The 140,773-nt window shown below is 49.8% G+C and overlaps 4 protein-coding genes across 11 annotated transcripts; 1 reads left to right on the top strand and 3 right to left on the bottom strand.

Annotated features, from left to right (window-relative positions):
- Positions 1 to 25,339: 25,339 nt before the first annotated feature.
- On the bottom strand, positions 25,340 to 36,070 carry CD40 (CD40 molecule). 2 transcript variants are annotated; one of them, XM_043884617.1, is made up of 9 exons: positions 35,926 to 36,070; positions 32,500 to 32,578; positions 32,050 to 32,175; positions 31,624 to 31,770; positions 31,176 to 31,269; positions 28,292 to 28,353; positions 26,506 to 26,604; positions 26,383 to 26,411; positions 25,340 to 25,918 (listed from the first exon to the last, which is right to left on the bottom strand). In XM_043884617.1, exons 1-9 carry the CDS (start codon positions 35,974 to 35,976, stop codon positions 25,757 to 25,759), a joined length of 849 nt encoding a protein of 282 aa, XP_043740552.1. In that variant the 5' UTR covers positions 35,977 to 36,070; the 3' UTR covers positions 25,340 to 25,756. The 2 variants fall into 2 exon arrangements, with proteins under 2 accessions (XP_043740552.1, XP_043740553.1); XM_043884618.1 differs by having other exon boundaries at positions 26,518 to 26,604.
- A 16,828-nt stretch (positions 36,071 to 52,898) lies between these two features.
- On the top strand, positions 52,899 to 82,161 carry NCOA5 (nuclear receptor coactivator 5). 5 transcript variants are annotated; one of them, XM_043883475.1, is made up of 8 exons: positions 52,899 to 53,053; positions 64,429 to 64,495; positions 72,937 to 73,263; positions 74,611 to 74,747; positions 75,925 to 76,051; positions 77,874 to 78,073; positions 79,438 to 79,758; positions 80,226 to 82,161. In XM_043883475.1, exons 2-8 carry the CDS (start codon positions 64,458 to 64,460, stop codon positions 80,813 to 80,815), a joined length of 1,740 nt encoding a protein of 579 aa, XP_043739410.1. In that variant the 5' UTR covers positions 52,899 to 53,053; positions 64,429 to 64,457; the 3' UTR covers positions 80,816 to 82,161. The 5 variants fall into 5 exon arrangements, with proteins under 5 accessions (XP_043739410.1, XP_043739412.1, XP_043739409.1 ...); XM_043883477.1 differs by having other exon boundaries at positions 79,438 to 79,781; XM_043883474.1 differs by having other exon boundaries at positions 75,880 to 76,051.
- Positions 82,162 to 82,932: 771 nt separating this feature from the next.
- SLC12A5 (solute carrier family 12 member 5) lies at positions 82,933 to 119,731 on the bottom strand. 3 transcript variants are annotated; one of them, XM_043883471.1, is made up of 26 exons: positions 119,524 to 119,731; positions 106,213 to 106,307; positions 105,762 to 105,893; positions 105,361 to 105,507; positions 104,512 to 104,566; positions 103,892 to 104,022; positions 101,696 to 101,937; positions 100,509 to 100,720; positions 98,754 to 98,924; positions 98,367 to 98,465; positions 98,161 to 98,218; positions 96,993 to 97,167; positions 96,275 to 96,393; positions 95,869 to 95,967; positions 94,823 to 94,942; positions 94,412 to 94,516; positions 92,758 to 92,926; positions 90,680 to 90,875; positions 89,645 to 89,814; positions 89,050 to 89,181; positions 87,801 to 87,908; positions 86,804 to 86,926; positions 86,517 to 86,716; positions 86,163 to 86,177; positions 85,753 to 85,886; positions 82,933 to 85,544 (listed from the first exon to the last, which is right to left on the bottom strand). In XM_043883471.1, exons 1-26 carry the CDS (start codon positions 119,645 to 119,647, stop codon positions 85,453 to 85,455), a joined length of 3,423 nt encoding a protein of 1,140 aa, XP_043739406.1. In that variant the 5' UTR covers positions 119,648 to 119,731; the 3' UTR covers positions 82,933 to 85,452. The 3 variants fall into 3 exon arrangements, with proteins under 3 accessions (XP_043739406.1, XP_043739408.1, XP_043739407.1); XM_043883473.1 differs by lacking the exon at positions 119,524 to 119,731 and adding an exon at positions 111,889 to 112,282; XM_043883472.1 differs by lacking the exon at positions 86,163 to 86,177.
- Positions 119,732 to 124,545: 4,814 nt separating this feature from the next.
- On the bottom strand, positions 124,546 to 131,882 carry MMP9 (matrix metallopeptidase 9). Its single transcript, XM_043884533.1, has 13 exons — positions 131,714 to 131,882; positions 130,976 to 131,208; positions 130,472 to 130,620; positions 130,043 to 130,171; positions 129,784 to 129,957; positions 129,381 to 129,554; positions 128,793 to 128,969; positions 128,515 to 128,670; positions 127,488 to 127,773; positions 127,226 to 127,365; positions 126,641 to 126,791; positions 126,445 to 126,548; positions 124,546 to 124,861 (listed from the first exon to the last, which is right to left on the bottom strand). The coding sequence occupies exons 1-13, from the start codon at positions 131,849 to 131,851 to the stop codon at positions 124,743 to 124,745; spliced, it is 2,130 nt and encodes a 709-aa protein (XP_043740468.1). The 5' UTR covers positions 131,852 to 131,882; the 3' UTR covers positions 124,546 to 124,742.
- Between the last annotated feature and the right edge of the window lie 8,891 nt (positions 131,883 to 140,773).

The following is a 140,773-nucleotide window of genomic DNA, read 5'->3' as shown; positions in this document are numbered from 1 at the left end:
GCCCACCAGGGGGCAGAGGAGGGAGCCCCGCCTACAGCCCAGCCCGGCATGTGGGCTGGGGGAGTGGGGGCACAGCGGTGCTGGGGGTTCCTCTCATTCACCCCATCACTCACCCACCAGCCCAGGGGTCTACAATCCGGGCCCTGGAGGAACTCCCCTGGGAACCTGGGGCTGGGGAAACACACTTTAATCCAACACTGGGGAACTGAGGCTGGTTGCGGAAGCTATGGGGAGAGGAGGGGCAAAACACGTGAATTCTATTTCTGGCTCTGCCACTTACACTAGCTGTGTGGCAAGCCAAGCTCTCTGAACCTGAGTTTTTTCATCCATAAAACGGGAAGACAACTATCTCTTCCTCCAGGAGTTTCATGAAGACAAAAGAAGGTATGAAAGGAAGTAAGCACTCAAGAAACATACTATTATTATCATTTTCCAAATCCTGAAAGTGGGAAAAGCAGTGAACTTTTTTTTCCCCAGCTGCCCTGGATCTTCGATGCTTCACGTGCTGGCTTCAGTAGTTGCGTGTGGGATCCGTAGTGGTGGCTTAGAGGCTCCAAAGCATGTGAGATCTTCCTGGATCAGGGATCGAACCTGTGTCCCCTGCATTGGCAGGCAGATTCTTAACCACTGGACCGCCAGGGAAGTCCCCAAACTGTCTTTTTAAACCAGAAGCTGCGAGACTGATGGATGCAGGAGAGAGCCCTGCCCTTGGGCCACACGGGCAGCGTAGGGGTGGTGATTCTTCCCGCCCTGTGAAAGCCCCCCTCCCAGACTATCTTGGAGGTGGACTGAAGGAGACACCATGTGTTGCTCATCTCTGTGGGCCAGGTAAACTCATCCAGGTGAGTACCAGTCCCAGATGAGGACACAGATTCCCTTTGGACAGATTTCCACAACCCCCTCCCCAGCCCCGAATCAAGTAACAGAGCCAAAATTTCAAGCTGGGTCACTCTGTCCCTGAAGCCCCTGGGGCATCTGGGGTACCAGCTTGAAGCCCTCTTCTTGGCATGGGAAGTCACCTGGGCCCTGGGCAACCCTGCCTATCCCAGGCCCTGCCCAAAGTAGAAACTCAGCTAAAAGGAGCATAGAGGGCTTAACTGCAGACACTAATGAGGGAATCCTAGTGAGGATGCCAGTCAAGATCCAATTAAAATGCCAGCCACCATGAGTTCCCTGTTTTAATTTTCCACAAATTAGCTTAAAAGGGAGGATGGAAATGAAGATATTAGTTGTTTTATTTATTTTTTTAGAGCCAAGAGGGAAAATCCTTTGAGGATTTTTGTTTCTCTTTTAAAAAAAAAAAGCCACTCTCAGCTGAGGGATTTGGGTTCCATTCCTATCCCCTTAGAGGCAATTTTCAGGGCCAGCCATTTAGAGTGCTGGCATGGTAACCCCTTTATAATATAAAGCACCATTTCCTGAACGAGCACTTAGCGTGTACCTTCCAACCCTCACCACCCCGCAGATCAGCCTCACTGCACCTGTTTACTTGTAACTGAGGCTCAGAGGGGTGAAATGATTTGCTCCAGGTCACCCAGCTGGGAAGGGATACCGCCTGGGTCCAACAGTCACGTGCTCCCCAGTGCAGCCAGGCTCTCTCTGGTTCAGCCCCAGATCCTGGTTCAAGCCCCGAACCCCCCTGGGTCCCCCAGGAAACTGCAGAGCCTGGGGGACACAGGCAGGGCTCCAGCCTGCCTTCTGCATCCTGTCGGGCCTGCCAGGGGTTCTGAGTCTTCCAGAGGTCCCATGGACTCTTTGGTCTTCACTCAAGATGGGGTAGTCCCAGGGGGGCAGTGTTTTCTGACCCCCGACACACACACACACGCAGGAACTGGGTCTCTGCCCTTCAGCGCCTTGCCGCTGGGACCCAACCCATTCATCACTGTCTCTGGCAAAGGCCAGCTCCTGCCCCCGCCACCCCCACGGCGACTGGCCCTGGCAACCGGTATCCTTGATCTCACCGCGGTGTCCTCCACTCCCGTGTTCCCCCCATCCTCCTGTCTACTGGAAATAATGCGTTTCGCCGATGTGGAAGCAATACAAACTTAGGCTCAGCGGCAACAGCAGCCTCGCCACTGCGCCTTCTCCAAAGGCCACAGCACCCCGGAGCCCCTCCATCCTGGGCATGCCCAAGCCCTTTCAAGGTCTGGGCCAGGACCTGGGCAGAGGCAAATTCCCACACTTCAGGGCTGTGTGGCTTTGGACAAGTGCCTTAACCTCTCTGTGCCTCTGTTTCTTTATCAAAAGAGTGGCTATAATAAAAATCTAGTTCAAAAGGTTATGGTGAGGGCCTTCCCAGGGGGCTCAGTGGTCACAAATCTGCCTGCCAAGGCAGGAGACACAAGTTTGATCCCCGATCCAGGAAAACCCCACAAGCCTCAGCACAACTAAGCCCGCGCACCCCAACTTGAGTCTGCTCCAGAGCCCGGGAGCCACAACTGTTGGGCCCACGCGCTGCAACTACTGAAGCCTGAGCACCCTAGAGCCCATGCTCTGCCACAAGAGAAGTCCCTGCAGTGAGAAGCCTGAGCGCTGCAACTGGAGAAAAACCCACGCAGCACCGAGGACCCAGGACAGCCACAAATAAAAATCAATAATTGTTTTAAAAAGAACACTTACGGCGAGTGTTCCATGAGCCCACACTCGTGGTACACAGAAGATGCTCAATAAATGTTCCTCTCTCCCCTCTAAAACCTGGAGGGGTGAAAGGCCCAGCTAGGACAGGGGATTCTAGATGGAAGAGGAGGTAACAGAGGGGTGAGAAGATGAGACAAGCCGTCCCTTAAGTGAGTCCCAAGTCCACTGAAAGGGAGATAAATGACGCATCAGGAGCTGGGTGACAGATGAAAATGTCTCCGCTGCCTTCCTGGCCTGGTAGAAAGGGCAAGGGCAGACCTGAAACTTCCCAGGTCATTGCTTCCTCAGTCATCACCAGTGAACAGGTTCTCTGCCCCTGGGTGGGCCCTGGGAGAGCCCCAGCCTGCAGTGACCTCAGGCTTGGTCCGAGCTTCTTTGGGGGAGGGTGTCTGAATCTGAGGGTGACCCCTTGGATTCTGGGGGCAGCCCAAGGCTGGGGATGCTCAAGCTAAGGGTTCGAGTCTAGTTTGAGAAGATGTCTGAATCTGGGGTTGTGCCAAATACATGTAGAAGCCCACCCCTGGGGGATGTCAGTCTGGGGAGTTAACTCTCAGCTTGGGGCCGATCTTGGTTTAGGAGGCTAGAGATCTGCACTGGGTGTTTAGACTGAACTGAATCCTAGGTCTGTCTGTGAGCCCGAGCCTAGAAGCTATCAGATTTTGACGTGAGCTCTGAATGTGGGGTTTGCTGACACTGAACCTTAAAATATTGGGGTATCGATGGTCTGTGGATGACACTCTGGGCAGTGCCGATCATGCAAATGGCTCAGACGATGCCAGGAAAAAAAGAATATATTGGGGCATCTGTGAACCCAAATACATGAACCCTGCATCTGAGGGATGCTATTTTAGGAGACCTATGTGTGAGGGTCCACGCCAGCCCTGGGGGTTGCCTGGGGAAGGAGACAGGCGTCTCAGGGCAGTAAGGAAGGAGTCTTGGGGGCATCTGTGGGCAGCAAGTGAAGACGCACCTAGTTCCCTCTCTGTTGGCTCTTCCTTTATCCTCTATTACCGCACACTATCCTCACATCTCTGGTCTCACCCTCCCTCACCCACTCATCCCCCCCTCTCCATCTGTGCCCTGAACTTCTCACTCTCCAGGAGCCTCTTTTCTGAACCCCAAGTCTCAGGCACCTCCACATTCCTCCCCTGGGTGAGAAGGATCAAGGGGTGAGGGGGAGAGAAAACCCATCATCTCGTCCTCTGCCAACAGTGTTTAAGTAAATCCTCCCCGAATCACCCTTCAGGGCCTGGGAAAGGCAGATCCGATTCTTGGGGAGCTCAGAGGCCTGCTGCCTTATCTAAGCCTCTGGAACAGGCATTTTGCATTTATTCCCCCAAATGTGATGCCGAACTGCGTTCCAGCCTGTGGCTCCCAGCCATCTGCAGGGAGAAATCCAGTTAGACCTTGTATAATAAGTTCCTGACAATCTTGCCGAGGATGCTGGGTCATAAAAGTCTCCTGGTTTTATCGCCGGTAACAGACACGGAGTGAAATTAAGTTGTCTTATCAAATTTAGATAATATATATCCCTCTAGAGTCGAAGGCTCTGCATGGGGCTTTCATGGTATGAGCCCAGGAGGGGAACGGTGAGGGGAGGCGTGCTCCTAGGACGGGGCGCAGGGCGGGGACCGTGCTGGGGAGCCTAGCAGGATTGGCAGGCAGGAGGACAGAGGTACTGGCATCCCACATCTGTGTCAACCAGGCCTGAATTTGCGAACTGGCTCTGTCATTTCCGTGCTAGGTGAACTTGGACAGCTTCCTTTACTTCTCAGCTTCTTCATCTGTAAAGCGGGCATGATGAGAAGAGTGCCTACCTTCTGGGTTGAGGTGAAATTTAAATGAGATGCTAGGGGTGAACCCTGGTGGTCCAGGGGTTAAGAATTTGCCTTTCAGCGGAGGGGATGTGGGTTTGATCCCCGGTTAGGGAACTAAGATCCCACATCCTGCGGGGCAACTAGAGAAGCTCCCACGCTGCAACTACTGAGGCTGCATGCAACCAGAAGAAGCCGTGTGCTGCAACAAAGAGCCCATACGACACGATGAAGGCCCAGCACAGCCAAAAAATAAAGAAAATAAAACTTTAATAAATAAATGAGATGCTACATGCAACAGGCTTTGTTGTTCTTATCCAGTGCATGGCATGTTCTTACTGTTCAGCCGCTCAGTCGTGTCCGACTCTTTGCGACCCCATGGACTGCAGCACACCAGGCTTCCCTGTCCTTCACCATCTCCTGGAGTTTGCTCGATCTCATGTCCATTGAGTAGGTGATACCACCCAACCATCTCATCCTCTGTCGTCCCCTTCTCCTCTTGCCTTCAAACTTGCCCAGCATTAGGGTCTTTTCTAATGAATCGGCTCTTTGCATCATGTGGCCAAACTATTGGAGCTTCAGCATCAGTCCTTCCAATGAATATTCGGGATTGATTTCCTTTAGGACTGACTGATTTGGGCATGTGGTGAGTACTTACTATGTGTTGTCAGTGATTTGGAAATGGGAGAGGGGAAAAAAGGGCTGGACACTGACGTTTATCTGGTCCACTCTCTTCCCATTTTACAGGTGGGGAAACTGAGATGGGGAGTAAGTAGACAGCGGCCACACGGCAGAGGGGTTCCCAAGTCACCCCTTCAGGGCTGAATCATCCCAGCTCTCTCCCACCCCCATTGGGGCCACGTTAGGGACTGAAGTCCCACATCTTCCTGCTTCTGTCTGTAGCACTCCTACCATTCAGGGCCTCACGCCAGGAAATTAATATACATGGTGGGAAGCTTGGCTGTCTCTTGGCTAGGGGAATGGGCTCTCAGTGCATTGCCCAATGTCAGGCTTCCATGCCTACCCATCTGTTCCTGGAGAACTTTAGTATTCATTTCTTCTTCTTTTTTTCTTTTTTAATTTGGCTGTACCACACAGCTTGCAGGACCTTAGTTTCCCCAGCAGAAATCAAACCCAGTCCTGGCAGTGAAAGCACGGAGTCCTAACCACCAAGTCTCGAGGGAATTCTCTGGTCCTGGAAAACTTATCCCACTGTCCTAGGAGGGGGCTGTCACACCCCAAACCAGTGTCTGCCTAATGGAATTGACCTGCTTTTCTCCCACACAGCTGGGCTCCTTTCTGTGGCAACCTCACTCTTCGGCATACCTCCAGTGATGGAGAGCTCATGACCTCACTAGGCAATCGTTACATTTTCCCCAGTCTGGGTGTAAGACAACCTCAACTCATCTGACTTCTAAGCTAAAACTCATTCATTCTAAAGCCACACCCTGGGACTTCCCTGGTGGTCCAGTGGTTAAGAATTTGCCTGCCAAGGCAAGGGACATGGGTTTGACCCCTGGTCAGGGAGCTAGATCCCACACGCCATGGGACAAATAAGCCTGCACATCCGAGTGAAGACCCAGTGCAGTCAAAATGAGAAAACAAATAAATAAAACCACACCCTGTCATCACAACTTCCTTCAGCACAGCCTGAGTGTATGTGAGCTTGTGTGTGGTACTGGGCTTCTCTGTGCGTGCGCCACACTGTGAGTTCTAAAGGGAGAGGAAATCACTCTAGTGCAGCTCTGTGTTCCCGAGGGACACATAATAGACTCAAAAAATAATAATAGCTACCCTTTATTGAGCACTTACCATGTGTCAGGCTTGAGTTACATGCATTAACTCATTTAATCTGTAATAACTCCACGATGCTGCTACCATTGTTATTTCCAACTTAGAGAGGAAACCTGAGGCACAGAGAGGTGAGGTAAGTTGCCCAAGGTCACACAGCCAGAACAGGGGACAGCCAAAATTCAAATGCAGGCCCTGTGGGTCCAGAGCGATGATTCTCATCTCCCAGGTATTCCTGAAGATTATTTGGAATGAAGGAAGGAAAACAAAACAGGAAGGGCAGACCCAGGTACGGGTACCCATCTCTTCCAAGTGGACAGGACTCCTGGAGGGCAGGAAATATGTGTTACTCATCTCTCTCTCCCCCAGCATTTAGCACATGCGTGCTAAGTCGCTTCAGTCATGTCCGACTGTGTGCAACCCCATGGAGTAGCCAGCCTGGCTCCTCTCTCTACGGGATTCTCCAATCAATACTGGAGTGGGGTGCCATTCACTTCTCCAGGGGATCCTCCCGACCCAGGGATCAACCCCCGTCTCTTATGTCTCCTGCATCGGCAGCCGGCTCTTTACCACTAGCGCAACCTGGGAAGCCCAGCACTTAGCACAGTGCTTGGCAAACGTCAGGAGCTCAATAAATGTTAAATGACCGTTTATTCATCATAGGTAGATTTTTCTCCCCCACTCTCCCAAGAGCCCATGGCTCAGGAACTGAATCACAGTCATCTCTATTCAGCTGTCATTAGCCCATTCTGTGTGGATTAAAAAAAAATACAGGCATGATCCTCTGAACATGGGTTGGCAAGCTAATGGCCCATTGTGCAAAAAAAAAAAAAAAGAAAAATCTTCTTCTGCCACCAGGAGTCTCAGGCTGACTAGTGGAGCCCCATTCTCCCTGGGCCGAACCTTCGCGCAGCACACAACCCACAGCACTGGGCTCGGCAATCCTGATGCGGCTCTCTGGGGACCAGCATTGAGCCTGGACCTGGGCGTGGTGTTTGTTGAATGACTATTTGTCGTATTTGCCTCTCTCCTACCCGGCTTCACCAGGAGCCAGTCTGAGCCCCAGGAGAGGGATTGGTGGAGGAGCCACCAGCTGGGTGTCAAGCAGCCATGATGCTGATGGGGGAGTTTGCAGACATGAGAGAGAGAGGCAGGGTCAGGCATAATTGGTAAATATTTGTCTATCTAATCAGAGGGCCTTTTAATTAGCAATTTCATCCTTGCAACTGGTTTATCTTTTTTTTTTTTTTTCTTTCTGAGGGAAGTCAATTAAATGTAACAGATGGAGGAGAACATGGGGGTTTCCTTGTCACCCACCATCTGTCCCATCCCATCACCTCCACCCCCAGCTGCACTCACGTCTCATTGGTGGAGCCGCCTGCCAATCACCAAAGAGGGGCGGGGCTGGGGCCTGATGGGCAGTGGTGTGGTCTCTGACCCCCAGGAAGCCCTCCTTGATGCTCCCAGTCTCCCTGGCTACCTGGCACATCTAGGCTAATCCTGTCGGCAAGACCTGTGGAGCCGGGTCCGGAGACCCTTTGACAACTGGGGATCTCCCCTTCCTGCCTACCTGGGAGCTAATACCCTGGAAGGTGTGCCAGGTTTAGCTCCCAATGCAAGCCTGCCAGTGGCCCCATCCAGAGGGGACTCTCCATTCCTACAACAAATCTTTGCTGAGTGTCTGCTGTCTGCCAGACAATGTGTGGGCCACTGAGAACATATATCAAGCAATCCCTGCCCTTTAGGAATTTGTAGCCTATTGAAGGAGACAATTATTCATTCACCTATTCTCTGGATATTTATTAAGCACCATGTGTGTGCCAAGCTCTGTGCTGGGCCCTGGGGACATAATGATGAATCCAGCCATTCCCTGACTTTAAATAACTGTGAAGCAGAGGAGACAGGCGTGTAAATCCATGCATTTGATAAGTATTTATGGAGCGTCTACATGAGCCGTTCTGGCTCTTGAGTACACAGCAGTCAACAACACAAAGTTCACGTCCTTTCTAGGAGGGGGGCAGGCAATAAACAGATGGATGTATAATGCCAGGGCTGATCAGTGATTTGAAGAAAAATAAGCATAATATTCTGTGGAATTGAACTGAGCTCTGGAATTAAAAATCCAGCATGTTTGGCATGACCAACAAGGACCCCGAGCACCGATCGCCTGACCACTCTCCCTCTAGGACCATTTCTTGCCACTCCCCACCTCCCAGGCTACATGCCAGTCGGTCCACCTTCTGAAGCCTCCTCCACCCTGCTGTGCTCTGTCGGAGGTTTTAGCCTAGCCCGTTCCCTCAGCCTGTCACACGCTTCCCTCTGTTCCTTGCCTGGCTGAACTCCGCAGCTGAAACATCCCCTCTTCTGTCGCCTCTGGACCCCTCAGGCTCTGTCAGTTCCTTCCGCTGCACCTCTGCGGCCTCAGTGCTCCCAGCATCCCAGATTCTCCTTCCAGTGTGTTGCCAGGTACTCTTTCATCTCCCTCGTCCTGCCTGGGAGCCAGCCCAGGGCCCAGACCGTGTCCGTTTCACTTCTCTGCAGTGTGTTGCCAGCACCTGGCACAGAGCCTGGCATATACCACGTGTGGGCATGCGTGCTGAATCGCTTCAGTCGCGTCCGACCCTTTGTGACTCTATGGACCGCAGCCGGCCAGGTTCCTTTGTCCATGGGATTCTCCAGGCAAGAATACTGGAGCGGATTGCTGTGCCCACCTCTGGGGGAATCTTCCCAACCCAGGGATCGAACTCCAGTCTCCTGCATCGGTAGGTGGGTTCTTTACCACTAGCGCCATCTGAGAAGCCTCAGCACCTAGCCGTCCCGCAGATATTCACCAGACCAAATTAAACCAGATAGAGAAAATGAGAGCGAGCACCCCAGTCAGGGGCAAGGATTTGCAAGGACAAGGCAGCGCTAAAGATTCCTGTTTCGGAGACAGGGAGCAGCCCAATGTGACCAGATTAAAGAGAAGAGCAGCATACAGAACCGGAGTTAAGCTTTGAATGTTAAACTGTGATGTCTGGACTTCATCCCTGTAAGCCTTTAAGCCAACATCTATTTTTTTTTTTTTCTGGCTACACTATGCATCATGTGGAATCTTAGTTCCATGACCAGGAATCAAACCTGTGCCCCAGCAGTAGAAGTGCAAAGTTCTAACCTCTGGACCACCAGGGAAGTCCCCATAAGCCAGCTTCAAATCGTTCACATTCCTCTTCCATGACTGTGCTGGAGACTCATGCATTTCTTGGCTTTTTTCTTTCAATGATCATTTTTAAACTTTATTTTTCAATAATGGCTTTATTGAGATATAACTCACATAAAATCTACCATTTTAATGTGTACAATTCATGTTTTTTTTTAGCATATTCATAATTGCACAATCAGCATTACTATCTAATTTCAGAACGTTTTCATCAACTGTTATCAGGCATTTCCAATTTTCCCTCCCAGCTGCCCCCGCCACCACCCCAGAACTCCTGGTAACCACTAATCTATTTTCTGTTTCTATGGATTTGCCTATTCTGGACACTTCAGATGAATAGAATCAAACATATGTGATGTGGCCTTTTGTGACTGGCTTTTTTCAGTTAGAAACCTGGTGTTCCAATGTTCATCGCAGCACTGTTTATAATAGCCAGGACATGGAAGCAACCTAGATGCCCATCAGCAGATGAATGGATAAGGAAGCTGTGGTACATATACACCATGGAATATTACTCAGCCGTTAAAAAGAATTCATTTGAACCAGTTCTAATGAGATGGATGAAACTGGAGCCCATTATACAGAGTGAAATAAGCCAGAAAGATAAAGAACATTACAGCATACTAACACATATATATGGAATTTAGAAAGATGGTAACGACAACCCTATATGCAAAACAGAAAAAGAGACACAGAAGTACAGAACAGACTTTTGAACTCTGTGGGAGAAGGTGAGGGTGGGATGTTGTGAAAGAACAGCATGTATATTATCTATGGTGAAACAGGTCACCAGCCCAGGTGGGATGCATGAGACAAGTGCTCGGGCCTGGTGCACTGGGAAGACCCAGAGGAATCGGGTGGAGAGGGAGGTGGGAGGGGGGATCGGGATGGGGAATACGTGTAAATCTATTGCTGATTCATGTCAATGTATGACAAAACCCACTGAAAAAATAAATTAAAAAAAATAAAAATAAAAATAAAACAACTGTAAAAAAAAAAAAGAAACCTGGTGTTAGGGTCCACTCAGATGTGCTGAAGCATATAGCAGTACTTCATTCCTTTTTATTGCTGAATAGTATTCCATTGGATAGATATACCATATTCACCAGTTGGTGGACATCTGAGTTGTTTCTATTTTTTGGCTCTTTTGAATAATTTCACTATCAACTCACACAGAAGTTTTTGTGTGGACCTATGCTTTCAATTCTCCTGGGTATACACCTAGGAGTGGGATTGCTGAATTATATGATGACTCCTTGTTTACTTTTTGAGGAAGAAGTACTGCCAGGCTATCGCCAAAGTGGCTGCGCCATTTCACAATCCCCCCAGCAATATATGAGCATTCCAACTTCTCCGCATCTTTACTAACACTTACTATTGTCTTTTTTCATTTTTAGTCATCCTAGTAGCTAAATTCCAATGGGTTTAAAATGGCATCTGATTGTGGTTTTGATTTGCATTTCCATAGTGACTAATGGGGCGTCCCTGGAGACTCAGACAGTAAAGAATCTGCCTGGAACGGGTTGGATCTCTGGGTTAGGAACATCCCCTGGAAAAGGGAATAGGAACCCGCTGCAGTATTCTTGCCTGGAGGATTCCATTGTCAGAGGAGCCTGGTGAGCTACAGTCCATGGGATCGTTACGAGTCACACACAACGGAGCCACTAACACACACACACAGTAACTAAAGATACTGAGCATCTTCCCATGTGCTCATGGGCTAGTTGCATGTCACCTTTGGAGAAATGTCGATTCAAATCCTTTGCCCATTTTTAACCATGTTGTCTTTTTATTGTTGAGTTGTAAGAGTTCTTTAATAGTCTGGATACAATTCTCTTATAAGATCTCCTTCACTTTTTTTTTTCTTTATTCTTAAAGGGAAAGTTTAAATCTCTATCTACAGTGGGAAAACACAGTGATAGCCATCATAAATCAAAGGTGATTGTAATATATATATGTAATTTATTAATTCAGGAAACAAATACTTAATAATTGTCTCCAATGACACAGGCACCATTCTTGGCTTTGGGGATACAGCAGTGAACCAGACAGGTTCCCACTAATGATCCTCCTGGACATTTTACTAATTCAAGTTCTTGGTTCATAATTATACACGTGCGTGCATGCATGCATGCATGCTCAGTCATGTCCGACTCTTTCCAACCCCATGGACTGTAGCCCACCAGGCTTCTCTGCCCATGAGATTACCCAGGCAGGAATACTGGAGTGGGTTGCCATTTCCTTCTCCAGGGGATCTTCCCGACCCAGGGATCAAACCCATGACTCTTGCGTCTCCTGCATGGCCAGGTGGATTCTTTACCACTGCACCACCAGGGAAGACGTTTATAGCTCCATGGGGAAAACAAAAAGCAAACAAGGGAACAAGTGCCATGCTCTGCTGTGCCTGAAGAGGCCGATTTGGTCATGTCTGGAGTGACTTGGTTATTGGATGATCAGGGAAGTCCTCTCTGTGGAGGTGACCCTCATGCAGACAGCAAAAGGAAGAAAAGATCCTGAGCATGCAAAGATCAAGGGCGAGCGAATGCCGGACAGAATAAGGTGGAACTGAGCTTCGTGGGGCCAGAACAGAGTGGACAAGGGGGTGAGTCATGTGGGGATGAAGAGGGAGAAACTGACCGAAGAGGACCCCGGCTACACAGGTCCTTGTAAACCAGTGCAAAGGGCTTGACTTTTTGTAAGCACAAGGGAATTCCCTTTGAAACTTTTAAGCAGCGGAGGGAGATCATCTGAGCATTGTTTTTAAAAGCCTTTCCGGATGCTGCGTGGTGGACTGTAGGGGTGCAGGGTGGGAGCTACAGGACCAGGGCAGAGGTGACTGAACATGCAGGTGAGGGACGGGGACGGCTCGGGCCAGAGCAAGAAGTGATGGAGGGAAGTGGCTGTAGCAGCAGGATATGGTTCGCAGGTAAAGTGAACGCGTATAGCTGATGGATTGGATGGGGCAGGTGAGAAAGAGAAAGGAACCAAGGAAACCCCTAGGTGTTTAAGCATCTCCTGCAACAGGGCGAGCAAGAGGGGAGGCAGAGGTGTGGGGTAACTCAAGCTCCATTTTGGACTTTCAGGTCGAGATGGACATCCAGTGGTGATGTCACGAAGGCAGCTGGACATTCCTCTCTGAGTCTGGAGAGATGTGCTGGGGACTCACTGGTGGTGCTGAAGTCCGTGGGGCTGGACAGAGTCCAGACAAGAGGGGGCCCGATGGCACACCAGCTTTAGAGGGCCAGCCCCAGAGGACAATCCCGGAGACTGGGGAGGAGCAGCCAGGGAAGAGGATATAAAGAAGAAAGCGTGCAGTTGGGGAGCCAAGAGGAGAGGTGCTTTGAGAAGGAAATGGTTGGAACACATCAGTGATACTGAGTTCTTGCTGACAGCTCTGAGTCTGAGCCTCACCTCATTTTGATAAAGGTGTAGAGGACAAAATACCATCAAATGGAGATGTCCTCCTTGGCTTTAGTAGAGAACTGAAAATTCCCTAAGGGACTCCAGATCATGTAAGTGTTATATAAGAGACTCAAGATAACCTAAGGTGGTCCCCAACTCTCTGGGTTCTCCTGACGCACTTGGAGAATCACTTCCGTGGGCAAAGGGGAGTCATCCAAGGCTATGGATGAGGGGGTGACGTGGTCAAATTAATGAGGATGAAGAATGAAATAGAAGAGGAGAAACTGGGCAGGAAATGCATGGAGGGAGAGGGGGTAACAGCCTGAAAGGGGAGGCGAGGTCTAGGCTGGAGCAGAGCAGCCTGGGGACTTTTCCCGTCTCACCTGAGTCCGCGCCTAACCCCTCAAGCCTCAGAACCGACACCTGCGTTTCCTTCCACTTTACTTTCTGTTTATCCCGAGTCCCTCCTCTTCCCCCAGCTCTCTCTGACCCCGCCTAACACACAGTGTTAGAATACTGAGTGCTTTCCGTTCAATTCAGTTCAGTCGCTTAGTCGTGTCCGACTCTTTGCGACCCCATGGGCTGCAGCACGCTAGGCTTCTGTGTCCACCACCAACTCCCGGAGCTTGCTCAAACTCATGTCCATTGAGTCGGTGATGCCATCCAACCATCTCATCCTCTATCATCCCCTTCTGCTTCTGCCTTCAATCTTTCCCAGCATCAGGATCTTTTCCAATGAGTCAGTTCTTCGCATCAGGTGGCCAAAGTATTGGAGCTTCAGCATCAGTCCTTCCAATGAATATTCAGGACTGATTTCCTTTAGGATGGACTGGTTAGATCTCCTTGCAGTCTAAGGAACTCTCAAGAGTCTTCTCCAACACCGCAGTTCAAAAGCATCAATTCTTTGGCGCTCAGCTTTCTTTATAGTCCAACTCTCACATCCATACATGACTCCTGGAAAAATTCTGTCCTCTGAATTCAATCCTTAAACTCCTCTATTTCACAGATGCGACAACTGAAACAGAGAGGGCTAGCCAGTTGCTCAAAGTCACACAGTGAGGATTCCAACTCAGGGGCTCTGACTCAAGACCATATCACAGTGATGGAGGAAAATGGAACCCAACCTCCTATCCCTCAGGGAAGCCCTCCATCAGTGGGCCACTCCTTGCATACCTCCAGTGATGAGTGTCTCATCACCTACCAAGCTGCTTTGTTGGTTGAGAAAGTGAAAGTGAAAGTCGCTCAGTTGTGTCCAACTCTCTGCGACCCCGTGGACTTAGTCCATGGAATTCTCCAGGCCAGAATACTGGAGTGGGTAGCCTTTCCCTTCTCCAGGGCATCTTCCCAGCCCAGGGATTGAGCCCAGGTCTCCCACATTGCAGGCAGATTCTTTCCCAGCTGAGCCACAAGGGAAGCGCTTGCTGGTCAGGATGACTGGTAAATCCCTCTTTTCCTGTGCCTGCAATCTGTACCCCTATAACTTCTTCCCATTGGTGATGTAGCGGAGGGCTGGGGCCTGTCGTGGATGGTGGCATAAAGATAAAAAGAGGACTCAGAAGTCGAGTCAACCTAGATTAGGAGCTGTGCACCCCCTCATTGATGTGAAGAGCCAACTCATTAGAAAAGACCCTGATGCTGGGAAAGATCGAGGGCAGGAGGAGAAGGGGACGACAAAGGATGAGATGGTTGGATGGCATCATCGACTCAATGGACATGAGTTTGAGCAGGCTCTGGGAGATGATGATGGACAGGGAAGCCTGAGTCCATGGGGTCACAGGAGCCAGACATGACTAAGGGACTGAACAACGACAGCCTCCATGTCCTCATTCAGGAGCCCGAAGAATGGCTGAGCCTGCGTTGTGAGGATTGAGTGGCAGATGTCACTTCCATCACCAGGCGCGCTGAGAACCCTGGGTAGCCGGGAGCTGCTAGGGTCATGGTGACATCTGTTGTTTGTAGTCCATCCCTGCCATCCGTGGTCATCAGTCCAGGCCCTGCTGTGGTTCATCCCTGGCCCACGCCCAAACTCCCCCTGCCCCGGGCTGCCCGCCTGCCTGCAGCTCAGGTGAACCCAGCTGCGCCCGCTCCCTAATCAGGATGCCAGCCCCCCGCCGCCCCCCGCGGGGCCCCAAGAGGCTCCTGGCTAATTCCTCTTCCTCAATCAGCCAGTGCTCTCCTGGTCTCTCCACTGATTGGCCCTTTGTTCCCTGCCAGGCCAGGGCCACCTCCAGGGCCCAGCTCTCCCTGGACCACCCTCTGGGTGCCCTGCCCCCCCCCACCCCTGCTCTATTCCTTAGACTTTTTGGACCTGCAGGCTGCTGAGGGGGTGGGGTATGATAGAGCATGTGCACATCAAACTGCTGGGAATGTGTGGTTGTGTACATACACACACACACAGACACACACAAGAAAAATCTCAATACATGAGCAAGAAGCCAAGTACTCACCCAGTATCCCTTTAAAGGACATCCACATAAACCAGGGAAAGACACACACACTTTGGGAAAACCAAAAGGCACAAATACAACCCCCCCCAAGGGACCCACACACACACACACACTCCAGCAGGTGCTCCCTCCACTCCAGCCTGTGTTTCAGCTCCCACCACCCCTCTGCTTCCGCCCACCCCCCCCAACTTCTTAACTCCTCAGACAGGTTAGCTAATGCCCAAGGCCCTCGGCCTGAGCGAGCACAGATAACAACGCAAATCTCATTTCCAGAGTCGGCTGTGTCTGGCTCCCCCCACCCCACTGCCTCGGGGCTGCACTTGCACTCCAGGGCCCCCGCCCAGCCCAAAACACCACTAGGTGCGGCTGGTCTGACTGTCTGGACTTTTACCATCCCCCAGAGTCACCGTGCCCCTTCCCAGGGGAGGAGTCCCGGGGCTAGATCGGGGTGGGCGGGGTCGGCCAGTCCTGCCCAGGGAGCCCCGCAGAGCCTCAACAGTTTCCCACAGCAAGAGCTGGCCTTGCTCAGGAGGCCGGATGACCACATCCCAGCTGGCTGGCTGCATCCGCTTCCAGCTCAGTGCTCAGGGTGCAGGGTTGGGGGATGGGGGTCCCCTGAGAGCTGGCTGAAGTGGGGGTGAGGAGAGGCAGGAAGGCTCTGGCACCCTGTGTTTGGGGATCCCTGGATGCCCTTCATCCCTGGGCTCATCCTCTGACTCAGTGGCCTCAAGACCAGGGTCTTTGGGGAGGGGACCCAGACACTGCCAGCAAGAAGGGAGAAGGAGGAACCACTGGTCCTGGGGACCGGCTCCAAGACTGGCATTCAGCTGGAACACACCATCCTGCTATGAGTGAGTGAGTGTAAGTCACTTAGCCGTCTCCCACTCTTTTCAACCCCATGAACTTTAGCCAACCAGGCTCCTCTGTCCATGGGATTCTCCAGATCAGAATACTGGAGTGGGTTGCCATGCCCTTCTCCAGGGGGTCTTCCCAACCCAGGGACTGAAACCAGGTCTCTTGCACTGCAGACACCAGGGAAGCCCCCCATCCTGCTATAAGGCATGGGACAATACTAACTACACTTGACCCTCGAAAAACACAGGTTTGAACGGCACAGATATCTATGCAGATATTTTATATAAAATATCTATAGGCAGACCTTTTTCAATAAATGCATACTATGGTGCTACACAATCTGCAATTGGTTGAATCTTTGAATGTGGAATTGTGAATACGGAGGGCCAACTGTAGCTACACGTCGATTTTCCACTGCATAGAGGGTGGGTGCTCCCAACCTCCATGTTGTTCAAGGGTCCGCTGTACTTCCATACATAGCAGTAACTAGGTGCTACCCCAAGCTCTCCAAGTAGCACCCCTTGAACACTGGTCCCTCCTGTGACTCTCTCCTCATTCCCAGAGATTGAAGAGTTAATACCAAGCACAGCAGGGCAGCCTCCAAGGACCCCGTCCCTCTGAGAGGCCTTCTGATTGGTCCCTGCCCATGATTACAGGTGGGCAACCACAGGTGTGGAGCATCACCCAGGACCATGGTCCTGACCCTGTTTCTGCTGCCCCTACCCACTCATGCAGAACCCAGCCCTTCCTCCAATCCAGCTGCCCTGCGCAGCTCGCCCTGCCCGTCTCTCTGACTCTGGGAGTCTGGAAACATGGGGAGCCTGGTGGGCTGCCGTCTAGGGGGTCGCACAGAGCTGGACACGACTGAAGCGACTTAGCAGACCTGCAGCATGGCCCCATCAGAGCTGAGGTCCTACAAGCAGCCTGGTGGATTTAGAGTCTCATTGAGCAGGGAAGTTGGAGGCCGAGATGGAACACAGCTGCCCCAGTCCAGCCAAAGACTCTGGAAAGTGAGCAGGGTCCCCCCCTCTGGGTCTCAGTCAAGGAGGGGGTGGCAACGGCCCTCCCACCTGAGCCCCAGCTTCCTCTGCCCCTGGCACCCTTGCTGGTCCCCAACCCACCAGCACCTCCATCATCTGGAGATGTATTTCATGATAATTTCACGTCATCCCTGACTCCAGGAAGATGGATCGGCCAACAAGGTGACTGGGGGATCTGTGCTGGGCTCATAAATGTACTGCCCCTCTGTGAAGCCCCCACGAAGTCCTTTGCACTTGGGAAGGGCGGATAGAGGGGGGTGATCCTTCTCTCCCTGCCACCCTTGCTGGGGGCCAAAGCAGGGGCAGCGCATTCAGGGGGCAGGGGAAACTTCCCTGCCCTAGGACTACAGAGAGGTCTCACTCCACATTCATTACAAGCAAGGCTGACTTGGCTGGCAGGGTAATCTGCCTTCCCCTGCCCCTCGCCAGCCCCCAGCATCGAGGGGAGGCTGCCTCTTGAGTGGGTACTGGCTTTGGGCAAAGGGGGAAAGAAGCTGGGGCTTTTGCCCTCTCCCCCTTCCTCTCAGTGGTCAACAGGAGGCTTTGTGCTGGGCGGGAGTGGGAGGCTGGTGAACAGCCAGCCCCTTTCAGGAGGGAAAGGCATGCTCACACAGACCCATCTAACACGCAGGCACACACACACAGAATAGCAGCACGCCCACACTAGCACCTGCTGGAGAAGACATCACAAACAAAGCAGCAGCATCGGAGCCGCCGCGGAGAAAGGAGCGTGGGGTTTGGAACCCAGGAGAGCCAGGATGTTGGCTGTGCTGTGCTTCCCTGGGCCACTTACTCAACCTCTCTGATCCTCACCTTTTTCAGCTGCAAGGATAACTATACCCTCTCAAAGAGCTGTCGTCTGTTGTCAGGATCAAATGAGATCCTGTGTGAGGAGTGTCTGTATAACATGGCAGGATTACGATTATCTCACACACGCGCGTGCACACACACACACCCCCTTCACTCTCCTTTCTGCATCTCCCCATATCCTCACCTCTGACCTGCAGGAGTTGCTCAGCATAGAGCTCCCTGGGGCCACATTCAGGTCTTCTTTCTTCACCTCCCTGCCCAGGCCACCCCGCCCCTGCCCCAGAGAAGAGACTCATAGGGAACTAAGGTCTAAACAAGTGGTTTTCAGACCTGGTAGAATGTTAGAGGGAGTCCCTGGTAGCTCGGGGTAAAGAACCCACCTGCGAATTCAAAAGACGTGGGTTCGATCCCTGGGTCAGGAAGATCCCCTGGAGAAGGAAATGGCAACCCACTCCAGTATTCTTGCCTGGGAGATCCCATGGACGGAGGGACCTGGCGGGTTACAGTCTGTGGGACTGCAGAGTGGGACAGGACTTAGAGACTAAACAACAAACAACAACAGAATATTAGAATCACCAGGAAGCTCTTAAAAAAAAAAACTGATGCCTGGACGACTCCCATCCCACCCCCACACTGAGGACATTTTGATTTGTCAGGAGTGAGGTTTGGGTCCTTCTCGGTGGTTAGGAGCTCAAGCTTGGCAGCTAAAGAGGGCTGAGCCCCGGCTCTGGCCCATGCTGGCTCTGATCTGGGATGAATCACCCACATCCCTTCTCCCAACCTCAGTGTTCCTTGGCTTAGCTAAGGAGCCTGCCACTCCGGAGGGCTGCCATAAGGATCGTGAACGTAATCAGTCTTTCACTCTGCCCCTGACAGCTCGGGAGCAAAGGGGCCCCTCCTTGGAGCCAGCTGGGTCCCGGCAGCTCCAGGTGGGCCTGAGGTTTCTTGCCATCCAGCCCCACCTATCACATCCCCCCAGGTGCTCCTGCCTCTCGCCTCTCTCCACCTGAAACACTAATCCCGTCTTCCTGGAGCCAAAGGAAGGCTCAACATTTCATGTCCCCCAACCCCCGTTCCCTTAGTGACCCTTCCCAGGTCCAGGATGGGGTAGGCCTGCAATCAGCTTCACGCAAAGATTCATTTCTCCTCTAGACCCCCGGTTTCCTGGCTGGGAGGGGGACAGGCCAGGCAGCTCGGCTCTGATCCTGCCCTCCTGCCTAATTAGTATTCCAAGGAGGGCTGGCTCCGCAGGCCCCAGGATTTGTTTGCCAGCCGGCCAGTTCCCTGTCTCCCCAGTTCAGAGTGAGTAATTCTGTCCCTCCCAGGCCCATTTAAGGGAGTGAATAATTAGTTACATTCAATTAGGCCTCTCGCTGCCACTGTGGCTCCTGCCTGCCTCACTTGGGGGGACAGGCTCACTAATGAGATGGCACATGTCTGACACGGGGGAGCAGGTGTTAGACACCAGCGACCCCCCACTCCTCCACAGGGGGCCCCCCAAGGCTTGGAGGGAATGGGGAGGGCGGGAGGCTGGGGATGAAGGCTGGAGAGGAGGGGAAAAATGAAAGAGGAAGTGGAGAGGGGGATGCCATAGAAGCAGGAAGGGACTCAAGAGGGAAAGAGAGAAGCCACCTAAATGTCCATTAATATGGAGCCCTTACCTGAATCGGGCTCCAGCCAGACAATGGAATCCTATGCGGCAATTAAAAAGCTTGTTGTCGATCTATATTTATTGGCATGAAGAGATGTCTGCTGTACACAGCTAAGCAAAGAAGGCTGCTTACAAAATAGTGCATGCAATAATAGCCCGAGTTGAAAAAATATTTTTGGTACAGAAAACAAGTCTGGAAGGACCTGTAACTTGCGGTTGGTGGGGGGGGGGGGGGCGGGGAAAGCTCTCAGCGGTGGGCTGGTTTTCCTGTGCATTGCTTGGACGGAGGTGGGGGGTGGTGAGATGCACGGGTCGGAGTTTGGTCGTTTGCCAAAACAAGAATTCTTGTTCAGAAGAGAACAGGGGTGATGTGGGAGGGCTGGGAGGAAGGGAAGGAGGTGATTGGTCAGGGAGACAGGCAAAAGGTGGGGAGGGGGAGACGCAAAGACTACAGAGGGCAGGAAGAGATCCTGGAGGGAGGAGCAGGCAGCGAACTAGCTGGGCGCCGGGGCCCAGCGGGATGTGCCAGTGGCGGGCGGCGAGAGAGGCAGAGAGCCCCCAGGGACTGGAAGAGGGGCCTGGAATAGAGAAGCAGGGGGCCCTCCACCCCCAATCCCTCCACCGCCACCCACTTTCTGTCTGGGCGAAAGCTGCACACCGACTGATCACCGACCACCCCACCCCACCCCCACTGTAGCAATGTTGCATATCCCAGAGGACCCCCCTCCAATGAGCTTCCCCCCATCCCCCAGACTCCAGGACCACAGCATGGTTTGTTTGTTTTTTTTTTTTTAAACAAATTAAAACTGTATCTCCCCACCCCTGCAGGTGGGTTGGTAATTTTCTGAGCTAGAATCACTCTTGGGGAGAGAAATCCTTCGGGGCAGACTCTTTAATAACTTCTGCTGCCCAAGGAATCGACTGCCAGGCCCTGAAGGCTTAAGGGGAGAGTGTGTGAGCACATGCCTGGAGGTCTAGATGGGGGTTGGGGGGTGTCATAGAATTAAGAGGGCATTACAGCCAGCTCAGCCCTGGCCCCCCAGTCCTAGAATTTCAGTGTTTTAGATCCAGTTAACCAGAGTTGCGGGGTGGAGCCTAAGGCCGCAGAAACTCTCTCCAGCCTCCCAGCTGGGGTGCAGAGAAAAGAGACAGTCTGCCTGGGACATGTGACCTGACTTGACCCTCCCAGGGCCTCAGTCTCCCCTCATAGAAAACAAAAGTAGGACTTCCCTAGAGGTCCAGTGTTTAAGACTCCACACTTCCACGGTGTGGGTTCGATCCCTGGGCAGAGAACTATGCCACACAATGTGGCCAAAAATTTTTTTAATTAAAAGAGAAAAGTGCTGGACACAATGAAATTCCCAGTCGCTTTAAATTTCAACCCTCCGTGATATGCTGTCTTGAGCTCTCACAGTTTTGTTTTAATTTGGGGGATTGGTAGCATTTAAACACTGGGAGATTTAATATAGAAATCTGGGTGCCCAGCAATATATAACTCTCATTCTTAGAGGGCAACCACTGGATGGAATCCACAGATGCCACCTCTCCCCCGACCCCACAAGATGGACAGAGCCTTGCTGCTGCTTTGCCCAGAGACTCTGCCATCCTGACTCCCCCAACCTGCCTGTCTCACCCTCCAGCTTCCTTCCAACCCCAGCCCTAAAGGGAACCTGCTCCTGCCGGGGCCTTTTCTTCTGCCCTGGGCAGTCACATGGCCTTTTAACAGCCTAATGACATGCGCCTGGTTTTTCACTGGCCAGAGGTTTTGGATCAACCAGTTAGGCTTAAATCCCAGCTCTAACTCTTCAGACCTTAGCAAGTCATTCAGCCTCTGAGCCTCCATCTGTAAAATGGGCGTTCGAAGAGACTGTGCCTTATTCGGGGTTGTCCTAGGGACTTTAGACAAGCATGTGACGTTCTCAGCCCTGCGCCTCGGACGGAGCACTCCGGCCCTGCGCATTCTTACTGCTGTCCTGCACAGCCCTACACGACGGAGGTGTCTGAGCACGCGCGCACAGCCCTAGCTGGGGGAGAGGCCACACGAGGAATGCAGGAATGCTTGTTAAGTGGAGGAGGCAGTGGAGAGAGACCCGAGGAACCGGTGAAGTTGGAGAGTGGAAGTCGCAGGAGGCTCGGGCGGATGGACATCAGGAGGAGGAGACCCAAAGCCAGCCGCCAGGGTCTTCGGACATTCCTTTGGCGCCACCTTCTGGCTGATGCGAGCTTCACGCCCACCCATTGATCCACAGGTCAGAGTGGACCCTACAGTGTGGGCTGATCCTCTCTATTTTTAGAATTGGCAAGCTCCCTAGAACTCATAATAGGCTTCCCAGGTGGCTCAGTGGGTAAAGAAACTGCCTACAATGCAAGAGATGCCAGAGATATGGGTTCGATTACCGGATTGGGTAGATCCCCCTGGAGGAGGGCATGGCAACCCACTCCAGTATTCTTGCCTGGAGAATCCCCAAGGACAGAGGAGCCTGGTAGGCTGCAGAATTGGACACAGCTGAAGCGACTGAGCACTACAACTCACCTAACTCCAGTCCTTCATCATGTCTGAGCAGGGGAAGCCTCAAAACCAGACAGCAACTTTCTCAAGGTCACATAGAAACTTCCTGGCTGAGGTCCATTTAGAAGCCAGAACTTGCTACAGCTGCCAAGAATAACAACCCCTTCTCTTTGTTGGGGATGCAAGATATACAAAATTGTACCTTCTCTTGCTTGGCCAATGAGGAGACTTCTCCAAAAGCAGATTCTGCAATGAGGGAGGCATGCAGGTAGTTTTTTGGAGAGTTGAACCCAAGAGGCACCAGTGGGGCTGTGGGACATGAGACAGAAAAGAAAAGGAAGCCCATACAGAGGACATGTGTGGATCAAGCCCTCTAGGGAAACTAGGAGACAGTACAGAACACACCTCAGATTTGTCCCTCCCAAGGGCAAGGAAGCTGGGGCATTTATCCTCCAACTTTCACTTATATTTGTTTGAGAGTATTCAGGGCATTATGTAAGAGAGGCAGGTTTGATTCCTGGGTCAGGAAGATCTCCTGGAGGAGGGCCACGGCAACCCACTGTAGTATTCTTGCCTGGAGAATCCCATGGACAGAGGAGCCTGGCGGGCTACAGTCCATGGGGTCGCAAAGAGTCAGACATGACTGGGTGCGGCTGAGCACGCATGCACACATTCAGGGCATTTGCTCACCCAGCTGCATCTTACCTGCCCTACACCTGCACCAAGCCTGTTTTGAAAACCAGGGAAAGCCCCAAGTACTTGCAATAGGAAACTGACTGCTGAGCAAGAAATGTGAATGCCGAGGGTGGCCGTTCTCAAAGTGTGACCCCTGGACCAGCAGCATCACCTGGGACACCTGTAGAAACGCACCGTCTTGGGCCACATCCCAAAGATACTAAATCAGAAACACGGGCAGCAGAGCCCAGCAATCTGTCTTTTATTAATGACAGGTCTTATAGGTGGTTCTGATACATGCTCAAGACTGAGAACCAGTGACTAGGAGAGATCAAAGGAGGCATCCATAGCATCTGCCCGTTGTATTTCCTCTATTTGCCAGATGGGCAAACTGAGACCCTAAAGAGTGAGCATGACCTACCCAAGGTCACACAGACAATAGGTGGCCGACCTGGGTCTTTAGTCTCTTTCTGCCATACTGTCCTGTAGAGAAGCAGCAGTAGCTTTTAGACTCTGTTGTGGTTTTAGTCACTAAGCCGTATCCAACTCTTTTCAGCCCCATGGAGTGTAACCCTCCAGGGTCCTCAAGATTTCCTGGGCAAGAATACATTTCCTTCTCCAGTATCTTCCTGACCCAGGGATCAAAGCTTAGTCTCCTGCTTGGCAGGCAGATTCTTTACGACTGAGTCACCAGGCTTCCCTGGGCTCTCGGCGGGGGATAGAGGTGAGGGCCCAGGGCTCCCCTCCGCCCGCCCCCCACTTCCACCACTTTACGCTGCTTTCTGAACCAGACGGCTCCCCCTGGTGCCTCCAAATGGTTCTCTCCTGGGAAGGTTGCCAAGCCAGGTGCCTTCTCCCGGCTCCCAGCTGCCCTCACAGCCTCCAATGGGGACAAGCCCTCTCCACCCCCACCCTCCAGGCAGCAGGACAGGTTGGGAAATCCAAAGCAGATTCTCACGGTGGGGGTGGAGGGGTGAGGTCCCTGGGTTAAACCAGCCCGGCCCCATCTTCAGCAAGAGTCTTTGTGCTGGGGCTTTGCAATCCCCTTCCTTCTCCTTCTTGCCCTACAACCTCCCCCCTCCCCTCCCCTCTGCTCCCACTCCATCTGCTGCTCCTTCTGGCTAGGCTCCCCCTCAGTTGGCACAGCAGGAAAAGAGAACAGGACGGTTTATTTTTATCCCCAGATACTGCTTAGGGGGAAGGGGGCACCATCTGACCGAGAAGCCGTCAGAGGCTCCTATGGCATTTGGGAGGTCAAAGGAGGTGGGGAGCCCGGGAGCTCCCTGGGAAGGGGCCACAGATGTAGGCTCCAAAGAGCAGGCAGGGCTGGAAAAAGCAGCCCAGGACCGGGAAGGGGCGCTCTGAGGGGCACCGCTCTGAACTGTTGTGTGACTAGAAATTACCTCTCTGAGCCTCCATTTCCACCTCCGATAAAGACGTAGGGGGATGCTGGCCCTGCCTGCCCCAAAGGCTATTGTCGAGAATGTGAACCACACGGGAAAACCCCTTTGCAAACAGGGTGCCAAATGTGAGGGCACGTGGAACCCACCCTTGGAGAGGCCGCGGCCTGGGGACTTTTCTCATTTACGCTCAGAAGGCGCCCTAATTCTGAGAGCCTGACAGCATGTGAGGCAGCTCATGTCACCCAGCATGTCCACCCCCGCTTTTCTTTTTACATGTTTGATGACTTTTTAATTACATAAGCAGTGTGTGAATTCACTCTTCTTTGGTGGGGGGGGGGGGGAATGAAGCATTATGGGAAAGTCAAATCTTTCTCTAACCAACCCTCCCCCGGACCCTTCTTACCTAACTGAGACAGTCCAATTCTTCGAGCTGTGCCAGTTCTGTGTGTCCTTCCGGGACCCCCGTTTATACCCACATATATAACACACTATGTTTATATACGTATCTGTAGGTGATATATCTGGAGAAGGCAATGGCACCCCACTCCAGTACTCTTGCCTGGAAAATCCCATGGACGGAGGAGCCTGGTAGGCTGCAGTCCATGAGGTCCCCAAGAGTCGGGCATGACTGAGCAACTTCACTTTCACTTTTCACTTTCATGCATTGGAGAAGGAAATGGCAACCCACTCCAGTGTTCTTGCCTGGAGAATCCCAGGGACGGGCGAGCCTGGTGGGCTGCCGTCTATGGGGTCGCACAGAGTTGGATACGACTGAAGCGACTTAGCAGCAGCAGCAGCAGCAGCAGGTGATCATATTGTTTTGGGCTATGTGTGCATGCTCAGTCACGTCCCACTCTTTGCAACCCCAGACTGTAGCCCACCAAGCTCCTCTGTCCCTGGCGTTCTCCAGGCAGGAACACTGGAGTGAGTGGGTTGCCATTTCCTCCTTCAGGGGATCTTCCCAGGGATTGAACCCGCATCTCTTGCATCTCCTGCATTGGAAGGCGGATGCTTTAGCACTGAGCCACCTAGTTTGGGTTACATGCTTAAAAAAAAAGTTTCTGTGCCCACCATTCTGCAACCTACACCCCCACACCATGACAGTGTTTTTAAGATCTGTTGCATAAATATATTACAATTTTATTTAGCCAGTCCCCTGGTGATGGACAGTTAAGCAGTTTCCAGTTGCTCACTGTCACAAACAATACTGCGATGCATATCCATGTACATGCCTCCTGGGCTCGGAGCAGCCGCCGAATGACATCTGTCAGCAATGAACCGCTTGCTGGGGTGGAAGGTCTGGTGGATATTATTGTGTGTCCTCCCCAAAGTTTTGTTACCATCCTTAAAAGCAGGTTGGGAGATTGAACGGGCTCCAGGGCTGGGGTGAAAGGCGCCCCAAGGTGAACTCCTTCCGGGCTGCAGGGGTGCAGGCAGAGGGCAGCTGTCGCCCTCCCCCGCAGCAGCAGCCCCAGGTTGGTGTCCATGTGCCCGGGCTGCCACTCCGCTGGGCGCCCGCAGCCTCATTCTCGCTCCTGCACGGAGATGCGGCTCTCCTTGCCGTCCTCCTGGGTGACCGGCTGACACCAACATAAGGTCTCCTGCACCGGAGGAGGTGGCTGGGGGCCGGTCAAGTCCTCCGGATCAATCGTCTCCACGGGATCCTGCCTTCCAGGGTGCAGGGCCTGGGGAGACAAGGCTTGGGGTTGCCGCTAGCAACACTTCTGAGCCCTCCCCTGGAAGCCATCCCACCCCTCGCCCCTTTTGCCTTTCCCAAACCAAGGGTCAGTGCTGATTCCATGGGTGCGTCCTGCCCCCTGCTGGCCACAGCGGAGGGTGTCACGAAGCTTCCGTAAGGGGAGCCCCCGGGTTAAGGAAATGTTCCTCCATCACCCACTCCTGGACCCCACACCAAGGCTCGGAAGATGCAGTTCTCCCAGGAAAGAAGAATAAATGTCAGATTTTGCCAGTGGTGCTGGGGAAGCTCTGGGGGAAGGTGATCTTGAGAGAAGAGAAAAGGGGAAAAGGGGAGAAGCCCCAAGCCCAGAGGAGGGGGAGGGGACTGGCCCTGCATCAATTTTGTTGCCATATAGGCAACAATGAATCAGTCTTTATTTCCCGTCTTAGACTGCTCCCTGGGGTGACCTACCTTAGCCTGTTTTTTCTTGGTCATGTTCCCTAGAGGGGGGAAAAAAATGATGGGGAGTTGGCAAGGCAAGATCAGAAAACGGGTGACCCATCAACTGTCCCTCCTGCCCCATCACCTCCCCACCTGGGGACTCACTGATACAGGCAGATACCAACAGGACAGCAAACAGTACTCCCATCGTGATGGGGATCACCACCAGGGTCCTCATCCGACTCTGGAAACCTGGAGAGAGCAAGACTTCAGCCATGGCTCCCCACCCTTTTGCCCAAAGCTGGTGTGCTTTGCTGGACTCTAAAACCCTTCTGTGTCTAAGCACATCTATATCAGAAATTTCAAACACATGGCCCCGAGTAGAAATGTGACCAGCAGATGTCTTTACTGTGACTGGCATGTGTGGTGGTTTTTTTTTTTTTAATTTATAATATTTGCCAACATTTTTAAATTAGGAGATTGCACATTTAAAATTTAGGTATCTGATTTCTCTTACAAATTTGGAAGATCCAGCCCCAGGGGGCCAGCAGCCCACCTGCCACTCATTGACCAGAATTGAGTGGTGAAAGTTGCCGCTACCAGCTCCCCACGCTCCCCACCCCTCCCTACTCTTTGCCCAGTACCAAGGCCCAGCTTCATGTACATCTGCACCCTTGTCTTTGTTATAGAAGAATGGAGGGGAAGGGAAAGTGTTTCTTGTGTCTAAGTCTCTATTCTATGTGGGAAACTGGGGAAAAAAAGACCAGAGGTGTGGTAAGGACTAAAGTAAGCCCAATGAAGCACTGCCTCAGGACAAAACTGAAGGGGACACCCAAAAGCTCAGTAATCAAGATAAGTCGTATTTTTTTGGCCACACCACACAGCATATGGGATCTTAGTTCCCTGGCCAGGGATTGAACCCATGCCTGCTGCATAGGAAGCGCAGAGTCTTCACCACTGGACTGCCAGGGAAGTCCCAAATAAGTCATATTTTAATGTCATGTTTTGAAAAATCATATCAGCAAACTCTGGCCCACAGGCCAGCTGCCTGTTTTTAAATAAAGTTTTATTGGAACTGGAGTCGGGATTATGGTAAAGCAAGTGAGGCTGGTTGTACAAATACAGGGTTGGAGCCTGTCTTTATTTAAACTGTTGCTATTCTATTTGTTATGGAGTTTTTACAGTAATTTTTATTTTTTTTAATATTGCCTCAAATATCTATCTTGATGAAAGCATTTTTCTGGTGCCCCCTTAAATACTGTGCCCAAGGCAAGTGCCTCCCTCGCCTCACCCCAGTCCCAACCATGCCAAGAGGAAAGTGAATTTTAAGGAAAAGCAGAGCATCTTTTTCTTACCCCTGATCTTTTTCACTCATTAACTGGATCCTGCCTAATCCCTGTAGTTATTTGAGTCTGTGATCTGTGCTGTAAGTCACCTCCTCATTTTAAAATCAAAACTGAGGTGTCTGGTGGCCTAGAGGTTAGGATTCCGGGCTTTCACTGCTATGGCTGGGATTCAATCCTTGGTCAGGGAACTGAGATTCTGCAAGCCATGTGGCACGGCTGGAAAAAAAAAAAACTGAGGCCCTGAGAGGAAACAGTGTCACACATGCTGGTCCTCAATGTGCAGGGTGGCAGAAGAGCACTGAGGGGGCGCTTCCAAAATGCCTGAGCCCACGCCAGGTATTTACACTGCCCTACTGGGGGGGTGGTATTATCCCATTTTACAGATGGAGAAACTGAGGCTCAGAGAGAGGGAGTGACTTGCCCAGGCCCCACAGATAAGCGGCAGAGCTAGCTCGCCACAATTCCAAACTGCCGCCTCCGCTTGCTTTAACCTCCCCGTCCTCTTTCCCCACCAGTGCTTCCGGGTACCCCAGGCTCCCCCTCAGCTCCCCACCTTCTTAGCCTGCCACTGGGGCCCACTCTCCAGGACTTACCGCAGACAACGTCTGTCTTATTCGTCCCCGCATGTTGTTCCACCAGGCCTTTTCTCTCGCAGCTGTGTACAGACACAAGTACACACATACGTGCACATGCAGACACACACACACACAGAAAGAGACACTAAGTTTCCCCAGTCGTGAGATTTCCAACCCCAGAGGGAGACAGCCAACAACCAACAAGTCCACGTCACGAAGCATGTATTATGTGCACTCTCCTGAGCTGGTTGTTATGGGAATGACACGGACTGTTCATCTAGAACTCATGAGTACAGAGGAAAGACGATGGTAAATCATGGAGGAGTGAGGATGGGAAAGCCTCTGATGAGTGCCAAGTGCACTTGAACTGGGAATGGTTCAGAGTGGAGGAGACAGAATCCACAGTGAGTGGGATGCAAGGATGAGGGCACTGCCCAAATTTGGCACCACTGATGTCCGGGGGCCACATAATTTTTCTTCTGTGGTGGGGACGGTCCTGAATACCATAGGATGTTTAGCAGCATCCCTGGCCTCTCCCCACTAGAGGCCAGTAGTATCCTCCTCCTCCGTTGTGACAACCAAAAATATCTCCAGATATCATCACATGTCCCCTGGGGAAGAAAACTGCTCAGTTGAGAATCTCTGGTCATCCAGAAAGACTTCCCTGGGGAAGTTAGATCTCAGTGGCCCCTTGAGGGATGTAAAATTTAGAACATCAGTATATTTAGGGCATGCCAGGGGGCTCAGCGGTAAAGAATCCACCTGCAATGCAAGAGACACAGGTTCAGTCCCTGGGTGAAGATCCTCTGGAGAAGGAAATGGCAACCCACTCCTGTATTCTTTTCTGGGAAATCCCATGGACAGAGGAGCCTGGTGGACTACAGGCTGTGGGGCTGCAAAGGAGTCGGACACAACTTAGCAACTGAACAACAATAATAACATACTCTCTTTAAGCAGGACAACATGATACTAAGGATTAGGTGGGTGATGAGCCAGATGGTATAAGGAAACTCTGGAAAATTGGGTCTTTAGAACCAGATCACTAATCAGCCATGCAGCTTTCTACTGGATTCAACTGGATTCAGCTGGTGGGTCGCATCAGCGTCCAACCAGATGACTTAAGCTGCTAGAGGATTTAACGGCCAAAGATCTCCCAGGAGGAAAAACAACAGAAAAATGGCTGGCCAGGAGGCCATTGCCCAAGTCATACATGAGATGATGAAGACTTGGACCAAGGTGGTTCCCAGGAGGAATGGAAAGGGATGGACAGAGAAGGACATCACAAAGGACAAAACATCTAACACAGGAAAAAGAGAAGCTTCAAAGAAAGCACGTATATGAGAAGAGTGCTTAAGAGTTTTTGAAACACACTTACATGTCTTTTCCTCGACCCTTGTGAAATGAAGGTCTTTCTCATTTTCTGAATGAGGACACCAAGGCTCAGATGAGGGTCACAGTTCCACACAGACACACCCTTTCTAAGCTTAGTGAGTTTGGAACCCAGTGCTCTGGTTCCACCAAGCCAAGGTGCCTCCCTTTCTCAGTCAACATTTATCAGTAAAGATTTATTGAGCACCTACTATGCAGCAGGCATAAGGGATACATCCATGGGAAAAAAAAAAGATCATCTCTATAGTTCAGGAGTTTGCCACCTACTGGAGACAGGCAGACAGTAAACAGTGTATATGGGATGCTACTATTTGTGTGAAAGATCCGTTTGCATGTGTGTGCCTTTGTTTATGCAGAGAATCTCTAGAAGGACACGCTTGGTCCAGTGGCTGCAGGATGGCTGAGGGTGACAAGGGGACATATCACTGTTGGCCCTTGTGTGCCTTCTGTCCTCACGCCTGTCTTACTCATTTTTTCAAATTAAATGTAAAAAAAAAAACTTAATCAGGCGTGTGCTTAAGCATATTCCAGGCAGAAGAGTTTAATGCAAAAGAACGAACAGTGTGTTGAGGGAATTGCAAGCAACATGATGTCAGGAAGAGATCAAGAGATGGAGCTGGGAGGTCAGAGGCTGTGCAGAGGAGTTGGGGTTTCATCCCAAAGGCGCAGAGAGCCATGGAGCATTTTAAACAGGGAGTGCCGTGCTCCGAAGAGAACAGTGGAAAGCTTACTTTGGCAAAGGGATGGAGAGCCAGCTGAAAGGGAGAGGATAGAGGCAGGGAGGCCGGTGAGGAGGCTACAGCATCATCCAGACCACAGTGATGAGGTCCAAACTAAGGTGGTGACAGGGAAGATTAGAGAGAAGGAGGAAAAGTCCCAAAACATTTGGAAGGTTAGACAGACAGGACCTAGCGACTGATTGGGGGAGACGGAGGGGGATGCTGCAACAGGTGCCCAGAGGCATGTTTGTGCCTGTCACAGCAGGTGAAGGGAGCAGGCAGGTGCCCCTGGCTCACCTCCGAGGAGGTGTACCCTTGGCAGATAGATACAACAGTCTGGGACCTAGGAGACAAATCTAGACAGATGGTGATGGAGAATGATCAAAGGGGGATAGTAGCCAAAGCCATGGATGTGGAAAAGATGGTCCAGGGGAGGTGGGCAAAGTGAGAGGAGACCAGAGCCTAGAACAAAGGCCTAGAAAACCAGTTCAGGAGGAGGAAGGAGGGGCTGAGAGGGGTACAAGGAAAGGAAGAGAAGTGTCACTGTGCCCCCATGGAGGGAGAATTTCACCAAAGATCAGAGAGCAGCAGTGTCTATTACCACCAAAAGAGGGTAGGCAGGAAATGCCGAAAGTGTCTGTCTGGTCAGCCGTGGGGTCCCTCGAGACATTCTAGAGGTGTGTGAGTGTGTGTGGACGTGGGGAGTGGGGACCGAAGGACAGGTGGCCAGAGAGAAGGGAAGCAGGTCCCGTGCCCTTCTTGGGGCAGGAAGCACAAGGGATGAGTCCTTATACCTTGTCCAACGGTGACACTTTTCAAAAGCAGACGACACATTGGAGAAGAAGCCGGCCGGGCAGGGTTCACAGATGGTATCCGAAACCCCTGTAGCTGAGGGGGAGGAGGAGGCATTGATCATCACAGTGGACCCCCTGGCTCTTAGGGGGACCGGTGGGCAGGCAAGACCAGAAGGGCATCCTGCTTCAAAGCACTTCTCCCCGCAGCACACACCTTCCCTTGCTGCAGGCAGCCCCTAAGGAGGCTTCTCCCACGGCCCTCCCGAGGCTGATGCCCACAGTGGGAGGCAGAAGGCAAAGGTTCCATTTCCAACCGACTATGGTGGAGATATCAACGTAGGCTGGTCCCTCCGCCTCTGGGGCGGAGTGCCCGCTGCCCAGCCCCTCTCCTTGGGCCCTTGCCTCCTCTCTCCTGCCTCTAGAGCTGATTTGCAGACAGGCCACTTACCGATCTGCTTGACCCCGAAGCCAGGGAGACACAAGCTGTGGGGCGTGCAGCTTTCGCAGGTGTGACTGGTACAGTGTTGGCCTTCAACACACACACAAGTGGTGTCTGTATTCAAGGTGCCCTTGCTCTGGATCTGGAGCCCTAGGTCTGTGCAGAGACAGGCAGGAAGGAAGGATGGGAACCCCTTACCAGCCGTGATCCAGGGGCCCCTGATCTTCATATTTCCTGTTCTTTTCTCTTAGACCCTCTTCCTAGCAGGGAGGGCAATCAAATTAGGTAACAACCAAGACAACCCAGACTCTAACCAATCAGAACAGACCCTGGCTATTAAAAAAAAAAAAAAAAAGCCAGGATGGCTGTACTGTCAGGAATGAGCTGGAATATCAGCCTGACTCCCAAGGGCCCCTTCCCCCGCAGCCCGCGTACTGGGGTTGCAGTATCTGTGCTCGTGACAGTATTTCTCTCTGTTCCAGGTGGACAGGAATTCGCCTTTGCCACAGGACTGGCATGCTGTTTGGCTGACCTCCGTGCAGTCGTTCACCAGTTTCTGTCCTGGAAAACATCCAGAAATGAGGGCACTCCAGCCAACCCAATGAGTCAGACACTTCATTGAAAAGTGGTAAGGCTGGGCTTTAGGGAGGGGGGTTCAAAGAGGGCAGACCCAGAGCCTTCCAGCCTTCATACTCTGGTATAGGACGCAGAAGAGATAGGAACCCTAGTTCTGGGTCGGCAGAGAGGAAGCTCAGAACATCCTGGGACAGGGACAGGGAATCCCAGGGGTCATTTAAGACACAAGCTTATGGTTGACACATGTGATCTGCGTCTGCCAACAGACCAAGACAGGTCCCACGTGAGGCTAGAGGGTCGGCATCTCACCCGGCGGACACAAATCACAGCAATGACTGTCCACTGGGTATCGCTTTTCTCCGCAAGCAGTGGCTGGTTCTGCGTGGACCTAAAAACAGAATTGGGTGACTTGAAGGGATCTTGAACTCTCAATTGTAGCTTCCTTGACAGAAAGGTGCAAATCAGCCAGGACAGAGGTTAGAACTAAAGTGGAAGTACAAAGCAGAAAAAGGGGGCCTGTGTATTATATATTGCTTTTGTTTTTAACTAAACCGTATGATGACAAAGGTACTCAGAGAATCATTCTGATATCTTACAAAGCGATTGCACTGTTAACTCACAGTATTCATTGAACTAAACAGATCTTCCTTTTGGTTTGACAGCTGAGTCTTTCCTCTCCCCAGAGACCCAAGAGCACACGAGGACTCCAGCATCTACCCTGGAGTCCTGAAGCTGGCTGACTCCAGCTGGTCCTAGTCCAAATGGGGGCTATATTTAGCATCTGGCCTCTTCCTTCTATTCTTTTGCTCCCCACCCTCTTCCCCTCTCCGAGCCTCATCATGTTTTCTCCCTCCAACCTCTCATCATCTGATCATCCAACCCTTCTCTCATGAAATACAGGATGGAGCAGCTGGAAGGATAAAATCCAACTCTTTCACTTCACATGTGGTGAGACTAGGGACCAGAAAGGCTGATTCACTTGCCCAAGGTCACGCAGTGATAGAATCCGAATGAGAACTCAGGTCTCAATACTCCCTCTCTCCATCAACGTGGGTCTCACCTGCATTATTGTCACTACATCCAGGTACCACCCATGCTATTCATGACTTCTTGTTTGTTTAAATACATTTATTTTCAAGGTAAACCTCATAGCATTGCCATGAGAGAAAAACTAGTATCACTTCTCTTAAATAAAAGGCAACCCTAAAAATAAATTCAGCAGAAACAAAACAATGTCATTAAACCATAGCTGATTGCTTTGCTTACTGACAGACCTCTACCCCAGGCCCGCTCCTGATTTTTGTTTTAAAAGGAGGATTAGAAGGCATTTGACAGGAATTAACTATATTCTAGCTCCAGCGACTTCCTTCTTGAAAAACTGAAAAGGATTTTAAACAGAACTGCAAAATGAATCTATGTTGTTAATTCCACATCTGCATGGGGTTGCAGAAGAGTTGACATGACTTAGTAACTAAACAACAGCAATCGCATGCTCTCTAAAATCATCTCACACTTTGGGAACAGCCAGTGAAAAGAACAGTTTTAAGGGTCAAACAGCTTAAAGCTCCAGTCTTGACTTTGTAACGCTTAACTAGTTATTTTGCCTCTCTTATCCTCAGTTTCTACAACTCTAAAATTGGAGAGGTGCCTGCCCCACAGATTAGGACTTCCTACGTGGCCCCAGTGGTTAAGAACCCACCTCCCAGTACAGGAGATATAAGAGACATGGGTTTAATCCCTGGGTCAGGAAGATCCTCTGGAGGAGGACATGGCAGCTCACTCCAGTGTTCTTGCCTAGAGAATCCCGTGGACAGAGGAGCCTGGTGGGCTACAATCCATGGTGTCACAAAGAATCGACTGAAGCAATTTAGCATGCACGCATGCACAGATTAGGTTGTGAAGATGAGAAAGAATGGATGAATATGGCCTGGTATGGTGTCCAGAACATAGTAGGTGCTCATTAAATGGCACTTTTAATTATCGTACATACATAAGCATCTGCTGGGTTGCCCAGCACCCTGGCTACCAAGATCCTACCTAATTGGTGGCTCTCATTCAACCTGGGTTGGGGGGCAAATTACTTACAGAAGTGTATCTTATCCCAAGCAGGGAAGGAGACAGCAAAGGTTACTGCTCCCACCATAACATCACAACACACCATCCCGTGAGCGTTCTCCCCACAAGCCCATGGACCTTCCCCCCACACTCCCAGAGCAATAAAAATCCTCTAGGCCATTTTCAAACATATGAGAAATATAGCCCCTCCTCTGAAAATGTGTCAAATCCCAGTTCCCACTTTACAGTTTCGACCCTTCTGACACGTGGGAGCTTGGAGACTCTCACCATCTGAGAGGCTGGCTCAGGAATCAGGCAGATGTAGATTTATCGGCAGGTTTCACCTACCTAAGTGGATTGGGGCAAGCCATTTTCTCTCTGTGAGCCTCAGTTTGCTCATCTGTATAATGGGGGAGTTGGAAGAAATCAGACCAAGAATGCATGTAAAGTATTTTGCTCCAAGCCTGACACACAGGAGGCTCTCAATAAATAGCCCCAGATATTGTTGTCACAGCCTCATCTCCACCTGGAGCTAAAATTGGGACTTGGCTCTTGAGAAGCCCAGACCACCTTTCACCCTCTCCCCACTGGCTTTTCCTCCACTTCTCCTCCAAGAGCCCCCTTCCTGCCTCCTTTCTCCCTAAGAGCCATTGCTTACAGTGAAAATGAAAGTGCTGGGGCCAGAGCAGCTTCCCCACAGCATCTCTCCCCTTGCTGCTGACCCCTACTTCATGGGTCGTTCCTGCCCTGCCTTCATGCCAGAAAGTACAGCCCTTGAAAGTTAGGGGGAGACCAGAGGGGTGGGGATGACAGTGTCAGGTACTTGGGGGATTCCCAGCCTCCAGAATGAGGAACTACAAAAATACTAGAAGCGAGTCAAGTGTGGAACTCTGAAAATCCCGGAGATATGCTTGGTTGGGCATATCTGAGCCCTTCTGGTACCTAGAGAAACCCCTGCTGGTCTCCCAGCCCTTTCATGGTCCCATGAACTGTTCAGTTCCCCCTGAGAGTCCCCTATGTCATCTTAAATTCCGGAGGCAGGGACACAGCCTTGGGTATTCCTCCTATGTTGGGGGAGGGGGAGGATCACCACGGTTTGGTTCTGGAATGGGAATGTTAAAAGCTCCCAGCCTTCTCAGAGAAGCACCTGGGCCTCTGCCCTCATCCCTTGCTCCCGCAAGAAGCCCTGGAAGAAGGCCATCCCAGCTGGCAAGGAGGTGATAACGACTCACAGAGGCTGGCATCTATCCACAACGGGAAAGAGGCAGGAAAACGGCCAGACCCGCCCCTTCCCTTGGCTAGCCTCCCTTCTCACTTCTGAAACCCCTCACCGTCTCTTTGGGGCCAGCCTCTGAGGCAGACCCAGACTCCAGTTTTTTGACTAGATAAAGGCTTAAGGCTGCCGAAACCCCCAACCTCATCTGCGCTGCCTAGGCGTTTCCTGAGGCGACCCCACTAGGCGCCCTCTGTGGACCACCTGGGACCCCCCCACCCCAGCCTGGGAGGAGAGAGAAACAGCCCATCTCATTCAGCCATGACCCCGGGTACCTTACCCAGCTTCCACACCCCCACCCCAAAATCAGCTCAGAAGGTCCCCTGCCCGAATTATCGCTTCTTTTCCCATTCCCTACTCTCTAATCTCAAATTCCCGCCTCTGGTCGGAACGGAATTTCAACTTACGGCGGTCAGAAAGCAGGCCCAGAAGAGACACTGCAGAAGCAGACGAACCATGGCGAGATGAGAACCGGGCGGCGGGAGGAGAGCGCGCCCGGACTTGGCCGCTTCCAGTTCCCCTGTCCCGGCCCGGGGGCCCGCCCAGGAAAGAAGCGGGGTCTTCGGGGACCAATCGCAGCCGGCCTCACTGGCGGGGGGGCGGAGCTCCCGGAGACACACCTTCCTGGGATTTCCCCCAGGACATTCCCGGGGAGTCTAATTCCCCAAGGAGTTTAGGGACGCGCTTTGGGGGAGGAAGCGGGGAGAAGCGGGAAGGCGTGGTTCCAAGGAGAGCTCTTCTTGGGAACCCCCCCGCCGCCCCCTGGGACTACAAAGGCTGAGGAGGGAGGCAGCCGCTTTCTGGGGATGGGGATGAGGGGTTGGGAGAGAGGCGAAGGGAGTGGAAAGAGATCCCTATGGGTGTTGAGAAGACTCCCCCACCCGGCCCTGTTCTTCCCCGCCGCCTCCGGCAATCCCTGCGGAACCGAAAGTGTCGAACGCCGCGGATGGAGAGGCCTAAGGAAGTTCCCAGAAAACGGGAAGGCCACGGCTGGGTAGTGGAAGGAGGGTTGGGGGGGCCTTTCAAGGAAAAGAGTTTCCCAACTTACAGTTTCGCTCTCTTTCAAAGGAAATTCCCTCGCGTGGGCGCCGCGTCCCAGAGCGCCCCCTCCTCCATTCCATCCATCCATCCATCCATCCATCCATCCATCCATCCATGCTGTCCCCACCAGACTCTATTCCATTCCTGTTCCCTTCCGCCACCTGAAGACAGGCACTTAGAATAGACCCGTCTTTCGTGGGATCGCAGGACCCCTTGAGAATCTCAGGAGACTGGAGACCGCCTAGTTCTGCAGAAGCACAAGTCCTTGTAGCTATTATTTCCCCAGTTCAGACCCTCCAAGCCTTTCCTGAACCAGTATTGACACTCTGCTCTGCAGTAGGGAACACCTGGGTTCCGGCCTAGGCTCTGCTTCTGATGGGCTGGGTGTCCTTAAGCCTCAGTTTGCTTCAGTGAAACCTAAGGAGCTTGAACTAGAGGGTGGTTGGGGTGATGACTCTCCAAGCTCTGAGTTTCTGGGTGGGGTCAAAAGGCCAAACTGCACAGGATGGGAGCGGGCTGCTAACCCCATCCTCCTGGCTTCTGCTGCAAAGGGCACGTTTGCAGACCTGTAGATTCTTCTTTCAGAACCCCATCCCCTCTCTTCTATCCCCTCTGCCACTGCCTTAATTCAGAGGCTCAGCATCTTTTACCTGGGCTGTCACAAAAGCCTCGCTCATTCGATTAAGTATTTGTTGAGTCTCTGCTATGTTCCAGGTGACTCTGAGCCCTCTCTCTCATTGTGCACATTGCTGCAATTCCCTTCATAGGATCTGATCTGATGGGAGCACTTCACTGCTTAGAAACCTTTTTGCGCTGCCCTACAACCAGTCCATCCTAATCAGTCCTGGGTGTTCATTGGAAGGACTGATGCTGAAGCTGAAACTCCAATACTTTGGCCACCTGATGTGAAGAGGTGACTCATTGGAAAAGACCCTGATGCCGGGAGGGATTGGGGGCAGGAGGAGAAGGGGACTACAAGGATGAGATGGCTGGATGGCATCACCGACTCAATGGACATGAGTTTGAGTAAACTCTGGGAGTTGGTGATGGACAGGGAGGCCTGGCGTGCTGCGATCCATGGGGTCGCAAAGAGTTGGACACGACTGAGTTACTGAACTGAACTGATACCCTGTTGTTGTTGTTATTTTTCAGTCACTAAGTCTTGTCCAACTCTCTGCAACCCCATGGACTGTAGCACACCAGGTTCCTCTGTCCTCCACTATCTCCCAGTTAGCTCAAATTCATGTCCGTTAAGTTGGTGATACTATCTGACCATCTCATCCTCTGTCACCCCTTCTCCTTTTGCCTTTAATCTTTCCCAGATGAGAGTCTTTTCCAAAGAGCAGGATTTTCACATCAGGTGGCCAAAGTATTAGAGCTTCAGCTTCAGCATCGATCCTTCCAATATATGTTCAGGGTTGATTTCCTTTAGTATTGACTGGTTTGGTCTCCTTGCTGAACAAGGGATTCTCATCTGAGGATGCTCCAAACTCCTTCTCCTGGTGCAGCTGAGTCTCCACTCAGCCCCACCCTCTCTTCCCACACTCACACCCTGCCATGTCCTCCCATGCATGCTGGCTTCAAGTATCCTCGCCTTCTCCTCACTTTCCAAAGGCACAGTTGTTTGTTTCTTCTGTCTTGCTGTTTTCTTCCTTCTCCTTCCCCAAATGAGTTTAAATTTTACCTTCTCTTTAGCTAAACCTCCTCTTTACTCCCCGAGACAGAAGTAGATACTGCACCCCACCTTCGCCCCTGCTCCCATGTTCCCATAGCATTAACATGCTGGATTCTCACCCCGTATGCCTAGCCCCATTTGATGGTGAGCTCATTGAGGGCAGGACTGAATCTGTCCCAGTCCTGGGCACCAACACATTTGCTGAATGAATAAATAAGTGAATAGGTTCGATAACTTCTTATTCTAAGCACAGTCTCCATCAGAAAGGAGGTACAAAGCTGGTAGTTTCAACACAGACCTCAAGTTGATACCCATAGTCCCAGAACACTTGAAATCAGAGACCAGGGAATTTCATGAAAGTCACACAAGCATGCTTGGGATAGAGAGAACATTAAAATATCTTTTCCCTTTTTAACCCACTTTGAAAAACACAAGCACCATTTTCATTCCTAGGGGGGTGGTGGAGGGGGGCGTTACTATAATAACTTAAGCCATTACTTATTCTTTATTTGCTTGATTCTAAAATTGGGCCCTTCACAAAACTGCCTTGGGAAGCAAGTACACAATTAAACATTAATTATATTATATAAAACATATCATAGCAGCAATTAAAGCAGCTTAAATTAATGTGTGAAAGAATAAATAGTAGCCTCCGGGTGGCCCCATGGGGTGAAGACCAGATGAGATAAAGGGAAGATATTTTAGTATATGCATATCCCGAGGAGACAAGGGCTGGCGGGCATGGGCCCAGAGAAGGCATCGAATCATCTTGGGCTGAGAAGAGTGTGCTGGTGGAGGAAAGCGAAAAGATGACTTTTGGGGAGGGTGACAATATTTCAGAGTCCCACTGAAGGGTGAAACTATTAAGCGTTCAGTGGTGGGAGTAGGGCAAAGGACATTCCGAAGAGTAAGAACCCAGGATTTTGAAATCACAGAAGAAATGGCCTTTGTAGGGAGGTGGGGGCAGGGGGATGCAGATAAATGGATGAGAAGTGGGCCTGAAGGTCAAGTCTGCAGCACTGCCAGAATCGGGCTGCTAGGTGGTTCTAAAATACAAACCCGATTGTGCACCTCTCAGATGTGAAGCAGCCCTGCAGATCTCTCACTCCCACAAGCCCACAGGGCCTCAAGGCCATGGGTTTCCTGGGCCTGCATCTCTAACTCTCCTCCCTGCGTTCAAATTCCCGCTCCAGACTGTCTTGTCATTGCTGCACGGAAAGCCCTTTCCCACTGTCCTTTCATCAACCAACTCCTTCTCTTTTTAAAAAGTATTTATAAAAAAATAAAAAGTATTTATTTGACTGTGTGGGGTCTTAGTTGTGGCATGCAGGATCTTCGTTGCATCGCGCAGATTCTTTCCTTGCAGCACACAGACTCTAGTTGTGACCCTCGGGCCCCGGAGCTCGCAAGTTTCAGCAGTTGTGGCTCCTCTGTCCATGGGATTGTCCAGGCAAGAATAGAGTGGGTTGCCATTTCTTCTCCTTGAGTCTCCTTAAAGAATGTAAGATTTTAGAATTTATATATATAACTTTACTTTGCTTACTTTGAATATTTTTTGCCCCGCTGGGTCTTCACTGCAGTGTGCAGGCTTTCTCTAGTTGTGGCATGCAGGCTTAGTTGCTTCATGGCATGTGGGATCTTAGTTCCCTGAGCAGGGATCAAACCCACATCCCCTGCATTGCAAGGCAGATTCTTAACCACTGGGCCACCAGGGAAGTCCCCAGACCAGCTCTTTCTTATCCTTCAAGGCTCAACTCAGGTGCCCCTTCTCTGGAAAGCCCTCTCCATCAGCCAGCCTGGGATGCACACCCCTACCTCCCCATGCCTGCTCAGAACCCCAGAGCTGCTTGCCTAGGTAAGACTCCAGCCCTACCATGCTGTATTTCAATTATTCTATTTACTCACAGAACCAGTGTATTGAGGCGACTCAACTCAGTGGGATATAATAGTGAAGCTTTTTTCCCCCTAATCTCTGCCTTCAGTCCTGCTGTGTTGAATCTCCATTTTCCATCCCTTAATGACATCTTGGGCAGATTGCATTACTTTTGGATCACTTTCTGTTGTTAAGCTTCCATCCTTGAAAGCTTTATTCTCAAACTCAATTTAAATCTCATTTGATCTTCTCCCTTACTTATCCAAGGATTCACTTGAGCCAGGACCCCATTTGTTTGGATAAAAAGTGGAAGTGGGTGCATGGCCTGATTGGGAGACATACCCTGCTGCTGCTGCTAAGTCGCATCAGTCGTATCCGACTCTGTGTGACCCCATAGACAGCAGCCTACCAGGCTCCTCTGTCCCTGAGATTCTCCAGGCAAGAATACTGGAGTGGGTTGCCATTTCCTTCTCCAATGCATGAAAGTAAAAAGTGGAAGTGAAGTTGCTCAGTCATGTCCAACTCTTCGCGACCCCATGGACTGTAGCCTACCAGGCTCCTCTATCCATGGGGTTTCCCAGACAAGAGTACTGGAGTGGGTTGCCATTGCCTTCACCGACATACCCTGCTACCATCCCCTTATTGAAATTGGGAGGAGGGCGCAGGGACAAGCTTCTGTAACACGGCCCTCTCCCTGTTGCTTGACCCTGCTTCCCTGGCTAACCCCGGGAGGCAAGTTTTCATCCACGGAGCATGTAAGCTTCTTAGGGTCTTCCTTACTGCCAGGTTCTCTGACAAGGGGCATCTTGCTCAGACTTGAGCTCTCCTAACTTGTCCCACCACCAGCAGGGCCCCTGCCCCTGGTGGGACCCTCTTCTCAGCAGTCAGTCTGCTTGAGCGGGGTACCAGAAAGCCTAGCTACTGGAGCATCCACCTGACCCAGAGAAAACTCACACCTCCTGGTCAGCGACTCTACTTCCTCCCCTCTCCACCTTTCTTCTCCCCTGCTCAGATAAGCACAGGAGGACATCAGCAGGTCCATTGCCAAGTAACCCCCACCCCTGGGGAACAATATCCCAGCATCCCCTTCTTGGACTCAATATCCAGGAGGGACTCCCAGTGAAAGGTGTGGGGGTGGGAACTATCTTCTGCCATAGACACTACATTCCTCAATAAAAGCAGAGAACTCCTCCCTCCCCAGGATTATTATATGGGCAAGGAAAAGGAAAGCAAGGGATTGGCTAAGGGATATGGGACCATTTCTGCCCCACTAGTAAACCCTGGAGAGAAAGTACTGCCTCCCATTTGGAATGCGGGTTACATAGGCTGGGCCTGTGGCCCTTACCAGCTCCTAAGTAAAGCAAACTCTCAAAAATGACCTTTGGATTGGGTCCTCACTCAGACCTGACTTGATTCCTGGAGAAGAGGACTTTTATCGCCCGAGGCCCACAAGGAGCCCAGGCACATGCTGGATGCTAAACAACTGTTGAATGAATGTGGGGCCATGACATGAGACTGAAAGGATGCATTGGAATCCACCTGCTCATCCCCACACCGTCCAAAGTAACTGCCCATCTCCTCCAAATGACCGGACTCTCCAGCTGGGATTCCCAGGCCCAGCCGTGGACAAAAATCTTTCCCCTCAGCTGGGCAGAGCTGGACGGGAATTTATCAAAGAGAACTAAGAAACTCAGGAAAGAACCCAATCAGAAACTAAGGAAACCTAAGAGCTAGCAAAAGTAACCATTGAGCTGACAAAGAAGTTCTTTTTTATTATTATTATTTTTAATTGGAGGATGATTGCTTTACAATGTTGTGTTGTTTTCTGCCAATCAACGACATGAATCAGCCATAAGTATATGTATATCCCCATCCTCCCCCCCACAGAAAATCTTTATCATGATCTGGTTAAAGCCCCTCACTGGCTTGGCTGGTCCTGATGCCTAGACAAAGAGGACTTCATGTCTGGTCCTCAGCCTTCTCAGACTCTGAGATCTGGAATAGGAGATGGCTTTGGTTGGAGAAGGGGCTTCCCTTGTAGCTCAGTCGGTAAAGAATCTGCCTGCAGTGCAGGAGACCTGGGTTTGATCCCTGGGTTGGGAAGATCCCCTGGAGAAGGAAATGGCCACCCACTCCAGTATCCTTGCCTGGAAAAATCTCATGGAGAGAGGAGCCTGGTGGGCTGTAGTCCATGGGGTCATATGGGGTCACAAAGAGTCCGGCACGACTGAGAGACTAACACTTCCTTACTTACTTTGGTTGGAGGAAGGGATCCGAATTCTTTACCGTAGCCTTGAGATCCTGTGTTATCTGGCTTCCGCTGACCTCTCCCTCTTCTGGCCTACTTGCTTGCTACCCCACAGCCGGCGAGGCCTCTCGGCTCCCCCCTCCAGCCTGTGCTGCTCGCTCTGCCTCAAGCGTTTGTCCTTCACTCTTCCTCTGCTATCTCACTGTTGGGCTCTCCCGGTAAACGGCATCTCCTCAGAGAGGCCTTCCCTGATTACCTTATCTAAAGTGAGTTCCTCCGCCACCAAAGGTATTAACTCTCTACTCTGTCATCCATGTTGAAAATCAGCTCAGATGTCTAACTGTACCTCCAGGCTTTCCCTGTGAACATTTTCTGGCAGGCTGTTAATCTTTATGGTTTCAGATTTTACGATGTAAAAATACCTAATGCCAAGCTCAGCTATCCATTAGTTTCTTAGAGACAGCATTCAATCCAGTCTCCTACGTAGCATGTTGTTGGTACCCCACTCACATGCCCTCCACGTACATGTTCCTATTCCCTACTTCAAGCACCCATGGCCGCTGCCTGGGGGGCCTTGGATGGTTACAAGAGCTTGTTGAGGCGTTGAGGATGTCTGGACAGAAGTGCCAGAGTCACTGCCCTTGGGAACAGCCATCTACAATGACAAGGATTTGATGGATGAATATCCTAGCCCCCTCATCCCTTTGTTGCTGTTCATTCAGTTGTGTCCAACTCTTTGCAACCCCATGGACTTGACTGTAGCACATCAAGCTTCCCTGTCCTTCACCATCTCTCAGAGTTTGCTCAAACTCATGTTCATTGAGTCAATGATGCCATCCAATCATCTCATCCTCTGTTGTCCCCTTCTCCTCCTGCCCTCAATCTTTCCCAGCATCAGGGTCTTTTCCAATGAGTTGGCTCATCAGATCAGGTGGCCAAAGTATCAGAGCTTCAGCTTCAGCAGTCCTTCCGATGAGTATTCAGGGCTGATTCCCTTCAGGATTCCTTGGTTTGCTCTCCTTGCAGTCCTCACCCCCTGGCGGGATAACTCAGAGTGTGTGTTCCACACCCTCTCCCTGTCACGATTAAGCCCCACTGCCCACAGGGCAGCCTGGTCCTTAACCAACCCTGCAATGGCTTCCTTCCCCTCCCTGTTTCACTTCTCCCACACCCCTATCGCCACTTCCTGGGGCCATCTCCTAAATAAACTAGTTGCATTTAAGTCCTTGTTCCAGTTTCTGTTGTGGGGAGAATCCGACGAAGGCACTTTCATTTGTGTAGGAGGAACCGAGCAGCAGGAAGTGGAGTAGCTAGGTGGGCAGGAATGTGGCCTCTGAAGTCAGAGGCCTGAGTCCGAAGTCAGGTTCTGCTCCCAACCATGTGGCTCTGAGCACTTTCTTGACTTCTGGTTTCTCCTCTGTTAACATGGGCCTAACGCAAGAGGAAGGGGATATATATATGTATACACATATAGCTGATTCACTCCATTGTACAGCAGAAACTAACACGATATTATAAAGCAACTGTAACCCAATTAAAAAAAACTGGCCTAATAGCTCACATGATTATCATAAGAATTATGTGATTTTCCTATAATATCCACTAAAATATTTATATTAATCATTAAATTAGAAAACTGAGTCCTAGAGAGTATATGTGCTAGGTCACACAGAAGCCTGGAGCTCTCATATCCCACTTCAGAAGATTCTGCTCTTGTCTTCCCATGGGCTGAGGGTGATACAGTCACAGGGTTCCACTTGTCCTAGACTTTGAATTCTAGGTGGAACTGGATGTTTATCGGTGCTGTCCAATAGCACTTTCCAGAGAAACATTCTGTATCTACACCATCCAATGATGCAGCCACAAACTACATGTGCCTATTAAACCCTTGGGAGATGGTAAGTACAACCAAGGAAGCGGATTTTTTATTTACTCCTAATAAACGTAAATAGTTGCATATTGCTGCTTGCTAAATCACTTCAGTCATGTCCGACTCTTTGCGACTCTCTGGACTGTAGCCTGCCAAGCTCTTCTGTCCATGGGATTCTCCAGGCAGGAATACTGGAGTGGGTTGCTATTTCCTTCTCCAGGGGATCTTCCAGATCCAGGGATCAAACCCAGGTCTCCTGTATCTCCTGCATTGGCAGAAGGGTTCTTTACCACTAGCGCCACCTGGAAAGCCCGTGTATCACTAGTGACTATGGTATTAGACAGCTTGGGTCTAGAGGATGAGGGTTGGATGATGGTGGGAAGAATCACTTCGTTTTTTTCTTCTTTCTTTATCTTCCCTCCTGTCACCTTTCCTAGCCCCAGCGATCCAGCCCCCTCTTCACAGCACTCTCCGCCTTTCTCTCCCTTATGTTATGTTCTTCGGAAGGAAGTGATAGGGACTGTGACAGCCGTTTTATTTTCATACACCCTGCAAGGTGAAACAGACTCCTTTGTGATCCCTGTGTTGAAAGACAAGACGAATACCTGCTATAAATAAAGCTGAATAAAGATCCTTTTCTAGATGGCTTCCATTGTTCCCTGTTCGCTTACAGTATTCATGCTGAGATAATTTCCAGCTTCTCAGAACCTCAATAGTTATAAAACATACCATTACCTCATTTTCATTTCATTAGATTTACAGGTCACAAGACTACTTTGATCTTTACCAAGTTCATCATTAATGGTTTCAAAATAATGGTTCTTTCTGTTTCAGCATGAGCCCAATACAGAACTTCCTACTTGTGTATTCTTTTATCTCCTGCTTCCTACTTTTACTGTCTAGACAATAGCAGCTAATGGAGTCTTTCAGATGCCAGTGTGTATTTCACACTCACGAAGAGGTTCCCCACAGAACTCTGTGACCCCATAGTAAAAGCAGGAAAAGTGATTTCTTTCCAAACCATCTAATCCCAATGGATGGCCTGAAAAGGTCTGCCTGAGGCATATATCTGATAAACCATCAGCTCTTCAAGGCTACACTTCCATGGTACCTTTCAGTAATTCTGCAGGACACAGTGGGACACACACAGGCTTTGGCACCTGACAGATATAGGTTTGAATCCTGACTCTGTTGTTTAGCTGTGAGAAAAAATAACTTGTCCACTTTGAGTCTCAGTTTCCTCATCTGTAAAATGGAGGAATAGGATACTTATTAATACTTTGCAGGGTACTGGAAAGACTAAGAGGATTTACATAGGAAGCAAGATATTAAAGTCACTAAAAGCACAGATTTCCTTTCTAGTATACTGTCCTATGACCTTGGGTAATTTACCTACCTCTTTGAGCCTCAATTTTCTCATCTATAAAATGGGACTAGTAATACAAGGGTTGCAAGGATTAAATAACGATATGTATAAAGTCCTCAGACATGACTGACTCACCTCTTAGTATACCCAGAGGGGAGCTTCTCATCTCATTCTTCCCAACCCAGGAGTTGAACCCAGGTCTCTTGCATTGCAGGCACATTCTTCACCCTGAGCCACAAGGGAAGCCCAAGTCAGCGACCACATTTTTTTTAATTGAAATAAAGTTGATGTATATGTGACATGTGTACAACATAGTGATTCACAATTTTAAAGGTTATACTTCACTTACACTCATAAAATATTGGCTGTATTCCCTGTGAAGTACAATATGTCCTTGTAGTTTATTTTATGCGTAAGAATTTATTAGCCCCTTACCCTTACCTTGCCCCTCCCCACTTCTCTCTCCCCACTGGTAACTACTTGTTTGTTCTCTGTATCTGTGAATCTGCTTCTTTTCTGTTATATTCACTTGTTTGTTGTATCTTTTAGAGTTCACATATAAGTGATATCATAACATTTGTCTTTCTCTGACTTATTTCACCACGTTGTTGCAAATGGCAAAATTTCCTTCTTTTTAATGGTCGAGTACTATTCCATTGTATATATAAGCTACATCTTCTTTATCCATTCATCCGATGAGCAATTAGGTTGCTTCCATATCAAGGCTGTTGTAAATAATGCTGCTATGAATACTGAGGTGTGTGTCTCTTTTTAAATTAGTGGTGGGTTTTTTGGGGGGGGAATATATATCCAGGAGTGGAAATGCTGAATCATTTGGTAGTTCTATTTTTAGGGGTTTTGGGGGTTTTTTTTATGCCATGCCACTTGGCTTGTGTTCCCCAACCAGGGGTTAAACCCAGGCCCTCAGCAGTGAGAGGATGGAATCCTAACCACTGGACTGCCATGGAATTTCCGATTTTTAGTTTTTTGAGAAAACTGCCTACTCTTTTCTACAGTGGATGCACCGATTTGCATTCCCATCAACAGCATATGAGAGTTCTCTTTTCTCCATAGCCTTGCCAACATTTGTTGCTTGTGTTCTTTTTGATGATAAGCATTCCAACAGGTGTGTGAGGTGATAGCTTGTGGTTCTGATTTGCATTTTCCTGGTGATTAGCGATGTTGAGCATCTTCTCATGTCTGCTGGCTATCGGCATTTCCTCACTGGAAAAACATCTATTCAGGTCTTCCACCCATTGTTTAATCAGGTTGTTTGGTCTTTTAATGCTGAGTTGTATGAGCTGTTTACATATTTTGGATATTAACCCCTTATTGGTCGTATCATTTGTAAATATTTTCTCACATTCTGTAGGTTGTCTTTTCAATTTGTTGATGATTTCCTTTGCTATGCAAAAACTTTCAAGTTTAATTAGGCCTTGTTTATTTTTGCTTTTATTCCCTTTGCTTTAGCAGATATATCAAATATTGCTACTATTTATGTCATAGAGTGATTGAATACTGTTTTTAGAACAGGATTCTTAAGTTTTTTTTGTGTGTATAACGTTATGGACTTATCTGACCATCTGGAGAAGACTATGGACCCTTCTCAGGATATGTTTTTAAATGCATAAAATACGATAGATAAGGTTACAAAGAAAACTAATTATATTGAAATACAGTCATCAAAATATTATAAATACAAAGGTGTGATATAGCATTGAATATGCTTAATTAATGGTTTAAATAATAATATCTTGTGGCAAGCCTAAAATTTACATAATTTCAAAATAATGATGAGCATAAACAATAATTCAAGATCTCCCTCACAACTGTAATGTGACTTGAAATATCTGTGCTTTCTGTTGGAGACAACATAGCAGGTTCTGCTAACACTATTGTTTGTTGACTACATTCCTAATTGAAAGAAAAGTTTAATTTCAGTAAGAGGTAAATGAAAATAAGGAAGTAGCTTTTTCCCAGTTTGTGAACCTCAGGTCAAGGGCCCCTGCTTTATATTTAGTACCCGTTTATCCTCAGCTGTGAGATTAGGAGGTAACTCCCAAATCCTCCTCATATTCCATTGCACAGCCTCTGATTGGAAAAGTAATTTTAGGATAGAAAAGCACAGTTCTATAACAGTGCAGGGACCTCCCTGGTGGTCCAGGGGCTAAGACTCCACACTCCCAAAGCAGGGGGCCCAGGTTCCATTCCTGGTCAGGGAGCTAGATTCCACAAGCCACAACTAAAAGATCCTGTGTGCCACAACTAAGACCCACTGTAGTCAAATAAATAAATTAAAAAAAATTTTTTTAAGAGTGTGCCATAGGCTGGCAAGCTACTACCAGCTAATTAATGCATACTGAGCAGTTCATGGCAGGCACTGTTCTAGGTGTTTTAGATATGTCAAGTCAGCAACATTCACAATAATCTTTTGAGACAGTTCTTTTTACTATCTCTGTTTTACAAAGGAGGAAACTGAGGCACAGAGAGGTTAGGTATCATGCCCAAGGTCACACAGCTAGTAAATGGTAGGGCCAGGATTTGGACCCAAGTAGTCTGAATGCATAGTCTGTTCTCCTATCAGTTCAGTTCATGACCTCAGTTGTGTCTGGCTCTTTGTGACCCCATGGACTGTAGCACGCCAGGCTTCCCTGTCTATCACCAACTCCTGGAGCTTACTCAAACTCATGTCCATCGAGTCAGTGATGCCATCCAACCATCTCATCCTCCATCGTCCCCTTCTCCTCCTTCCTTCAATCTTTCCTGGCATCAGGGTCTTTTCCAATGAGTCAGTTCTTCGCATCAAGTGGCCAAAGTATTAGAGTTTCAGCTTCAGCATCAGTCCTTCCAATGAATATTCAGGACTGATTTCCTTTAGGGTTGACTGGTTGGATCTCCATGCAGTCCAAGGGACTCTCAAGAGTCTTCTCCAACACCACAGTTCAAGAGCATCAATTCTTCGATGCTCAGCTTTCTTTATAGTCCAACTCTCACATCCATACATGACTACTGGAAAAACCATAGCTTGACTAGACAGACTTTTGTTGGCAAAATAATATCTCTGCTTTTTAATATGCTGTCTCAGTTGGTCATAGCTTTTCTTCCAAGGAGCAAGCGTCTTTTAATTTCATGGTTGCAGTCACCATCTGCAGTGATTTTGGAGCCCCCCAAAATAAAGTCTCTATCCTAAATGGGGAAGGGGGGTGAGATTTAAATTAAAGCCCTTAGGATGAGTAGCAGTTAAAGAGGCGGCAGAGAAGGGAGCGGGGCGGGGGGCGGGGGGGATGAAGGTGTAGGAAATGGGCTGGGAGAAGGCATGGCCCATCTCTCAGTGCCTCCCTCTCTGTCTCCCTCAGAGCATCTTACTGAGCAAGGATTCCCACCAAGACCAGCACAGAGGAAGGAAGAACTTCTGGGCCTTTATTTATGTCATGTGGATCCTCTGAGATCTGGAAATAAGAGATATTAATTCTTTTGCCTGGAAAAATGCATTTATTGACATAATATTGTAGAGGGTTCTACTCAAAAGAAAATTACTGGCCAAGAAGGACACAGCGTCACTTCTGTGTATTCCTGCCAAAAATGTCTGACCTGAGTCTAACAAAGAAGAAACATCAGAAAGCCTGGATGAGGGATGGTCCTTAAGATAAATGGCCTGAACTCTTCAAAAATGTCAAGGTCAGGAAAGACCAAGAAAGACTGAAGAAATGTTGCAGGTTAAAGGAGAAGGAAGAGACTTGAAAACTAAAAGGCAACATAAAACCCTACACTGGATTCTGGGCCAGAAAAAAAACTTTTTTTGTTTCTTTTGCTCTAACTGGCATTAGTGGGACAGCTGGTGAAATTCAAATCATAGGTTTGATAATGCAAAGATAACATAGAGATACTAATAATTTAATCTAGCATAGTAGATTCAATAATACAGAGAAACAGTTACAAATTGAACAAGGTAAAATACTCAACATTTGGGGAATCTGGGTGAAGAACATTCAGGAATTCTTTGTACTACTTTTGCAACTCTAATGTATAGCCAAAGTTATTTGAAGATTTTCAAAATATTTCTAAGTATTGTGAAGTCTGGAGTCAGAGGGTTTCATGATGCAGTAAATGAGGACCACACTTAATCTGCAGCTTGTCTGAGCTCTGCACATCCTCTGTCTACAGGAAAAGGCTAAGAAGTGCTCTCATGAGACAATTAGCAAAACAGGGTGGCAAGAGATTCATCAGTTGTGGAGTGCAGTGCAACCCAGGAGTCAAAAACCCAAGTCACTCACCTCCAATGCTCTATGACCTTAGGCAAGTCATATAATTTCTCAACTGATGCCCCAATTGATTCACCTGTAAAATTGGTGTACTAATAGTACTTACCAAGGAGAATATCTACTTGACATCATAAGAGGGGAGGAATCCTTAAACAAGACGCAGAACACTATAAACCATGAAGGGAAAGATCGAAATATATGACCACATTAAAATTTTAAACTTCTCCATGATGAGACACCATCAACAAAGTAAATCGACAAACCACAGAAAGAAGACCTAACTAACATAAGATCAGTATCGAGCATATGTAAATAACTCCTATGGATCAATAGGGAAAACATAAATAAACCCAGTAGAAAAATGGTCCAGAAATATCAGGCAGAAACCTGGAGAGCTGGTAAGAAAAAATGCTCAATATCACTAAATTCAGGAAAATTAAAACTGAAAAAACATATCATTTCACACCTATTGTCATAAGCAAAAATAAATGAATAAAGTCAGAAAATACCCAAAGTTGGCAAGTATATCTAAAAATGGTATTTATAAATTGCTTGCACGAGTATATACTAATACTTCTTTGGAGAGCAATCTGGCTATAAACCTCCTAAAGTTCAAGATGTGGTATACTACAGAGTCATCAATTCCACTCCTAAGGTGTGTATTCTAGAAAACTCTGACATGTATGGGCTTCCCTGACTACCATTGGCTCAGTGGTAAAGAATGCCAATGCAGGAGTCTCAGGTTCGATTCCTAGGTTGGAAAGATGCCCTGGAGAAGGGCATGGCAACCCACTCCAGTATTCTTGCCTGGAGAATCCCATGACAGAGGAGCCTGGTGGGCTACAGTCCATGGGGTCACAAAGAGTCAGACACAACTGAAGCAACTTAGTACAAAATATACCTGAAAATGTATGGAGAGTGATTATTTATAGGAGAGAGGAAGGAAATGGAAGGAGAATCTTAGTTCGTAGAAAGGTATGCATTATATTATCTTATGTAGTTTAATGTATGTTTGAAATATTAAGGAATTTTTAAAGTTTAAATTATATAGCATCAGAACAGAGAGCCAGAAACAAAAATAAAAATTTCAAAGCATATAGTATCATATAGAGTTGTTGTGAAGAGTAACAGATAATGTAAAACTTCTGGGTGGGTAAAGTAACAAGATGAAGTTGAGTCACAGTATCTCTGTCCTTGTATATCTAACCAAAAAGTAATAATAGAAAGTTAAAGGATATCACCCCAAATTAAGAGTATTCAACCAAACAATGAAAAGAGTACCACTTTATGACATAAGCACCAAAAAGCAGGAATCAAGGAAAGAAACAGAAGATTCTGAACTGAGTCAAGTGTGGTTTTTCACCTGACACAGAAAAGGATATCAGGAAAGCAGGTGAATCCACAAAACCCTGAGACTTCTCACCAAGAGTGGGTGAGCAACCTGGGATAAAGTAAAGGGGAAATTCCTGGCAGTAGAAGTTCCTATCTGCTTTCAGAACCTCTCAGCCAAGGCAGGATAAAACCACACAGCTTCCATTTTCCCAGATGCCATGATGAATTACGGGAAGGATCTAAAGGCCAAGCATACCTGCTAATAGGCATCAGACACACTCTGTACTATTCATAAGGAGAAAACCTAGACAATAGAGTGCATCCCGATTTCTTTCCTTCAGTTATTTTTGTTTGTGCACAAGTGTGATTGTTCGCCTAATTCTATCTCTCCACTGCACTGAATCTCCAAGACAGCAGGGATGGGTCTGCATTCGCTCATGATAGCAAGTAGGTGTATAATAAATCATAAGGACACCTTGTAGGTGTATAATAAACATTCAGGGAATAAATTAGTGGAGGGACCTTATGAATTGGTGTCAAAGAAATCTGATTTCTCATAATATTCAAATCCCACTGCCACCATTTTTATTTTGCATGCACTATTCACAAGAACTTCCCCGGTGGTTCAGATGGTAAAGAATCTGCCTGCAGTGCGGGAGACCCAGGTTCGATCCCTGGGTTTGGAAGATCCCCTGGAGAAGAGAATGGCTACCGAACTCCAGTATTCTTGCCTGGAGAATTCCATGGACAGAGGAGCCTGATGGGCTACAGTTCATGCAGTCGCAAAGAGTTGGACACGACTGAGCAACTAACACACACATTCACAAGGACAAAAACTTGACCCATGGGGTTTGCAGCACTTCCTAACTCACAAAAAGCCTACCTGATTCATATAGCCATCACTGTGATTAACAGAGTGCATTTACAATTGTGTGAGCAAATTCCATTTCCTGTGACAAATATATTCTGCAGATTAAATGAGCAATACAACATTTTACATGCTTCCATGATCAACAATTACTTTCTGGGAAATTTATATTTGACACTGAGTGAATATTCCAGAAAGAAAGAAAGAAAGAACTCAAGATGAATCTGTAACTATATCACCAGAATCCTTTTGCCTCTTGTCAGTGAAATTAAACAAGATACACAGCCGCTTTGCTGCTGCTCCTAAATCGCTTCAGTCGTGTCGGACTCTGTGCGACCCCAAAGACGGCAGACCACCAGGCTCCTCTGTCCACAGGATTCTCTGGGCAAGAATCCTGGAGTGGGTTGCCGTTTCCTTCTCCACACAGACTCTTTAAATGTAAACAAAACACTTTCTCTACCTCTCTGCTCTCTTTGTTCCCTGTGATCCGGAGGTTATATGAATATATGTACTAGTCTCCAATACACACATCTATAGGTGTTGAGTTTTATACAGGGCGAAATCAAAGTATTCCAGGATTTAAATGATCTCTTTCCACAATTACAGAGGAAAGGAGGCACTCTGAAAATCTGAAGAAAGGCAAAGCCCTTTAGGGTGGTGGCGACCAGGCCTGGGACCCATCCTCACCCGGGGACGCCGTTGCTAGGCAACCCCTCGCGTTCTCAACTGCCGCGCGAGCCACTTCCCCGCCCTCATCGCTAAGGAGATCGACGCTCCAACTCAGTCCTGCCGCAAACACGCGCGCTCTTGCGACATTGCCGCGCCTGCCGCTGCGTGCGCGCCCTCTGCCCCTACTCCCCGCCCCGGCCGCCATTGCCTCGTGCCCGCGCCGGTCGGTTGGTGGCGCCTTTGTCCTACGGCGGGCAGGTGGGCTGAGGCGGAGGCGGCGGCGGCGGGCCTGAGGCGGAGAAGTGGCCAGCAGCCCGCCGCGCTGGTAGCGGTGAGTGCCGGGAAGCGGTGGCCGTCCGCCGAGGCGTGGGGCTGACGGTTGAGGGGGCCCAGAGCCGGACGGGAAGGCTGAAGCGGGAGGGCCCGCTGAACGCGCGGCCGCGGCCGCGGCCCCCCTGCGGGTGCGCGCCGGGCTGCGCATGCCCGGTGCGGGGCGCGGCCTTCTCTTGACTACCGTCGAGCGCAGGCCCGGTCAGCCGGGGCGGCAGGAGGTGGGCTCGGGGCCGACGGCGCCGCACCGCCGCTTGCGGTCTGAGCACGACCCGCCGATAATAGCCCTGTGGGGCTCCTCTGTAGGCTCGGGCCGCACATCCCACGTCTCCTCGAAACGTGAAGTCTCTCGCCTTCGGGTCCTCAGCTAGTCGGTGGCGCACTCGGGATTCGAACCCGGGCCGAGGCGGCTGGCCTCACCGGGCTCTCTGCGGGGCGCGCGGCGCTGGGTGGCGAACCGAACACGCTGTCCCGCGTCGCCGCCGCCTCGCGGCCCCTTGACAGCATCCTCGAGGCGTCTCGTTGTTAATGTGATATTTCCCCCTACACACACCCGTTTTAATAGCGCGGATCCGGGCCCAGAAAACGGGGAAAGCGACCGAGCCCGCGGTTACCCTGGCAACTAGCGACCGAGCCAGCGTCCCAACCGGCTGGTTCTCCGTCTATGGAACCTGGGTACTTTCTGCACCCCGACGGCTGGCCGGGAGGGCTTTTTTTAGGACGGCGTTTCCCCAATTTCAGTCTCTCGCGTTGCACTTTTACATCCGTGTACCCATCTGAACAGCTATTTATTTACCAAATGTTACTTTTTCTTCTTTAAACTGACATTTTTTCCCCTCTTTTTAAAATACATTTGTTTAAGGTGGAAGCGTAAATCACCGACCGTTTAATGGAAAGCCAATTCTTTAATGCTCATAAAGAAATAAATACTTACGTATCAAAATAAACAGTGCGTCCTGATTCCTCCTGAAATTATTCTGCGTTCCACGCTTTGGGAAACGCTGCCCTAGGAATGTGGGGTTAATTGTGGTCCTTCTGCCTTTAGCGCTGTGTACAGAATTTCCCCCTGAGACTTAGCGGATTCCATGAAACGCCCTAGGGTCTTCGGGGGTAATAATTAACGTTAAAAGCTTTCTCGTTGTAAACCGTTCTCATCGTTAACTTACGCGGGATACTCTGAGAGAAACTGCGCTCCAGAGTACCCGGTGTGTCTCCTCGGTTTTCTTGCAGCATTGTGGTGTGGTACCAGATAGTTTAAAAAAAAAAATGTTTTGCAAACGCCGGTGGATCTGCTTTTTGACAACTCTAGATTTCATGTTTTGTGTATGAGTCAGTCTGGGTGTGAAAACTAACTGGTGTTGACTTTTCCAAAACAGTAAAGCCCAAACTTTGCTTTGTGACTATTGGAAATCACTTAGCAATATGTCGACATCAGTTTCTTCCTGCATTCTGGTTTCTTTGCCTTTCCTTTAACTCGTCTGTCACCCTCCAGATATGTTTTTGAAACCTCCGACAGTCTTAACATAAAACATAGAAACAGTGATTTTCCTTGTAGACTGTGCTGGAGAAGGCCCAGAGGAAGGAATTTTTCTAGGTGCAAGTTGTTGAATAGCCCAGGCCTCTGAACACCACACTTTGAAGAAGGCATTGACAAATTGATTTACTCCTTAGTTAACGTGGTGTTCTATTTGTAGTCTGTTCATAACCTCTGTTTTTGTGTATGAGAGAGCAGATTTATTTTAACTCACTGAGAGAGAACTCAGAAAAGTCAGCATAGGCCTTTCAAGGGCTTTTTCCTCAAAGACTGTAAAAATTCCTTATTCCTTGGGATTACTTTGTGCAGGCACAATGTATAATTTTTGAAAGGCTAAGGTAATTTTTTCACATTTCAAAGCAGCAGTCCTGTGTGGAGAAGAAATGAGAATTTTATTTTAGTCCAGTCAGTTTCAGAACTTCAGTAAATGGAACCTCATCTACTAGTGTTCAAAAGCTAAGAATAAACATTTTTTGGAAAGGCTTTAGAAGTCTGATGAGAAAGAGCACCTGATGCTTTGAAACTTCATTTTAAGTATCCATTGCAAGCATTCGTTCTCCATCGCCTGCAGATGGCAGTGCCTTTGTACAGCTTATTGCTGTTGAGCAAATTATTGGAATTCAGTTGTGCTTTTAAGAATGGAAAACCTTAGGGTGGGATGATTTGAGAGACTAGCATTGAAACATGTATATTATCATATGTGAAATAGATCACCAGTCCAGGTTCAATGCCTGAGACAGGGTGCTCAAGGCTGGTGCACTGGGATGACCCTGAGGGATGGGATGAGGTGGGAGCGGGGTTCAGGATGGGGAACACATGTATACCCACAGCTGATTGATGCCAGTGTATGGCAAAAACCACTACAATATTGTAAAGTAATTAGCCTCCAACTAAAATAAATAAATTATTTTTAAAAAAAAGAATGGAAAACCTTTGGAGGAAGTATATTTACTATTCTGTTCTGTTCCATTTACATTGTTTCTTTGTTTCTGACTCTCCACAGGAGAAATTAAACATCTCTTCCTACACTCACTCTTCTCTTGGTGGTAATGATAAAGTACAACAGGCAGCGCTTATTGTTCACAAAGCAGGTTTACAAATCCCAACTCATTTTCTCCCTCCTTTCGTTTTGTGAGATAGGTAGACCAGTCTTATATCTTTTTTGCATATGAGGAAACAGTGGCTCATAGAGGTCATATTCCTTGCCCAAATAACATATTAGTAGAACATATTGAAGATAAAAGATTTTGTGGTAAAAAATTGGGAAATGTTAAGGTAAAAAAGCAGTGTTCTTACTCCAGAACTTCCCAGAGGCTTTAACATGTTAAACACATGCAGTGTGGATGTTCAAGAGAGGAAGGTATCATGATGCCTTTCTCTTGTTCTCCTCCCACGAATCTTGTGGTTGTAGTGTTTCCCCCAAACGGACTACTCTTTCTGCTACTCTAAATTTGCTCTCTGTACCTTGCTGTTAACTAATAGTTACCATATGTCTTTAAGACAAACACTTTAAAAGCTCCGTCAGCCTTTTTGTGCCTAAAGATTTGTCCTGTGAACAGCATAAACATTTGCCTAGACTATTCAGTAACTTGAAGTAAACTACTGAGAAGTTAAAAGGGCAATAAGCAACAGAAAATTACCCTCTGTAATTCTCATTAATGAGAGGCATTAAGGAAAGGATCAGTGTTAGGGCACTGTCTGAGGCAGCAGCACATGAGGGAAATATGAACTATACTGACAGCTAAATGTGTGATACCAGCATGCCTGCTGCTTTTTAAATGGTGGTTTTATTACCACCAAATATGAATATTTATAGGGATGGTCATTTTCATTCTTTATCTTATCACTAAGAAATGAAAGATAATAGGTCAACTGGACTAATTGCATTAATGTTAAGAAAATAATTCCACTCAAAGAATCAGAACTTTTCCAAACCATAAGACTTTTTCCTTTTATTTCATGTTCAAAACATTATTGTTGACCTATGCAAAGACCAACAACTTTAGGCAAAGAGCAGGAGAACTTAAGTTGCATTAATGAACAGTTATAAAGCAGAATGGCTTACAACTTTAGCTCTAAAAAATATTTTGAGTGGTCTCCTGGTTTGGATCTGGAATGATAGAATTACTGAAGGTTAGGTTGATTCTGCAGCTAGTGAGCAAGCTGTGAAGAACTTTGAATTACAAGTCATTTGGCTTTTAGGTTGCATACTTAATTATGCAGTTGGCGACTGAGATAGAGATGATACAAGAAGTTTGTTTTTAATCTCTCTTCAGAAATTATTTTTGACATCCAAAAGAAAAAATAGGAAAAAGATGATTTTCATTCAATTTTAAAACTTAGAGTTATAAATATATAGTTGAGCTTTTTTTCAGTCTTTGGGAAGATTACATTAGGACAGCGTCAGAGTCACTAGAGCAGCTCGTTGGAAACACGTGTTCTTGGGTGCAGCTTCCCACCCACTCCCAGCTGACCCGTCTGCAGATGTTAGCCATTGTTGTCACATGTTCTTTGTGACAGTTTATGAACTATTCCCCCTTGAACACAGGAGTTTAGAGAGGTTTTTAAATGGGGCACTTAAGCATACATTCTGTATAAACTACAGGAATAAATAAATAATAGAGTAGCACTGTAGTTCCCAGATACCTGCCAAGAAACTTGCTTAAGTGTGGATTGGATTCCTAGGCTTTATCCTCAGATACTGAAAGTTTGAGAAGGGGTCTGGGAATCCCATTTTTAAACATCTTCTCAGGTGGCACTTATGTATCTTCATTAAAGAAATGTGATGTTGAGAATGAAAAGAAAAAATATATATGGGCAGGGAGAGGATGGGTAGTTGTTTAATGGGTATAAGAGAGTTAATTTTGCAAGATGAAAAAGTTTTGGCAACCTATTGCCCAGCTGTTTATATTTGTAAGTATATATAATACTACTGAACTGTACACTTAAAGATGATAAATGTAAGATATTAGAAAAAATAAGGTTTGTTGTCTATTTGTTCCTCGTCAGTGGATGGTTGGCTATTGAATAATGATTCCTTTGGCCATCAGTTCATTTTATATCCCTTTATTGAAGGTAAAATCATTAACTTTTAGATATTTTTCTCCCCTCTAGTCCCTTTAATGTCAAACCAGTGATCTTCGAGGAACATTATTTTACAAATGGGCAATATTTTGAATGTCATAGATTTAAATAATCCCCTGTTACTTTGAATAATAAGCATACAGTAAACCTTCATTAATTTGACTTCACTGAAACTCTGTTTATGGTAGTTCAGTTCATAACCTCCTAACATGCCCTCCTGCCACCAGTTTCTTCCTTTTCCATAACAGGTTTTTTTTGTTATTTAGTCTGCCCTGGCTTACATCTGTAATTCCACTCTTTTCCTGCTCCTATCATCCCATTTCCTACATTAAACTTCCTGCAGTATTTCTTATTATGCCCTTCAGACCATTCCTTTCCCTTTGCATATGCTGCAGTGACTTCTCTATTTTCTGGTAAATTCATTCTTCAAGACTCAGTTTAAATGTTACTTTTAGGCCTTCCAACCCCTTCCACCCATCCCTTGTCGCCTATTCCTCCCAGTGTTCTCTCCGCCCTGCCACACACATACGCATAGTTAGGCCTTCTTTATCTCTGCCATAATCCCATTTTAAATTATGTTGTGATTATCTATATACATGTGCCTCTTTTCTTTATTAAACAGTGAACTCCTTTAAGGCAGAGACTTTAGCCTTATTATTTCCTTATGTCTTAAGACCTAGTACAGAGTGTGATGCTTGGTTATGTATAGAAGCATTTGATGTCCTTATTATAAACAGTACTTTTTAAGTTCATTAATTTAGTTCTCTAAGGATCTCTGGACTTCCCTGTGGTTCAGAAGGTCAAGAATCCACCTGCAATGCAGGAGACCTGGATTCAGTCCCTGAGTTGGGAAGATCCTCTGGAGGAGGGCATGGCCACCCGCTCTGGTATTTCTTGCCTGGAGAATCCCCATGGACTGAGGAGCCTGGCAGGCTACAGTCCACGGGGTCGCAAAGAGTCGGACACGACTGAGCAACTAAGGGACGTGACTGAGAGACTAAGCATAGCACAAGGATCTCTACTTGTACAGCTCAGTTGAAATTTTACCTTTTTAAATGAACCTGTATTTTGAATTTTTTGTTGCTCCAACTTTTTTAGTAGTTTAGATTAGCTCAACCTTTGTTGGTCCAAATTAATGAGCTTTTTCTCTTAGTTGATATTCTCCTTGAATCAGTATAACAAGTAAGGTAGAATATCCATTTTATTAGGTTTAGAGGATTCAAGTGATTTGACTAAATCCTGTCCCCCACATCCCAGAAAAGTAGGACTAGAACTCAGATTTGCTGATTCCAGCCAAGGTTCTTTCCTCAAAAGTAGTAAAAAGGGCCAGAAATTAAATATTGATAAAGAATTTATGTCTGAGGTGTTATAGTGAATAGAATATCAGTAGTAAAAGCCAGAAACATTGTTGTTTGAGGTGATAGAAATCAAAGTTGTAATTGAATAAGCAGGTCCTACCCTATTGAGTGTCTGGGGTGCTTAAACACTGGTATGACCAGCACAGACTGCCTTTTCCAGGTTTCATCAGCATCTGATCAGGAAGCCCTCACCAGTGTTCAGAATGGAAACCAGCTCTTTCTGCTCCCTGTTGGAGGCAGCATAACATGTTTAAGCACTTTAGTGTCAGGCACACCTGGTTTTGAGTTCTAGCTCTGCCTTGTCTCTGCCTTTTGATCATCTTGTGACCTCAGATAAGTCACCTAATTTCTCTAAACTTCTGATTTCCTCATTCTCAAAATAGAGATCATAATACAACTCTAAGAGTTGTAGAAAGGTTTGCTTGAGATAATGCACGTAACATTCTTAGTACAGGCTCTGGGACAGAGTAAGTATTTTGTAAATATAAGTTATATTGTTTCCACCGTTCCTGTTCTTTGGAATAATATCCTAATACCATTAAGGATATAATAATTATTTCAATTAGAAATTGAAGGAGATAACCAAATATGTGGGATTGTGTAGTTTTCAGAGTGAGCTTAAAGCATTGATTTAGAAATAGCAAGCCAAGCATTCTCTCCTCCCTAACTCTTTACAGTATAACTCATAATATCCCTGATGGTACAATATATCATCAAAGTCATCTTCATAAATATGGTTTAAGGGAGAAGTCCTGTCTTTTCCCTTCCCAATTTTGGGAGTTACTGTCTCATATTCACTGTCTTGTCAGTATGGTTTCTCAAGTAGCATTATCTTTATCATCATGTATTTCCAATTTAATAATTCCTCATTGTTGGTTGCTTTTCAACTAGACCATTTGTAATCATTTATTGAAATTGTAGGGAATTCCCTGGCAGTCCAGTGGTTAGGACTTATTTCAACAACCAGTGGTGGTACTGTCAAATGTTACAGTTCATACTGCACTTGTTTAGAATAGTCCTGTTTTCCATTGTAACTGTCTTTGAAGTATAAAAATTGGTTTTAAGGTGAAAAGAATTGTTTTGTGGTGGTACAATTAAAAAATAGAGCAAACCAGTTCTTGATACTATGAATGAAACATGCATTTTTATTTATGGCATATCTGAGGACCATTGTGTGAACTCTGTCTGGCATATTAGTCTAAAATAAAATTGTAGATTAGGCATTGTGCCTTCCTTTGGGAGTTCTTTACCCCCACTCTTTTGTGATTTAAAACAGCTCTGCTGCTTCCTGTATAACATTTTCCAGATTATTTTCCATTTTTTTTCCTCTTATGTGAATCCTTTCAGTTGGTGCTGGTTTTCTTGTCTAAAAATTCTTACCAGAGAAGTGCTTTTAACTATTTTTACCCCTTAGAAATTATAGATATTCAGGTGTCGGTTAAGCACCTTGTGATAATGGTGACTTTGAATGGTATTCACATTGCTAATAAATTGACAAAGTGTAGAACTACCAACCAAGCTGAGGTGGAAGAGACATTGAGACTGAGCTGCCCCAGATAAAATAAATCAGGAAGAAAAAGAAGCACTATTTCTTCCCTTTTTTAGGCAGAAGAAGCATTCCAACTCTCCTTGGAGATTCTTTTAAGTTACCACTGCCCTCTTGTTGATTAAATTCCCTCCAATTGTGATTCCCCTCTAACGTCCAGAAAGATTCCCAAATTGTCCTTCTGTTTTCCCTTCTCCTTTACGTTGATATCATTTCTATTTCTTTGGTGTAAATTACATATCTCAGTAAGGATTTAGAAGGAGAATAATCTGATTCAATTAATTAATACAAAAACCCCCTTTACTAGTCCCAGTATTTGCATTTTCAAATTAAAACTTGTTCAAATGAACCTCCAGTTGATGGGTTTTCAAATTGTGTGACAGAAAATTGGGATGGGGCAAGGTTTTGGTTTGTTGGTTTGTTTTTTCTGCTGCTTTAAATCGCTGTTGTACCATGATCAGCTCTCTGAAGTTATTTGTACTTTTGGTAGCTTCTCTGTTCTTTCTGTGTTTCCAAATTCTTAGGTTTTCCAAAAGTTCTGTGTGCACATATGTTAGAATTGTTTGTGTATGTGAATTGGTGGTGGTGATAGTTTTTCGTAACTCTTACTGAAAACGCCTCCACCTCTAGCCTAACCTGAGCAGTCCTCTTAGATGGCAGTGAGACTGGCAAAATGTTTCAAGTTTCATTTTGTCCATATCTTACTCCAGGTGGAGATTTAAGGATCTCTTTAATAGGAATGAATAAACAAATAGCTGCTATACCATACCAAAAGTTTGCTAACCCCTAAAATTAAGAAAATGGTCTCAAAGTTCTCTTTTCTGCAAAAGAAACTTAAGCCACACCATCCAAAAACAATTACTTTGGACTCCTCCATGAAAGTGGATACTAGGAGGCAAATTACAGTCAGAATGGTTTAAAGATACAATCTTGAATTTTTTAAATAATCTTTCAAATGATTGCAAAGAATTTCACGAACTTCAAAGGAAAATATTTACCTCCATCATTCTAACTGCAACCAGTTTTGCCCTAAAGGTACATGGTACATGAGTATTTTGGTCTCCCCAGTCCTATATTTAATGGCCCTCGCAGAATTGGATATAATTATACAATGCAGTAGTCCTTTTCATATGATGAGGGCAAAATTATATAGTATTTATAGACAACAGTTATAGTAGTACCATGTATTCCATAGTCTCACCTAAGTGTTTGCTGAGTCAAGTCAGTGTTTAGATGAGTTTTATTTACATGACTATTTAATAATACATGGAATTCTGCTGGGAAATATGGTCCTTATTTAAAAGAAATGTGCACGCCACTAACACCACTCCCCCATGTATTCCAGAGATACTTTGAAAACTTCTTAAGTAATCAAAGACTTTACATTTCTCTCTGAATCATCAGTTTAGTTCAGTTCGGTCGCTCAGTTGTGTCCGACTCTTTGCAACCCCATGAATTGCAGCACACCAGGCCTCCCTGCCCATCACCAACTCCCGGAGTTGACTCAAACTCATGTCCATCGAGTCGGTGATGCCATCCAGCCATCTCATCCTCTGTCTTCCCCTCCTCCTCCTGCCCCCAATCCCTCCCAGCATCAGGGTCTTTTCCAATGAGTCAACTCTTCGCATGAGGTGGCCAAAGTACTGGAGTTTCAGCTTCAGCATCAGTCCTTCCAGTGAACACCCAGGACTGATCTCCTTTAGAATGGACTGGTTGGATCTCCTTGCAGTCCAAGGGACTCTCAAGAGTCTTCTCCAACACCGCAGTTCAAAAGCATCAATTATTTGGCGCTCAGCTTTCTTTACAGTCCAACTCTCACATCCATACATGACCACTGGAAAAACCATAGCCTTGACTAGACGGACCTTTGTTGGCAAAGTAATGTCTCTGCTTTTTAATATGCTGTCTAGGTTGGTCATAACTTTCCTTCCAAGGAAAGTGTCTTTTAATTTCATGGCTGCAGTCACCATCTGCAGTGATTTTGGAGCCCAAAAAAATAAAGTCTGACACTGTTTCCACTGTCTTCCCCATCTATTTCCTCTGAATCATAGTCACCCTATATTAGAAAGCAGTACAAAGTAAGTGGGAGGACTAGGTCAGTAAGCCCTTCTAAACCTGAACTGATACTCTTCACAATTACATACAGAAGAAACTAGATACTCCCTGTATGATCTGTCTCTTAACATGTGTTAATATTTCAGGACTTGAGACTTCTCTGGTAGTCTAGTGTCTATGACTCCGCGCTCCCAATGCAGGGGGCCTAGGTTCGATCCCGGTCAGGGAACTAGATCCTGCATGCTGCAACTAAACCCCAGTGCAGCCAAATAAATAAATATTAAAAAAAAAAAAAAAAAGTCAGGCCTTAGTGAATTTTAAGGGTTGTAACTTGTGACATGCAATACCAAACCCATGGTCAGGTATTACTGGCCAATTTCTGTGTGGAACATATTTCCTGATTCTTTATAAAGGTAGAGGGATTGTGTCTGCTCAGTTAGAAACTTAAGAAGCATTTTACGTAGAATATACTTCTCTGACTGTTTAGATGTGTTACCTTCAGTTTAGTCAAAAGCCATTCTCCTAAAGATAATGGACTTCTGACTTAAAATGGAACTGAAGATCATTCTCACTTGAACAGGAACTCAGTAGTTGACAACATAGCAGGTTAAAGACATACAAGACCTCTTTAAGTTTTGTCATTACTGTGATCTTTCATGTGATAAGACGCTGGTTAGAATTTTTCACACACATAATTACTATTTTCAAAGCTATTTAAAATCACTGTTTTAAATTCTAATTGTGTGATTGTTTAATACCACTTAATGTCATTATTAGATACACTGTTAATTGCTTGATATGGAACAAGGGGAATAAAATTACACTGCAGCAGAAAGCAGTTTTATTTCTCCATTTACTAAAGTATGAAATTTTTAATGTGCTTACTTATTTTTTAAGGCATATAAAAATTATCAGGCGTTATCTTTGAGCATAGATTGGTACATTTCTTTAGCTATTTCTTTATTTCTTACTTACATATGGTGTTTTTATTACTTGCTTCATTCAGCTTTTGCAAAGTAGGTTTGTTTTGTTTTTAGCCGAGAGGCTTTAACTGCACAGATTGGCTTCTGTGAGTTTATGTTTCCACTGTTCTTTATCTAGTTGTATATGCCAGGCTTCTGTAATGAAAACCTACAATGAGTGTTTTATTACTTAACCTTACCAAATGCCAGTTCTTATTCATAGGTGCTTACCTATGAGGGTTATAAATATTAACATGTCATATGCTTTGTTTAGAAAAAAACTAATTTCTTTCCTACATCTCATTTTGGAAGATTCCATCCAATAGAATGCCACAAGGCAAATTAAGAGGCACCCCTGCTTCATGGAATATTAGATGTTTTAAGACAGTGGATTCCAACCATTACTTCCTTGTAATATAAAATGGAACTACTTGCCCTTGCTCTCTCTCTCTTTTTAAAATTCTCTTTCTTTCTTTCTGCTCCCCTCAAAAAAGGATCATACATCTGGCTCTCCAAGAGTTTAGAAGACAACCTTTTCCCCTTTTGGAGGGGGCAGTTTTTAGGTTTAAGCTTGGCAGTGTTAAAGCCTTGACATAATCAGTTTTACACAAATTATTTGTTAGCTAGAAAACTGAGGGACATTCTCTACCAAGCCATGACAGCGTGCTGCCGTAACTTAATAAAAATTGCCCAAGTGACTATGCGTCTGCTGAATGGATCTTCTCACACCATCTGGTTGTCATTGTAGTTTTTTTGTTGTTGCTTTCATTTGAAATGTGCTGATGATCTTGTTTTTATTCCGTAGCATTGAACAGATGGGTTGATTATTCTTTTCAGATATTAATAAGGCAGCGGAAAGAAGAAATATGAATACGGCTCCATCAAGACCCAGCCCCACACGAAGGTAAAGTACCCTGAAGCAGTGAGTTACCTTGGGAGAGTTGGGCTCTGGGGAGTTAAGCCCAACTTCGTACATCAAGGGTCTTTTCTTCCCCCCCAAGAAATCAGAAACGCACAAGCAAACAATAAGAACGTGAACCTGTGTGAAGGGCCTTGCTGCTTTTTTAGAACATACATCAGGAGATGCAGAGGAAGCTTTGTTTTCCGTGGCAAACCCAGCAAGTTCAGCTTGCACCGTGAGTTGCAGGCGATTGGAAGAGGATAAACCTCTGTGTGTCCCCCGCTCACGTGTCAGTGGGAGCCTCCACAGCAGGAGTGCCTGAGGGTCGTTGGTGTGTGCTGCGCTGCCCTGCAGCAGGCTCGACTCTTCATTCCACATGGCTGCCGGTCCAGATGTTCACCCAGGTTTACAGAAAGTGCTGCTTGAGAGATTGCTACTGTGCCTGTGCTGCAGATCCCCTGTGCGCTCGCATGCTTGGGTTACCTATTGAGGGGAAATAAAAAGGGCAAAAACACCCTACCTCTAGAAGTCTCCCTTTTTCTTAGTTTTCCTGGAAATAAAAGGCATCTCCCCAAATAGTCTTCCACTATTTACAAAAGAGACAGTCCTGATGTGTACCTTCAAGATATGCATTAAATTGGTCCCAGAGAAGACCCTCATTAATGTTGCCATTACACCAAAGATGAGTATGTTGTAATCAAACTGTCTGGCCTCATAAGTAGCACACAAGTGGATGCAGTGTGTGCAGTTTTGTGTGGAGTGCAGACATACATATCTCATATCTGGTGTCTCCTCATGGCCCAAGTGGATACTCAGTATGGATTTTGCCTTTGCCCCTAAGTAAAATGCCAGTTTTCCACAGTAAACTGTGTACCTAAACTATATACCACAGGAAACTACATTTCATATGATGAGTGAACATGCTGGGTACAACAAATCCTAGTCTGTACTGGTAGCTCCACAGGTCACTTGGGGGTATACCCAGCTAACTGGGCACTTACACATAACATATCGCTGTCCTGCTTTGAAACAAAAACACCTATAGTTTGTTACCTACTTAGAGGAAGGATTGGCTGCTCTGTGTTTGTACATGCGCCCACTTGGACCTGATGGTATTTTCTGAGCTACCAGGATTAAATTACACAGGTATGTTCTGCAGAGTTCAAGCAGACCTTAGGGACAGAGTAATGCTGCTGATTTCAGTTAGATTCTTTGAGCACTCTGCCTGGAAGTTGAATCTAACACCACAATTATAGCTGCACCACAGCTGTTAGCTGGATGCCCTGGTCATCCATTGGTTTCACTGCAGAAGTGAGCATATACATTGGTATTGTTTGTTTTCTCTGACACCATAAGGAATGCCTGCAGCTTGCAGGAAAATACGGTATTGATTGATTTTGTGTATATGTGTGAGTGTCCTAAAGAACATAAATGAATGCTTTGGAACTTCAGCAGATCCATATAATGTCTGTTTCCGTTGTGCTGCATCTAACCACGCTGCAGATGTTGGGCAGTCCCTTCAGTGTTGCTCCTCGTTGCCCTAGTAAACATGGAATGCAAGTGACTGAGAGTTTGCATCTAATAGTCAGACATATGGGGCTCCACTGGAAGCTGTGGTTGCTAAATAACTTGAAAGGAGATGCGGTGTATATCCAATTTCCAAGGAGCTCAAATGTGTATGTTTCTGAGGTAGGTAGCTTATAGGAGTGTAGAATTGGTCACTGTAAAGACACGCCCCTGGTAAAATCCTCCTGCTCTGTGTATCCTTATGATGTCTGTGATGTCAGGTAGTGTTTCCACAGGCAAAAAGGAGGTGGGGCTGCACGTCACAGAATAAAAAGTAGTTCTCATCTGTGCTGTGATAAGAATATTATATGTCATTCCACTGAAAGTATACCTAACCAGATGCTTTTAACATTTCCCATTATTGTAGGTATTCACTAAGCATTGGCAATGTTGGGGAAATAGCTTACTCCCCTGCTTGAAATCCAGTATTGCCATTGCCTGAGCATTAAATGTAAAAGATTAATTTCATCCCAGCCTAAAATTTCATCTGTAATGGAAGAATGCTTTTTTCTTTCTTTTTTTATAGCACCCCCCCCCAAGATAAACATACAAACAACATTGGAGGGGGCCTTTTAAAATGTTCTCCTTACCAGATTTATAAACATATGTCACTTACATTTTCATTTTAATATATCGTCTTCCTCAAAAATAAATTCTAAGATGAGGTCATTTGGGACATGGATTGGACTGTGGCTTCCCATTTATAATCAATAGGAGGGACAGCTAGGCTAATTAAAGATCCATTAAAAATCAGTCTTCTTGGTGATCCATCCCTAACTAGGTTCCTCAAAGTGTCGTTTAGCATGATTAAGTTTCATATAGTCATACTCAGTAAGATTTAGGGAAGAGGGATATTCACATTTAGTTAAAAAATCTATTCTGAGCCCTGTCTAAAAGTCTAAGCAGAGTCCCAGTTTTGTTCCATTTAAAAATAAAAATTTTCAAACCGTAAAGTCAGATAAATTGAATGTTGTATTCAAGATAGAACACTAACGTTTTGATCATTGTGCTTATCGTATATTGTCTCTTAAGATACTAGTCTGGAAGGCGCTAATCATTTCTCTGAGGGTGAACACTGGCTAGCACGCACTCTTCAGGTGCTTGCTTCCAGTCAAAACCTTGAGATAATTCCAAGTGTACCAGTATGTTGACAGCAATCCAGCTGCCTTCATTTAGCAACCCTAAACATTTTATGTGCCCCCAACCATGGAGGAATGCATTGTTCACAGGAAGAAAAAAAAAAGCTACCTATAGCAAGCATTTCCCTTAAGTTGTAACTGTTTCTTCAGTGTTGCTACTTTTAATAAGAAAATTATTTCTAAGCATGCTGGCAAGACCTTTGTAACAGTTATTTTGCTGGACTTTAACCTTGAGTGTCAAAACACCTCAGTATCTTTGGGAATTTTCACAGGATTATCACCTCTTCAAACGTCTCTGTAAGCCGCAGTTCTGCTGGCATTGCTCTCCGTTCAGTAATATGCCTCCCTAACGACTCCAGCTGTGGAAATGTGGTTCTCATGGGTACTGGCCCAGTCAAGCACAGAATTCTGCATCAGGGATCCCTGCTCTGGATCACATTTCAGCCTGAATTCTCATCATTTAACCCTTGGACCTCTTCATTGGACTCCACTGTGCACATTGAGAGCATTGCATAGTTAGCATGCAAGTTGTCTAGCATTGGTGCTAGGCATCAGTCCTTAACCATCCTCGGAGACCGGATCATGATTCTAGTCGCACCTCAGTTCTCAGTTTCCATCTTCAGCTCAGCACTTCAGCAGTCCAGGTCTTGGACTATCCTTCTGCAGACATGGCCTCTAAGTGATAGTCTACTTTCTAAGCCTTCCTTCATGACCTGAGGAAAAGCAAATAGAGTTAACTTGTCTACATCAAGACCTCTGCAGAGAATTTCTCTATGTGTTCGTGAAGCATGTTAGGCCTGGTGCCTCGTTGGTGAAAGTCATCAAGGATTGGTTCATCAGAAATAACCTGGCCATAGTCAACTATATTTCAGTTTTTTAAAAAAGAAAAGAAAAAGCCTAACTGCAGACAAGTTTCTTACGTGGCCTGAGGTGATTTCTATGTATCCACAGTGTTAATTCCTTTAATAACTGCTTGCTTCTTGGGTATGAGACTGCCCTAGCTGTAGGTGGGCTGTGCACTAACACTTAAGATCCGTCAGTTCTCAACAAGTGCTACCTCTCTACCAACAGAAGAGTTGCATTTGTGTTTGAGAAAATTATCAGTGCGCTTCCTAGGGAGAAGCATGGGCACTTAACAAAATTTGGATCTGTAAGGTGCGATAGCTTGTTGCACCCGTTAGCCTTCCTGCACCCAGTTACAAAATTCTGTACAAGTCTGTTGTCTCTGACGGTAGCATGGAGCTCCTGGTGGGGGATCAACATCACACAGCAGCCAGCCTTTTAGAGAATGGTATTTGTGGACAGTATCTGTGACAGAACAGAAATACAAAGAGCTGATGGATTTTTTTTTCAGGAGAAAGAAGGCTGGCTTTCCAAGGAAAATATTCCAGTGAACAGAAAGAAAAAAGGAGAAGCTGACAAAGAAAAGGACAGAGGCCTTCCTCCCTGACCTTCTGAACAGCCAAGGCCAAAGAACACCATCCTGGGCTTGAGGCTGCCTCTAGCCAAAGAGAAGCTCAGAGTCCATCAGTTATCCAAGAACTCTCAAATGCCTAGTGCTCCTCAGGAAGAGAAGCACTTCTGCCAGGAGCATATCACTTGCCATCTGAGCCATGGTCTCTTCCTTCATCCCTCCCTCCTCACCTCTCAGATGTTTTCAAATGGTGTGACTACCATTTCTCTCAAGGCAAAAGAGCATTGGCTTTTCCCCATCCTGCTGAATAGATGAGGAATTTGCAACAGAATTTTAGTGATGTTTATCAACTGCTTTCAGTTTGTGGACTCTGGTTCTGAAGTTTTAACTGTTGTTCAGTTTCTTTTTAGCTTCTGGTGACCTAGTAGCTGAGGGTACAGTGCATTGGTCTCCAGTTAAACAACTTTGGTACCATGGGATGATATAGTGAACTTCATTCTCCAGAAACTTGCTTCTAACCCACTTGTTATTTGAGGCCAAGCATCTTGTTCAGCAGGCTTCATCCTTGCGGCACTCTGAATCCTGCACATTGTACCACCTTTTTGTTATCTGGTTCTTATTTTGAGAAAGATGTTGGGGCCAACACCAGGATCCCTTTTGTTCTGGGGAGGTCTTTGTTTGGTTCCTAAAGGGTTGTTTTGTTTTTGTTTTTGTCTCCAGAAGAAAAGCAGTCTGCCATACTGCTTGTCTTTTGGAGAAAGGAAAGAAAGCTTTCCCGTTTCCTTTTAGAGCCTTGCTATTCCTCTCTGTCCCTGCTTCTGCTACTCCTTTGGTTCTTCTTCCCCTTGTGAATATCGTCTCTTCTACATTTTTACCTAGAAGGTAATTAAGGGGGAATTTGTAGTTTTGTTGCACATAGACTTTAGATTGACTGCTTGCCTTCTCAAACTAGAAGCATGAGCCTAGACTTTGGGAATCTAGGGTATTGTGGTCAACCTCCAGGAATAAACTCTCGACAGGTGAGTAAGGTATTTCAGTGGATTCAAAAGAATGAGAACCGGATGTGGCATTTGTAATCATCCTAAGGCTGTGAAAAGTGCCATGATGTGGTGGTATTATCCCTGTCCCCACCCTCCATCCTGTTTTCTCAAGCCTATGGCTTTGTGTGTGGTCTGTGGTCTGTCAGGTTCATGATCTCTTTCGGTCTTGATTGCCAAAGAGCACTTGAAATCTGATTCCACCTCTAATGAATTTTTTCTGACTGCTCCCCAAGGCAGGTTTATCTGCCGATCATTAATCCAGAAATACTTTACAGTTGTCCCTTCCCATTGGATCCTGGGTGTTTGCCCACAATATACACTATATCAGATGTTACATGTGTTAGAGGGATTATATGACATAATAAAAGTTGAAGTAAGAGTCTTGGTTACTTTGCACGTTATTCTAGTGGGAAAACTCTTTAGCCATCCTCATTTAAATTCTCTGATCTCCCATATGTTTGCTCCCACCAATCAAGAGTACTTGTGAGCCTTAAAACATATGACAAGGACTTTTCATAGAAACAAAGTTGGCATTTAAATTGTTTTTGCTGTGACCATGTGGATGAAGTGAAAATGACGCTTTCTTCCAAGCTGAGGGCATCATGATGAATGTCTATATGTGTAATCATGGTAGATGACAAAAATATGAGGAAGACATGATGCCTACTCTTGAGAGGCTTACAGTTTAGTTGAATAACTTAGTTTATTAAACATTTACTGAACTCTGTGCTGTGTCCTGTGGATACAAAGCATTCAAGTGAGCTTACTGTTTGGTAGGGAAGCCATTGCAAACAAATAACTACAGAACAGTGTGATAAGTGCAGCAATAGAAATATATGTGCAGAGCAAGACTCATGTAACAGGTTCATGGAGCATCTGCTCTATGCCAGACAATATAAGCCTATGTAGTGGCTTTATCATGGAGTCAAACTGACAGTCCTTGTCTTCATGGACTTGCAGTCTAGTAGGGCTGACAAGTGTTAAACAAGTAAATTGATATGTGACATCAAATTGTGATAAATAACATGAGTGAAACAGTGCTATGAGAGAAGGTGGCCAAAATTTAGGGACCAAAGTTGTTTTTTGGGGGGGGGGGGGGGGGGGACCAAAGTTTTAAACTAACAGAATCATGGAGTAAGGGATGGTTAAGCCTGAGACCTGGAAAAATGAGTGTGGAGTAGTTCCTGCTGCACAGTGAGAGGCATTGGGAAAAACCTTGACTAGTTACAGCTGAAAAGTTAATATGGTAAGAAAGACGCAGACTAGGGAGGGGGCGGAATAAGTTTGGAGGAAACAAGAGCTGAGGCAGGGCAGAGTCTTATTAGCCTCAGTAGAGATTTTGAACTGAATTCTAAATACTCTGGGAAACCAGCGAAGGGTTTTACATATTTAAAAGATGGTTCTAGAGTAATCTAAAAGAAGATTAGGAAACAGGCAAGAGCAGAAATGGGGAGACTACTTTAGAAGGCTCTGCTGTGGTTTTGGGGAAAGGTGGTTTGGGGTTGGCCTTCATTGGTTCCAATGGGGAGAAAGAAACATGGGCAGAATGGATATCGATTTCAGAGAAAGAGTGAACCGATTTTGGAAATGTCATTGGAAGAGTGGATAGATAGGGCTTTAAAGAAAGGATGACATCCAGTTTCCTGGCTTGAGCAACTGAGTAGATAGATGTGCCGTTTATTGAGATGGAAATGACTGGGGGAGGGACCTTTTTGCTGGAAAAGATCAAGAGTTCAGGGCAGGTTTTACGGAGGAGGTAATCCTTAAAGCGGGTCTTACAAGGAGACATTGTAAAAAGGTAAATCAGATCTAGATGAGTAATAGAAATAGTAAGTGCTCTAAGAGTTTAGCAGGAGAGATTAGCAGTTACTCCAGAGATAGAGAATATTTTTTGGAAGACATGGGACATGAACTTGGCTTTGAGCGTTGGGTGATACTTGAGTTAGTGCAGGAAAATCATTCCACGATGAAAAGCCATATGAACAGAAATACTGAGTTAAGTCATAAGAACATGTGAGTTAAGTCATAAGAACAGCTTAAGTAGAACTAAGGAAGTTGGATCAGGAAATGAGGAAGAAATAATAAATGGAAAGGGGCCAAATTTGTTAGGGAAGAGTGCCCAGAAGCGTGATAGCCAAGCTGCAGTTGGTAACAGGTGGAAATCGATGGTTTATCTGGTATTTGCTGAAAGAATTGAAATCTGGAAGGTTGGATTTTGGTTTTGTATCTTAAAAATTCTTGGTGGTGCCAGCATAGAATAAGGGTTTGGATTGAACTTAAAAGTCCAATGGGAATGAACAAGAAAAGCAAAGAGTATTCAAGTGACTTGATAGGGAAGAAAAATCAAAGTTAACTCTCAAGAACTTAAACCTTGGTAACTGGGAAGATGATTTTTGGCAAAAGTGAAAAGGTCTGACTGCGCCTGAGTGGGTTGAATAAGAAGCTTAATTTTAAATATGTTGAGAATGAGTTCCCAGTGGGGTAGATTGTCTCATGGAGAATATTGAATCAGATCAAGCCGAACACCTGTGACTTCAAACACTTTTGTTTTTAAACAAAGAATACCTTGACCAGAAGGAACCAGGTTCTACATAAACTTTAGACTGAGAGAGACCACTACTCATATGTTAAGAAGATAGAGTGTTCCTGTACTTGACTGTGTGTCTTGTATTGTACTTCTCTTTCTTCTTTCCCCTTTATTTGATTGATCCTGCTCAATGTTTTTTTAAGTAACGTTTTCTGTACTTTTAAGGATAACTCCTTGGATCACCATTACTTTGTATAAGATTGTGCCAACCTTGTACGAGATTGTGTCATTTGCTCATTTTTCCTTCATGAGTCTTGCCCCTTATTATGACCACCCCCCAACGCAGCAACTATTCTCCCCTTTTAAAATCTCTTTCAAACAAGTTTGGTGGGAAGAAATGAATGAGGGAAGACCCTTTCAGTTTGAAAACCTGTTGAGATAGAGATGATAGTTTGACATGTATACAAAATATTGAGTTACCCCCCAAAATCTGATAAACACTATGACCCCAGTCAAAACCCTTGGCTGTGGATCATACATTCTTCCTTGAATATCCTAATCTTTGGAGATTCTAAAACCTGCTAGTCTTTATTTGCTGACCAGATGGGTGACTGTCCTTAAAATTGTAATCTTATTTCTCACTGACTGCTGTGTTTTAGAGAAAAATGCTTGGAGGGTGGGGGCTTTCTCCAGTAAAGAGGTCAAGGGTCAACTCCTTCAGTTCCTTTGTCTTAGCATCTTCTTGCCCCCTCCCACAGAGATCCATATGGCTTTGGAGATAGTCGAGATACAAGACGTGATCGATCGCCCATTCGAGGAAGTCCAAGAAGAGAGCCCAGGGATGGCAGAAATGGCCGGGATGCTCGAGATGGCAGAGACATGCGAGACCCCAGAGATTTGCGGGACCACAGAGATACCAGAGACATTCGGGATCACCGAGACAGCAGAAGTATGCGTGATGCTCGGGACATGAGGGATCTTAGAGACTTTCGTGACCTGAGAGAAACTAGGAATTTTCGAGATCACCGAGATCCCATGTACGATAGATACAGAGAGATGAGAGAGTCCCGAGATCCCATGTACAGGTAACCTCTGCAGCCCTTCTGCTTGCTGGGCTTTTTGTTTGTTTGTTTTTGGTAGCAGTCTTTTTTATGTTTGTTCTGCTGAACTAATTGAAAACTCTATAGCAGTGCCTTTCTTAGGCCTATGTTTCCGGTGTCTATCACCATGAGAGATGTGCTGCTTAATAAATACTTGCTGAATATGTGATTGAAGACGGATTTTACTTAATGAATCTGGGTCTCTTTCTGTGGGCTGTGAATGGCACCATTGTGCAAATGGAGAAAAAGATGGGAGTGCAAATTGTTTTGGCCATGCAGGACCACAGGGTAGATGTACAAATGGCCAATAAATATGTGAAAAGATACTTGACATCCTTAGTTAGCAGAGAAATGCAAATCAAAGCCACAATGAGATAGCACTTCATAATTACTAGGATGGCTTTATTAGTTTTTTTTTTTTAAGTGTTGGCAAAGTGTAGAGGAACTAGAACCCTCATACATTGCTGGTAGGAATGCAAAGTAGTATGACCGCTGTGAAAAAGTTTGGTGGTCCCTCAGAAAGTTAAGTGTGGTAGAATTAATGATCCACCAGCTCCACTCTTGAATATATATCCAAAAGAATTGAAAAGAGGAACTCACATAGATGGGTGTGACTGTACATAGCAACACTATTCACAGTAGCCAAAAGGTAGACACCACTCAAATGTCCATCAATAGATGGATTAAAAAGTATGATATATCCATACAGTATATTATTCAGCCATAAAAAGAAAGGTCATTTTTATACCTGCTAAGCCTTGATAGACCTTAAAAAATATGCTACATGAAATAAATATGCTACATTGTCACAAAAGACAAATATATGTTTTCACTTATATGAAATATTTAGAAAAGGCAAATTCATAGAAAGTAGATTAGAAGTTACAGAGATTGGGGGTGAGTTTCTGTTCAGATTGTTCAGGATGATGAAAATTATTTTATATATGTATACTTTTTTGATTTGTTCTATTTTTTAACCACGATTTTTAAAAAGCACAAGGAAGGAGGCTTGGGGTAGGGCCTAGAATGGTTATTCAAAACTAATATCAATAATTACTACCAGTTATTTTGTGTTTACTTTGGGCCAGGGAGCTTACATTATGCTGAGAGCGTTCTGTACATCCGCCCAGTCCCTTTGAAAGGTAGGTTAACTCAGTCCCAGCCACAGAGCTGATGAGCAGTAAGTCCCAGATACTAATTTTCTTTCCTAATCCCAAAGTTCTGTGCCTTACTATGTCATCCTCACAGACAGCTGGGTCTTGAAGAATTCTCTGTATTTGATTTTTGCAGGATAAAACCTTTAACATTGTGCACATTTCTTTACCTTTTCAGGAGAGAAGGCTCTTATGACCGATACCTGCGAATGGATGACTACTGCAGGAGGAAAGATGATGCTTACTTTGACCGTTACAGAGATAGCTTTGATGGACGAGGCCCTCCAGGCCCAGAAAGTCAGTCTCGTGCAAAAGGTAAAGTAGAACAAACAGTTTATTCTTATCACAAATAGAACACTTTACAAAAGAAAGAGGAAACTAATAACCAGCTGGAAAGGAGCTAATGACTTGGCTCAGCAATTCACGAAAAGAAGAAATACAAACGGCCTGTTCATTTGTAGAGAGCATTCAGCTTGAAAATCATTTTTAAAATGCAAAGTAGTACTGTCATCTGGTTTAGTCACCCAACAAGAAGAAATAAATATGAAATACTATCAATAAGAAAAGAAATGGGGGAATACATGTAACTCCATGGCTGATTCATGTCAATGTATTATGACAAAACCCACTGCAATGTTGTGAAGTGATTGGCCTACAACTAGTAAAAATAAAGAGCAAAAAAAAAGAAAAGAAATGAACCAAAGATTGAAGCTGAAGAGGTTAAATGTTTGCTTTTTGCTCACTGCCCAAATAAATATAGCTGTCTGCATTACCTGTGTCGTATGTGGGGAGAGTTGTTTTATTTATAATTTTTACCTAAGAGCATCTACTTTTTAGATAAAGACATGTTTTTTTAAAGCCTTGATTTTCTCAGTGTATTTAATACATCTTTAAGATTTTTAAGTTGTTTTATTCCTGGTCAAGTTAAGAGCCTCATTTTTAGTTTGTTACAGAACTTATACTTTACTGCCTGGTTTTGTTTGGGATTTTTTGTTGTGCTTTTTTTTTTTTTAATTACCTGATTTTTTTTTAAAGCAAATTACAATTACCTGTCAATAAGAATCTTAAATGGTTGTCCCAAAAATGAATATTAGGATAATAATGAGATACTATCTTTTGTCTATCAATTGGCAGGTTGTTTTTTTTTTTTAAATGACAAAACTCAGTGTTGACCAAGATATGGAGAAATAGCACTAGGTGATCCATCCCAAAGAAAGGATGAATTAGTAATATCCTTTCCTAGAGGACATTCTGGTAGCATGTATCAGATTAAAGCAGACATGCCCTGTAATCCATTCATTCCATTTTAATGAACTTATAATAGTAAAAAAATAAAAATTTTTTAGGAGGTAGTCTAGAGGATTACTTCAGAGGAGATGTGTATATTACAACCTTTGCCTACAAGTAGTTCAGGATTGAAAATAAGGTCTGTGACTTATTTTTATAGAAAGGCACGGTCCATGTTTCAGTTTTCCCTGGTGTCATCCTGCAGAGCGTCTGAAACGTGAGGAACGTCGTAGAGAAGAGCTCTATCGTCAGTATTTTGAGGAAATCCAGAGACGCTTTGATGCTGAGAGGCCTGTTGATTGTTCTGTGATTGTGGTCAACAAGCAGACTAAGTAAGAACCCTTTGGATTTTCCCTGAGTGAGGAGAAGAAGCAGAAGAGAAATTAGAAGTTTAGTCGTCTTCTTGGCAGCTGTACCCACTGCCAGGCTGTGTACGCTGGCGTTGCTGTACTGTGTTAACCAGAGTTCTTTCAGTTGTAGATGACAGAAAACCCACTGCAAACTGGCTTGAGCCCAAAGGGAAATTTTTAGTTTGCTTGACTGGGACGTTCAGGCATGGCTGCATTCAGGGTCAGCCTCTCATAATGACTTAGTCTTTGTGTTGCCTTCACTCTCAGACAAGCTGTCTACTTGAAAAGACAGAACAGCGCTAGCTCTTGACATGAGACATGAATCTCCTTAGCTTAGCAAACCCATGGAAAGAGAGCTGCTTTTTCCTGTTGCTTCCACCTGAAGTCCTGGAATTATTTCCCATCCCTAGACTGTCACTTTGGCCAGCAGTGCTGGGATGCCCTGATTGGCCAGGGCTAGGTCATGTGCCCACCCATAGTGCTAAAAGTGGGATTAACCCCGTGGAACTGGTGTAGACTGAGTGGTAAAGGGGTGCCTCCCCAAAGGAAAATCCGAGGGCATGTATGTTGGTCAGGCAAAGCAGTAGATGTCCTCTTTGTGAGAGAACCCCGAGTCCCTAATACTTTGGAAGGCATGTCTCTGCATTCGTCAGCCAAGAAACTGGCTTTCTTTGTGAAGTGCCATGGCCTTGCAGAGCTGTTAGGTGACCGTGCTAGCCAAGCCAGAGCTCACAGCACTATTTTATTCTACCTCTGTTTCACATTCTTTCCTTGAATAAGCAGCTCAGAGGTGCAGAAGGGAGTGTAGCAGCTTGCAAGTTTGGCAGTAGCTATGTTCCCTTTCCCCATGTGGTTAGTAAATAACTTCATGTATTTTCTAGCAGTTTGGGGTTAAAGAGCTAATTTTCAAGGCAGAAGCTAGGGAAATAGGTGTTGAGACACCAAACAGCAGGCAGAGTTCACAGGCTCTGGACTGCCTTGTTTAGAAGTAGATGCTGCTTTAACTTGCATATAGCTTTTTTGCTTTTTTATTTTTAAATGCATCATAACAGCTATCATTTTCTGAGCACCTACTCTGTACTACTCCGTGCTAAGCGCTTTAAATTATTTTTCTAATCTTCATAGTAATCGTGTTTCATGTGTATTCATTCATCAAATTTTTTCTGTGTGTGGCAGGTGCTAGGTCCTGAAGCTTAATGCTAATGAGCAAAACACACATGGCCCCTTCCTCTTGTGGAGGTTATACCCTAGTTGGACAGATGACAAAAATAAATGTATTGGTGATGAGTCTTATGAGAAGAAATATATCAAGGATCTGATTTAGATTGGAGAGAAAGTTAAGGAAATGACATATGAGCTGAGCCGTATTATTCCTGTCTGATTGGTAAAGAAACTGAGGTTTGTAAGAGGTAAAGGGATTTGCTTAAAGCTTCAACTTTGCAAGTAAATGTTAGGGCTAAGATCTAAACCTGTCTCTAGCATTTAAAACCCATGCTTTTTCCACTATGGTGTACAGCCTCTGCCAAGACAGAAATGTGCTACAAGTCTTAGGCAACAGGATGGTGTTTAGGAATGACCATCAGACCAGAGAATCAAGAGAAGGGCCTGGGATACTAAGTACTGTTCCATTGGAAGCTTCTGAGCCAATATAAAGAGAAGGAATTGGTTTAGATTCTTGGAGCCTGAAGAAGGTGCTAGGGAGACACTGGTAGAGCTAGGAGTTGAAGTCTTCTGGCTGAGGTGCCACTGTGCAGATTGGGAGTTGATCAGGGAGTACTCAACTGGATCCTGTTTGTTTCTACAGAGATTATGCTGAATCTGTGGGGCGGAAGGTCCGAGACCTAGGCATGGTAGTAGATTTGATCTTCCTCAACACGGAAGTATCACTGTCCCAAGCCTTGGAGGATGTGAGCAGGGGAGGGTCTCCCTTTGCTATTGTCATCACCCAGCAACACCAGATTCACCGCTCCTGTACAGTCAACATCATGTTTGGAACCCCGCAAGGTATGGAGGCCCCCGTGGGTTAGAATTCCAGAAACTTCCAGATGCTAGTTCATTAATTTTTTTATGGCTTACTCAGAAGCAGCAGGTTTTAGGAAAAGGTATTTCAGCTCAAATGTGGTAGGGCCCTTTTATAAGTGCATGGCAGAAACTTGCATAGTCATTTATTTGTTTGATCTTCTTTCACTGGATACAGTTCTGGGCCTGCTGTGTATGACGTTACATTCAGCCCTTAGGTATGTGCAGTGATGTGTTGGCAAATGTTTAACAGCCAGTTCTGGGGTGGGGACGGCGTGGTTTATAGAATTTGCTGATTTCCATGGTGTAAATACTCCCACTGTGTTCTATTTCAAGCCACCAACATGAAGTCACTTCAGGGCAAGTTGGGAAGAGAGGCGCACAGTCTGCTCGCCCCAGCGAGAGCCAGCTCCAGCACCGCTCTGGCACACCCTGCACTGAGCGCGGTGGAGCCCCTGCTTTCACCAGACTTTGGGATGAGGGACAAAGCATGTGCCAGGCAGTTAGGAGACTCTTTGTTAGTGTGCTGGAGAAGTCAGTGGAGGGACTTTGAGAAGAGGGAGGCAGCCTTGACCTCCTGGAGGCCCAGGGGAGGTTTCCTGAAGTCCTTCCCTGAAGTAACTTTTAGTCTTTTGCCCCCAGATTATTGAGACTCAGTCAACTGCTGCCTTGCGGATTGCTCTCACAGCATAGACTTTTCCCTTCTTCCACCACCCTGGGCCCTCTATTTGCCTGACCAGTTTTACCCATTAGCATAGAGTGTAGAAGCCTCTCCAGTAGGTCATTCGCCTCTCTGAGGAGCAGTCCTCAAGATGTGTGAAGACATTTATATCAAGTGCCAAGAAGTCTTCTCACCACCTTATAAATCTTGTTGCCCAAGGGTGAGGGGAGGAGGTTATTTAGGATCATAATTTGATCTTAATCCATAACCTTTGAACTGATACATTAACAGACAACTCTATCCTGAGGAGCGCGGTGGAAAGCCAGGCTTTACAGAAGGGCTGTTTGGACCCCCATGGCCTGCCTCCTGTGGTTATTCTCCACATGGTCTTTTTCAATCTGTGAGAGACTGTCGTGTTTCTCTGGTTTTTACTACATGTCTGTGATCTAAGAATTCCCCACAGAGCTAGCTCTCTACAAGGGTGTCTGTTTCCCACTGAAGAAACCCATTCTCTGTCTTCCCAGCTGCATCCCCTCCCTCCCACCTCTCCCCATCCCCATTCCAAGGCTTTTTGTCAGTGAAATGGTTTTCTTGCTTGTTTGAGGTCAGGAAAGGCTTGGTAGAGTTCAGCAGGTGGGCACTGAAATCTGTCATGGGAGAAAATAACTCATGTCATTCCCTCCTACAGAGCATCGCAACATGCCCCAGGCAGACGCCATGGTGCTGGTGGCCAGAAATTATGAGCGCTATAAGAATGAGTGCCGGGAGAAGGAGCGCGAGGAGATTGCCAGACAGGCGGCCAAGATGGCTGATGAAGCCATCCTCCAGGAAAGAGAGCGAGGAGGCCCTGAGGAAGGGATGCGCGGGGGGCACCCTCCAGCCATCCAAAGCCTCATCAACCTGCTGGCCGACAACAGGTACCTCACTGCTGAAGAGACTGACAAGATCATCAACTACCTTCGAGAGAGGAAGGAGCGGCTTATGAGGAGCAGCGCCGACTCTCTGCCTGGTGAGCTACGTGGCAGGGCCGAGGTGAAGTTCTGACTCTGCATTTCTCTACCCCCAGGCTCTGTTGGGAGGGTGGCAGGCCCAGGGGTCTTTGGGGTGCATAAGGGAATGAGCCCATCCCATGGGTTTTCCCGCATGGGCCATCCTTGCTGGTGTAATAATGGTAACTTAAGATTTGGATACTGAATTCTGATCCCTGTAGTTAATGTGGTGGTGGGTGGGCTAGTATTGCTGACTCCCTGGGAACCAAGATGGATGCCCTTTTTTTTAAAAGTAGTTCTCTGGGGAAACTAAGCTGTTTACTGAAAACAGCACATACTATGAAGTGGCCCCTTTGGGAAATCAATGTTATAGTCTGTGTACTGTGTGATTGATGTAATCAGTGATTGTTGTTCTTCCCTGGGCTGCTAAGCCTCCTGCCCATGGAGGGTATTTTTTAACCAGATACCTCCTCTTTCTGTCTTCTAGGCCCGATTTCCCGTCAACCACTCGGGGCGACCTCGGGTGCCTCACTGAAGACACAGCCAAGCTCTCAACCGCTCCAGAGTGGCCAAGTGCTCCCGTCTGCTACACCCACTCCAGCTGCACCCCCCACCTCCCAGCAAGAGCTTCAGGCCAAAATCCTCAGCCTCTTCAACAGTGGCACGGTTGCGGCCAATAGCAGCTCTGCATCCCCCTCAGTTGCTGCCGGAAACACCCAGAACCAGAATTTTTCCACAGCAGTGAACAGCCAGCCTCAGCAAAGATCACAGGCCTCTGGCAATCAGCCTCCAAGCATTTTGGGACAGGCAGGATCTGCTCGGAACATGGGCCCCAGGCCTGGGGCTCCTTCCCAAGGGCTCTTTGGCCAGCCTTCCACCCTCCTGGCACCTGCCAGCAACTTGGCTAGCCAGAGGCCTGTGTCTTCCACAAGTATCAACTTTGACAATCCAAGTGTACAGAAAGCTCTGGACACCCTGATCCAGAGTGGCCCTGCTCTCTCCCACCTGGTTAGCCAGACCACAGCACAGGTGGGGCAGCCGCAGGCCCCCATGGGATCGTACCAGAGGCATTACTGAGGCTAAATCTCAACTTCCCCCAGGCCCCTCTTCCCCCGGCCTCCTACCTGTTGCGTCCTAAGTAGAGTTACTTGGAGGATGTTCTCTGCGCATATCCAGGTCCACATCGAATGTCATAAGTTTCTACCACCTGCTCTCTTCTGCCCAAGGCTGTTGTTACTTATTCCTTCCAGAGTCAGAGTTTGTACTGCCTTGGAGGTGTATTTTTTGTTGTTGGGGTTATTTTTTTTTTCTTTTTTCTTTTTTTTTTTTGATAGAAAATAAATATCTCTGGGGTCATGGGCAATATAGGTGTCTGGGCTCCGTTTGTATTTCATTTGTCTCTGTCAGCTCGATGTGGGGGTGGGGGAGGAGAAGCAGCCAGGCCCCAGCTGGCTGCATGTGGGGTGGTCCTTCCATGGCGAGAGCCACTGCCTTTGTTCGTTTTGAGCCTCCCCAGGCTTTCGGCCTCACGCAGGCCCACCCAAGCACGAGCCCCTGCCTGCGTCCCTGTGTGGGGTTGTAGAGCGCAGGCTGGGCCTGGTGGGCACGGCGCCGGTGCGCCCCGCCCCACATGTGTGGGGGCGGCCTGAGGGCTGCTAAGCAGGCTGCTCTGGAGTTGAAGAGGGGCCATGGCAGGCACTTTTCTGCCTGACCCAGAGTAGTTGGTTCTTGGTTTTTCTCTTTTTTTTTTTTCCTTTGTGGCTTTCATTGCAATGGAAGATTTTCCATGGACTGAACAGCATCGGTCACCAGCAGTTTAACCCAAACTGTGAATCTGGGCCCCAACCACTCTTAACCCTTTAACATTTGTCAGCCTCTTCCTCACCAGTGGTAGTTTCATGGAGTTGGCTCTGAGAAGACCGCTCTAGACTCTGGCAGTGAACACCTGTTTTTTCAGTGATTGCTTTGAGCTTTTGGCCCAGAAACCAGGCTCTTGTTCTGTTTTCTGAGCAGCAGGAGGTAGGGACCATTTTGATGTCAGACTTTTGGTAGCCAGACGTGTTCTTGATTCAGGAGACTGTTCAAAACTTTTGAGCCAGAGTGAAGTTACTAGAGGGAGGACCTCTGCCTGCTGCTCTAAGTGGAGCCAAAGGAAGCTGCCTTCTCCCTAGGGATGGTGCTCCTTAGAGCCTTGTGGATCAGCCTCAAGGGACCCCTGGTGGAGACACGGGAGAGCAGTGACTTCAGCTGAGTCCTTGCCGGTAGCTGAGTAAACATTGGTTTCCAAAACTCAAGGTCCCCAGATGGCAGTGTTTTATGTTCTGACCTGTTTGTGTTATATAGTGGTTTTTTTTCCTCTTTGAAACTCCTGTGTTGTTAATAAAATGAAATGATTACTTTTTAATTAAAATGGAAAAGTGAAAGCTGTGTCGTCTGTTTTTGGGTGAGAATCCCCGTAGGGCCTCTCTGTGGCATTGCTTTCCAGAGTTTGTAGGGGAGGCTCCCTGACAGCACTGACTGCTTTCAGTCTGCCGTGAGGTCTGCCCCCGCTTGTCCTCAGCCTGCAGTCAGGCCTCAAAACCTCTTAACCCTAGCTTCTCTCCTACAGCTCCCCTAGTTAGAAGCTTTAACCGCAGTTTGGAGTAAAAGCCTGCTGGGTAATTATGATGGTGTGTAAGCATCCTTGTTTGTGGCAGACTTTGAGTGTGTCAGGCTTGTCCGCTTATTCTAAGGAAAACAGAATGGCGAGGAGGCCATTTCTGACCAAAAGGCAATGGAGAGAGGGGTGCTCTCCTGTTCTGATTTTGTCTCAGTTGCCAGCTCATTATGCAAGCGGTTGGCAGAACCAGCATCCCAGGTGGGGGCGCTGGAGGGCATTTCATGGAGCTCCCCACCAGGAAACGGTGTGAAGTGACTGGCACAAGGCCGCCAGTAGATTGGGGATGAAGACACCGACAGCGCCCAGCCTGAGCTGGAGGTGCTCACTATCTCAGATGTTTGACAGGGCTACGGAACTCTCAGGACACAAACCAGGCAGCCAGACCTGAAGGGTCAACCCAGCCAACTCTTCTGTCGGTGGTGGTCGGTGTTTCTGATGAAGAGTCTGGGATCCTCACGGGGGCCCACTTTGAATACCCCTTTCCACCTACTAGTTCTTCTCCCTGGAGTGTCCAAACAGCACACCTCAGGCTGTGAAGGGTATAATAAAATTATTTTTATTGCATTTTGTGCAGACGGGAGTCTAAAAAATTAATACAGTAAAAGCTATAAAGCATTAAATGGGAGCATTCAACAATAAAGGAAAGAACCAACCCTCTCCTTTTCATCTTGGCACAAAGAACACGAGATCAATACTGAGGCAGAATGCGAAATACTGAAACACTGAAAATTAAAGGCAGGCCTAGTAATAGTAGTAAGTACTCTGGATTTGGTTTGCAACCTCTCTTATTTACAAGGGTTTTCAACTTCATTGCATTGCCCTGCACATAGATCGTCTAAAACAAAAGCAACACTAGTTATCACTACAAGGCTATTGAAATATTGCACTCAGAATAAAAGTCACTTGAATGGACATGAAACATCTAGCTACATGATTATAAAGATAAGTTGATGAGTGACGGGTGATAACATTCATAACAAATATTGCACATGTAGCACAGAAAACTTGGGGTTTTGTTGTGGGATGTCTGTTTTCATCAATGGAAACTTTGCTCTTGCCAACCAGACAGCCTGGGCCCAGATAGTGCAACTTTGGTTCCCTAAGTGATGTTAATACAGCCCCCTTTCGGTTCTGCCTAGCCCACCACTTCAGCCTGGGAGTGCTAGGCTCCCAGAAGGCTAGACCCAGCTGTGGTTCTCAGAGGGAGGTCTTGGAGGATGGGGGTGGGAAGTGCTGGTGTCTAATACCTCCAACTTCTGATTACTACCCGGAAAAATCTATCCAGCCCCCTGATCAAACTTCAGAGAGGCCTTGGTCTAACCGCAGGCGTCCAAACCTCCTCCAGCCACACCTGACCCAGTCTAGACGGCACCAGCGCCAGCTCTGCCTTGGGCTCAAAGAAAGGGAGGTGGTGAGGTCAGGAGTACCCAGAAGCCTCAGCTCTGGGAGGTGGACGGGATGTCTAACTAGGTGCAGTCAGGGCCCTGGGGCTGGAGTTACTGTACCCAGCCCCAGAGGGCGCTGGAACGAGCATGCAGTGCATGTCCCCCTTAGTAACGTGCCCTGGGGGAAGGGAACCTGGCCAACGGGGTTTCTCTAAGGGAAGAGGGCACCTCCGGCCGGGCTGGCGGAGCAGAAGCGCCAAGGACTGGTGTTGGAGAAGCCAAAGGCCTTGGGCCCTAGTTGGAGGAGGGCAGAGAGGCGCTTAAGAACTAAGCAAGTGCCGACTCCAGCCCTCCCCCAGGCCCAGGTGCCTGGGAGACGCAGCTAGAGGCCGCTGCTAGGCAGCAAGGCCCGGCCCCCAGACGCGGAGAAGGCGGCTGGGTCCCCGAGGCCGGAGGTGCCGGATGGGAACAGGGTAGGAAATGTCAGGGGCAGCGCTAGGGCCACCCAGGTGGATCCGGCCCCAAACCCAGAACCGCCCCCTCCTCCCTCACCTGTCCCAGGGAGGAAACTCCGGGGGAGGGGACGCCCTCCAACCCCCCGATTTCAGTCTTTGGCGAAGAGCCACGGGATAGGGGGAGCAGGCGACAAGCCGGTGGAGGAGAGACGCCTGCTCCCCCAGCGAAGGCACCGGGACGGGGCTTCCTGGGGGCGGGGGCGAGGGCCTCTCTCGGTTCCTCTGGCTTGAGGAACGCCCCTCCCCTCTCCTGGCCCCAGCTTGCATAAAGAGCCGATAAGAAGAGGCTGCGCGCGTGTCTGCAGCCACAGTGGAAGCTCACATTCGCTGGGAGGCGAATCCAGGGAAAGTTGGGACACTTGTCTCACTTCGTCTCCGAAAAGATCTGGAAGGAAGAAGGGTCGGAAGCCAAGGGCGCGCGGAAAGGGTGAGGAGGCGTCGAAGGAGTGGGTGGTCGAGGGACCACGAGTCCCGCCTGGGCCTAAAAGCACTTTTGCTCTCAAACGCTCGGACGTCAAGGAAAACCCAGCCTCCCGAGGCCCCCCGCCTTCCCTGGGCGCGCCCCCAGCGGGAGAACGTGATTGCGGCGAGAAGAGAAGTCCGTTGCGCTTCTAAGTCACAGAAATATGGGGACGTTAAAAATACACGCGATGTCTCCTGTACACTATGTATACGTTCAGCCGGCTCGCGCCCGCGGCCGCGCGAGAAAGGAGAACGCAGACGGCGGGGCGCATCCTCGCCACCCCGCGCGCTCCAGGCCGCCGGGGGAGGGACGCAGAGTGCGGGCGGGGCGGGGCGCGGGAAGAGAGGGAAGGGGCCGGGCGGACGACCGAGGGGGTCCTCGAAGCCCCAGGTCCGCTCCTTTCCGCAGCTTCCTCCGACCTTTATTGCAGCGTCTCCTCCGGCGGGGCGAGGCCGGGCTTAGAAAAAGGACGGCCGGGGCCGACGCGCCAACGGGACTCTGGTCTCCGGGCGGGGCGGTCTTCTCCGGGTCCGCCCTAGCCGACGTGGCCTCCGGGCTTCAGGCAGCGGGGAAAGGGGGCCAGGGCGCGGGCACAGGGTCTGTATGTAAACGGTGACAGCGGCGGGGGACGCGGCGAGAGCTCCGGGGCCGCGGGCCGGACGCGCTCGGGCCCGGGTGTTTGGTCCTGGCTCTCAAGAGTAGATGGTGATGACCTCGCGGCCTCCGCCGCGGACCAGCATCACCCGGTCCAGGTGCTCGGTGAGAACCTCGAGGAATTCCATGTCTGAGCGCCCGTCAAGGAGAAAGACCGTCCCCTTTCCTCCCCCAAGGAATCAGGTTCCCGTTGGGCGCCCGCAGATCGCCGGGCTCGCGTCCCTGTCCTAGGTGCTGATTCTGAAGAGGACCCGGCTCAGCCCTTCCTTCCCAGGGCTAGGACCTAAGTCCCCTGACGTCCACCTCCCTCCTTCCTCCCAATTTTAAGCCCAGGATACAGTTTTCGTCACCGTTGCGGTTGCGGGGAGGCCCAGGCATGTTGAGCAAAACAAGCTTGGCACCCTGGGATTTCTGGACGATGACCTCGTTCAGCCGCACGGCCGTGTGCATGCGCCGCACGTTGGATTGGTTCCTGCGGGAGGAAGCCAGGGAGGAGGAGGGCACGTAAGGCTAGGAGAGAGGGGGGACTTGGATCCAGTCGCCCCTTCCAGCACCTCCCCCGCCCCCAGCACTGGGCTGCTGGGATCTGCTCCTTGCAAGCCAGGGACCACCAACCCTAGACCACTCCAAGCTGGGCTACTCAGAGACCCCAGAGGTCAGGGGCGCGAGTTGAGGGTTCATGGCAGAGTGAGAAGAGTAGGGAACCTGGCCAACCTAGGAGAGAATTTAAAAATTCTGAAGCACTTACAAGTTCTCCCACTCCCTTCAGGAAACATAAGAGAAGCAAAGAGAGGAAGAAAAAGGAGAGGGGTCAGAAAAAGCAGGAGAAGCTGAGGACTTGAGCCACCATCAACACCCTGTGTGCAGACTAGTCCTGCGCTCCCAGCCCCCCAGCCTTCGCCTTTCCACTGCCTGCACCTGTGCGTTCTGACCCTTAGCAATCAAGCCCAACCTGAGTCCTCAGACGGGGCAACCAAGGAGAGGTCTGGGCTGGGCCTTCCGACTACCAGACCAGGACCCCTTCTGCTCATTTGCTTTCCACGGGGAGCAAAGACCCTGTAGGCTCACCCCAGACCCCAGCCCTTAGCCCCCAGGCCCGTACGGCTTCATGCTGAAGAAGTCCTTGATGCCCTCAGAGGAGACAGGACTGGGGCCCTTGTTCTTCTCTGCCACGGACTTGTCCTTGGTCCAGGTGAGATGCACTTTTTCTGGATCTGCCTCGCCCTCCACCTCGGGCTCCTCCCCTGGAGACGGTGAGCTGCTGGGGCAGCTGGGAGCACTCTGGTCATGGATCAGCTGCACCTGAGGGATGAAAGAAGGCATGTGATTCCTTTGGAGGCCAAAGGTTCTGCTCCCACTGGTTGCAGCCAAACCACCCGAGCTGCATACCTCCTCTTCCGGCTTCTCCTCACTGTCACCAGCTGTCTCTTCTGGGACGTTGAGACGGAGCCGCGTGTTGGCTGGATTCTTTCTCCGGATTGAGCCACGAGACTCATCTGTGATACTCTGGATCTAGGGAGGGACACAGGTTGGTGCCATGGAAATCACTACCCATGCCCTGCAAAGAGCTACCCTCAACGCTGATGTTCAGCCAGGACGTGCACTTTTGGGACCTACCAGTTGTTAAAATACTGCGATGCTTCCACACCAAATAGCTATTGCCCCGTGGATATGGCCACTCCAACTCCTCTCCAGTACCCCTGGCCTCCCCACTCCCCAGGGACCAAAGGGTTGACACCTGGCCCAGCTGAGCTCTACCTCAGGGCCAGTTCTGGCTGGTCGGTGCACGTCCCACTTCTGACAACTGCACTGTCACCCACCTCCGAGAGCTCTTCTGTCCCCCGCCCCGAGGACCCCACTCGCTGGGGTGAGGCTTTCATCCAAACACCGGAGGGCGGGTGGGCCCACGTTACCCACATGGGGAGATCTTACAGCCAGCCTTACCCCATGAGAGCTCATCACCGTTAGCCCTGAGAACACACCATCCACACCCTAGGAGGTTTGCCCCCAGCTCTCATCATCAGCTGTATCCTGAAATATCCACTCATTACTCACTCTCTAAGGGTCTATCATAAGATACCTTGTCCCCCACACTGGCAGCCCACACCCCTGAGGAATCATCATCCATACACATTTAGCTTCCACTCTTCTCCCTTGGGCCCCAGAAGTCACGTCGAGAGTGGAAGATCTGTCACCCTCGCCAAAGCCCCTCTGCATCCTGGCTGGGAGGCTGGAGAGAGGCAGCTGCAGCGTGCACCCTTGCTGCCGGGGAACCAGTGCCAGGAGGCGGCAATGCCAGCAGCCAGGAGTGGGCCATCCCAAACCTGTGCAGCCCCAGGGCTGGCAGCAGCTTAAGACACTCCAAGCCCAGCCAGGGCAACCTCACCTCCCGCTCCCGCTCATTCTTGGTTAAATGCATTTGTTTGAGGATCTGGGAACGCTGCTCCATCACCAAGGTCTTCTCGTAGGTGTAAGCGGAGATGTCACTCTCATGCTGTGGGTAGGCAGGGGTGGGACGGGGGAGAGGGGCAGGGAGGAGAGCATGAGCTCCGAGCTCAGGTGCGAGGCCAAGAAGAGGGAGGCAGGCCCCCTTCCTGCTGCCAGCCTAGGGCTTCCCTGTCCAATGACCTAGGACAAAGCAGGGGGCGATGCTCTTTGAAGGCGAGGCAGCTCATTCCCTCCTCAGCCAAGCCCAGGACTGGGTGAATGAATGGGTGAATGAATGAATGAGTTGATTAATTAATTACCTGGGTGAATGGAGAGCAGGAAGAAGTTTAAAAAGGAACACAGATGAATGAATACATGCACATATGAATGAATGGGTGAGTGAGTGAATAAATACATTAATGAATATATGGGCAGATTAATGAATATACCATTAGAGGAACGAGTAAATGGTGCTGAGCAGAATGGACAGACGAGAGGCTTTAGAGTGTAACTGCTAGAAGCATGGACTCTAGAGCCAGTCTGCCTGAGTTTGAATCCTGGCTCGGCCACTTGGTGCACGTTTGGGGCAAATTACTTAATGTTTCTGTGCCTCAACTTCCTAATCTGTAAAATGGAAACACTGATAATTGGATAACTGCATCTATTTCATTGATTGCTGTGAGAAGTAATGTATATATAAAATGCATAGAACAGTGCCTCACACATAGTCAGCATTATTAGACATGTCTATTTTTTTTTTTTTTTGAGTCTAGCAGGATTTTATTTATAGGGACACTCAATTACAGATAAGGTGCTTTCTAGGATACACATGCTTGCCCTGAATGTCTATTCTTATAAAGGAGACAAGGCAGGGTGGGTGAGTGGGTGGATGGATGGATGGGTGGAAGGCTCTTGGGTGAACATGTGAGAGGCTTAAAAGTGGATGGGGGTGCCCTGGTCAGGGGACTAGATCCCCCATGCCACAACTAAAAGTTCACAGGCTGTAACTGAAGATGCCACCCGCCACAAAAATAGACCTCAGGTACCACAACTGGGACCCAGCACAGTCAAAAGCTGATTGGGGGATGGGGGGAGGACCCTAGCATCACAAACTGATGGGTACTGGGGTTCCCCTATTTGGTTCTGGGCTCAAGGGCAAAGAGGCCAGCGGGACTCCAAAGCGTCAGAGGCAGCTCCTGGGGACTCACCATCTCCACCACCTCGACCTCTGCGGTGATACGTAAGTGGTACAGAAATGTGGTTAAGTCCTTCTTCATCTGGATGCTATTGTCGTCCATCTGGGCCACGGTGAAGATTCGCATCTTACACTTCCGCCAAACCTGGAGAGATGAAGGGGACCCAGGAAGGTCCAGTCCAGATGCCATGCGGAGACCCAGGGCCAGACCTCGCCCCTCACCCTTCCTACCCACCTTCCCACACATCCAGGTAGCCCACCAATGCTCTATCTCGGCGGCCACTCCCTACAAAAATGCCCCTGCTTAGGTGAGGGGCCCCCCTCCCATTGAAGCATCACTCGCTTGAGTTAAACACGGCTCTCCTCTATAATTCAAGGACATCTGCCAGGGGAGCCACAGTCAGTCCCCAACACCTCAGAATAAAGGAGGTGACTGGAGCCCTCTCCCAGGCTCTCACACGGAGGCGGGCAGGGCGGGAGCCCGGGAGCCCCCCGCGCACGTGGCCACGAGCACGTGCACACGGGAGCGCGCGCGGCCACGAGCACACGCACACGGGACCGCGCGCGGCCACGAGCACACGCACACGGGACCGCGCACGCACACGCACCTTGTGGTGCCGCAGCAGGAAGGGCAGCAGCATCAGCATGCCGCCGTCATGCACGATCCACCAGACGTCAATGCTGCCTTCAGAGAAGCGCTCGGGGTTCCCGGGGAACATGGAGACATTCTTGGTGACCAGCAGGGCCAGGTGACCGGCCGTGGTTTCCCGAACCAGCTCTGGGGGAGGCCAAGGAGATGGCAGACGGACAAACAGGGACCCTGGTCCCCTCCTGGCGCCCAGCACGCCTCCCCGTCCTGCCTCCCGCCTCAGCCTTGGACTGATAAGTCAGAAAAGCCCCATCTTCCTGGGCCTAGTTTGAACTTGGCAAAAAAAAAAAAAAAAAAAAAAAACCTCTCTGGGCCTCAGTTTCCCTACTGGTCAAGTGGTAATAAGGATACCTGCCCTTTCTGATTAAGAAGGCGACCCTGCAGCGCTCACTTAATCCTCCCAGCCACCCTCTAACTGGGATCTACTGATAAAGCAGCCTCAGGGTTTACCAGCTGCCATGACCTTCATCTCTCCGTGCCTCAGTTTCACGCCACTAAAACAGAGACAGCCATGCCTGGCCCTCACAGGCCTGCTGAGAGAATCTGAGACTTAGAGAAAGCCGCCACTTGTCTGGCACACGGAACGCAGTCCGTTAAGTGCTAGTTACTATATGACTTATTATCCGCTACTACCAAGGAATCTGATGCTCAGAGAGGGGGGGAAACTTGTGAACAATCACACAGCAACGAAGGGCCAGAGGTTTGATCTGGACCCGCGCCTCAGTGGTGACTTCAAAGCTGTAGGTCTTCCCACTGGCCTGCACTGCCTTCCCTGCAGGGTTCTGAGCCCTGCAAAGAGCCAAGTCTGTCTCCTTCACACCTGAGGCCCTGGGCACCCAGCACAGTGTCTGGCACCTGGCCAGCCTTGAACGCCATCACCTGCACATGCTGAATCCATACTTGTGATGCCTGGGAAGCGGTCCCCAGGCCCAAAGAAGGAGAACCCACCTCCACGCAGCCCCCCCCCCGCCACTCCCAGCCCAGCCTGCTCTACCGATGAAGTTCCTCCACGTCTGATGGTCTTCCTTCTGTCGCCAGTTGCGGGGCCAGCCAACAAGCACGGTGTTGTGCTGAAGCCCGCCGAGGCCCCCGGACTGAATCAGGTGGGACACGCCATCTCGCAGGTTGGAAGAAATGACTACCTGGCAGAAGCCTTTCACTTTCTCTGCCTCCATCAGGCGCCGGATGGACTGCGGTGGCAGGGATCAGAAAAGGACCAGCCTCAGGCCCAGGCCTCCCTGGCCCCGCTCAGCCCCTTGCAGCACCCCCCCACCTCCCATCTCTCCTCTCCATCATCCCGATCTTCCTGAAGCTCAGCTCTGATCGTGTCAGCCCCTGGCACCTCATCACCTATGGCCCCTATTCCCCGCTACTCAAGCAAAGCTCTTCATGATCAGACCCCGTGCTTGCCATCACCCTGCCATGGCTCACAGATTCCCTGGGGAAGCTCTCCCCCACCCCCCAGACCCCCCTCCCCCAGGTTGTCCATGACACCCTGCCTGGCCCAGTTCAACCATCACCTTCTTCAGACACCACCCCTCCACCCAGACCAGAATGAAACTAGTCTCCTCTGCTTAGCCGGGCAATTTGATTTTAACGATTTTTTTAAGTTAGCATAATAGTAGGCATTTAAAACATGTATTCAATCTGTGTAATGAAGGAATCATTTTTATGACTCTCAGTTTATAGCTAAGGAAATTGAGGCTCAGAGAAATTAATACTTGCTTCAGGGCATATGGATAATGGATATTATTGTAGAGGTTCAAATCCAGGGGTTTGACTCCATCCTTCACACTCTTAACCAATCCCCTAATGTCAAACAGAAAGGGCTCCAATTTCTGCCTCTGCCCCAGTCTGTTAATTCAGCATGCAGTGGCTGAAAATAAGAGCAGAGTAACCTTGGGCAAATCACTTCCCTCTGTGAGCCTCAGTTTTCTCATCTGTCAAATGGGTGTTGTGATAGCTACCTCATTTAGGAAGAGGGAGAATGACATAATATGTTGTGAGTAGAGCTTAGTATACAGCCTGAGAGATCATCAACACGTTCTCTTACTCTGTAGTTATTAACTCTAAGGTAGCACCTGTCAACTTCAGATGGGTTGGGGAGCCTTCTGTGTATGTTCTGTCTCCCCCACCAGCCTGTGACCCCCTTGAGGGGTGGGGTTTGGTCTTCCACCTCTCCGTGTCCCCCGGGGCCTACCCCAGTGTCTGGTACCCAGGACATGTGCAGCCACTGCATGTTGAATTAAAGTGACCAGTGTAGGCCTCCAGCCCTGGGCCCTGACAGATCTGTGTGAACGGCCCAGTGAGGCAGAAACAGAGGCTGTCACAAGCCATTAGGGGTGCCCCACCCCATGTCATCTCACCTCCCTGAGGCCCGCTTTCCCCTATCCACTTCTAACCATGGCCCCGAGGGGAGAGAGGCCTGAATCACAGACAGAACCCACTTCCTCTGCCACCCACCAGACACCTGTTAGTGCCACTTACTGCAGACCCCGGCTGCCCCAGCTCACACTGGCACTGCCCACTGCTCCGTGAGCAATGACCAGTAGACAGGAACGAGAGCAGGTAATCCAGCCCCCAGGACCTGGGTTCAAATCCTGCTATGCTTGCAGCCAGCTTTGTGACTTTCAGCAAGCTGCTTTCCCTCTCTGGGCCTTGGTCTCTTCCTGTGCTACACTGGATACTTACCCTGTCAACCCCATGTGGTGTGGAAACTGGAAGAATCCACCAATGTGAAAATGCTTTAAAAGATTTATTCTTTGGCAGAAGAAAGCTGCAATAGGAGTCTAGGTTTTGAGTCTCTGCTTTCTGTCCTTAAACAAATGACCTGACTTCTCTAAGCCTCAGTTTCCTTATCCATAAAATGGGCCCTTCTGGCCCTGATCATCTTGGGTTCTGCAGGTTGGATTCTAAGGAACTTAGTCACTGAGCCCTTGGACACAACTTCTGAGGAGGAGGACAGAGAAGCCTGAGCCCCAGCTCATGGCAGAGCTGGTAAGAAGAAAGTGGAAAGGAGCAAGGGGCTGTCTTCCCAACTGCCACATGCCCCCCAGCAAGGCCTATACTCACCTCCTCTGCCCTCTGGGCCTGGGGATGGTTATCCAGAAAGGTGCCCTCAAGGACAGAGCCCACAATGGTCAGGCCCTTCCCTGCCTTGAGCTGGGAGGTCAGCGAGAGCAGCTGTGGATGGACCACGTTCTGGTCTTGGTCCACACGTACCAGCACCAGCAGCTGTGGCCTGAAGCGGGTGCAAGATCACGTGATCCATCCACCACCTCCCCAAGCACCGTAACTCATACACCCATACTCCGTACACTAACTGCCTGTCCTCTATACTCCCATCCCCCTAAACATCCATCCACCCATGTCCTTAGGTTATCAACCCATCCAGTCATCTCCCACACATCTCTCCATCCACCCACCCATCCATCTCTGCATCCATCTCACTCACCCATGCATTCATCCATCCACCCACCCACCCATGTACCATCTCACTCAACCACCCATCCATCCATCTATCCACCTACCCATCCATCTATTTTATCCTTCGGTTATCCATTCACATCCATGTTAATTTACCAACACATGCATTATTCATTCAGTTACCCTCACATCCACCTACCACCATCCATCCACACATTCATCTATTCACCCAACCACACTCCCATACATGTATTCACTCAGCTATCTACCCATCTATTTATCTGTTCATTTCCTTATTCATTTAGCCTCCCCAGCCAACCATGAGTTTGATAGCATCCTCTAAGCACCTACTCTGGGCTAGATCCTGTGCTAAGCATTTAAAGATTCACAGACTATTTGTGCAAAACTCCAGTCTCTAAAAGGCCAGTTTAGTAGACATGAGTGAGGACAAGTCCACGATGTCCTCATTCCAGAGTTCCAGACTTTACTCTTAGCAAATTGAACCTGAAGGAGAAGAAGGGCTTGCAGAGCAAGCAGTTAGAAGGCACCTGGGCTGAGAGGCGGGAGGGGAAGATTCTGGCTCTAGGTTTGCCTTCCACAACCCCTGAGACCTTCCCTAAGCCCTGGTTTTCACGTGAATCAAATAGTAGTAATAGTAGTGAAGTTCTACTCGTGCCTGACTCTTTGCGACCCCATGGACTGCAGCCCAGCAGGCTCCTCTGTCCGTGGGACTGTCCAGGCAAGAATACTGGAGTGGGTTGCTATTTCCTTCTCCAGGGGATCTTCCCAACCCAGGGATCAAACCCGGGTCTCCAGCATTGTAGGCAGATGCTTTACCATCTGAGCCACCAGGGAAACCAATAAGAGAGATTGTTACTAATCTAGAGATTTCTAAGAGGCCCTGTTAACTCTCAAAGTGGATGATCCCACCTCTCCTAGGGCGAATGCTCTCTGATACTCCACTTACCTGTCTGGGCACATGCCTTCTCCAGGGAACTGTGAGCTCACTACGTCCCTGGAGACTGGAAGGGGGCGGTGCATAGATCATGTGTTCATATGTGTTTTTTTTAACAAATGATGTGATGAATGGAGGGATGGATAGATGCTTAGAAACTGGCATGGCAGGTAGGGTTTTGGAGAACAAATGTGTGGAACCTCAGCTCAGCCTCAGCGTTACAGAGGGGAAGGGTTCAGGGGGGGAAGGGTTCAGATGAGGCTGGACACCACTCAGCCAGAGCAGAAGGAAGCAGGCGGGGTGGGTCAGGCCCCGCTGCCTTCCCCTTTGGTCGCCATCACTCACCTCCAGTTCTTGGTGTGAGGGGGCCCTTCTTCCAGGCGCAGCAGGGCGTAGCGAGCAGCGCTGAGAGACAGGCCTCGGATCCCATCGCCCCATTCCTTCTCTGCCCTGGGGGCCGGGAAGGGGGGATCAAGAGAGGCAGAAAGCCGGGGAGTGCCAGGGAGAAGCACCCACCCCACAGCGCGGAGCCAGAGCCGTCCACCTCGGGCTCAGAAGGGCGGTGGCTCCTGGCCGCCTCCATTTCTCAAAGCCTCAGCACCTCCCTCTGCTCCTGTCTCACCCCCTCACGCTTTCCTCTCCATTCTCCCCATCTTCTCTCCCTTTTGGCCTTAACCCCACCCCTACCCCCCAAGCTCCCATCACCTCTCTCCCCTCCTCGCCCCCCTCCCGTCGCTCAGCCTCGCCCCGCCTTACCCGCGGTATTCGATATACTTGTAGATGAGCCCAGCAATAAGCATGGCCACCAGGGCGTAGTACCAGGAGCAGATGAACATGAGGGCCAGGCAGAGGCTCATGCCCAGGAAGGAGAGTGTCCTGGACAGCGGGAGGGAGACCCGGCCTCTGAGCCCCTGGCGGGGTTCTCACTGGTGCCCAGGGCTCAGACGGCGAGAGTTAGATGGGGCAGGGAGGGCCTGGGCCAGACCTGGGAGGCTATGGCCAGGGCTAGGGGAGCCCACGCCATCATCTCCAGGAGCACCACCAGAATCTGGAGCCTCTGGGTGGATGAGCAGCCGCAGACAGGGCCCCACCCAGCTCCTTGGTCACCACACTGCCCCGGCCCAGTGCCTCAGGCCCTGGCAGACCACCCTGCCAGGTGGTTTCTGAGGGCAGGGGTCTCTGGGGAGGGTTGGAGGCAAGATCTCCCAGAAGGAACATGGGACGAGGCTCTGGTGCAGCAGGGGTGCCAAGGTGGGAGGGAGGCAGGCAGCCTGGGCTCTGGTCTAGGTGTGCCATAGCCTTGGGGCGGGGGTGACCTTGGGCCCATCCCTTTCTCCACCGGAGCCTCCATTTCCTTTTGGTAGAATAAGCATGATCGTACCCGCCCCGTCTGTCCCACCAGCCTGTTGTGGGGATCAGGAACCATCAAGCAGAATGGGCAGAAGTCCGGCCCCACACAAGAAGCACCTTCTGTGCCCTAAGCACTGTAAGGCTCAGAGGTGCCTGTGAGGTAGGTGCAGTTACTGTCCCATTTCACAGCTGGGGAAACTGAGGCTTCCTCATCAAGACTGACAGGTGTTGAGCACTATGGACATGAGAGGGATTCTAGCTGGGACTGTTTATGCTGTCTTCTGTTATTACTTGTCATTATAATTAGACCTTCACCAGGACTTTCCTCATGCTACTTGGGCTACGAAAGCTGGAGTTGAGGATCCTGAGACCTGGAGGGGATAGGCTGGGGTGAGGGGCCAGGGAGAGGATGGTCCTGTGGGATGAGGTGGCGGGGGCGGACAGGCACCCACCAGTGGTAATATCGAAAGCGTGGCCGCCAGTTGGGCGTCCTCAGCAGTGTCTGTACCGCGCAGGCCAGGTTCACAAACATATAGCACATGAGGAAGAACCTAGAACACAGAAAGGCCCCGGAGAGGCAGAGATGCAGGAGAGGCAGAGACAGACTCACAGGGAGAGGAAAGGGGGGAAGGGAGGAAGAGACCGGGGAGGCGGCCGAGTCATGTTCTGACGCGTAGGAAGGGGTTCAAAGGCCAGATCCCCTTACAGCATGCCCCAGTGCACGTGGGATGAATATCTGTACAACAGAGGACATGTTTCTACGACACTGGGCTCATTAAAGTGGTTCAGGGGGGCTGTCCAGGGTCACAGCTGGAGCATCCCCAGAGCTGATGGGGAGGGCAGGAGGCCAGGACGCACATAGAGAGGATGGGGGCGACCTCGTCCAGGGATGCGATGAGGATGCCAATCTCGCAGATGCAGGCAGTGAGGAGCAGGGCCCACGTTGGCTCTCCGTTGGCTTTGCCGTGGCCAAAAACCTGAGGATACAGCAACCATCACAGGGGCCTGAGACCCTAGGGACTTCTTGTCTCGCTCCTCCAGTCCTGGGGACCAGTACAGGAGAGGCAGAGAGAGGGATGCTGTGCCTCTCATCCTTTAAAGGGACCCAAGGGGATACCAGGTTTTTGCTGTATCTTTCCCACCCTGACATTGGTACCCGAGTGCAGGGAAGTTCAGATGATCCCTGAAGGGGAACAGGAGGGGACAGATGGAGGAGCAGCTCCAGGCGGCCAGCAAGCAGCCGTGACGGAGTTCATCATATACATATATTTTTAAAGAACCACAGAGAGCACCCTCCTCTCATTTGCCCTTTGGCTGTCTCCCTGAGTCCCTGCCCAGTCACAGGGCCCAAGGAGGAGCATTTATTTTTCTCCCTAAGAGCAGACAACCCTGCCCAAAGAGATGGCCCTGAGGATGGGCCAAGTCCCATTTTTCGTAGTGGCATCACAGAGAGGAAGGGACCAGAAGGCAGTTCGAGGCTTGCTGTGGCCTCTGCTCACCGGGTGGCCTCGCTGGGCAGGGCCTGGTTGGCTGGCATAGGGGGTGGACTATCGGCCCACGCCTTGCCACCACTGACCTGGAGGAAGGGCACTATGCCATCGCGGGAGATGGCCTGCAGCAGGCGAGGGGCCCCCGTGAGGCTCTGCAGCCCAGCCCCGCAGGTAGAGAAGAAGGATCCGATGACAATAACCCAGGGGGACGGCCAGGCCAGGGTGCCCACCACCAGATTGCCGTTCACAGCTTCGCCAAACCTGGAAGGGAGCAGTAAAGATAGGAGATGCTGGGTGGGCAATGCCACCTAGATTTCCAAAGGTTTCCAATGCCAACTGCGCAGCCAGCCATACGTCCACCACGGGGCTTGGCTGTGTAGGGGTGAAGGGACAGACAAAGCCCCTGATGACGTGGGCTGTCTGTGTGACCTTGGGCAAGACATTCAACCTCTCTATGTCTCAGTTCCTTCAGCTGTAAAATGAAGATCATTATAAGCCTATCTCATATGATTGGTGGCAGGAATGAGGAGATAATGTATGTAAAATGCTTAGCACAGTGCCTGGAACTTAGTACTAGTGGCAACTCAATTTTTTTTTTTAATTGAGATATAGTTGATGTACATAAGATTATATAAGTTTCAGGTTTACAACATAGTGATCCACAATTTTTAGAAGTCATACCTCATTTAGTTATTAATAAAATATTGGCTGTATCCCCTGTGCTGAACAGTATATCCTTGCAGCTTATTGCTTCTACACAGAGTAGTTTGTACCTTTTAACACCCTCCCCTTGTCTTGCCCCTCCCCCCTAATAATGATTTGAGTACATGGTCAATTGTACAAGACTGCATCATCCTGGGCATATATCTTAAACTGTGTCTCCATCTGGAAAATGGGGATTCTGGCCTCATCACATGGTGACGTGATGCAGTATGAGAATCAAGAAGAGCTTTTTCTGTTTTTCAGACAGTGCCATTTGGCTTCCTCCTAGACTCCCTGAGACTCCCTGACTCAGTTCCCTCCCTGCGAGGAATCCATCCACATTAGCAGCCAGAGTGAGCCTTCAGGAGCAACAAACTGACCATTTGGCACTGTCTTAAAACAGAAGGTGCTGCCTCAGTAGGCAGAGGGGATCCTGGCCCTGGAATGTGCAAGCAGAGGTTGTACCACGTGGGTTCTGCTTCCCAGAACCCAGCCCCCTGATGCCCACCCCACCCTCCCCAGAACAGGATCGTCCCTGAGCCCCTTACTTACTTGTCCCGAAGGACGACCCCCTCGATGCAGGCCCCGAACAGGACCACGGAGCTGATGTCTGCAGCAGAGGATGAAGGAGAATCCCCAGGGTGGCATTCTCCATCCTCCCCACCCCTCCTGAACCAGCCAGATGAGGCAGCAGCTTCAGAGACCCTCCGTCTAGCCCTCCCCACCCACAGTGGTCCCCGCCCAGCCGTGCAGGATACAGACAGCGGAGGTGGTGGCGATGGCCAGGATGGTGCCAGTGGGAATTGACTTCTGGGCATCCCGCAGGTCCCCAGAGCGGTTAGAACCAGCCATGATCCCTGTGAACAGAGGAGCAGCTAGGACAGGAGCCGTGGGAGACCAGACAAAGGACACCAGCCTCCGAGTCATGAACCCAGGAGTCTAGTCCTGGCCTGACTTGTGTGAGAGCTTGTGCGTGTTACTTGGCTACTCCAGGCTTTAATCCCCTCACCTGTCCAGTGGGAGGTGAACTGGCTCCTGCTTATGTAATGGGGCTACTGGACTAAGAAATTCCCCACATCATGATTGACTTTCTCCCTACCCATCCACTCCCAGGCAGAGTCTTCCCTCTCTGAGCTCCCCTTCACCTGTGACTGAGGGGAAGTAGATGCCGACCAGCAGGGTGAAGTAGGAGGTCATATCGCTGAAGACATAGGGATGGTCCATGTCGACGGGGGTACCATCTGCCAGGCCTGCCGAGGGCATCCCACGCCTTTCCACAATCACCCCCTTGGTCAGGTAGGAGCTCCATAGGTTCTCTGTGGGGGAGACATGACTCTCAGATATCAGGGTGCCAGAGCTCTGGGGCCAGGAGGCAGGGCGGACAAAAAGAAGGGTCAAAATTAACCAGCTCTTATTTCCACCAACATTTCCTAAGCTCCTGCTCTGGACCAGGGGCTTTGCACATGAATCAGATCTAGTCCTTGCTCTCAAACGGTCCAATCTACTGGGGAACATAGACAACAAAGACCTATCTCAGACTGATTCAATAGGTCCCAAACTGATCTTGCCACCCACTCATGGCAAACGGCTCCTTTCCTTTACCCCTTATCTTGGTAAAAGGCACCACCATCGATACAGACATTGCCCACAACTATTGCCTTTCCCCATCTCTGTTTCAAAACCATCTCCAACTCCTATCCATTATTCCTCCTAAATATTTCTCAAATACACCCCTTCTTGCCTTTCTAGTGTTTCTCCACTCTGGTGCTATTAACTTGTAGTGATAACTATGATAAGAACAGGCAATTCTTTGTGTGTGTGTGGGGGGGAGCTGTCCTCTCATGTTGTAGGGTATTTAGCCACATCCCAGCCTCTACGCACCAGATACCAGTAATAACTCTTCAGTTGTGACAACTAAAAATGTCTCTAGATGTTGCCACCTGTCTCCTGGGCAGGGGGGCGGTGAGCAAAACAGGCCTGATGGAGAACCACTTTGCTGTCATCCACCACTCTCAGTAAGAAAACCATCATCTCTCACCGGGACTCAGCATCAGCCTCCTCCTAGACTCCCTGACTCAGTTCCCTCCTTGCTCTGAACCCATCCACATTAGCAGCTGGAGTGAACCTTCAGAAACAACAAACTGACCATGTCCACCTCTTACTCAGAACCCTTTGGCGGCTCCTCATCACCCTCAGAACACTGTCCAAACTCTTCAACATGGCTTCCAGGGCTGACCACAGTCTGGCTCATGTCAGTCTCCCCGACATCATTTCTTGCCCCTCCTTCCCTTGCACTTTATGCCCCAGTCATACCAAATTACTCATGGTTGGAAGGGCACAATATGCCCTTCTGTGTTTGCATGCTTTTAGGCAAGCTGTTCTTCTGCCTGTAATTCCCTTATTCCCCTTGTATAGTTGAAAGCCTCTTATTTGGTCTTCAAAACCCTTCTCAGATGAATCCAGGAGGCCTTGTCTTACCACCTTATACACATGACCACTCCCTCCCTTGGGAGAACTCTGTTCATTGAATGCACATCTACACATGTCATAATTTATTTGCTATTACATCTGTCTCTGCTATTAAACTCCTTGAGGCCAAGAACTGTGACTTATTTATGCTGTGTTCCTGATGCTCAGCACAGCGCTAGGCATTTAGCAGGTGCTTAGTGAATACTCGCCAAACTGATGGCTTTCTTTCCCACTAAATGAAAAGGCACGCAAGGGTTCCCTTTCATCTCTACCCCTCTGTGATCCCAAGGATAGAACATGGCCCAGAGTAGGTGCTCAATTAAAATGGATCGAATTTAACTGAATCCCAAAGAGAGTCCCTTAATCCTAACTGATTAGTCCACAATCCCTGCAGTGTTCCCTGGACACCAGACCTCTTCCCTCCCTCAGACCTTTGATGAGGCCACTGGCAGCGCCAGGAATGCCCTGGATCTCCGTGACATTGTTTCGCATGAAGTACTCATCACAGGTGGCGTTGAGGAATCGGGAGGAGCAGAAAAGGCCCCAGAGCCGTGTGGTCACTGTCTCATTTCCTTCCCACGCCAGCTTGGCACAGACATCAAAGCCATGGCGAGACAGTGTGCGGTTCCCCAGGAGGCAGATCCTAGGGAGAGAAACAAGGGAGGAAGGTGGGGAGGGATGTAACCTTGCCCTGGTTTCATGGTAGAACTGCCAGGGGAGCACGAAGAAACACAGATGCCAGGGCCCCACATCCAGAGATTTCCACTTAATTGGGATGGAGCCCAGGATCAGCATTTTTTCAAGGCTCCTAACCACTGGTCCGCTAGGGAATCTCCTCCCTCCCAAGTGACTCTAGTATGAGCCAGGGCAGAGAACCACTGCTTTCCTGCGAGGCTGTTTCAGCACCACGGACAGCAGTCTCAATGTGCCAGTCTTCTGAACTGTGTTATGTAGGGAAATGTGTCCTAGGGAGACAGGCTGAACCAAGAGGGACCTGAGCCCGTAGACCCTCTCTTCTGTGTCCTGTCCTACGATAGAGAAGGTGTTTAATACTAAGAGGTTGTCTCATTCCATAAGGTTGTTCCCCACCCAAGAAAGCTTTCCCTCACATGGACTGGTCATCCCTTCAGAAATCTTTCCACTTGACTCTTCCTAACTCCACCTGAGTGAGCGTGCTCACTCGTGTCCAACTCTGTGACCCCATGAACTGTAGCCTGCCAGGCTGCTCGGTCCATGGGATTTTCCAGGCAAGAATACTGGAGTGGGTTGCCATTTCCTCCTCTAGGAGATCTTCCCAACCCAGGGGTTGAACCCATATCTTCTGCTTGGCAGGTGGATTCTTTACCTCTGAGCCGCCTGGGAAGCCCAGCTCACCAGCAAGCAGTTGACCCTTGCAAGGGAAACTGTGCCCACCTCTAAAAAAACTTACCCCACCCTAAAGAGATTTACCTGAAATCAGGAGAGGTTTTCCCTCCCAAGAGAGTTTACTCTGGATCCACAACCACTCTGATTCTGAGGGCTAGGGGCAGGCTGGGGGTGGCAGAGACTAGTGTGAAGACCCTGAAACCAGCCCGGGAGGAGGGGGAGGGTGCCTGACGCGCAGAGCAGCCGCACTTACGGGAAGTTGGGTGGGTCGAAGGCAGACTTGATGACCCCAGCATAGATGGCCAGGATGGAGAGGATGACACAGCCCAGGAAGACGAGGGCGAACTTGTTGACGTACTTGACGCCCACAAACACCACAGTGGCCATGCAGGTGAGCACACAGGTGCCATACACACGCATGTTGTTCAGCATGGCTGCCGCCTCCCCGCTGGCATCTTCTGCCTTAAAAATGGCCATGGCTGGGAAGAGGTAAGCCTGTGGGAAAGGGGTGCGGCGGTCAAGCAGGCAACCCCGTGGGGACCAACGAAGAACCACCCCAAGGAAATAACCTGAGGCGCAGGCAGGGCTTTGGAGAAAAAGATAACTCTTCACAGCATATTTACAGTAATCCGAGACTAGGAAAGACATCCAATGATAGGGTCTGTCCCACGAAGACTATATATAGTCATTATACAGTCATTAAAAGATGATACTGCAAAAATGCTAGGAGAAATTATTAATTTCTATCATTTGTGTTATCAAGTATAAGTATTAATGATTATTTATTGTCTTTATTATTTAATTAGAAAGGCAGATATAAATTAGACATTCATCCCTAGAGGTTTGGGTAAATTAATCATGGTATTTCCAAATAGATTATGTAGCTACTAAAAAGGACAACAAAGATTTATATGAACCAACTTTAAAAAGCTATCCCTGTTAGACTGGATAAAAACAATCTATTTTTAAAGAGAATGTGTCTTATCTCATTTTTGTAAATATATATATGTGTACTTACATGTGAATATATACACACATACGTGTGTATATATGTCTGTCTGTGTGTAGATACATCAAAATGTTAACAGTCGTTTCCCCTGAATGGTAAAAATGTGAATAATCTTTATTCTTTTTGCACATCTGTATTTTCCATATTTTCTATATGAAATATTAATATATTTATATTGTTACAAAAGATATTTTCAGTTGTAAGTGATATTTGCAAAGAAAGTTTTGAACTATTAGAGAAATCTATAGTTTTATAAAGACAAAATGCAATATCATAAAGAAACACAAAAACTAGAAGATACGCCAAAACGTTAATGATGACTTTCTTCAGGAGATTGTTATTTCCCTTTTAACAGTCTTTGATTTTTTCCAATTTATCTTTTTAAATTTTCCAATTCAATGGGTAGAATTACTTTTATAATAATTTTTTAATTTTGTAAAAGCCATATAGGTCTATTATTATTCTCTCACAATTTGGCTTCTTGGGTCTTTTATTCCCCATCTATCCTTCCTGACTCTGGACTTCTCCAATCTGTCCCCAAGCCAGAAGCTGAAACATCTGTTAGTTCTAGTTCTCTAAAGCAATGCAGTCGGGTGGACATGCACAGGCTTCAGAGTCAGAAAGACACAGTTTCACGTCCCTTCCACATGCCCCTTTAACTCTCTGAGCCTCGCCTTCCTCACCTGTAAAATGAAGATATCTAACTCATGCAAGAGTTGTGAGAATAAAATAAAACGACACATGGCCAGCCACGGGGCCTGGGTAGAATATGTGTCTGGGAAATGTCAGCCTGGCTCTCTATATACCAAGGAACCTTCAGCTCCCACTTCCTCCTGCAGGGGCAGGAAGAACTGAGACCCAAGTCAGCAGCTGTCCACTTCAGACACTGCCCAGGGCCCTGACTGCTCATCAGTCACTGCTTCTGACATCTCTTTCTCAGCTCCTTCTTCTCAGCAACCCGCCAGCCTCTGCCCTCTACCGTTCACATCCACAGAGTGCCTAGCACTGCCCCCTGGCACGTAGTAGGCGATCATTGAGGGACATGACTGTTATCATTTCTACCATGACTGTACTCTTCCTGACCCACCTCTTGCCAGTCAGTCGCCGAGTGACCTTGAGCAAGTCGTCTCACCTCTCTGAGCTTCTCATTTGTAAAATGGGCATAATAATACTTAAACCTCGTGAGGATTCAAGCTAATGACTGTAAAGCACTTGGAACTCTGCTGAGAGCACAGTGGGTGCCTGATAAACGACAGCTGTTCACGTTACATAATTAGTGTATCCTGTCTCCCCAACTAGACTGTGAACTCTTTAAAGACAGAACCACATCTGATATCCCTCTGGCCTTACTGAGTGACCCAGTCTACAGGAGGTGTCCAGGGAGTATCTGTTAACTGACTGCCAGCCCGCAACCCACACCTCCTCCCCGGACCCTCTTACCAGCAGGATTTCAATGGTGCCCAGGATGTACATGGCCCCAGCAAACGTGGTGCCCAGGTAGAAGCAGAGGCCCACGGCACCCCCAAACTCTGGACCCAGAGACCTGGAAATCATGTAGTAGGAGCCGCCAGCTGCAGAAAGAATCCAGTATTGGCAAGAGGTTCAAGGGACCCTGGGCTGCTGTAAGGGGTGAGGGGGGGATCAGAGACAGTGGTGGGAAGGGGGTTGCCCTGGGCCTCACAAGCCTTACAGGCTGTAGCGGAAGACCCAGCCAAACACTGAGTGGGTTTTACAGCACTAATTACCATGTTGCTAATTACCCCTCTAAGGAGGTCATGGCTCCAAAAACAGGATGATGGTGAAGAGGGTCTCAGACAAAGGGAAGAGATTTTTCATCGCCCCGTTCAACACCACCAACAGCCTCCTTCCCCTCCCCTTAAGAAGGCTACCCCCACTGACTCCACAAACATCACAGCCCAGCCCCAGGCCTGCAGTATTGCCTCTTGGGGTTCCTGAGGGCGCCCATAGCTCTGGGCACTGCCCCTCCTTCCTTCCAACCACCCAGGTCCCCCTCCCACCCGGCCAGGGCCCCTTCCCCTCCAGGCGGCCCCATCACGTACCAGGCACGACACCATTGGTTGCGATTGCACTCATGGAAATGGCCGTCAGCATCGTCTGTGAGGACAGAGATCACCGTCAGGGCGGCAGCTACCCCATAAGCACCCGCCAAACCCACAAGTCCTCTTCCACTGAGTTTCTCCTTGGTACGGTTCCAACTCCTACTCCTGCCAAGTCCTTCTTGTCCAGAAAAACCTCTTCTTCACCCAGCACATGGAAGGAACGCAAGCTCTTGCATCAGAGAGCTCTGGAAACCCCAGCTTGGCCTCTGACCAGCTGTCTGACTGGAGGAGACACGTCACTTCAGTTCTCTAAGCCTCTGTTTCTTCGTTTATTCAATAGGCAGGTGTACCAGCTTCGGCACTGGCTACTGCACATGTCGAGGGGGGAATCGCAGGTCACACGTGAGGAAGCATAAATGTCACGGAAAGTAGGTGTTTAGTGAACATGTGGTTTTTTTTTTGAGTGAATGGGAAGAATTCAGCCAGACCTGTTTGGGACCCATCATCCCGTTTTCTTGTGAGTCGAAACCTACCAAAATGTTAACTGTTGTGGGGCTGTAGGTGGATCTAATTTATTAATGTACACCTATCTTTTTTTATCAATGAGTCTGCAGCACCTGCACCCACACAGATCCAGGTGACACCTGGTTGATGGCCATCAGGGATGAGCCTGGGAGAGGCTGGAAGGCCCCGTCAGACCTAATTTCCTCTCCAGGATTATACGCAGTGGTTCATATAAAAAGCTCAGGTCTCGTGCTCCCCACCCCCCTTCCCTTCCCCTCCCACCCCCAGGTGCCCGCTCAACCCCCAGCTATCAGGGAAGGGAGGCGAGGGGAGGGAGTCACTCACACAGGAGCAGCAGATGAAGACCATGCAGAAGGCCTCTATGATGCCTGCGATGCCCACCACCCACGTGAGCCGCAGGAAGAGGATGACCCCAAAGATGTTCTGCAGGCACGGTAGGTACACGCCCATGAAGGTGCCCATGCGGGGGGCCTGCCAGGGAGGCTGGCGTCAGTCTCTGCTGCCCCCAATCCCTACCAGCACCCCAGGCCCTCTCCTCTTCCCCATACTTTCATCCCCCTTCCCTCCCCCACCATCTCTACACCTCATCCCCTCCCTCCGCCTCCACCTCCTATCCTTCTGTCTCCATCATCCACCCCTTCACCTGAATCCCTTTTTCCTCGCCCGCCTTCTCTCTCCTCCAGCCCTTTTGTCCTCCCCCAGCCCTTCTTCCCCAAGGCCCTCACCTGCACCGGCTTCTTTTTTCCACCCTCGTTGTTTTCTGCCTCCTCGTGCTCCCTGCTTCCCTGGGGCAGGTTTGTGTAGTTGGCCAGGCCACTGAGCAGGGAGGACACCATGGGGCTGGTGTCCATCTCCTCCTGTGGAGGGAAATTGTTGGTGTTGGGGCACCAGGGTCTAGAGGAGGGTGAGCCAGGTGGTAGGAGACAGAGAGAGATGGGGACCAGGAGGCAAGCCGTTGAGACTGGGATGAAAGGGGAAGGGAGAGAGGGGGTTAGGATAAGATGTGGGGGAGCAGGGGGAAAGGGAAAGAGAAGAAGGGATGGGGAGGTTCAAGGAAGGCGGACCTGAGGGAGCGATAGAGAGGAGGGGACAGTGCCCCCAGGGAAGGAGGGAGGGAACGGCTGATGAAGGTGGAGCTGAATCTTGGGGGGAGTCCCAGGACCCCAAGCAACCCACCTCAAACAGGGCCATGTTCTTGCCGTCATATTCCTTCCCCTTCTCTGTGTCGGTGCTATTGATGAAGGGGCTGCTCTCCTTGGGGTTGCCATCACCTGAGAAGGCAGAGGAGTGAGAGACTTGGCATCAAGTGTTTGTTGCCCGTCTGCCGGGGCATCCAGCTGGATGGCCACTTTAACTCGCTGAACCTCAGTCCACACACTGAAAACACGAGCTAATGCTACCACCCTTGCAGAATTTTAGTTCTGTATAACAAACCTAGTGCACTCCCTGACATGTGCAGGGTATTTAATGAATGTGGAAGTACTTCCTTGCTCTGGTTGGGGGTGGGGGGCCCTACTTCATTCATCAGGGCACCCAAGACTCTCCAGAGTTCCCGCCTTGACCGAAACTGGCCCACTCTGGTGTTTGGGGGGCGAGGGTGGAAGCATGCTCTTTCCTAGAGGGGAGGCAGAGACCACTGCAGTCTGAGGCCCCCAGGATACTCTGCCTCTTGGAAAAGTGACCCTCTTTGGCATATCCTGTGACCCTGGTTCATCTTCAGTCATTGTGTATTTACTGGATGTCTCCTGCATGCCTGTGTGGGCCTGGGGGTGGGGGAATAAAACACAGCCTAAGACCATCCCTGCCCTTGGGGAACCCAAAGGCAGGGGAGATAAACCCATAGCCAGGAGTTTCCAACCCAGAGTGGTAAGTTGTGGGGCAGAATATGAACGATGGACTGTGGGAACACGGAAGAAGCACTCAGCCCAGCCTGGTCTGGGTCACGGAAGGCTTCCCAGAGGAAGTGACGTATTGGCTGAGAATTGAAGGATGAGTAAGAGCTAGACTGGGAGGGAGCCGGGAGGGTGTTCCAGGCAGATAGAACAGCAGAACAGCGTGTTCGATGGCCCAGAGGTGAGAGCGAGCTGGACTGGGTTACAGGGCCTGAAAGAAGTTTGATCTGGAGGAGTCTAAGGAAGGGGAATGGGGGGAGGGGCGCTGGAGGATGGAGGAGAAGCATATGAAGAAAATGAGGCTAGGAAGGTAGGTGTGGGCTGGGTCCTTAAGTGACTAGCCAACCAAGTTAAGGATTTTGGACTTCATCTAGAGGACAGTGGGAAGTCACTGAAGAGTTTCAGGCAAAAAAGGACCGTAGACAAATTTGTGTTTTAGAGCAATCACTCTGGCCTTTTGACGAAGAATAGAGAAGTTATTTAGGGGGGACTTTCCTGATGGTCCAGTGGTTAAGACACCATGCTTCCACTGCAGGGGGGATGGGTTCAATCCCTGGTTGGGGAACTAAGATCCCACATGCCAAAAAAATAGGAAAAAAAAAAATGCAGAAGCTAAGGACTTTCAGAAATCTGGACAAGGACTGATGATACCCCAGACCAGAGCAGTGTGGAAAAGTGAGCAAACTAGAGAATTATTGGCACACATTTCTATGCCAGATGCGTGAGGATGTGAGAAGGAGGGATCTAGGATAATGCCTGGGTTTCTAGCAGAGGTAAATGGGTGGAGGATGGTGCTATTTAATAAATGGAGGGAAAAGAGGGAGACTGGGGGTGGGGAAGAGGCTGAATTTGATTGATGGTGAGGCACTGTAGGACACTCAAGAGAACTTGTCCAGAAGCCCTTGGATATATGGATCAGCCTGGGATCCAGGAGAGAGGCTGGGCATGAGAATCAGGGGTAGCCCGTGAAAAGTTGTGTAGCAAGTGTGTGGAACCATGTGCCTGGATGAGATCATGCAAGGAGGAAGTCTCTAGGGCATTAAGGAGAGGGTCCTTTCAAAGAGACCTACACACACACACACAGGCACACTCCCGTGGCTCCAGCCATCACACTTTCTCAATTTTCAGGGCTGAATCCCAGTAGTAGACATCTCTCTGGACTCCAATGACCAAAACAGAAGTGAAGTGGAGGCCCTACATATTCTGAATTTCCTGTCCCCTCATCTCCTGACCTCTCTCTCTCTCTCCATCTCCATTCTGCTCAAATCCTCCCCATCCTCTCCTCCTGAAAACCTCCCTTAGTCTCTCAGCCAGGGTCCGTCCCCAAAGCATGACCTGCTAGAAATCCAGTCTCATCCTGACTCAAAACTGTGGAAGTGATGCCTCACGTCCTCAAGGGAAACCCACCGCCCACCGTCTCCTGCCACTACCTCCGCTTCACTCATCAAGCCAAGAACTCCTGATCACCAAATGGGGCCTCTACCAACTCACTCTTCTCCTCAGGTACATGAGTTCCTGGGATTAGCAGACCGGTCCTGCCAGTGGGAGTCTGGCACGCATAATAGGTGCTCAGCAAAAAGTCTGTTGAGGTGAATTACCCCGGGCACCCTTCCTGACCCTTCAGGTCTCGGAAGAGCTCTTTGGGGCTAGAGAGCAGGAGAAAAAAAAGTAAGGTGGGTCCCTCTTCATTTTTAAGATGCTGACAAGAGGCCTCGTGTCACCACATTATAGCAGGAACTAGAGGGCTGGGGATGAGATGAGATGATAACCGTTTCTTAATGGTTAAGAAAACAGGCTGGAGTCAACAAGATATAGGTTCCAGTTCCAACTTCGTTGGCTGTGTCAACCCATTGGGCAAGTCACTTAAACTAAACCTCGATTTCCTACTTTGCAAAGGGATAATAATCGTGTTTAACTCAGGGCTGTGGTGGGGATTAAGTAAAATAATGCTTGTTCGGCATGCGTGTATTGGGCGCATAAGTGTACTTATTGCTATTACTATTACAATCCCGAATATTACTAATATACGTGGTACCCCACCAACCCTGGCCGCCCTATCCCACACTCCTTCCCCAGCGACAAGATTTAGGGGCCCCGACTCCTGTGCGTTCTCCTCCCCGCGGCTCTTCGGGGTTAAGACCGTCAGGCACGAGAGCCCCCCATTCCTTTCACACCCCTCCCCTCCTCCTTCCTGGGGGCGCGCGGAGCGTGCAGGTCGGAAAAGAGGGCGTCCTGGCCGGAGACCGGGCATCGGAGCAGCCCCGCGCCGGTCTCCATGGCGACCGCGCGGGCAGAGAGCGCAGCGCGGAGCAGAGCCGGCCACGCGCCCGCAGCGGCTTATGTAACGCGGCGCGCAGCGCGGAGCTAGACTCCGGGCCGGATCCCAGCCAGGAGATGAGGGCAGGGGAGGGGGCAGCTCGTGGGCTTGTCCTGGATCGCGCTTTTCCACCCTCCGTCTGGACGGGACGCCAGGCCCCAGCCTGATCTGCCAGGGCTGATTTCGACCCCTCCCTGGAACCCCGGTTGAGGGGGAAGGGTGAGTTTCATGAGCCCTCAGAGGGGCAGGACCGCGAAGGGGGATCTCGCCCCTATTCCCTTAGCCGGGAGTCAGAAGGCTGGGAGATCGCCGTGCGGCGCGCGCGAGAGGCCGGGCCAGACAGTGGCTGAGCCCTCTCCGCCCCCGCCCTCGCCCCCGCCCCCTGGGAGCTCTCAGCCCGAATCGGCTTTCAATTAAGCTGCGGCCGCCAGAGCTCCCAGGGAGGAAACAGACTAGCGGCGCGGGCTAAGGAGCCTCCCCTGGGGGCCTGGGGCCAGGCCTGGGGGAATCCCCAAGTCAGATGAGGGGAGTAGGGGACGGCGTCAGACCCCAAGAGGAATGGAGACCTGGGAGCCAGAGACAATATTCTTGTGTTCTTTAGTCCAGAGGAGCCTACTTTCTCTGGTCATTCCCACCTCCCCGAGGTCAGGACCTAGGTCTCCTACATTTCCAAGAACCTAAGTTCAGAGATGCCGGATTTCCTCGGTTTGATGGTCTTCCCTCAAGCCCCGGAGGTCCTTGGACCACCCCATCACCGTCTCCAGGTGCCACTGGGAGGCCTTCTTTCTCTCTCTGGGGCCAAAATGCCTGACCCAGGTCCTGGCCGCTCTAGTTTCAGGTCCTGGCCACTCAGAGAGAGAGAGAGAGAAAGTCTGCAGACCAGTCTGCTACACTCAGAGTCTGGAAAACTTGTGGGGAGGGGGTAGAACTGAAGGGAGTTCCTAGTTGGAGTCCTGCTGCACACTCTTTTCTAGGCCACCTGAGACCCCACAGAAATCCCGTGGCCCAGGAAGGCGCCATCGTCAGGGTAGGGCAAGCAGGGCCTGGGGGACTGGACCAAACCCTGTGTCTGGGGGAGCAGAGCCCCCTCCTCAGAGTGGAAACATCTGAAGGGGATCCCATGTGGGAATGACACCCCCACCTTCGTTCCCTAGGAGCAGCGACGGGATGCCCGGCTCTGCTGCAGACTCGACTTTGCCAAACCACCCCCCTCCCGCAGCCTGAACCTGCTATGGAGGAGGGCGCCTGCGGATTGACCCCAGGGTCACTGGGGAGATGGATGAGTTAGACAGCCAATAGTTCCTGCCCCTACTCAGCTTCAGGGAGGAAGAAGGGGTGTCAGAGGATGAGGGACCCTGATGTCCACAGCCTTCCCAAGCGACCACTTGGCTCTGACTTGGACCCAGGATCCGGAGGACTTCAAGTCCAGGCTGCCAGTCCCTGAAGGACCCTGTGCTTTCAGCCTTTAGGGCCCTTGGGCCATCCCCCAGGGGAGGTCTGCAGGAGTCTTGGCCCAGAGGGTCAAGCAATGCCCAGGGGAGCGTTTGAAGGCGCTGAGCGCAGACAGCCAGAGCAGGAGGCGCGCTAGTGCGCAAGGGACGCAGCGCCGCTGGAGGGTGGGGGGTGGGGGCGGCTGACAGCCGTGATGGATGGCTGAGACCGCTGGGGGGCGGCGGGGGGCCTGGGAGCCCGAGGGGGTGGCTGGCCTCGAAGACCTCGGAGCAGGGAAACCGCGGAGGAGGGCGGGGGAGAGCGAGAGCCGCCAGAGGACTCGCTCCAAGCCCCTCTGCTCCTAGCGAGTCTCCGCACCCACCGCAGCGCGTCCGCAGTGTCCGCGCCACGGCGCCGGGGATTCGGCCGCTGGGACCCCATTCCTGAGGCCTCACTGGGGAAGCTAGCAGAGCTGACTAGAGAGACTCCCCTCTGCCCCACCCTGGAAACCTCACAGCTATCCCAGGGTACCCAGAGGAAAGGGAAACGGGAAAGAAAGGAGGGTGATCTTGCTTCCCGTCCTGAAAAGGAACCCATGGGAACGTGAGAGGAAGGAAATTCGGCAAAGTAGAGCTGAAAATCCCCAGAGGAGGTTCGCTTCAGTCGGAGGTCGGACCTCGGGCAGCTTTGGGGGAGGGGGCCCGGGCTGCACCCCTTAAGGAGACGCCGCAGCCGGACGGGGGCTGTCATATGGCTCCAACCCCCCCCCCATAGGCACCTTCCCCCCACCTTTCAGCTGGAAGTCTCAAAACGAGGGACTGCAGCAGACTGCGCCCCCCCAACCCCCGCGCTCTGCACCAGGACGCCAGGGTCCCTTCTCGGGAAAAGGAGCCCTCCTCCCGCCCGTCGAGCTCCACGTCAGCCCATACTAGCTCTTCCAACCCTTTTCCACCGACTCCCCTGCTTAGCTAGCCCACGTCTGCCCCCGGGCCGTGGGCAGTGGCAAGCCCTCGGCGCCCAGTTCTGGCCCCGGGCGCGGCACATTCCAGCACCTCGCACAGAGCCTGGCGCATTCCAATGGAGCTAGGCTCCAGGCCGACTTGGGCGCCCACCGCCCGGGTCAATCCCAGCCTCGCCTCCAAAGGAGGCGGCCCCCCGCTCGGTCTCTAACCCCAGGGCTGCTTCCTCTCCTCGCCGCCCCCGATAGCTTACCAGGGTTGGCTCCCCCATCGCCGTCCTCGCAGTCCGTCAGGTTGTTTAGCATGGTGGCGGCGCGGCGCCGGGCCCGGGGATGGCTGCGCCGCCTCGCCCGCGCCCCTCTGCCTGCCTTCGCCGCTCTCGCTCGCTCTAGCTCTCTCTCGCTCTCCGCTCCACGGAGGAAGAAGCTGCAGTGCCCGCCCGCCCGGCGCACACACACTCGCACACGGACACACGCTCACACCCGCGCGCGCCCCCTCTCAGCGGCGGCGCGGCTCACCTCATCCCGTATGCAGGAGGCGTGAGCCACTGGCGGGGTTTTGGGGGGGGGAGCGACGGAGGGAGGAAGAAGAGGGGACGAGGGGCGGGCAGTGCGCTCCCGGAGGCCCCCTCGCACGGAACCTGGGGGCTTGCACCGGTGGGATGGAGAGGGTGCTGCGGGGGACGGGGCCTCGCCTCCCAGGAGCAGACGCAGCTCTGCCCGCCCCCCACTCTCCAGCGCAGGCGGGGCCGGCACGTGGGCAGGTGCCATCCCGCGCCCTAAAAATAACGGCAGGGAACTAGGTCGCGGCCGCGGGGAGGCGGCCCCGCAGCGGCTGCCTGGCCGGGGGTCTGGGCTAACCCCTAGAGAGAAGATGCTAGGATCTGAGGCGGCAGGGGGAGCGCGCCGTGGAATATGAGTCCCTGGAGAGCCTGCCTGCAAAGCTGGGGAGGCCGGCCCTGAAGAACGGCGTGGAATCGTGCCCTCGCCCACAATCGCTGCTCAGGAGGCTGGAGCTGGGGATGTGTGGAGGCCAGAGCCTTTAACTCAAGCACCGTGCTGGCCCCCGAGGGGTCAGGGTCAGGGGCTGAACTGTCTGGCTCATCCTGGCTTAAAATGGGAGGCATGAGTCTGAGGAGTTGCAGTGAACCCTTTCTTTCTGTTTAGACCGATAGAGGTCTCAACGTCTCACCTCAAAGGCAAATCACTGGAGTCCCAAAACAAGGGACCCTCCCCCACCCCACTCCGGCGCAAGGAACCTGGGAAGGAGAGGTGGTGAGGAGGAGAGAAGGCGGCAGTGAGGTTCTGGAGCGCCGATTCCCCACTAGGGATGGTGCAGCCTCTGGGGAGGGCAGGCCGGTCGCAGGCTGGCCAGGAGTGGAGTGGGGGAGGGGAGAATGAGGCCGCCTGTCAGTTTGGGACCAGATTTTCTCCTGGGGCGGGAGAGTCTAATCCCCTAATCCAGGATTGCTTTCTGAGGATTCCAGAGCTGACATGCTTTCTGCGTTCCTCCCCCTCCCCTGACACCAGTACCCTAGAAGCTTGATTGTCCTGGGACCCCCTCAGCACTCCAAGACTCCAGGCTCGAGCTGGTGGGGAAAGATCTTAGGAAGCAGTATCAGCAGTGTGGACCCTTTGAGCCCCAGCAAGATGGAAACATCCAATGAAGAGAGCAGATCAAGGGGAAATATTTTTGAGACTCACCCAAGCTCCCAGCAGTAGCCCTGTAAGTTTCAGCGGAGTTCCAGGCCTGGAGAGGATGGTTCCAATCATCTTAGCTAATGTATAGCTTTCATTTTACAGGTGAAAAAGCTAAGGCCCATTGTTGATGGGGATGGGGGGAAATGACTGCCTATGAACACAATGCCAGTGAATGGCAGAACTTGGCCTAGAATCCAGTTTCCTTTATTCCAGTTTAGGACTCTTTTCCTCAACATAACCTCTTTTGAAATGGGTCCTGCCTCCAATAGAAGAGGCAAAAATGCAGTCATATCCAAACTGCTCAGTGCCTCTGATCTTTGGCTACTAACAAAGGAACAGGGACTGGGTTGGAGATAAACTCTCTCCCTTTTCTTGTGCTCAGGCTTCAGAGGTGCAGGGCCAGAGTAGCCTCTCAGCCTGCAATTGGAGGTGGGCCCAGAAGATCTTCAAGGATCCTAGAAAAAATAAATCTGCACCACTAGAGATCCAGTTCTAGGACGTGAGTTTTTCAGGACCATGGACAGGGCCTGCTGCTCAGATTCTGTTGTCACACATGTGTCACTGACTTCAGACTGGCTCAACCACAGAGTCTTCAGCAGCTAACTGAAGTGGGACTCTGAGGCATCCTCCAGTAAGATAACCCCTTCACTGGATTTTATGGACACTGGAAGGACTCTTTAGGGTGGAGAGCTAGCTATTCAGACAAGGTGTGAGAATTGGCCTTCTTGGTTTTCCCAGAAAGAAAACCACCCACCCACACACAAAAATTGCAATGAGTTTAAATTGGTGACAGGGGTTAAAGGGTTTGCAGGTGGGTAGGCCAGTGTTCAAGAATTTTTAAGCACTGCATTTCACAAACCACCACCACCACCATTATGCTTTTCTACTACTCTGTAGAGACAAGTAATACAATAAAACGTGTAATATGTTTGAGAAGTGCTGAGAAACAAATGCTGAGGTTTTTCAGCAATCCTGGGTGTGGGATGTTCCCCTGGGGGTATTTTCCATTTGTGGTCCAGAGCCCTGGCCATTCAGGGAGGGACTGAGCCCACCCACAGAGAAGATCTAGATCCCAAGGGAGTAGATGAAGGCAGGCATGATCCTCTTCCCCTGGTTGTCCCATCTGGGCACCCTCACCAGATCTCCTATCTCACAAGGCATCCAGGATTCAGGGGATAGTGGTGCTGTCCTGTCCTCTGCCACAAAACTCTGCATTTCCTTGGGCAAATCTGGGTTCCTCTCAGGCCCTGAGTATCTCCATCTATAGAATGAAAGAGTGAAGCTGCATAATCCCTGGGCCTTCTTCCCACCCTGAAAATTCTCCATGTGCTCTCCATTTATCTCAGACCAAATGCATGGAGCTCTTCACAAGGAGCCAAGACCAACCAAGGAGATAGCCACAAGGGGAGACCCAGTCCTTTGATGCCCATTCTGGCCTCAGGCCAAGCCTCTGCAGTGAGGCTTTCAGAAAACACATCGCAGGCACCTCCTGCACTGGCAGCCTGGCCTTGGCCAGTAAGGGTGACCCTCAGCTCTGAGCCCCAGGAACATGGCTGCAAGCTCAGCACCCCATCCCCGCCCAGAGCCCTCGGAGGATCTACGGCCAGGGGCATCCTGTCATTAAATCATCACGAGGTGCAGAGCCTGCCACGGGTCTTATTTCTCAACTCTGAGTCTCTAAAATTCATCTCCCCATCCACTTATGCTTCTGAGAGAGAGAGAGAGAGAGAGAGAAGGTCAGGGAAACTGCCTCCTAATATCAGGATTTGGACACTGGAAGGAACTTTGTAAGTTATTTTTTAACCAGCCCTCATATCTGGGGAAATTGGAAGAAATGGAAAGCTATGAATTCGCTCCATGGGATGAACCTGTGGCAGACTAGGGACCAGAATATGGCTCCCTGAACTCCAGCCCAGGGTCCCAGCCATTGAATCAGGACAAGGAGCTGTTTGGAAGAAACTGGAGCTACTTGATGGGGTCCTCTTTCTATGAAAGGTAGGCATAGTGTTCCTCTTTCTGGCTCAGTCCCTATCCACCCTTGTCTCTATATCACTATCCCCACAGCCTAAACCACCCACCCCCAGCTCTGGCCTCATGGAACTAAGGCCCTGAACTCCATTCTTCACTCATCTCTTCCCCACTGGGAGGGCCCCTCCTCTAGACCCAAGCCCTCACCATGAATTGATGAGTCTGGGGCAGAGCACACCCCCCCCCCCACACACACACACAGGGCCTGCTGCAGACACGTCAACCACCATCATCTCCGTGGTAACCAGGGGCTTAATTAACAGGCTGCAGCCCTGTCACCATGGCAATGGCACCCCGACAGCCCCCCATTCCTCTACAGATTCAGTCCATCTTCCCTCTTTCTCAACCAGGACCCCCTTCACACTGTACCCACCCCCATCCCCCCCCACCTGGAGAAGCTGGTGCCCGCTGATCACTCTGGTTCATTGAGAAGAGGGGAGGGGAGGTGAGGGGGATGAGAGACAGAGAGAGAGAGAGAGAGAGCAGCCCATCACCATGGCAACTACAGCCCCGTTCATAACCAGTTTGTTGCCATGGTAATTCCCAAGGCTCACCTTGGGCTGAGGTAGTGGGCAGTGAGGTTCAGAGTCCTGGGCTGATGAGTGGGTGACCGGAGAACTCCTTGGATAGGCTGGAGAGCTCCAGATCAGATATTTATACCAATAATTCAGTGTTGTTCTTCCCAATTTACAGATAGAGACTGAAACATGAGGTTTGGGTATGGGGGAGGTAGAGAACATCACCTTTCTAGATCATCAAAGAATCTAAGCATTTTTATGGCTAGAAGGACCCTCAGATAGCTTCCTGTTCAACTTCTCTATATACAGCTGGGGAAATTGAGGCCCAGAGAGGGGAAGCAATGTGCCCAAGGCCATACCACAGAGCCTGGGCTAGAGTGTGGATGGGCTACACTGTGGTCTTGCTCCATCCCCCTAGCACAAGTTGGCTTCCTCTCACTCCAGGGGACACATCTCAACTCCTGTTAGTCTTAACCATGCCCAGCACTCTTCACAACGCTCTGTCTTCCTCCGTGAGAAACAGACATAGCAAGGACCAATACAAAGGATGGAGGAGTAGATCAGAGTTGTAACAATTGATCCCAGGTCCAGCCAAGTAATCATCAATCTTCCCATGGTACAGATGAGGCAACTGAGGCATGTGGGCTGCAGCCCAGGAATAGTGGTAGATTCAAGGATCAGCTTTTGAATTGCTTCATTCCTTCCCCATAAGTCGTATCCCCTCCTATCCTCTGGCAACAGGAAGCACCCCCAGGGACAACAAACTCCACTCCCTGGGTCCAGAATGAAAGACAATGCTTGTAAGTAAATGAACTACAAAAGGCTCCCCCAACCTTCCCCCACCTTCCACATGCTGCCATCTCTCCCCTAGGACCTGGGTGAGGGCAGCTGGTGGGGAGAGCATCCCCCTGGAGCCAGAGCACTGGCTCAAGAACAGCTGGGGGAAAGATACCGCCAGATTTTAAGTTCTCCTAGGGAGCTCTTATCTATTTCCCCACATACTGGCCTACCAAGGAGAGGTCCTGGAGGCTGTCTCAGGGCCTAAGAGGTTAAAAATCCCCAGATTAGGGGAAGGGATAGTTAGGGATTTGGGGAAGGTCATGTACACACTATTATGTTTAAAATGGATAATCAACAAGGACCTTAATTCTGCTCAATGTTATGTGCCAGCCTCGATGGGAGGGAGGTTTGGGGGAGAATGGATGCATCTATATGGATGGCTGAGTTCCCTCCCTGTTCACCTGACTACCACAACATTGTTAATCAGCTAGACCCCAATACAAAAAGAACAAGTTTAACGTTTGGGGGAAAAATCCCCAAATTACTCTGAAGATGGAACTTCAGTAACCTCATGCACACAGGTACCCACCCCACAGATAGACACAGAAATACACACAGCAACATGCCAGTCAGCACACTGGCATACAGTGACACACATAAGCACTGACTCACTGACTGTCCCACGGGTCAACAGAGCTAACGTGGGATGCTTCTCCCTCAAGACATGCAAAGATACACACACACCGCCTCTGCCAGAAGCCCACGGCATTCCAGATTCACATCCAATTTGCACACACACCTGCACAGCCAACACTGGGAGCTTTATTTTACTTCAGTATGCAGGAGCTTGGAAATGGGAACAGGAAGACTGAACAGTCGCCTTGAGATAAGAGAGAAAGCCATCTTATTTTCAGGCTGGGGGATGGGGAATGGCAGGAGAGAAAGCAAAGGGAGAGGAATTAGGAGCCTACAGCCCCTCCCCCTCTCACCTGATGAGCAGTAAGCACGTACTAAATGCCCAGCTGAGCGCTTGGCAGTCAGAACACAAAGGTAAAAGGATGAGGTCCCTGCCCTGGATATGTAAGAGACACACAAATAAATAACTTCCATCCACTGGGACATGTGCTATAATGGTGCACTGGGTGGGCAGAAGAGGAATGTCTGCCTCTGCCTAGAAGTGAGAGAAAGTGAAAAAGAGTTTCAGAAAAGGTTAAATGAGCTATAACTTACAGAGTGAGTAGGAGTTTCCCTGGCTAATGGAGGTGGGGAGAACAGGGACAGGTATACCAGGAGCAGAGGAGGGGAGATGTTGAATGACCAACTAAAGGGTTTGCCATTTATCCTACAAATGATGGGGGTGTTTATGAACAGGAAGCAGGCAGACCAGTGAGGAGGCTGGGGTCATGGCCACATGAGAGATGATGGATGTTTGGAGCAAGGTGATGATGTCAGGAGAGATGTGGCCAGATTCAGGATGAGTTTTGAAGGAAGTGACCAAGACATGAGGACCACTCAGATCTTGCAGGAGGAGAAAAGGAGGCATTGATGGCTCCCAGAGTTCTGACTTTTAAATCTGTAAGAATGGGAAGAACATCACTGAAAATGAGAAAAGGGACAGACATTATGGGAAAGATGAAGAAAGGAAAGAGCCCCCCATAATCCGAGTGACCACATTCAGGATGCGGTTGGTTCACGGGACTGGAGCCCTGTGGAAATTTAGGCCTCAGCTTGGTCATTTATTCAATGCAGAGGTTCGCCAGATAAAACCCCTAAAAGGGTTTTTGGTGCTTAAGTTTGCTGGGGTCAGGGTGAGCTCACCTGCGGCTCAGCAGCGACCCCTGGTGGCCCGAGGAGGCTCATCCTCCCCACGTTGGGGCCACTTGAAGCGAATTCTCCCCATTCCTCCCAGACCTTAGAGGCATAAGGGGACCCCTGCGGAGAAGACTGCGTGTGCATCCAGGATGCTTATTCTTCACCGAAGCCTAGAAGGATCCCTTCCCTCCTCTCTCATCTGTACCCTGTATGTAACCTCCTTTATGAGGCCACCGCGATGGGTCCTCCAGGAAGATGCCCCTGCTCCCGCCAGAGCTGGCTCTACCCACCGCTTGTGGAACTGGAGCAGAGGGAGCTAAGTGAATCCCCGCAGGGACAGGACTAGCGTCCCCACGGATTGCGCACAGGATCTTAGCTGCCCGGGGTCCCAAACTTCTCTCTCCTGTCTTCTTTCCGGGATCTCCAAGGAGCTGTCCCCGACGCCTCTTGGGGCACTAAGGATTGGAGACCTAGCGACCCGGGCTCATGTTTCTTCCCTCCGTTGACTCCACCCCTACACTACTGGCCCGAATCCTTTCGTCTCTGGTCCCGCCCTTTTCTGTCCGCAAACCAGGATGGTCTTGCCTCCTCCCATTGGCTCTGGACCCACACGGCCCGCCCTCTCCCTCTAGCCCCGCCCCCTACCCAAGATGGCTCAGCCCCCGAGGCCCTAGCCTTCGTATCATAAGGCCCGCCCCCTCGCCCCTCGCCCCGCCCCCTACCCGAGATGACCCCGCCCCCTGACTGCGCCCCGGCTCAGCTCCCGAGGCCCTAACCTCTGTATCATAAGACCCGCCCCCTCCCCTCTAGCTCCACCCTCTTCCGTGTGTCCCCGCCCACCTCGAATCTGGCCCCTCCCCTCACCATTGCTCCTGCAGCCCTCCTCGGTCTCCCAGCGCCCAGCTCCTCTCCCTTCTCCGGCCTTCCGAGGGGACCGACCCTCTCCCCACCGGTCCCAGTCCCTCCCCTCCCAACCAAAGGCCCGCTCGCCGTGGCCCCGCCCCTGCCTCGCCCCGCCCACCCAACAAGCCCCGCCCCCGCGGCCTCTACCTTTGGCGTCTTCCCCCGAGAGGCGGCGGCGGAGGTCTGCGGCTGAAGGCCGGTGGGGCCTCGGGTCCGAGGTCCCGGCGGTCCCCGCGGGGGGCAGCGACGTGACGGTGAACCTGCGGCTCATGGTGCGGAGAGGCGCCGGGCGGCCGCGGAACCGGCCCGGATCGCACAAGTGGCCGCAACCCGGCTCCGGGAGGCAGAAGGAGCGGATTCCCCCTCCCCGCCGGCCGCCCCCCGCCGGCCGCAGCGCCGCGCAGGGTCCTAGTGCCCGCCGGGCTGTGTGCCTCCGTGTCTGGCCACGTGGCTCTGGGGCCTTGGGCCCTCAATTCCACTGGAAGCTCTTTAGGATCCAACCCGCTGCTGAGAGCCACCCCGGCACCAGGTGTCCCCGTGTGTGGCTCCTGGAGCTCGGGTTCTCCTCGTCTAGGTCAGGGCTTCCCTGCTGGCTCGGACGGTAAAGCATCTACCTGCAATGCAGGAGACCTGGGTTCGATCCCTGGGTCAAGAAGATCCCCTAGAGAAGGGAATGGCTACCCACTCCAGTACTCTTGACTGGAAAATCCCATGGACGGAGGAGCCTGGTAGGCTACAGTCAGTAGGGTTGCAAAGAGTCCGACAGGACTGAGCGACTTCACTTTCAGGTCTCCTAAACTGGATTTCATTCACTCAATACATCTTGATCGCGCCCCTGCGGCACTGTTTGGGGCACTGGGGATACAGCATCGGATGAGATGGACTGGCTTCCTGTCCTCGTGGGGCTTACATTCTAATGAGTGAGAGGAGAAAGATTACAAGTGAGCAAATGAATAGACAGGACAATTTGAGATTGTGGTATATGTTAAGAAGACAAGGTGGGGTCAAGGGATAATGATTAGGGGGAAGGACTACTTTAAGGGATGGAGTAAGAAGACCTTTCAGAAGATGTGGTATTTGACTTGAGCCCTCACAGATGAGAAGGAGCCAGCTAAGCAAAGGTCTGGGGGAAGAGCCCTCTAGCAGAGAAAATAGCAAGTGCAAGGGCTCCAGGACAGTTCAGGGAGCAAGAGGGCCAGTGTGTCTGGAGCAGAATGAGTGGAGAGGCGAGCAATGGGGCAGAGATGAGGTGGGGGAGAGGAGAGCAGATCATACTGTGACTTGAAGGCTTTGTCGAAGAGTCTGGATTCTTATCTATAAGAGAAGCCATGGGAAGTTTCTGAGTAGGGGAGCAATGTGCTGTGGCTTACATGTTAACAGGGTCACTCTGGCTGCGGGGTGAGGACTCAGCTAAGGGCACGAGTGGAAGCTGGGAATCTAACTAGGAGGCGCCTGCAACTACCAGCTAAGAGGCGATGATCGCCAGGCTGGGGCGGTGGCAGTCCAATTCCGGATACATTTTGGAAGTAGAAACCTACATGACCCTCTGCTGGATTGTATGTTGCATGTAAAGGAAAGAGGAGTCAGGGAGGGCTCCTGGACTCTCATGCACTGCTGGTGGGAGTCGAGTTGGGCAAAATCACTTTGGAAAATTGTTCAGTCAACTAAAGCTGAGCTTAGACATGCCTGTCTACTCAGCAATTCCACTCAGAGGTTTGTGCCCCAAAGAAGTGACAGCTCCTGTTCACCAAAAGACATTGACAAGATTGTTCATAGCAGCATTATTCATGATAACCTCAAACTGAAAGTTACCCAAGTGCCCATCAACAGTAAAGTGGACAAATAAGTAGTGGTACGTTCATAGAGTGAGGACCATAGTGGGAATGAACAATCTTACAATTCGCAAACAATGTGGATAAAATATCATATGGAACAAAAGCCAGACACAAAAGAGTGTGTTTGTTGTTCTTTCACTAAGTCGTGTTCAACTCTGTGACCCCATGGACTGCAGCATGCCTGGCTTCCCTGTCCTTCACCATCTCCTAGAATTTTCTCTCAAGAGTCTTCTCCAACACCACAGTTCAAAAGGGGTGAGGAGGTAGTGATTAAAAAGGGGCATGAGGAAGTTTTTAGGGTGCTCAGAATATTTTATTTCTTGATTTGGATGTTAATGAGACAGTCATGTTCAGTTTGTGAAGATGTATTGAAATGTACACTTATGAAGGGTCTACCTGTCTGTATGTTTGTTACATTAGAGCAATTTTCTCAACTTGTGGCATTGTTGCCCACCAAGGAACAGTTGGCAATATCCAGAGACATTTTTGGTTGTCGCAACTGGAGGAGGGTGGTACTAGCAATCCAGTGGGTAGAGGCTACATGGCCTTGAGCAACAGATTCACCATCATGTCCCGTCACTTGCCTGTATGTTAGGGCCCACAAGAGAGGGAGGAAGACTGACCCTGAATGGGTCTAGCATCTGTCCATGGATCCCAATACCTCCTGGAGGAAGATGTCAAGCCTCCCACAATGTATGGACCGTCTCCCACAACAAAGAATAATTCAGTTCAAATTGTCAGTAGTGCCAAGGATGAGAAATTGTGTGCCGGGATAAGGAGCTTAACAGGTCCCAAGATTTTAGGGCTATCAGGTGTTACATTTGATTGAGGGCAGATGATGTTGTCTTTTATTAACGTGGTTGACTACCCATGGATGAGTGTGTTTGGAAGGTGGAGCCCAAGAGCTCAGTTGAAACAGGTAGGCTGAGATGCCTCTTTGGCACCTAAGGATCATGTGGAGTCGGCAGTCGAACATCTGAGAGTTCAGGGGAGAGGGTAAGGCTGGGGGTGTACGTTACAGAATCTTTAGCAGAGAGATGCTATTTAAAGCTGCGGGATTAGAAGAGATCACAAAGAATGAGTGTACACAGAGAAGACTTCAAGGGATTGAACACAAGGGCATGCCATCATTTAGAGGTTGGAAAGCAGGAGATCTAGCCAGTGAGAGAGGAAGAGAACGCAGAGAAAGGGCTGACCCAGAGACCAAGTGAAGCAAAATTTCAGGAAGAAAAGGCATTATTCACTGAGTCCAACAAGCCAAGAGATGGTATGAAATGAGCCCAGAGAAGTACCTACTGCATCCGGCTAAGGAAGATCATAGGTGTTAAAAAGAGTGATTTCAGTGGAGGAGTGGAGTGGGAACTAGGCTGCAAACAACTGAGGCGAAAATGGGAGACAGTCTAGACTGTACTTTGGGGAAGTTTTCCTGTAGTTGGGAGTGGGGAATAGAGAAATGGAACAGAACTGAGAGAGAGAGGTCCAGAGAGATTTTAAACAGGTGATATTAAGGAACGTTTGTATTCCAATGGGAGTGGATCATTCCTGAGTGAGAAATTAGGAGAGAGGGCCCCACCCACAGGAATCTTAGGAGAAAGTTGTCTAAAGCCCTCTTTAAACTCCCACTTGACCCTGGGTGTGGACGATGATCAAAGTTGACCAAGGCCATCACCTCCACTCACCTGCAACAACCCTTCGGTCAAGTTCCTCTGCTTCCCTAGAAGATCAAATCCATCCTCCTCAGCCTGCCACTTCAACCTTCTCTCATGTAGCCCAGACCACCCATCCCTATTTCAACCATTCCAGAACCCTCTCTGCTCAAACCACACGTTAGAGTTCTGAGCCATTTCTAGTTGCCCCAAATGCCCTCTTTATTGGAAGGGCTGATGCTGAAGCTGAAACTCCAATACTTTGGCCACCTGGTGCAAAGAACTGACTCATTTGAAAAGTCCCTGATGCTGGGAAAGCTTAAAGGCAGGAGGAGAAGGTGACGAGCAAGGATGAGATGGTTGGACAGCATCACCGACTCAATGGGCATGAGTTTGAGCAAGCTTCAGGAGTTGTTGATGGACAGGGAAGCTTGGCGTGCTGCAAGTCCATGGGGTCGCAAAGAGTCAGACACGACTGAGTGACTGAACTGAACTGAAATGCCCTCTTGCTTTTTCTCTCCTCCCAGCTTTTGCCCCAAGAGCTCACATTCCAATCCCAGGGTCATCACTTACCAGCTCAGAGAGTGCAGGTGAGCTATGTAATTCTGTGCCAGCAGTTACCTCATTTATAAAGCGGGGGAAGGAGTGGTGGCAATAGTAATAGTACCTCTAAGGTTAAGAGCAGTACAACTCTCATAGAGTTGTGGGGTTTTTTTAAACTTTTTATTTTATGTTGGAGTATAGCTCATTAACAATGTGATAGTTTCAGGTGGACAGCAAAGAGACTCAGCCATACATATTTATGTATCCATTCTCTCATAGGGTTGTTTTAAGGACTGGCTGTGTTAACACACCAAAGTATGTGCAACAGTGCCCGGAATATAGTCAGTGCTGTCCTAGGAGTAATTCCTATCATCATGTACGTCACTGGATTTTCTGTATCCACTGCCTTAGATCTGCGTACTTAGGTTGTTGCCAGTGTCTCAGTCTCTGAACAGTGATGCAGCTTACATTCATCTAGGTGTTGTTTTGTGCACACATGGCTGAGGGTCAGAGAGTAGGAACATATTTAGGCTTGATGGTTAAGACAGTCCTCCTTGCCCAGGAAGAAACTCTTGCTCACCTTTCCAGATTTAGTTCAAGCTCAGATGTCATCTTGGCTGAGAAATGTTTCCTGACTGTAACCATAACATGCAGAGTCACACACACACACACAGACACACACACACCCCCCATTATTCTAGAATAAAGGGTCACACCTGCAAGTGTGATGCCACCCCCACCAGCTACAGAATCATCACTTGTAACTATGGTGGACTTTCTGAGAATGGAGATGGAGTTTGGAGCCTGCATTTTAAACAAGTTTTGAGGGCTCTCATGCACCTGAGAATTTGAGGGCTACTGAGAGGTCCTTGAGGAGAGAAATGTAGTTCAACTCATTTCTCTATCCCCAGGGCCCAGCACAAGGCCCAGCTCCATGTAAGGGCTCAATAAATGTTTGATGAATGAATATTAGGCTGGCCATTTCCTCAGCTATAAAATAGGAATAATTTCGTTATACCTTCCTAATAGGAAGGATTGAACGTTAATATTTATGAAGTGTTTTAGAACACCGCCTGGCGTATTGTAAGCTCTCTGCTGGTTACATACGTACATGCAGGCATGCATACCATATATAAATCTGCTCCTCAAGGTTAAAGAATCCACATTTATTAAAAACATTCTAACAAGAAAGGAAGGTGGGAAGAGAGGGCCCAGCCCACCTCCCCTCCTCGTCGTCCTTCAGAACAGATCCACTAGTTGGGATCCGGCAGACTGGCTCATTCCCTATTGCGAGGGTCCCGGAGGGGGCCTCCACTGCAGTGCTGAAGCAGGCTTGGGAGCCCTAGTCCTCGGGGCATTTCAGGAGGTCGAAGGTCACGTAGCCCACATAGTCCACCCGATTCACCTCATTCCAGGAATTCACGCGCCAGAAGAAGTGATCCTGGCAGAAGTAAGCTTTCTCTGCAAGGGAGAAAATGGACCAACAGGGGTGATTCCAGCTCTCCCCCACACATGGACACCAACAGGAGTGTGGTCTTTACAGTCTCGCTTCCTGCCCTTTTGAAATCTTCCCAAGGTTTCCATAAGACATGTCTGTTCCCCACTCCACCCCGGAGATACTGGAGGGCACAGACCTCCATGTCCAAGGCACACACAGGGCCTGGCACACAGTCGATACTCGGAACAATTCATTCAACAAATCCCATTCATCCATCCAACATTCATCACGCCAAGCACTGTTAGAGGCACTGTTACAGCAGAGGGAAAATGCAGGCATGATCTCAGTTCTTTGGGTGCTTACATGCAGGTGGGGTAAGACATATGATTAACAAGCAAATGCATAAGTAAAGGAGATTGGTTTTGACAATAGGGAAAGCGATGAAGGAAATGTAAGTGAGCAGTCGAGTGAATTGATAATGAGGGCCAGAGAAGGCCTCTCTGAAGAGGTGGCCTGAGTGCTGAGACCCGAAGGCTGAGAGGGAGGCATCCCAGTGACAATCTGGGGAAAAAACCTTCCAGGCAGAGCGAACAACTGGCACAAAGGCCCTAAGCTGGGAATGACCTTGATGTGTGCAAAGAACAGCCAGAGGCTGGTGTGAGTGGAGCAGAGCAAAGGGGATGACAGGAGTAGGGGGAGGGGGTGGGGAGGGGGGAGGAGAGGGGTCAGATCAGGTTGTGTTAGTTCCTTCGACCTTGCATGCCCTCCCCCTCCTAGCCCCTCCCTCCTCTCAGAAAATATATTTGAAGGTATTGGGACAACCAGCGTGGCTTGGACTAGGGCATCTGCAAAGGAGGTTGTAAATATTTTGGAGGCTGAGTCAACAGCAGTTGTCTGCTGATTGGGGGTGAGCAGTAGGAAAGAGAATGAAAGGGTTAACTCCAGCTACCATCCCCATTTTACAGATGGGGAAACTGAGGCTCTGTGAATAGCAGTGACTTGCCCAAAGTCACACACACACATCTATGAAATGTCTTATTTATCACTGTATCCCCAGTGGCAGCATGGTGCCTAGCATATTACAGGCACGTGATAAATATGGTCTAATAGAGCCTCCATGCAAACCAGGTGTCCTGTGCTATAGGGGAAAGAGCTTCCAGCTGGGAAGCAGGAAATCTGGATTCTAGTTCTGGTTGTGGCCCTGTGTCATCAAATGATCTGGGAAGATCCCTGCCTCTGCAGGGAACTCATCACTACGGGGCATTTGCCTCAGTCTCCACCAGCTTTTTCTTTCTGGCTGGGAATTTGACCAATCACTAAGGCAGGGGCTTCCCTGGTGGCTCAGATGGTAAAGAATCTGCCTGCAATGTGGGAGACCCGGGTTCTATCCCTGGATGGGGAAGATCCCCTGGAGAACAGAATGGCTACCCACTCCAGTATTATTGCCTGGAGAATTCCATGGACAGAGGAGCCTGGCGGGCTACAGTCCGTGGGGTCACAAAGAGTCAGACACGACTGAGCGACTAACAACACAGGGTAGGGGAACCTACCGTGGGAGGTATCTCTGGGAGGGATCCTCCCCCTGACCCTGGCTCTCAGCCCTCACCTTGGTACTGAAAGATGTCGTGCGTGCTCATGGGCACCCCGGGGAACATCTGGTCCACGGGGGTGACGCTCTGGGGATCCACCTTCTGTGTCTTCACGTCGAACCTGCAGGACGGCACCGAGGAGACAGATGCTGAGTCGGCCGGCAGTCTGAAGGCGCCCGGGCTCCCCCTGCTGGCGGTCCCCGGGAATCTCACCTCCAGAAGCTCTGCCCACTGAACAGCAGCACCTTACCCCCAGGGCGCGGGAGGGCCCCGGTGACCTGGGCCACTTCCGGGCCCAGGCCCAACTTGTCCAGACGCCTCGGGCCTAGCACCGACGCGCCTGTGTACACCCACACTTGGCGCCCTGCCGGAGAAAGGCTCACATCGGTCTGGGGCAGGGAGTGGGGTACACACCCCCTTTGAATGTCAAGAGAGAACGCAGCGAGGCCTTTCCGCGCCAGGCGTGCCCGCAGTCTCCGTGCCCAAGGAGCAAAGCCCCTCGGTAGGACTGCGCCAGGGTGCTGTGAGGAGGGCTGAAATTCAGCCCTGCTAAATATCAGGGCTTCCCTAGTGGCTCAGACGGTAAAGAATCTGCCTGCAATGAGGAATACCCGGGTTCGATCCCTGGGTGGGGAAGATCTCCTGGAGAAAGAAATAGCAACCCACTCCAGTCTTCTTGCCTGGAGAATCTCCATGGACAGAGGAACCTGGTGGGCTACAGTCCACAGGGTCGCAAAGAGTCGGACACGACTTAGCGACCAAGCACAGCACAGGGGAGGAAGAAAGACGGAAACTAACCAGAGAAGAAGAAAATCTTCTTGGTGAGCGGATCCTCAAAGGCGGAGTCCAGCTTGCCGGGCAGCGCAGGCCACGTTCTCTTGACAAGGAAGGGACCCTGCACCCGGCGGCCCCCTCGCTCAGAGAGTCGCCAGTACTTCCTGGGGACGCGAAAAAGGAGGGGCGGGGCACTGAGCCTGGAACCGACGGCCAGTGGGCGGGGAGACACAGGCAGGTCCCGCCTCCAAGCCCCCGCCCACGACCGCGCGGCCCCGCCCCTCACCCAGCCTTGAAGAAATGCAGGCGGTTCCCGATCTCCGCGATGGCGTCGAAGATGTCCACGTTGCAGACGTCCTCCGCTGGATCCGGGGACTCCGTCGGGGCCGCAGAAGGGCCAGCCGTGGGAGGACCCGTGGGGCCAGCTGCCGGGGGCCCTGTGGGGCCAGTCGTGGGGCCCTCTGAGGGGCGGGCGGTGGGAGGCCCCGTGACGCAGACTGTGGGGGGAGCGGTGGGCTGGGGTTCGGCGGCGGTGGTGGTAGGAGGCCGTGGTTCAGGCTCAGGGCGAGGACCTGAAAAGAGATACCACGTAAGACAATCCCTGTTCCTGCATCTCTGTGCCTTTGGAGTATCTGCTCCCCTGTGCCTACCTGGAGGTCCCTGGCGCTCTCCCCACTTCAGATGTTGTAGCCTGCCTTCCCCCAACCCCGGGCTGGCAGCTTCCTTTCACACACCCACCAGGCTGGTGGGAGAGAAACCTTTTTTGAGCTCTCAAACTGGGTGCCAAACAGTGCTGGGAGCTTTATAAACGCACATTAGTTCCTTCGATCTTCAGAAGGGGGGGGGGGGGGGGACCTATGAAGCAGATTCTTTAATATTTTCATTTTTTGACGCGGAAACATACTAATGATAATAAATGGTGATAATAATGAAACTATCAAACATTTATATGGTGCTTGCTATATGCCAGGCATTATTCTAACTCACGTAAGCCTCCTAACAACCCCATGAGGCAGGTGTTAGCCCCACTTTACAGATGAGGAAGTTGAGGGGTGAAGTAACCTATCCAAAGTCATCTAGCCGGATAGTGGCTGGACTGGCTTTTGAACCTATGTCCGTCTCACTCTAGAGTCCAGGTTCTTTATCACCATCTCCAAGCACTGACCTGGCAACAGGTACCCACCAGCCTCAAGAGCTCTCAAAGACAGATATCGGAGTCCTAACTCTCCCCTCCTCCCCATTCTCGGGGTGCTCCGAGCCGGCAGAACCTAGCCCTTCCCTCTCCTCCCTCTACCCCTGCCCCACGCCCTCACCATAAAGATGCTGGATGCCCTGAACATCGTCCCTATGCAGGGGGTGCTCCTCGGTGAATCTGTACATGGGGTACATGAGCGCCTCTGGCACGGAAGAGTGATCTAAGCCCAGCGCGTGGCCAAACTCGTGTGCGGCCACAAGGAACAGGCTGTATCCTGGACGAAAGAAGGGAGCCTGAGATCGGAGCCCTGGACCGAGCTCCCAGCCCGGGGCATCCCTCCCCGTCACCACTGCCCTGGCTGAGGCCCCAGCCTCGGAACCTCGGCACCCCGCCCACCTTGATCCGGGCAGAAGCCCCACTTCTTGTCTTTGTCGAAGTTGGAGGTGGTGGCGCACCAGAGGTGCCCATCATTGCGACCCTCTGTGGTGCAGGCCGAATATTCCTTGCCCAGGAAGGTGAAGGGGAACACGCACAGCTCCCCCGCCGCGTTGCCCCCGGTCACCGTCGCATCGACTGGAGAGACCAGAATCTCGGGTGAGCCAAGTGGAGGCGGGGTGTTGGGGGGCAATGAAGAGCCGGGGACGGGCCAATCGAGAAGCTGGAGAAACTGGGAGGCTTATTTTAAAAGCCCAGGGGGAGTTGTGGGGCACAGCCGACATCTGGCTAGAATGATGGGCGGGGCCCGGGGATCGCAGACCTAGGACGAGGCTGCAAGCCTGGCTGAAAGGCCACACCTCCGCGGATGCGGCGGCGGCGGCGGCATCTGGAGGGCTGGGGGAGAAGCTGCGTGACTGCAGGCAGCGTCGAGGCTGTCCTGAGCACCGACGGGAGCGGGAAGACAAACGGACGGGTGGAAGGGCCACGCTTGGGTACCAACTCGGAATGAGGGCGGGAGGCTGAATCAGGTAGGTGGGTCAGAGGTACCTCGGGTCGGGCAGAAGCCGTAGAGCTTGTCCTGGTCGTAGTTGGCGGTGGTGGCGCACCAGCGGTAGCCGTCGGAGCGGCCGTCGGAGGTACAGGCGGAGTAGGAGCGGCCCTCGAAGGTGAACGGGAAGACGCAGGGCTTGCCGTCCGCATTGCCGTCGTTGGTGTAAAGTCCTGGGAGGCCCGCAAGATTAACTGAAGGTGCCGCGAGTTTACTGACCCACGAGCCTCCTGTGTCCACCTCCCCTTTCTCGCCTCGTCTCACAGAGGAGGGAACTGGGCCCAGAGAACAGGAGAGGGGTTCGCAGGCCACCCTCGGCATCAGTGGTAGAGCTGGGATTAAGAGTGGCAGAGCTGGGATTAAGAGCCAGCGCTCTGGACCCTCGGGAGGGTGGGCACTCACTCTCGCTGGGGCAGAAACCGAACTGGCGGTCGGCGTCGTAGTCGGCGGTGGTGCTGCACCAGAGAATGTCGTCGGAACGGCCGTCCGTGGTGCAGGCGGAGTAGGAGCGGCCCTCGAAGGTGAAGGGGAAGTGACAGGCGGCGCCCTTCGCGTTTCCGAAGTAGGTCGGAACCACTGCGGGAAAGGGGGACTGGGGTCAGGGGGACCGGTGATGCGCGTGATAGAAGGGAGTAGGGGCCAGGGCAGCTCGGGATCTCACCAACGCCTTTGCCCAGAGACCACAACTCTTCATCGTCGAAGTGAGCGTCTCCCTGAATGCCTGCGCCAGGAGGAAAGGCGTGTGCCAGGAGCCCATGCTTTCCATCGAAGGGATACCCATCTCCGTGCTCTGAAGAAGCGGGTGGAGAAGAGAGTGAGCCGCGTGCGGTTGCGCAGGTTGTGCACTGCCCAAGGGCGCTGGGCTAACTGCGGGCTAAAATCCGGCCTAAGAGCCGCTGTCCAACACTTGCTGTCCCAGTGCAGTGAGGTGTCGGTCAGGAGGGGGCGCCATAAGGGCGAGCGGCCGCCAGGGCTTCGGGGACAGGCAAGAGAAATCCAGGTCCAGGGCCCCCCTCTCATCTCTCTTTGATCCTCCCAACTCTGTCCCCATCTCAGATTCTCCCGGTTTCCCCCTTCTTCGCGTTCTCACCTCTAACACCAAACTGGATGACGATGTCGGCTTCGCGGCCGTACACTCGAGTAAAGGTGAGCGGCGTCACCGCGCTCCAGAGCGCGAAGGCGCGGGCAAAGGCGTCGTCAACCACGTCGCGCGGCAGGTCTTCCGAGTAGTTTTGGATCCTGGAGGGAAAAGGCAGTAGGACAGAGGGCAGAAGTGAGAGGCGGGAGCGGGGCCAGCAGCACCACCCGGTGTCTCCTAGACTTCAGATACACAGCGCTGCCTGCGCTCCACGCTTTCAGCTCGAAAGCACTTTCAGACGCATTTTTCTCTTTGGAGTCAGATGGCGAGGTCCATTTCCCCCCGATGGGGGAGACGGAGGCTCCGAGGGGGAGCCACTTGCCTCAAGGCGGGCACGTTCAGAGAAAGCCATGGACTGGCCTAAGATGGGACGTATTCGCCAACGGGCGCCGCGCGGGGACCCGCCTCTCGCCACCCTCTGCGCCCCGCTCGCCCCCGCGGGGCCCCGCCGCGCACCAGTAGGTGATGTTGTGGTGGTGCCACTTGAGGTCGCCCTCAAAGGTCTGGAATCTGCCCAGGTCCGGGACGCCGCAGCGCGGGGCTCGCATGGCGTTCAGGGTGGTGCTGTCCAGCTCGCCAGTCTCGGGCAGGGACAGGCGCCGCTGGAGACGCAGCAGAGCTCGCCGCAGGGACTGGCCGTCCTCGCTCAGCTCTGCCCCCGGGGTGTAGCCATAGCGGTGCAGGTACTCCTGCGGAAGCAAGGGCAGAGATGCGGCGGGGCCCGCAGCCCGTCCTCTGCCTTACCGGGCAGGGGCTGCATCCCTCCCTGCTCTCAGGGACCAGCAACAGACAGTGTCCAGTACTCGGTACCCTGGATACCAGGGCTCATGCCCACCCCAAGAATCTCCCCTCCCTGTGGACATCCTCAGCTCCATTCCACTCCAGGATGCCCCTGTCCAGTGCCTCCCTCAGGGCCCCCTAGGGTTTACCCCTGTTAGCCCTCATCCCATCGCCACTCCAGAACCCTCCAGTGCCCCTTCCCCATTTCCCACTGCCCATCTAGGCAACCCTCATTAGCCTGTTTCCAGCAGTCCCTGTCCAGAATCTCCCAGTGCCCGTTCTCAGTGCTGTTCTCCAGAGGTGCCCATCACCTCCCCCCCACAACAAGCCCCAGAGTATCTCGTCTGAGACCCTGCGCCCCTCCTGGGACTCCTGGCCAGCCCTTCCCAACTCTAGATGGGGGAGTGTGCCTACCTCTGCCAGCTGCCTGTTGGTGAGGTTGGTTCGTCGTTCTCCCGGGAAGACCACGACGGTGGGCTGGCGTGGTCTGGGGGCAGCAGAGCAGCAGGCTAGCACCAGGAGCGCCAGGACCAAGGGCTGCCGGGGGCTCATGGTGAGGATAGCAGTTGGTCTGGCTGCAGCCGCCCTCCTGGGGGCTTTAAAGAGGCTGTCAACTGAGTCAGTGACCCCGCCCCTCTCTGACAGGCCACTGGCAAGAGCTGACTCAGGGCATGGCGTGTGTGTGTGTGTGTGTGTGTGTGTGTGTGTGAGTGTGTGAGTGTGTGTGTGTGTGTGTTGGGCAGTCCCAGCATGAGAAGGCAAGGCACGGGCTTACACCACCTCCCCCCCTCCCTCCTGCCCGCAGCCCCCATTGCCGAGTCAGGCAGGACCCCAGACCCAACAGGAAACCACAGGCCCACAAGGGAAGGATTGGGTTTTGCAAACTGCAGAGCTTGTGAGAACTGCATGAGAGGAAGGGGGGCAGGCAGGGCTGGCTGGAGGAGGCCCTGAGCCCTCCATCGGAAGACCCCCTAGAGATCAGCCTAAGGGAAAAGGATGGAAAGTTCCTGAGACTTCTGTCTGAACCAGACGATCCCCGCTTCCTGATCAGACGCCCTCCGTGGACCCTCCTCACACTCCCAGGCTCTGCCCTCTTCTCCCTGGAAGCCTGCCTTGACTCAGCTTCCTCTCCCTGCTCCACCTGGGGGCAGAAGGAGTGGGCTCCGCTTGGTGGAAATCGGGGAATTCCATGGAGACAATTCCTGGTCTTCAACAGACTGGATCCTTCAGAATAGCACAGCAGTGGGGGGGGGGGGGGAGCGGTGCAGCAGGTGGGGACGGTGGGAGTGTTGTGGCGTCTGGAAGCCAGCAGACATGGCCTCATTCCTTCAGTGCCTTGGGCAAATGTCTTCACCACTGTGAATCTGTTTCCTCGGCTGTAAAAAGGGGCCCTTTTGAACTTTACCCCTTTTCCATAGCCGGCTGGGTCCTGCCATTCAGGGCGGCAGCCCTCTCAGTGGTCTGCTATGTCCCAGGCCCTGGGGTACTTATTGTAGCTGAAGGCAGTGAGGTTGGGATGGGAGAGGAGGGTTTGGGCAGAGACTGGAGGGGTGGGGTGGGGTGGGGCAGGCCTGGCACATTCTGTGGCAGGGGTCCTGTTGTTGTTTAGTCGCTAAGTTGTGGCCAGCTCTTTTGTGACCCCATGGACTGCAGCCCACCAGGCTCCTCTGTCCATGGGATTTCCCAGGCAAGAATACTGGAGTGGGTTGCCATTTCCTTCTCCAGGGGATCTTCCCTGCCCAGGGATCGAACCTGCTTCTCCTGCATTAGCAGGCAGGTTCTTTACCACTGAGCCACCAAGGAAGCCCAGAGGCCCTGTAATTACGTGTAAATATCTGTCCAGCGGGCTGCTGACTATATTCTCTATCCACTGGGTGTGCATTGATTTAGACTTCTCCACTTGGGGAGATGGTGTGTAATCATCTGATGATTTGTGTGGAAGAAAAGAAAAATCTGTATCCCCCACACTGCCCGTCAGTCAACTGAATAAATGTATGTGAGGTCCAAAAAATAAATAAATAAAAATACATTTAAAAGGGTTCTTTGTCCCTAAATTGATGTGGGGATGAGATCAAACACATAAAATACCTAGGACTGTGTATGTTGCAAATATTCAAGAGTTGGCTGTGATCACTTTTCATGATTTGGGCCAAAACCAGGAATCGGACTGGGAATCGGAAGAGGGGGGTCTTGGACTCTAATCTGCTGTGTGGCCTTGAAACAGAGCAGGACACTATGGTCCTTGCTGCTCCCCCCCCCCCCCACCCCCGCCTGCATGTCCTCAGCCTGCCTTTTGTCTGTGGAAAAACTTTAGCCAAAGAATAAGTTTAATCAGAAAAGTGAGAATATGCAGAAACAAAGGAAAGTAGCCCAAGGAGACCAACTGATACTAGTTTAGTCATTAAACATGTCAGGGACCTTTAGTTTGTTCTCAAGGGCTACAGGTAATATTCTGAGCCATATCCTGTGAGCTGTCTTACAGATACTGAAACCGCCACCAGGTGAAAAGTTAACCACATGATGACCAGACGTAGCCATGACATCAGCTGCCACAGTTCCAAAAACTGGCCTCAAGAAATGGAAACAAATCGACCCTGGAGCTGAAGATGAACTGTACCTCAAAACAATCAAGGTGATGCCGGTCAGACCACCGATGACCAACGTCAAGATGACTGTCAGAGTTGACTATGCTGTTTCTGCATGTAGCCCCCTCCCTCAGCCTGTAAGAGTTCTTTGATTGTCAGTAGAGGGAAGTTGGCACAAACTCCAGCCCTAGTTATCACCCCTTATGCCAATAACCAGCAGACTCCTTCCCTCCCTTCTTCCCAGCCAGCCAGTGTGCAGCGAGATCTATATTTGCCTTCTTCAAAGCATTATTTGAGAAGGATGACAGCAACAATCTGACAAGTTGCTGTATTTAAAGGACTTACTACGTGCCAGGCACTTTATAGGCTTATCTCATAAGTCAGTCTCTGAGATGGAGACAGTTAACTTCCTTTATAGGAAAATTGAAGCCCTGGTGTTCACAGTGAATGAGCACCTGCTTTGGAATCACACTGTTCTGGTTTTAAGTCCCAGCTCTGCCATCTCCTGGCTGTGTGACCCTGGGCAAGTCATTTCACTTCCGAACCATAATAATAATGCAGTTTTTAGAGATTTACCATGTCGAGTACTCTGTTAAGTTCCTAATAAGCATCTCGTTTCATCCCCACCACTCTGTGAGGTAGGTTTAATGAGTACCCCTCCCATTTCTAGAGGAGGACGCTGAGGTTCAGAGTGGTTAAGGAACTTGGCTATGACCACACAGTGAGTTAATACATGAAATCGGGACTCAAGCCCAGGGCTATTTGGTTCTGAAAATTTTCATCTTTATTACCATTTATAGGAACTGAGATGACCAGAGGTTAGAGGGGAGTTGTGGGAGATGGAATGGGGGAGGGGAGAAAAAAACAGGACCCTTCTTTCCTAATCCCTGGCGTCCACTGAAGATCAGAGAGGAAGCTTGGGTCTTTGGGGATTAGAGGTTGCAACAGGGGCCTCAGGGGAACTATATTCCAGACTTGAGAGTATGGAATCATCCAGCAATATAGTTTGACTTTATTTTTATTAATTAACTTGTTTCTGGCTGCACTAGGTCTGTGTGTCTGCCCGCGGGCTTTCTCTAGTTACAACGAGCAGGCTTCCCATTGCAGTGACTTCTCTTGTTATGCAGTACAGTCTCTAGAGATGGGCTTCCGTAGTTAAAGTGCGTGGGCTCAGTAGTTACGGCACACGAGTTTAGTTGCTCCACAGCATGTGAGATCTTCCCAGATCATGGATCAAAGCTGTGTCCCCTGCATTGGCAGGTAGAGTCCTAACCACTGGTCACCAGGGAAGTCCAGCAGAATGACTCCATGACCTTAGAGACGGAAACATAGACACCTTCCAATCCAGGGGATCTTCAGCTGGTAGCAGACATAGGCTTTAACCAACTTGCCATCAGTTGTACAAAATGCCATTGTCTGTGTATATATGTCACATTTCTCAGATTTAATGGTATTGATGTTTTAGGCCAGATAATTCTTTGTTTCGAGAGACTCTGCTTTGCAGTGTAGGATGTTGAGTAGCACCCCCAGCTTCTACGCCATGCTGGTAGCACCTCCCCCTGCCAGTTGTGACAACCAGAAATGTTGCCAAACATTACCAAATGTCCTCTGGGTGGGTAGGAAGGGCACAGACACCCTCAGCTGAGAACTATTGATATATGTTGATTTTTTAATGTAAAGGGTCCAGAACTTTGATCACATATTCAAGCCATTGATGACAATCCTCAAACCTTTAAGGACCATTTACTCAAGAAATATTTGTTGAGTTTTTATGGGCCAGGCATCGTGCTAAGATTGGGGAATATAGCAGTGGCCAAAATAGGCTTTGTCCCCAAGTTCATGGAGCTGAAAGTCCAGTAAGGGAAAAACTGAATGAGTAATTAGTACTGGAGAGACATGTATCACAAGAAGGAGGCATATTTATCTATTCCAATATCATACAGATGAGGAAACTGAGGCCCAGAGTGGGGAATTTACCTCCCTTAGGTCACAGAGCAAGCCAGGGACAGAGTGGGAGGGGAGCAAAAAGGAGTGGTAGCTAAGAGGCTTGCTCTGGAAATGAGCTGAGAAGTTCAAGTCTCTGCTCTGGCACCAATTTACTGTAAGTCATTGACATAACCTGCCGGTGCCTCGATTTTCCAATCTGTAAAATGGGGGCAAATAACAGCGCTTACCTCATGGGGCTGTGGGAACCAAATGAGCTCACAGAGATAAAGTGCCTGACCCATGGTAACAGTGCTTGCTGCTGTTCTAGTTATGATTCCCTCCAGGCCAGCTGGCTGTTCCTACCAACTGGGGAACAGAGAGAGGGAACCCCGCCAGGAACCCCAGAATTTGATTCCTGGAGTCAATCCAACCTGCCTTTCCTCACTCCTCCCAACTTCCTCCTTTACCTCTGGGCTCCCCCACCCCCACCAAGGGGAACTTGAGGGAGCTCGGCCTTCAACACAGCAGTGGCAGGAAGTGGTTCTGTCACCACATCCCTTCCCCACTTCCCCCAGCCCCTCCTTCCCCAATACCACAACAGAATTTAGCCAAGACTCTGGGAGAGCAGGATCCACCCCCAGGTGAGCAGCCCCCCAACCCTGTCTGGAGTCAGAACTTGGACTCGAAGCCCCTCAACCAGGAGGCCCCATCAGGCTGGGGAGGGGGCTGATCCTGGAGCCCTGAGTCACCAGCTAGATGACACAGCCCTGCAGGCTGCTATTAATAACTCCAGGCCCCCAGACCGAGGTCAGCCTCACGAGATGAGGCTTCGCTCCCTGCTTCCAGACAGGGGGAACTCCAAGCCTGTTTCTCCCAAACATGCCCAAGAGGGGAGGGGCAGCCCTGAGAGGCCCTGGCAGGATATGAGGAAGACACTGTTGTCTGGGACCAAGCGGGAAGGTGTGTGGACTGCAAGACACCACCTGCCCCGAGGGGAGAGCATCATTCCAGTGCCTGCCCCGCTCCCCCACAACAAACGCACCTACCATTCTAGCTCCAGGGTGTTGGCAATTCCCAAGCTGACTTGAAGAGACGCTAATAATAATAACAATACTATTGTGCCTACCACCTATCTGCGTTGAGCTCCTTCTATAGGAAGTCAAACCTGGACAGCATATTAAAAAAGCAGAGACATCCCTTTGCTGACAAAGGTCCATATAGTCAAAGCTATGGTTTTCCCAGTAGTCACGTATGAATGTGAGAGTTGGACCATAAAAAAGGCTGAGTGCCGAAGAATGGATGCTTTCAAACTGTGGTGCTAGAGAAGACTCTGATCAAACCAGTCAATTCTAAAGGAAATCAACCCTGAATATTCATTGGAAGGACTGGATGCTAGAGCTGAAGCTGCAATACTTTGGCCACCTGATGTGAAGAGCCAACTCATTGGAAAAGACCCTGATTCTAGGAAAGATTGAGGGCAGGAGGAGAAGGGGGCGACAGAGGATGAGATGGTTGGATGGCATCACCGGCTCAATGGACATGAGTTTGGGCAAGCTCAGGGAGATAGCAAAGGACAGGGAAACCTGGTGTGCTGCAGTTCATGGGGTCGGACACGGCTGAGCAACTGAGCAACAACAACATAGGAAGTCACAGAGTATAGACTTTGTGATCAGCCCTCCTGGACTCAAGTTCCAGCTTCTACTCCTTCAGGCTGTGCCGCCTTAAGCAAGTTACGTTGTCTCTCTCTGCCTCCATTTCCTCATCTGTAAAATGGGAAAGAAAACAGTCCTTACTTCAAAGTGTTGTGGGAGGATTAAGTGAGATTAGACACTGCAAGTTTTCAGTACACAATGGGTATGGAGGTGGGAAGAAAATCACCTCTTAGGATTCTGTCACTCTAGTGCTCTCCCCTGTACAATGAACTTCACAAATTAGGACTCATGAGCCCATTTTACAGGTGAAGAATCTGTGAGGCTCAAGGAGTTGCCTGCACAGTTAACAAGGAGCTGGCCTGGGACTCAACCCACATCTGACACAGCATGCTGTTCCTTGCTGTGCACACGTCCCCCCGCCACCTCAGTTCGATGGTTCTGTCAGCGCTGGAGTAGGGGCACTTGACAGCGTATCCAAGTGCCTCACAGCTGATCTTCTCAATATCCTATTTGAGTTTGGGCTTGCAGAATCCCTTGGCATTTGTGGGAGGCAGAAATTGGAAGCCATTTTTAAGGTGATGGACCCCAGGCCCAGAGAAGCACTTCATGTTGCTCACCGTCACACAGCTGATGAGTGACGGAGCTCCTGCCTAGACCTTCTGACTCCACATCTCGTGCTAAGAACCGGTCACTGGATCTTGCAAGAAGGAAGTCAATGGGGGAAGCAACCTGGGGGGTGGAAGATGCCCAGAAGACAGGCTGAAAGGGGTTAAAGCCTAGGAACCAACAGAGAGGACAGGTGTGGGTTATTTGGGCTCTGTAGGAAAAAAAAAATGGAGGGGGGTGAATAAAAGAGGGTAAAGAAAAGATCAAGGTAGCTAGAAGAGGCAGAGGAAGAGTCAAGTAGAGTTTCCCTTAAGGTGAGTTCATGACCTTGAGAACTGATGACACTGTGGAGAGAGAGGTGTGCGAATTGAGGGGGAAACAGGATGCACTGGGACCAGTTCCTTTGGCATGGTATTACCCACGGGCAAGTAACACTTTGCTTGGGGTCCCAGCAGAGCAGGTGCAGCCCCTAAATACACATTTAAAAGGTTGCTTGTATTTTTAAAAACTTTTTGTATTTGTTTAATTAAGACTAATCTTTTTAGAGCAGACCAGGGTTCAATCCCTGGGTCGAGAAGATTCCCCTGGAGGAGGAAATGGCAACCCATTCCAGTATTCTTGCCTGGAGAATCCCATGGACAGAGGAGCCTGGCAGGCTACAGTCCATACAGTCACAAAGAGTGGATATGACTGAGTGAGCACAAGCAACTTCAGGTTCACAGGAAAATTGAAGGGGAAGTACAGACATTTTACCGCATACCCCTGCCCTCACCCATTCACAGCCTCCTCTGTCTTCAGCATCCGCTACTAGAGGGGTATCTTTGTTACAATTGATGAAACTTCATTGACACATCACCATCACCCAAAGTCCATAGTTTCCGGCTCACTCTTGATGGTGCTCATTCTATCGGTCTGGTCAAAGATGCAATGACATGCGTCCATCATTATGCTATCATACAGAGTAGTTTCACTACCCTAAAAATCCTCTGCACTCCACTTATTCATCCCTTCCTGCCACAAAGATTGTTTTTGATATTTGAAAAAAAAAAAAAAAAAACCTTAAAGTAGCCTGCATGGGAAAAGTCAGATCTTTGGTGGACTTCCTTATATAGTCATTTTAGGCTTTAGTGTTGTTTTTCTTTGGATGACATGGGGGAGGGGAACCATACTCTCAGTGTTTGCAGCCTTGAAAGGTCTAAATCTGGTGCTGTTTACAATGTGTGTCTGTGTGTTGGCGGGGGTGGGGGGGGCGGGCGCTAACTCTCAGGAAACCCCAGGTTAAACATTCAATGGTCGCTCAGCTGTCCTGGCCAGATACATGCAGAACCCTGGGGAACAGAGCAGGAGAGAAAAACCCAGACAGCACACAGGGCAACTGGCAGCCGCTTTGGCCCTTTTACGTGCCTGGGTTGCATCTCTACTCTTGGCCGGGCACACTTTCTCACATGTCTTTTAGTTCCCCGGTTCTCAAAGTACTCATGGGACCAGCAGCATCAGCACCATCTGGAAATTGGTTAGAAATGCAGACCCTCCCCTTCCACCCCCTACCCCCAGGACTACTGAATCAGCACCTCTGGGTGGGGCCCAGCAATTTCTGTTTTAACAAATCTGCCAAGTGATTCCAAGGTGCGCTCAAGTTTGAGACCTCAGCTTTACTTGAGCTTCACCCGAAGGGGGAAGGGGAGGGGCTTCCCTGGTGGCCCGCAGAGAAGGCCTGAGGGCCTTCAGTGGTAAAGAATCTGTCTGCCAACGCAGGAGACATGAGTTTGATCCCTGATCCGGGAAGATCCCACATGCTGTGGAGCAACTAAACCCGTGATCCACAATTATTGAGCCTATGCTCTAGAGCCCAGGAACTGCAACTACTGAAGCCTGAGTGGTCAGAAACAAGAGAAGCCTCCTCAATAAGAAGTGCTTGCACCCCAACTAGAGAGTAGACCTGTTGGCCACAACTAGAGAAAAGCCCACACAGCAGTGAAGATTCAGCACAGCCAAATAAATTAGGGGTGAGAGGGAGAGTTTTTGACCCTATTTGCAGATGAGGAAACTGAGGCTCAGAGAGATGAAGCTGCTTGCCCAAGGTCACACCCAAATTAGGTGGGAATCTCGCCCTTTATGACTGCAAAACCGATCATCCTCACCCCAGTATGATAACTAGGATTGATGTTCAACAAACACAAACAAGTGTTTAACAACCACTACCACTACCACCCTGCACCAGTCAGAAGTGACTCCAGCCAAGGAACTCCAGGAGGCCCCACAGAAAGTGGATATGCATGTGTGACCATTATAAACCCTTTCATTCCTGGATCTGTAGGCCTTGGGGTCTGGAGGAGAGGGCTAAGGGCTCTGGGGCACTTAAAGGATTCCATGTAACATGTTACCAACGGGTAGGGAAATATTTCAATATCTTAACAACAGGTGCTTACCTGCTGAACCTCAGCCCTAACTACAGTCCCCTTCCTAGAAGGAGAGGCTTCTTCTTTACCACCAGGGCAGAGGCCCTGGAGCTAAATTTAGCCCGGAGGAGAACACAGGTGTAACAAATGTCTCCTGAGAATATCCATTCAGCAGTGCTTCTTAAATTTGGCTGCACATTGGAGTCTCTCAGGATTTTCTTTTGAACAGCGATGCTTGGGTTTCACCTCCAGAGATTCTGACTTAATTGGTCTGGGGTGCGGCCTGGGCACTGGGATTTTTTTTTA

The sequence above is a fragment of the Cervus elaphus genome, chromosome 23 (genome assembly GCF_910594005.1).
Source record: "Cervus elaphus chromosome 23, mCerEla1.1, whole genome shotgun sequence".
NCBI classification, from domain to species: Eukaryota; Metazoa; Chordata; class Mammalia; order Artiodactyla; family Cervidae; genus Cervus; species Cervus elaphus.
This window is presented reverse-complemented; position numbering and strand designations above follow the sequence as displayed.

What these genes read in the sequence shown, in the direction of transcription:
- CD40 (XM_043884617.1), bottom strand. Translation starts at nt 35,976, where the DNA reads ATGGTTCGTCTGCTTCTGCAGTGTCTCTTCTGGGCCTGCTTTCTGACC. An exon ending in CTTCGGGGTCAAGCAGATCG is followed by an intron (nt 31,270 to 31,623) that starts GTAAGTGGCCTG and finishes CCTCCCCCTCAG; the next exon opens with CTACAGGGGTTTCGGATACC. An exon ending in TAAGACAGACGTTGTCTGCG is followed by an intron (nt 26,605 to 28,291) that starts GTAAGTCCTGGA and finishes TGCTCTCTCCAG; the next exon opens with GTTTCCAGAGTCGGATGAGG.
- NCOA5 (XM_043883474.1), top strand. Translation starts at nt 64,458, where the DNA reads ATGAATACGGCTCCATCAAGACCCAGCCCCACACGAAG. An exon ending in GTGGTCAACAAGCAGACTAA is followed by an intron (nt 76,052 to 77,873) that starts GTAAGAACCCTT and finishes TTGTTTCTACAG; the next exon opens with AGATTATGCTGAATCTGTGG. An exon ending in CAGCGCCGACTCTCTGCCTG is followed by an intron (nt 79,759 to 80,225) that starts GTGAGCTACGTG and finishes TCTGTCTTCTAG; the next exon opens with GCCCGATTTCCCGTCAACCA.
- SLC12A5 (XM_043883471.1), bottom strand. Translation starts at nt 119,647, where the DNA reads ATGAGCCGCAGGTTCACCGTCACGTCGCTGCCCCCCGCGGGGACCGCC. An exon ending in CGCTTTCGATATTACCACTG is followed by an intron (nt 94,943 to 95,868) that starts GTGGGTGCCTGT and finishes CCCGCTGTCCAG; the next exon opens with GACACTCTCCTTCCTGGGCA. An exon ending in TCCTGCTGCGGCACCACAAG is followed by an intron (nt 89,182 to 89,644) that starts GTGCGTGTGCGT and finishes TCATCTCTCCAG; the next exon opens with GTTTGGCGGAAGTGTAAGAT.
- MMP9 (XM_043884533.1), bottom strand. Translation starts at nt 131,851, where the DNA reads ATGAGCCCCCGGCAGCCCTTGGTCCTGGCGCTCCTGGTGCTAGCCTGC. An exon ending in CGGTTTCTGCCCCAGCGAGA is followed by an intron (nt 129,555 to 129,783) that starts GTGAGTGCCCAC and finishes CGGGCCTCCCAG; the next exon opens with GACTTTACACCAACGACGGC. An exon ending in AGTGGGCAGAGCTTCTGGAG is followed by an intron (nt 126,549 to 126,640) that starts GTGAGATTCCCG and finishes GCCGTCCTGCAG; the next exon opens with GTTCGACGTGAAGACACAGA.